Consider the following 144179-nt stretch of genomic DNA (forward strand, 5'->3'; position numbering starts at 1 on the left):
CTTGTCACTCCCTCTAGAGGAGCTGGCAGCCTTGGTCGATCTACCCCTGGAACGGAAGGAAGGTTGAATTGGCATCTTCTGTGATTGAGTCTTCGAGGAAGTACTTGCTCCAGAGGAAACTTCGAAAACGGAATCACCTTCAGAAACTAAGACATGAAAAAGATTCATCAATCGCGTGAGACAAGTTCAGGCAGTAAAAATCATGAATTAAGAATAAAAGGTTACCTTCTAAACCAGCAACCGTCACTGAATCAGGGAAGGACGCCTGGTATCGCTCAGGAAACCTAGCTGATCCGACTCTTGAAGTGGTATAAGCCCCCCAAGTGTTAGGACTATGCTGTAGCTTCCTGTAGAGAGCTCTAGTGAGTTTGCTAGATAACTTGACGGGATCTTTGATTCCTGCAAAAGGAGTCAAAAGACAATTAGCGTAACATGACAAACAAAGATAAACATGTGAGCATATCCCTAAAATCCTAACCAGAAATATCAGACCACGAGTTCCTGAGGTCACGGCCTACAGGAACCGTCGAAGGATCAATCTTGACATAAAAATACTTCCTACGCCAGTCATCATCACTGGCCGAGAACTTGAAAACGCCTAGCCCTGGACGACATGGGAGATAGTAGGCACCGCTCCCGCCATCCTTGGAGGTGCTCTCCTTTATCGAGAAGAGACTCATTAACTCAGATAGCCCAACGATAACTCCTTCTTCCTTGGCTCTAGTGATGAACCCGTTTATCACTCGGATGACCGACGGGCAAAGTTGAGGAAGAGCTAGCTGGTAATGATCTAAGAGATCCAGTAAAAGGGTAGGAAGAGGAAATCTAAGGTGGGACTTGGAGATATATTTTTCATGAACGCAGAACCAACCCTCCGGAGCGGTCTCGGGGTTCTCGTTTTCAGCACAAGCTCTAACAAGATCAGTCTTGCCGTGAGCTTGAACGGCAAGGTTGACAACGTCCTGACCCTTCAAAAGGGAAGGAAAGTGAGGACCGGAGGAAGTGCTCTTGCCGCCTTTCTTCTTCATTCTCTTAACTCGTGCTCCGATCGAGTCTTTACTCTTTTTCTTCTTGGCTTCCGCCATCTTCTCGCCAGCTTCCTGTTTGACCTTCATAATACGGGCGCCGGAGGCTGAGATCTGAACTTCGCCGGAACCTTCTTTTCGACTCATGATAGGGAAGGAGAAGAAAGATAGGAAGCAAAAGAAGAGAATCGATCTAAGGCAGAATCTCAGAGAGAAGTTCAGGATGAACTAGATTGATCGAGAAGCAGATAAAAAAAAAAGTAATGACGAAAAAATGGTAAAATAAAGGAAAGAGGGTGAATTACCTTGGAAACCGTCGAGAGGCGTGGAGGAAGTGGAGAGACAAGTAGTTAATTCTCTCAGCTTTATATCCCATCACGTCTCGAAAACCGGAAATCAAATTTCAAACTCGCTTTAATCTAAGCCATCGATTTAATCAAAAGAAATTTACAGCCGTTCGATCAGATAAAAGTAAATATGGTTGAGATAGCTAGTAATCATGATCTCAACAAGAGAATCTAGCTTGGGCGGCTAAGTTTAGCTCCCGAGAATAACGATACCTAGTCTCGAGAGCTGGGGGCAACTGTTGGGCCCGAATATGGCCCAGTAGCTGATCTTCACTCAATAAAAGATGGTAATGGGCCGGGACAGGCCCATCGCAGGCTCGAGCCTAAAAAGAGCCGGAGGCTGAAAGCTAGGGACTCTAACTAAGGAGGTCACGACGAAGGGGAAGCTCACGTCACAACAATATGAAGCGCAGGACCCGGTCAAAGGGAAGCTGTTGCAGATTCCACCTCAAGCGGAGAGGATCTCGGAGACCAGTTGCAAATAACCTAAAGAAGTCCAAAGCTATAAAAAGAGAAGGTGGAAGACTAAGAAGAGGATCCGATCCAACTGATATTATTACTCAACATTCATCAAACATTCTTACGATTATACTCTTGTAATCTTTATATTCATCGTGAGATACACCTTCTTGTAACCATCCCATTTTCTATTATATCAATACAAATCGAAGTTCATTCATCAAGTTCTTACGGGATTCAGCCCGCGATAATCTTTCCCTAACCTTTCCTAAACATAAAACCTGATCTAAAATCTAGGTGTGAGTTTAATCCCTCACAGCAACCACATGACCGGAGATAAGAGATACTTCTCTAGTCTTGATGAATTAATCACAGGAAAGGTAAAATTTGGAGATGACTCCAGAATTGATATCAAAGGGAAGGGTACTATATCATTCGTTGACATGAAGGGAGAGCCGAGAAAGATGAATGATGTCTACTTCATTCCCGACTTGAGAAGTAACATTATTAGTCTAGGACAGGCGACTGAGGCTGGGTGTGATGTGAGATTGAGAGGAAATCGATTGACAATGCATGATAGAGATGGTAAACTTCTAGTTGAAGCAAACAGAGGAAAGAACCGGTTATACAAAGTCCGGATGGGACTTAAAGAAGCAAACGTGTTGTGTCTTGCAGAGATAAGTGAGTCTATTCGTTGGCATGCAAGATTGGGACATGTCAATCTTCCTACAATGAAGGCGATGATCCAAAAGGAATTGGTGACTGGCGTCCCGAGTATAGAAGTTTCAAAAGAGATCTGTGCATCTTGCCTGCGTGGGAAGCAAACAAGAAAATCATTCCCACAGATGACTATGTATAGAGCAACAAAGAAACTTGAACTCCTACATGGCGATTTGTGTGGTCCAATAACACCAAGCACTTTTGGTGGAAGTCAGTATGTCTTTGTGATCATAGATGATCATTCTAGATATATGTGGAGCATTTTACTTGAAAGAAAAGGGGATGCATTCGAGAAGTTCAAGAAGTTAAAGGGGGTAATAGAGATGGAAACTGCAGAAAGAATCATCACCTTCAGGACAGATAGAGGTGGTGAATTTGTATCACGAGAGTTCAACTCCTTTTGTGAAGAATCGGGAATTAAAAGACACCTTACTGCTCCATATACCCCACAGCAGAACGGAGTAGTGGAGAGAAGAAATAGGACCTTGATGGAGATGACGAGGAGCTTACTAAAACATATGCATATGCCGAATTCTTTTTGGGGAGAGGCTGTTCGTCACGCGACATACCTTATCAACAGGATAGCTACACGTTCGCTTGATAACAAAACACCATATGAAGTGTACAGAGGAAGGAAACCGAATATAACACACCTAAAAGTCTTTGGTTGCATCGGCTATACAAGAACAAACAAGGGTCATTTAAAGAAGCTGGATGATCGATCTCGTACACTGGTTCATCTAGGAACTGAGCCAGGGTCTAAAGCCTATCGAATGCTGGACCCTGAAACTAGGAAGATCGTGGTGAGTAGAGATGTTATATTCGACGAGTCTAAAAGTTGGAACTGGAAATCACCAACAACAGAAACGGAGAAAGAGTTTATGGTTGCATTGGGAGAATTTGGTAATCATGGTATCCAGAAAGACGAGGAGGAGGAAGATAAAGGAGTTAAGCACATTGAAGAAAATATTGGTGAAGAAGCTGTAGCGGTAGTAGAACCCCAAAAGATGGAAGAAGAAAGTGAAGTGTTACCACTTAGAAGGAGTGAAAGACAAAGCAACAAGCCGAGCTATCTTAATGATTATGTTCTGGAAGGAGACGAAGAGTATATTATGCTTGCAGAGGAGGAAGGAGAATTGGTGCTGTTATGTTTGAACAATGAACCAAGAACGTTTGCAGAGGCAGCAGAGCTGAGAGAGTGGATCAACGCCTGTGAAGAAGAGATACACTCAATCATAAAGAACGAGGTATGGAGCTTAGTGGACCTTCCGAGTGGTGTGAAACCTATAGGTCTAAGATGGATCTTCAAGATTAAGAGAAACTCGGATGGTACTATCAATAAATACAAGGCCCGCTTAGTCGCTAAGGGATACGTGCAACAACAAGGTATAGACTATGAGGAAGTATTCGCACCAGTTGCTAGACTAGAAACTATACGACTACTCATTAGTATTGCTGCAACGAATGGATGGGAGGTTCATCATTTAGACGTTAAGACTGCGTTCTTGCACGGAGAGTTAAACGAGACAGTATATGTAACGCAGCCAGAGGGGTTTGAAGTAAAGGGAAGTGAAGGAAAAGTCTACAAACTTCATAAAGCGCTATATGGACTTCGACAGGCTCCAAGAGCATGGAATACAAAACTCAACGGTATACTTCTCGACTTGAAGTTTATAAAATGTTCCAAGGAGCCAACGGTGTACAGAAAGTTTGTGAACAACAGTCTGCTAGTAATTGCGGTGTATGTAGACGACTTGTTCGTCACAGGAGCAAACGCGGAGATAATTGGAGAGTTCAAAAAGGAGATGGCGACAAAATTTGACATGAGTGATCTAGGTATACTAACATACTACCTAGGAATTGAGGTCGGACAGTATGAAGGAGGTATCACTCTAAATCAAAGACGGTACGCGTTGAGGATACTTGAAGATAGTGGCATGGAAAACTGCAACATGTCACATATACCAATGGAACCAGGGATGAAGCTTTCAAAAGCAGAGGACGAGAGAAGCATTGATGCCACAAGTTATAGAAGAACTATTGGATGCTTAAGGTATCTCCTACATACTAGGCCAGACATGTCGTTTGCAGTGGGAGTATTGAGTCGTTATATGCATCAACCAAAGGAATCACATGGTATAGCGATAAAGCATTGCTTAAGGTACCTTCAAGGAACAACTTCGTACGGTCTGACGTTTACTCGTGCAACACGAGACATACCAAGACTTGTCGGATACTCTGATAGCAGTCATAATGTTGATCCCGACGACGGCAAGAGTACTACAGGGCATATTTTTTACTTAGGAGAAAACTTGATCACTTGGTGTTCATCAAAACAGGAAACGGTCGCATTGTCGTCATGCGAGGCAGAGTTCATGGCTGGGACAGAAGCAGCTAAACAAGCTATTTGGCTGCAAGAGTTGTTGAGTGAAATCACAGAGAAGCCATGCGAGAAGGTGATCATTAAAATCGACAATCAGTCAGCTATCTCTCTCTCTAAGAATCCAGTCTTTCATGGAAGAAGCAAACACATACATGCAAGATATCATTTTATAAGAGAATGTGTAGAGAAGGGTCAAGTAAGCGTGATGCACGTTTCAGGAGATAAACAAAAGGCTGATATTTTGACTAAGTCTTTGGGAAGGATCAAGTTCACGGAAATGCGAAGTCTCATTGGAGTTCATGATTTGGCAAAAAAGGATTTCAAGCTTAAGGGGGAGAATGTTGTGATAAGCTTGAAATAACTTAGAGATAAAGTTATATATTTCCTACTGAGTTATAGAATAGGAAATAGTAAAGTCATTGGTGTTTAGGAGTTATCTAAACATCCTTATCTATTGTGTTTTAGGACTTTACAATGAGTATATAAGGATATGCAAGAGTGTTGCATAACTTAAGGGTTTTGTGTTTGAGCTTAAGTTTTGAGTAAGTTTCTTAAGCTTTAATAAAGAGAGTTAGTCTTTATTATAATCTTTGATCTCTATAGATATAACACAAAATCTACACGGTCATTATTCACGGAAGGTATTTATATTGACTTCGAGTAAAGAAAAATGACCTTAATATCCGTGCATGACCAGATTACAAGTACAAGTAGGATTGTCACACATCTACTCAAAGCAACAAGAGTCCTTGGGTCATCATTATCCCATCAAGAATGTATTTAACTTAGTAAGATGACATCATTCAGTATGCCACTAAATCGCCCATTAAAATAATCTCATTATATAAGCAAAAAAGTTAAACCAATTTCGTTATAGAAGGCTATAAAGCTGAATACTGCGTGGCTTACTCTCTGTTTGGCGTTACAAGAACTGTGAACAAAGCATGTTTACACATTTAGGATATTAGAGCAAAAGCAATGGTAGTATCTCAAACTAGTTCAACTAAAAATATTTAATAAAAAAGTAAGAATGAAAAATAGAAAGTTAAGAAAACTTATTATTTAAAACTAAAAAAAACAATTAATTGCCATATGTCCACATTAAAATAATTTATACTCCTATTTTATTGATTAAATTAATCAAATAACTAAAATGCTTACAAATATCAGTTCAATAAATATCTAGAGACAAAATGATAAATTCATTACTAAAGAGAAGTTTAAAAAGAAAAATTAATTACTGAAGAGTAAAGATGCTCTTAGTCTTTAGTTAAGAGAATGGATTATCTATCTTATTAAAACAGAAACATTATATTGGACCTAACATTTATTTTGTAAGTTTTTAAATTAAATACATCTTTATACTTTATAGTTAAACATACATTAAATCACTAATGTTCCTTTCTTTATACTACTATCCATGTTTCCAAACAATATACTTATTTCTTTATACTACTATCAATATTTACAAACAATATACTTATTTTTTATACTACTATCAATGTTTCCAAACAATATATTTTTTATACTACTATCAATGTTTCCAAATAATACAATAATTAATCTTAGTTATTTTATATCTATCATTTTCTCTTTAAAATTTTGTAGAAACGTCATAATTTCATAAATTTCAAAATAGTGAACTTTAAAATTTCGATTATAAGACTACAAATTATGAAACTATTACAATTTAAATCCAATTAGATTACATATCGGTCATCCATAAGTTCAATCGGTTAGTCTCCGATTTTAGTGATTTTTTAATATGAATATTTTTAAAACATAAATTGAATTGTCAGATCTCCGGATTAACCGGTATAATCACAATCGGGATGAATTTAAAAATACTGATTTAAATGCAAAAATATTTTAAATACACACTCTTTAAAAATTATCAAAATATTTGTTAAATTATTAGTGAAATTTTTCATCGTAAAATATCCCGCGCTTCAAAAGCGCGGGTCAAAATCTAGTTAATCTTTTAAATGACATCCATTAAAGTAATATGGTCGGCATAGTTGCGTTCTTGCTTGTTCTAAGATGTGACTAGTCTTCTCGCTACTACCCGCAAATACATTTTTTGTGATTGGTAACGGTTGACAGCATTTCGAAACATCATATAAATCGCTATAAATCATTTCAAGTCGTTCCGAATATTTTAAAATCAAAAGTTGGTTCCAATTAGTGTTTGCAGTTGCGGACAATTACAGACGGTTATGAGTGGATAAATAAATATAAAATTATTTTCAAAAATATTCTAAAATTTTAAAACTAAAATTTTAAAATGGAAATATTATAAATAAAAATATATACATATTTTATATATTAATTTAAATTCACAAACAGTATCATAATGTGTTTTATAAAAATTTTAAACTAATTATTCATTAGAATTTTTTAAAATTAATATACATACATATATAAAGATATACACATATATAAAACAAAATAAAATATTGTTTGAATTTTTTTAATATAAATCTTCAAAACAAAATTTATTAAACAAATAAACATAATATTTTTATTAATCATACTATATTGATAATTATTATATTTTATTACAATAGTATGTTTTGTATTTTTATAATAATATAATATGTTCAAATTTGTAATTTATTATTAAAATGATGCAATAACTTATAATCAACTAGTAATAAATATCTCGCGAACACAATAATTTTCAAACGTTATGACAATTATACAAAACACTTAATAACGCTTGAAAACGCAATCACTCGTATTCGTAAACTCCCACATCCATAACTGCAACTGCTGCGTTTGAACCGATCAGGTCATATATTTAGTTGAACATTCAGCCAAACATCTTCACTAAATGTCTGATCAAAGGAATAAAAATAATCGAATAAAAACCCATAATTAAAAAGAATACTATACCAAAATTTAATATAATACTTTCTGAACTTTCTTTATTTTTTGACGTTTTAAGATTTAGGACATAAATGAAGAAATTTTGTACGTATAATATTTTTGTTTTAAAAGATTCATCATTATTTACTTTTAAATTATTGAATTAACTAGGACAAACTTCTCACTTTCTTTAATTTAATGAGGTTCAAAACTGATTCCCTTTATCTAGTTCAATCAGAGAGAAAAAACACAATCAAATTTGACTAACGTACACTAAATTGCAATAATCAGATTTTTGGGGGGTATGAACTTCTAGTAGGGATATTCAATCTGGTTATTGGTTCGATACTTTTCAGTTTTTCGGTATTCAGGTCTATAAAACATATCTACTATATTAAAACTATATTTATTTTGGTTTGATTTGATTTGTATACTAACAGTTTTCAGTTTATTCGGTTTTATACTAAAAACTATAAATTTATCCTTTTAAATAAATTATAATTGGCTTTTATTTAACATATGGATATTTTGATTTTTAAAAAGCCTATTTATCTTTTTCTTTTACTATTTAAAATAATTTGTAAATATTTTAAGTTAATAATTATAATATTTTTATAGAATAAATAATAATAAAAACTAGTAATATATAATATTATAGATAACTAAATATTAGCACACATATTTGTAAAGAAAAAAATAAAAAATAAACATTTTTATTCAATTTGATAAGAATGAAACATAACTCTTAACTTAAAATAAAATAATAAATTACTAAGATAAATTTTATATAGGGTTTTAAATATGAAGATTATTTTAATAAAATAAATTATGTATATATTCTTAATTATCTTATATAATTTACATATAATTATACTACTATATTTTAATTGATTATTTTATTTGGTTTATTCAGTTTGATCGGTTTATATATCAAACAATATCCATATATACTGCGATATTTTAGAAATGACATTCGGTATATTCGGTATTACCTAATCTAAACCACTTTATCTATTTCGATTTTGTTTAGTTTTAGTTGGTTCAGTAAAACACCCATAATTTTTAGCTGTCATAAAATTGTATAAACTAAAATGAATAAAGAATTAAACATTAAATATAATTTAAATTTTATTGGATATGCTCCCAAGTCACTATTACATATATTTCTTTCAAATCTATTATACAAATAATTTTAGCACGAAAAAGACCCATCATAATATATTATATAACTGTATAATAGAATGATAATAAGAACAAATATACTAATATATATCATTGGTCGCAGACCCACAAAACACTGTTGATTCACCTTTATGAGGTCAGCATTTGTATGATAGTTTCTGTATTTTGTCTCCACTCAAATTAAGGCACTGAAGTTTACAATTATAAAGATGTCAAAATTTAGAATTACAAAAATGTCTTATAATGTTGGATTTTACTTCGCTTTATTATAGTTTTGAAAATTGCTTTATTTGATTTTTGTATTGGTTTGTTAGGTTTAAGTAGTTTAAAGATTATTTCCAAATTTTCTTTTTGAAATTCATAAATAATTTCTAAAACTATTTTTTTAATTTTCATTTTCAAAATTTTTAATATTTATTTTTATTTTATAACATTTTAAAACTCAATTCCAAATCTCCAACCCTTAATACCCTTAGGGTCTGACTGATTTTCCGTCTACTACCCGCAAACTCAGCTTTGTTGTTGGTAGCGGTTGAGAACGTTCCAAAATAATCATACAAACCGCCACAAATCGCTTCAAAATGCTCCAAATCTCTTAAAATCAAATGTTGGTTTCACCTAACGCTTGTGGTTGCAAATGGATGAATAAATATAAAATTATTTTTAAGATTTTAAATTAGAACTTAAAAATGGAAATATTATAATAAAAATATATACACATTTTATATATTAATTTAAATTCACAAACAGTATCATAATTTTTTTTATAAAAACCTTAAACTAGCTATTCATTAGATTTGAAAAAAATACATACATACATAAAACAAAACAAAATATTCTTTTTAAAGTTTTAATATTATTATTCAAAAAAATAATTATAACTTTCAAATAATTAAAAAAAACATAATATCATTATTAATCATATTATATTAATAATTGTTATATTTTATCACAATAGTATGTTTTTATTTTTATAATGTTATAATATATTTATATTGGTAATTTATTATTAAGCCGCTGCAATATGCAATATTTCATAATCAACTTTTCACAAATATTCTGCAAACTCAACAATTTGTAAATGTTGTGCCAGTCAAACAAAACGCTAAATAACACTTGAAACTGCAACTATCTTCATCCGCAAATTTCCGCAACTGCAACCGTTGCGTTTGAACCAGTCGAATCCTAAAGTCTAGATTAGTTAACTCAAGGGGTATAAGTGTATATTTACCTCTTTAATAAAACATTTTGGTTATTTTGATTCTTAGAGTTATATTTTTGATAACAAACTTTTTAGTGCTATTCTAGGGTATTTCTCTTTATTTATCCATCTGTAACTATCCGCAACCCTAAATATCAGCTGTAATTAAAAAGAGATTTGGTACAGTTTGAATTGATTTGTAATAGTTTGTATAATTATTTCGAAATGATGTTTAACCACAAAAATCGTGTGTTTGCAGGTGGTAGCGGAGAAAAGAGAGACGTGAATCAACCGCTGACTAAGTTATATTAGTTATCTTATACTCCCTCCATTCCACTTTAAGTGAAATTTTAAGATTTTTATTTTGTTTCATAATATGTAATGTTCTCATTATTCTAGGTAAAATTAAATATCATTCAAATTTTGTGACCAATTACAAAATCATGTACTATTTTGTTATTGGTTAAACTTGTCTTATTTAATGTGATTTTTATATAACCAACAGAAAGTGCATAAAATTTGTATTTTCTTAATAATTGTGTAAAAACCTTAAACATCAATTAAAATGGTACAGAGGGAGTACTAGTCAACGTGGTCGTCAGATTTTCTTTCTATTGTGTTATTATTCGTTTTGGCGTAATTGGTTACGTTTCTCAATTCCTATATAAATAAAACTGCTTTATAATTTTTAACAACTCTATATTATATTTCTATCAACCAAAAACTGACGTGTGGCGTAACTATCATCAATACAGAAACTAGTGAATCTCCATGTTACATCTCCCAAACTCCAAGGTCAACTTTGACTCTATAACATACACCGACGCCCATTCAACCAAATACGCGTAGTGTATAATTCAATATGCGTACGTATTTTAAAATCTTGAAAAAAAAAAATTTCATTCACGAGTGGCTAGGTGCTACGGTCCATTGTAATGGTGTTATCGAGTGGGTCCAAAATATTCTGAATAAATTCGCACAAGAGAAACTAGGATACTATCTCTTTTTAGTCAATATGTCAAGTGAACACGTCGGTAGGTTTTTAACCACATCGGGGAAAGACAACGCACACGTATGCGCCTGCGTAATCATATACATGCATTTGTAATTTTGTACGTAAACAATAATTATGCAGTGTAAACGAATTTTTATTAAGAAAGTCGTTATTATTTTTATAATGACCATTCGTTAAGTAAAACAAAGCTTTATTTATTCTTAATAGATTTATCTGATAACTGTTATTTTTTGAGTAAATGCTTACTAAGTGTTACTTTTTGAGTAAATGCTTACTATTGTTACTTTTTTAATTAGTTTGACGAACTGATTTTAGAAAAATTTATCGTCCACTAAAACTAATTTACGTACAAACAAAACAAAAAGTTATATTTGTATTTTATTGCTTTTTTTGTATTCCCGTTTCTAGCGCCTAATATTTTGCTTACTGCTCAATCGTCCAAGAAGAAAAACGTTAATCCAATATCGGATGTATATGCTTCCAGGCTCCCAAACCTCCCAAGAAAAATAACGTTAACCAAAAATTCCGGGTGTGGGTTTATTACTAATACTAGCATGACATGCTAATTTTAAATTGCATGTTTTTTCTTGAGAAAAATGGTTAACCATACCTAACTTCTAGATGGCCTTGCATCCGGGCACACAATTTTGGCGACAAGGTGACCAACTAGAGTCGAAACCGAAACCATATTAGGTTATTTTATCTTTCAAGTACCACTAATCTACTAATCCAATCCGTGTTGGTTAAATTGCTGTCGGTTTGTTGCGTTACTCATAATGATAAGTTATGTATATGTCAAGAAAATATAGTAATCTATAATTACTAATCTGATCATCTGCAAGTGCATACCTCTTGCGTACAAATAAATATAACCATCGTTTATCTAATGGTGGCGAAACAAGTGAGCATTACTTCAATATTTTATTAATAATTTTATAGAATACGTCGGCAGAGTGACTGATAAAATTACGGTTTATCACCTCTTGTTCATTTCCTTAAAACATTTTGTACCGTTAGGTGAAGAGGCGTTGGTCTGGTGCAGCATATGAATCTTTGGGAGACTAATGTCAAGCGTCAATAAGATATTTTGGCTAGTGGTGAACACTGTCAGCCACATTGTCTTTGCTTCCTGTGGTCCAAGTAGTGGTTAAGAACCAGCTCTTACCGGGTCGTGGGAAGAGTGTTGCGTTCACTGGGTCAGAATTGCGACAAAGGTTTCAGATTGGTAGTGTAGGATCCAAGTAGTGATTCTAGATGATACTAATTTCTTTGTTGCAAGTGTGGTTAAACACTAGTGTGGTGTAAAATCATGTGTACCCTTCTTTGGTTAATGAAAAGTGGAAGTTGAGTTAAAAAAAAAAAACATTTTGTACCAACCTGTACCATGGGAAACATCTCGCCCCTTAAATCACTACAAGACAGGATAGCGTTTTTTCGCATTCTCCTATAGTTGACATATCCGTTAGTTTTGGATAGCGTTTGTATTTTTAGAAACGCTATGATAGAGTAGTATATTTTGAAACGCTATGATAGCATATATTTGATAACAAAACAATTTAAACGCTATATTTAGGGTTTTAAATCTCTAAACCCTAAACAAGTTGTAAACACTAAACTCAAAATATAAACCTTAAAACTCTTATATTTTCGTAATATAACTTTAAATCTTGAATTTGAACTCAAGTTTTTTTATTTTAAAATTTGAAATGTTATGTTTGGTTTTTCAATCTTTATACCCTATACATTAAACCCTAAACTATTAACACAAACTTTAAACTCTAATATCTAACATCAAATCTTTACTTTAACTTTAAATCTTAATAAAACTCAAAAGTAATATTTTTCAAAAGTTAATATCAGATCTTAAATCAATATCCAAACCCTTTAACCCTCATAGTCCAAACCCTTATAAAATTGATTCATAACTTAAAAAATTATAAATTTTTCAATATTTTTTGAAACTTTACCTCCAAACTATAACTACATTAATTATATTTTTTTGGTCGAAATTACATATAAATTATAATTATGTGAAAAGAAACAGTTTTCTAATGAGTTAATTTTAGACCATTGATTGATTTCAATATAAAGGCCACAAATTAATGTTTTATTTATTTTTTTCCTTCTTTTTATTTGTCAATCTCTCAAATACAAGAATAGCAATCTTGACCATTGATTATTTTTTGATCCTATGGCTAGCAATCACACATCTCACATCTCTCTCTTTCATTGTCACAACATCTTTTTTTTTTTTTTTAGTTTCAGATCTTAAACAAATCTCTTCTTCTCCTTTGAATCTGTATATTTCTCAATCACCACCACCACACCACGTCCGTTCTTTTGCCGTTCCAGAGTCACAACCACCATATCTCTCTCTCTCTCTCTCTCTCTCTCTCTCTCTCTCTCTCTCTCTCTCTCTCTCTCTCTCTCTCTCTCTCTATGTCTCTGCCTCTCTCTCAATCACCATCTCTCGCAACCTCTAGCCGTGTTTCCTTTCTTCGATTTGATTCTCAGCAAGGTATGTTCTTGTTATTTCTTACTACAGTGACCCAGAAACCTGGATTCAAAATTGATTGAAGAATATTTAATTGCAGAAATAAAAGCGCTATCGTAGCGGAAACAAAGATAGCACAACGAAATAACGCTATTTAATGCCCTCGACCTATTATGACGGGCGATGATACAGCGTTTAAGAAACCGCTATCGTATCGTTATATAGCGTTATTTGTCCGCTATTAAAACACATTTTTCTTGTAGTGAATCTTAGGAAAAATTTGTTGAGCACCGACTATAAATTTTCAACTGTGAATTCTAGCTGATCTTTTCAAGTAGATTATTGGTACGTATGGCATTTCTTAAACCTAAAAACTCACTATTTAATAATTTTACCACGTGATAAGTTGTCATCAATTGAGTTGGAGATCAATTGGTGACCACTTATCCTACGAAAACTTGTTAAAAATGAAATTTTAAGTTCACAAATAAAAGATTGTAGTCGATGTTCCGCAGGGTCAGTATAGGATCTGCGGATTGTCACACATTTTACACTGAAACTCTAAGACTAAGGGTATTAGACAATTTTTTCTGATAACATTCACAAACGTAACTTTTGCGATTGATACTGACTATTGGCATATATTAACAGTTACAGAATATGATATAAAGCGTTTCAAACTATTCCAAATCTTATAAAATCAAAATATAATTGTTGTTAATATTTTTAGTTGCGAGGTTGCAGATGGATAAATAAATATAAAAATATTTTTCTAATGGTTTGTAGTTTTAATTTTAATTTTAAGTTTAGATATTATAAATACAAAATATATATATATATATATACATTTTAATTTAATTTCACTAGCAGTATCGTAATTTATTTTATAAAACTATAAACCAAAACTATTCACTATAGTTTTAAACAATTACATATATATATATACACATATATAAATGAAACAAAATATTCTTTTAAAAGTTCTGATATAAATCTTCAAATAAATTTTATTGAAATGATAACTTTCATTTAAACTAAAAAATAAATAGACATATTATTATTAATTATATTATATAAATAATAATTATATTTTATTACAACATTATGTTTTGATATTTTTATAATGTCGTAATATACTAATATCAATAATTTATTGTTGAATAGCTATAATATTTCATAATCAAGTAGTCATAAATATTTCACAAATGCACCTATTTAAATATTTATAACCGATATAATAGTCCTACAAATGACTTAATAATGCTAGACTCCCACTACCACATCTACAATTACTGCTTCTCAACCGGTTAGACCCTAAATCAGAAATATGTGTATACGACTATGATACTAATAATTTTAGGATAGTGAAATATGTATATGTAGGGTATAAAATTATAAAATGGATTTAAATCCGTCAACATTTGCGGATATACAGATCCAATTCGAATATTTCCAAGATAGGTAAAATAATTAAAATAATATTATCTTATTATTAAATGATTAAATTAAATACTGAATAATAAAATATTTATTTTAAAGATATTTTATATATGTATTTCCGTTATCATATTTCTATTGTCATATATCATAATTTTTTTATATAAAACGGACTAGGTTGCACGGAAGCTTCATCGGATGTCTGCTTCCCGCTTCGGAATCGGAATCGGAATCGGAATCTTGTGGAAGCTTAAGGAATCTCGCTTCCAAAACGTTTCCAAAATATTCTTTTTAAAAACACGTTGGAAGCTTACGATTCCGTTTTGGAATCATCGCTTCCATTTTATTTTAAAATCCATTGTCATAATTCATAAAAATATAAAATTATAGTTTTTAGTTTATACAAAATCCAAATTTTAATAGTAATGAATTAAAGAGAGTAGAAATATACAAATATTAAAACTAATGCTATAAATTATCTCTATGCATTGAATTTTTTATTAAACATATAGCACATATTTAAATATACTATGTCAACAAATTTATGAAGTTTTTAAAATAATTAATATCATAATTCATTTTAAACTTAATTTATGTGTATTTTTATAGTTTTAACATGAAATCATTTCAAAATTATTATAAATTAATAAATGCTTTATTTTAAATTTAAATAATATGATTTTTATTTCTAAATTATATAAAATTTCCATATATATATATATATATATATATATACACGCTTCCAACACGTACCCGCTTCCTAAATTTTTTTAAAATTTCGCTTCTGCGCTTCCGTACGTTTCCGCTTCCACGTACCCGCTTCCGTTTCCATGTAACGTAGGTATTGAATATTTTAGTTCTAAATTTTCAATTAATTAAATCTAGATCCAAATCATTTAAATATAATATTTTCAAACCGGATCTGAAATCGAATTGCAAATATTTTACCCACTCTTACTCTTTTTTTTTGTCACTTACCCATTCTTACTCAGAATCAGATATTTTTGTCATTAGATCTTCAACTTGAATCATGAATACTTTCCTTCTATCTAAATGCCAAGTCCAAATCCCTGACACCATTGGATCAAAAACTTTCGAAAACTTTTAAAATGTCGCTCATAATGTGCTACGATAACAAAATGTAAAGGAACGTGTTAAACTATGTTGAATCACAGCTAATTATAAAGAGAATGGATTTTTAGTCAAAAAAATAAAGAGAATGAATTTTTTTAGAAATAGAAGGCAAATTGGAAAATTCGATGAAACTACTCTATGACATCCTTCATGTTGATAACTTATAAACCATGATCTTTTTATATAAAATAAATGATGATCTTAATTATTATTTTTTTAGTTATTTTAACGAAAGAATCAGATTTTAAAATTGGATTTAACTGGTTAAACTTAGCCTAGACAGAATTATGATAGGTAATAATGAAGTTGGTAAGGTTAGGAGAATCTGGATGGGTTTGATGAACATGAAGGAAGAATATCAACGTTTCAACAACCAAAGCAACGAAGTGGCCATTCTATGAACCGTAGCTTTGGGAAAATGAGTATTTTAACTCGATATGCAGTCATAGTATCGTAACAATAGAAAATCCTATAATAATAAATATAATATAAGATCGGTGGTCGTGCGCTTTTTATCTATAATTTAAACTGTTGTCTTTTTGCAATTTGTTTTTCCTTTCTTTTATCCATGATAGGGCCTAATGATACTGATAGCAAACCAAGCTGGCAAATATTACATATTACTGACAAATTGATAGCAATTCTTTTGTTTATTTGGACACTAACGTACGATTCTCTTTTCCTTGGATAAGAAACTCTCTTGGTTAAACAAGGAAATAAGCAACCCCGGTTTACAGGATCTTTGCTTTGAAATATATGATTTTATTTGGCGAAAAAAGGAAATAAGTTCTAGAGAAACCAATGTTTTTAAACCCGACTCGGTTGAATAGAATGATTTTCGAGGTCATCGGATCATCGGGTCGACCGTGGGTAAACCGTAAATTAGTTAATTTTATTATATAATAATATATTAGTTATGAAAATAAATGTAGAATTCTCTCTCTTCTAAATTATTACTCTTTCTCTCTTTTAATTTTCTTTTTTTGTTCATCGTCGTTTGCCTTCGGTGAATCCTGCCTTCTCCGACGCCGAAGGCTCTTCCTTGATACCTTATCTTGTCTTCCTTTTTGTCTTTCTCTCCCCTTTTGGGTCTCCTGATATGTGGTCGTTTCTGGAGGTCTGAGCTCTCGCTGACGGAGGACCTAGGCTGATTCCGGCACTGGCTTGCGTATCTGGTAACTCTGCGAGGTTGGCGGGTTGGAGGTTGTGGTCGGCTTTTCGGGTTGGGTTCTGCCAGAGGAAAACGGCGACGAATAAAGAGGAGAAAATAGAAAGTTAGAGGAGAGAGAGTAATAAGTTAGAAGAAAGATAATTCTATATTTATTTTCATAACTAATATAATTATATAATAAAATTAATTAGTTTATTAACCCACGGTTCATTCGTGGTTGATTCGATGATCCGGTGATTCGGAAAGTCATCTTGTTCAGTGCCCGGATCGAGTTTTAAAACATTGGTTTTTAGAGTTCGATTATGGATAGAGTGTACGGTTCGATGAAAATTTGATGCTTGAGTGTCACTTGGCCAACATGGCAGCATGTTTCTTCGTTTAGTAACAAGGAATAAGTTCACAGTTTTTCTTGATTGATAACTATCAAAACATTTGAACTGTGGCAATGGAAATGAATTATGTAATAGTTTTCGCCTTAATTTGATAAATTTAAATTTCAAACACACAACGAAATGCACAGTAGAAATAAATGTAGGAACAAATTTTACAACGAATTAGTAATTAGTTATTAATTTTAAAATTGACTTCTTTGTAAGCCAATTGAAGTAAATATCTTAAACAAACAAAGATATTAAAAACTTTGCTCCAAACATCACAAATCAATCAACAATTTATCTTAATCTACCAAGCCTTTTTATCAAATAATTATACTACCTACTCATGTTTTCAAAACAAGCGAATAACAAAAATGATTATGAAGTGTATTTCATCGGTCACGTACTAAATTCTGATTAATGGTGAAGCTAAGGGGAATATCACACAGACGAGAGGATTGCGACAAGGAGACCTTCTATCACCCTTCTTGTTTATATTATGCATGAAAGTGCTGATATCTCACATCAAGTAAGCTGAACGACCTAAGAAAATTTTGGGGAACAAGATTGCGAGAGAGGGTCCATCTATCTCCCACCTTTTTGCTGATGACAGTTTTTTCTTCTGCAAAGCAGAGCAATTTCAATGCGAGGAACTGGTTTGAACCATTGTTGTCTAGGGAAACGCCTCAGGACAACAACTGAATAAATCAAAGTCTTCAATTATGTTCGGTTCTAAAGTTATAGCGTCCATAAAATGATATGAAAATATCACTTGATATTACAAAGTAAGGTGGGATTGGAATGTATGCCGGAGAAGATCTGCGGATTCAAAGAAACAAGTTTTTTCTTTCGTGCAAGAGCGTCTGAATGGAAAAATAAATACATGGTCATCAGAACTACTATCCAAAGGGGGAAAATGAGGTTCAGCTTAAGTATGTTGCACAAGCTGTGCTAACCTATGTGATGTCCTGCTATCGACTCCCACAAGAAACATGTAAGAAACTTTCCGCCGCCGTGTTGAGGTTCTGGTGGAGTATGAGCAGCAACAACAAAGGATTACATTGGATAGTTTGGGATAAAATATGTACGCCGCTGGAGGAGGGTGGGCTAGGTTTTCGGGGTTTTAACGATTTCAATCTTGCACTTTTGGCGAAACAAGTATGGCGACTGCTCATTTACCCACAATCCCTCCTAGCTCGAGTTTTAAAAGTAAGATATTAGCGATACTCTAAAACTATGGTTACAGGTAAGGCGTGCAACCATCTTATGGATGGAGCAGTATTATGGCGGCAAAGCAGATTTTGGATAAGGATATTAAAAAAAGTCATTGGTACAGGAGTCGATGCAAAGGTCTAGGAGGATGTTTGGATCCCCACAGACCCTGCTCGTCTAGAGATACCAAGGAGCGTTCACTGTGATCCCGAATTGAAGGTCCATCACCTAATAGATCATGACCACAAAACATGGAATGAGAATCTTGTGAAGGCAGTAATCGCAGAAGAGGATGTAAGCTGTATTTTATCGTTACATGTTTATAGGACGGGACAAAAGGATAGCTATGTCTGGAACCATTCCAAGTCTGGTAGCTATACTATCAAAATGGGTTACAAAGTAGAGACAGAGCATATACGAAGAATGCAACCTCATGAAGTAGTGGAACCAAGCACAAACGTGTTGAAGGGAAAGGTTTGGAAACTTCAGGCGCCTAGAAAGATAAAACATTTTGTTTGGCAATCTCTATCAGGTTTCGTTGCATCTGCAAGTAAATTGAAGGAGCTGCATTGTGGAGTGGACAGTGTATGTCAACGGTGCGGAGCAGAGCAAGAAACAGTCAATCACATTCTGTTTGAGTGCCCACCGGCAGTCAAATTTTGGGCTTTGTCGAGCATACCGTCAAGTCCGGGGGGTTTCCGGTGTTCTTCTATATATGTCAACATTGAAACACTCATAAACTATGTCAAGCAACCTCATCTTATGGAGTGTTCCTCTCCCTTGGCTATTGTGGTATTTATGGAAGGCAAGAAATGATAAAATGTTTTAACAATAAGGATACTTCTCCACTATATACCCTGCAATTGGCATGTCATGAGGCAAGTGCATGGAAAATGGCGCAAGTAATGGATTCCGTGATCACGACAGAAGAGAATGCAGGCGGGACAAATCAAGCCCATGAGTCGGTAGCTCCGACGAGCCGGTGGCGCTGCCAAATTGATGCATCACGGAAGGAGACTAGCGATGGTACATGATTGGGGGTTTGTCTTGTACGAGCTTGATAGGGAAGTATTGGTTAAACTGGGAAGGGGCCACAAACAATATTTCCTCTCCATGCAGAGACAGAAAGGTTGTGCTGAGCAATGAAAGAGGTGTCTAACCACGGGATTTAACAAGCGTCTTTTGAGTCAGATTGTCAACAGTTAGTGCATATTATTAAATCGGCAAAATCATGGCCAATGCTAGATACTCAGTTGGATGATATTGGTGTTGTGTGATCATCTTCTCATAAGTTTGATTTTAGGTGTATCTCTCGTTTTTTAAATGTCTATGCGGATATCCTAGTTAAGGATACCCAATCACGTGAAGATAACTACTCTTTAATAGAGGTTAAGGATTCTATAAGGTTATCTTTCACGGCTAGCATCTACCAAACAAGTTGATTTTGAAATGCATTTTGGATGACAAAAAAAAAAGAATTTATCTTAATCTACCAAGCCTTTTTATCAAATAATTAGACTATTTACTCATGTTTTCAAAACAAAAGAATAACAAAGATGAAAACAAAACACAAATAGACTAAATGTACGGGATATGATAAAAAAATCTACAATAAAAATATATTAAATGATGAAATATGTATGAACAATGGTTTCAACGAACTTAGAGTATAAAATAAGGCTTAGCAATCTCAAAAAGATGTTTAAATACATATTTGGTCCGGACAAGTCGATCTTAAAATTACGTAAATATAATATGGTAATTATTTAAGGTAATATCTAAAATATTATTGATCATGGTTGCTTTGGACCTTTGGTAAATCTTCTAACCGTCTAGAACAATCTTGATGATCCGCTATCTTGACCTGTAATGGTGATCGATTGTCTGTTCTAAATCTCATTTGTGTATGTAAAATTCTTGATCAGTTGGATCATATTATCGATCAACGTGTCCACCTTCTTCGATTTTTCCTTGGTGCATTCATGATGACGTGCCAAGCATCCCAGTGCATTTTCTTCCTCATATATGATCTAAAATTCAAAATATTCACACTACAAGAAAACACGCTGATACTGAGGGACTTTTTCTTCGGTATGTCATCGGAATACGAAAAAAACTCTTCGAAATTTTATTTTCCCTCGAAATTTCCTCGAAATTTCTTCGAAATTTTGTGATGGAATTTCGAAGAACAACAATTCCGAGAAGATTTAGAGGACAGGGGTTCGTCGAAGTGGTCGTCGATATATATTGAGGAACCATTCTCTCGGTATATACCGAGGATTATACCAAGGGAAGAGCCTTCCGAAAATTTTCGAGGAACTCAGTTCCTCGGAATATTCCGAGGAACAAATTCCTCGAAAATTTTCGAGAAAAAAAGCCCTCGAAAATTTTCGAGGAAACTGTCCCTCGGAATATTCCGAGGAAAACTTCCCTCGGTATATACCGAGGACAGCTGTTCCTCGGAATATATTGAAAATAATTTTTTTTTTTAAATTATTTTTGAAAAAAAAAATATTTTTAAAATTTAAATTCGAAAATATAAAATTTAAATTTAAATTGAAAATATATTATCTAAATTTCAAAGTCATACAAATCAAAATAAAACATTTTTGAGTTTTTGAAAGAAATTAAACTACGGGTTTTGGACGTTCGGGTCTAGCATGGTCGGGAGCTCCACGTTGGCATTCGGGTTCATGCTCCTCATCATCGCCATCATTTGCTCGTTCAGCTTCCTCTGTGCCTCCCAGCCCGCCTCTTGACTCGTCACCATGGACTCCAACGCAGATATGCGAGCATCCTTGTCCCTCATCTGATTCAGAAGGACTTCTTGATCAACAAAGGACGGTGGTGCAGAAGCAGATGGAACCGAGTTGGACCGACGAGCCAAACCGAACAAACGGCCCTTCTTCTTTGGAACCGACTGAAAAAGAAAGTGTCAAATTTAAATAATATAAAAAATGAATTGAACTTTAAAAAAAGAACTTACCGCTTCAACGATTTGGTTGATCCGAACCCGAGGCAAGCCGGTCGATCCCGTCGAATCGTTATCCTCGGTTTGAAGCTGAGACACTTCCTCTTCCATCTGACTGTCGATGAGGGTGACCACATCCCTCACAACACCATCATCAATCTCGCCGGTCTTCTTGTTGGTATACGCCGTCTTTATTAGGGTGAGATGATCAACCGGCTCCCCCTCATTTTCTTCCGCCTTGAAAAAAATAAATTAAACAAACATTAGTAATTAAAGAAATGCACAAAAAAAATATTAGAATCTTAAATAATATAATAAAAACCGACAAGCTTACCAAGCGATCCCCCAGACTGGCTAAAGATTGAGCACCCAAGTTATGGATGTACATGCCCTTCCCCTTACGGTCGCTCTTGCGGTTGGTGGAGTTGGTGGAAGAAGTTGCTCTCACTTCGTTCTTACTCCAATGCACACCCAACTCCCACCAGACGTCGGGGTCCATCCCCTTTGGAATCTTTAAAAAAAAATTGTTAAATAAATAAAAATATATTTTAGTAAATTAAAAAATTGTTTCATAAATAAAAACCAACCTTGTTTATTTCCCACTTCTTCTTACACGTGTGGATCTGCTTCCCTTAGTTGTCCATAACTTTATGGACGAAGTGTAATAGATAAACAACATATCATCGGCATTCCAATTGAATTATTGCTGAAAATAAAACACAATTAGTAAAAAATTAATATTAAAGATTAAAAAAATAAGTAAAAAATAGAATACTTACCGCAAACTGTTGAAACCACATATGCTGCTTCTCGAGAGGGAAGTCGGTGAAAGTCGGATGTCCATTGTCGAGGGCCGAGTACATCATACGGTTGATCCATCCGCTGATCCCGTTCCCGGATCGGCCGAACCTAATAAAAAGAACTAATTATTTAAAATGAGTCAAATTTTAATGAAAAAAAATAGGTTTAATTACCATGTCTGACCCCGTCCACATGGATACTGAGTGAGATATGGAAGATGGTCACGACCCGGCTGTCGAACAAACTCCGCAACTCTCAGAATTGCCGGATGAGCAGGAGCAGGAGCAGGAGTGGGTGCCACACCGGGAGCGGAAGGAGAATGAGAGGGAAATGGAGAGGGAGATGTATGGTAGGAGCTGTGGGGCGATGCGGAACCCGAAATGGAGCCGCTCTCCGTACCACCACGACCACGACGCTGTCGAGAGCGGGTCTGTTCCTCTTGAGACCTTTATATAAATAATTTTTTTTTAATATATACAATTTTTTTTAATTTGTTAATATATTAAAATTGTTTAATAATAACAAAAAAATTTTAAATATATAAAAAATAGTTTAAATATTTAAAAATTATTAAATGATTACAAAAAAGTTTAAATATATTAAAAATATTTTAATATTTAAAAATTGTTTAATAATTACAAAAAAAGTTTTAATATATTAAAAATAGTTTAATAATTACAAAAATAGTTTAATAATTAAAAATAGTTTTAATATATAAAAAATAGTTTTAAAAATCAAAAAACGTTTTAAAAAATCAAAAAACGTTTAAAAAAATAAAAAAACGTTTTAAAAAATAAAAAAACGTTTTAAAATATCATATAACATTTTTAAAAATCAAAAAACGTTTTAAAAAATCAAAAAACCAAGTTCCAATTCTCTTGCCAGGTGAATAACAAGATGCTCCATAACATCAAAAAATGAGGGAGGAAATATCTTCTCAAGGTTGCACTGAATCACGGCTATGTTAGTCTTCAGATTTTCAATACCTTCAAGAGTCACTGATCTGGCGCATAAATCGCGGAAGAAAGCACTTATCCCTGCAATTGCTTCATGAACATTTCGTGGTAATAGTTCAGTGAAAGCAAACAGAAGTAAGCGCTGCATCAACACATGACAATCGTGACTTTTTAAACCAATAAACTTTCCTTCCTTTATGTCGATACAGTTACGCAAATAGATGCGTAACCGTCTGGAAACTCCACATCGTTTGAAATCCAATCAAAGAACGCATCTTTTCCTTCTGCATCAAGTCGGTATATGGGAAAAGGAGCCCTACCATTCTCATCAACATGAAGTTCTGAACGAGCACATATATCGACTAAATCCAGTCTTGACTTCAAGTTATCCTTTGTTTTACCTTGAACGCTAAGGATCGTGTTCATGAAATTGTCAAAAAAGTTCTTCTCAATATGCATGACATATAAATTATGCCTTAGCAAATGATCCTCCCAGTATGGCAGATCTCAGAATATACTTTTTTGTGCCAGTTATGTAGGTTTCCAACAGCATCTACCGGAAAACGCGCATGTCCACCGATGTCTGGCGTCCTTTCTGCACCAAAATCTCTTAGTTGTGTCTTCAAACATTTCCCACTAATTTCCACAGGTGGACTGTCAAACACCCTCTTGTTCTTCGTAAACAAATTCCTACTCCTACGATATGGATGATCAGGTGGTAAGAATCTCCTGTGACAGTCAAACCAACACGTTTTCCTTCCGTGTTTTAGTTGGAAAGCATCAGTGTTATCTTGACAATATGGACATGATAGCCTTCCATGCGTTGTCCATCCAGATAACATACCATATGCTGAAAAATCACTTATTGTCCACATTAGTACTGCCCGCATTTGAAAATTTTCTTTACACGAAATATCGTATGTTTCAGCACCTTCAGCCCATAGTTGTTGCAACTCATATATTAGTGGCTGAAGAAATACATCAAGTGATCTCTTAGGATGCTCTGGTCCGGGAACGAGAATGGAGAGAAACAAAAACTCTCGTCGCAAGAACAAGTTTGGGGGTAAGTTGTATGGTGTAACAATGACTGACCATAGAGAATATTGTCTTCCACTCTTCCCATACGGGCTGAAACCATCAGTACATAATCCAAGGTAGACATTTCTTCTCTCATACACAAAGTCGGGATACTTTGATTGGAAATGTTTCCACGCTTTTGCATCTGAAGGATGTCTAATCTCACCATCTGTTGAGTGCTCCGCATGCCATCTCATTCGTTGCGCTGTGCGTTCCGAAAGATACAACCTCTGCAACCTTTCCGTCAAAGGCAAATACCACATCCTTTTATATGGCATTGGAACTCTTCCACTCGTATCTTTATAACGAGGTTTCCCACAAAATTTGCATGTAGTCCGCTGGTCATCCGCCCTCCAATAAATCATGCAGTTATCGCTGCATACATCTATTACCTGATAAGATAAACCAACCCCATCTACGAGTTTTTGAACCTCGTAGTATGAACCTGGAGCTACATTATCCTCGGGTAGAATACCTTTAACAAAATTAGCTATCGCATCCACACAGTCTTCAGCCAAGTTATAATTTGTTTTAATGCCCATCAGTCTCATAGCAGATGATAAAGCTGAATGACCATCTCTGCAACCTTCGTACAATGGTTGCTTTCCAGCATCCAACATTTCATAAAATCTCCTAGCTTCTGCATTGGGTAAATCTTCTCCTCTAAAATGATCATTTATCATCTGCTCAGTACCTACACCATAATCTACATCCGCTCTAATTGGTTCTTCTAATCTAACCGTCGGCTGAGGTTCGCTAGTACTACCAAGTTCATAATCAGTTTCCCCATGATGATACCAAATTTTGTAACTTCGTGTAAACCCACTCAAATATAGATGAGTCCAAACATCCCACCCTTTAATAACTTTTCTATTTTTACAATTAGAGCAAGGACATCTTAACTTACCTGTTTCTCCTTCCGGTTGTCGGCGAGCTACCCTCATGAACTCGAATATACCTTGATTGTATTCTTCCGTAAGCAATCTCGTGTCCGGATCCAAATGAGGTCGATCGATCCAAGAACGAAAATAATTTGAAGAAGACATATTTTTTTGGAATCAAATTCGTAATAGTAGGAGAGAAGAAGAAGAAATGGAGTGAATGAAGAGGAAGAGGGGTGGCTGTATTTATAGATGAAATCCTCCCGGCATACTGAGGAAATTCCGAGGAAATTCCGAAGGAAACCGATATTTCCTCGAAATTTCCTCGGAATTTTTAAAATCCCCCAACGGTTCTCCCAACGGCTCTCTAACGGCTAAAAGATGTCGTCGAAATATTAGAAATATCCGTCGGTTTTTTTCGACGAACGAGGTTTCCTCGGTATTCCCTTGAAAAAAACCGAGGAAGTTGGTCCTCCTCGAAATTTCCTCAAAAAATAGTGAGGAAATTTCGAAGAAACCATATTTCTTGGTTTTCTCGGAATTTCCTCGATTTTTGGTCAGAAATTTCCGAGGAACTCATTTTTCCTCGGTATTTCCTTCAGAATCAGCGTGTTTTCTTGTAGTGTCAATTGGTGATCATAATTTAGGAAAAAATAATGGTGAATTTTTTATTCCTCAAATTTTGTGCTATTCATGTTGAAATTTTTGTCGAATTATAAATTTATGGTTCCACTCTGTTCTTCTCATCTTTTATAGATGAAAAGGTTATGAAAAAAATCATTCTCATTTTTCTTTGAAGAATATAATGAACACAAAATCATATATTTCTGTTCTTTTCCATTTTTCTCGACTGAATTTTGGTTAATTTTTAATTCATTTTTTATTCAAACCAATTAAAGCCAAAGAGAAATCTCCAAAAAAATTAAGAGACTCTATACGGAGATAGATTACTATGAAAATAATTTTCTTAAAAAACAAAACTAGTGAAACTAGAACAAAAGTAACAACAAGGTACTTGTAAGGGAAAAAAAATCAATATATAAAAGTTTTTTGGTCAGAAAATTTCAATATAAGTCTTGGATGAAGATGAAAATAGTAGGAGAAGAATAAAACAAGTTGCCCGTAGTGTATATTATACTAGAATGATGCATGTATAATAACATCATTGTTATCAAGAAATCTTGAAGATCTTTTGTTTAACCGATATAAGTAACAAAATAAAATTAGAGTCGAAATAAATAATTACAAAGTATGTCAATGGAACAACATATATTCTCTTTACATACAAGCCTGCATTATTCCAGGTAACCTGCCTCTGGAACTATAAAGGCAGTATTTCACTACATATTAGTATATTTCAACTTACATTATTATTGCATTGTTAATTCATACTTGTTTACTTTTGCTTAAGCAGGAAGGCGTACTTTTCTCAGCCATGACGGCCTTCAAGAGAAAATTATGTTGATGATATAATGAATCACGAAAATAATGAATCTAAATGGCAACATCTAAGACAATTGTGGTGCGATAATAATAGTAACAAAAATATATAAATATATTAAGATTTTTATTATTATTGACTTTGGTGTGCTATAAAACTGTTTGTTATAACATTCGAAGAAAATATGTACTTAGTTCTTTGAAATAACTTATTTAAACTGATCATATTTTGGTTAATATATAGTAGACCTCGTTTAAATTTTGTCGGACCATTTTGAATGATTTATGTTTTTGCCTTCTTGGCAGATACAATCAACTCAGTCAATTATTATGGCAAACAAAAGGAAAAAAAAAGACTATGTTCTTATAGGAGTGGTCAACATAAATTTACATAATGGTCAAAAAACATAAAATTAAACCGTTAGGTTTATTTATATATTAAGATTAGAAAAGGGACTGAAGTTCCTTAATTCTCCGTTGGAATTTAAGTTTACACTTTACATAAAACCGAAGCATGTATGATTCATATATATTTTACTATATATATTTTTTGATAAATCTTATCAGATGATTTCGTCGACTTAAAAAAATGCATTTAATAATATAAAATAAATTACTTTGACTTAAAAAAAATGCACTTAATAATATAAAATAAATTACTTTGAAAGTTTACCGCACTGTCTGACACGAATTTTGAATATTTTCTAACTAATATAAATATATCATCTATTAGAATTCATCATGTTAACTACCTAGACTAAAACCAAAACTCTCCGAAAACTAAACTATCACTATTTCACTATACATCTATCACCGGTGATCTCTCCAACCTTATATAATAAAGGAACGTGAAACCAAAAAAATATACCATTTATTTTAGTCTAAAATTCTATGATTAGAGAGTAACATATATTTCATGTGTGCTGCCAAATAATCACAGAGTAGTAAGAGCCATATAAAAATATAAAAATAAAAAGAACTATAATTCATTATACAACGAATAATTAAGGTATCAAACAACTGTAAAATTAAGTTGTTAATGTGACAGATAATTAAGATCAAAGGATTATAGCTCGAATCTGATCAAAGGCAAATCGAATGCGGAACATGCCGCGTAGTCATCATGCAGATATGTGGGCTCCAACAAAGCATGTACCACAAATTGTCTTTTTTTTTATAAATGCAAAATTAAAGAGAAATCTACGCATAACGAATATAATTATTGATTGAAAGTAAGCAATCAGAAGACGAGATTGATGGATGTAATCAAGAATCTATTTTTTATGATATGTATTCCCCCAGCCTCGATAGAATTTGCCGGTGGTAGTCACATATAAAGAAATGATAATAAATTATAAATCAAATGCAGATGAATACGAATATAATTTAAGAACAATACATATCATCATTATCTCACAAAAATTCCGTTGTTTATATGATTATAAGTTAGTCTCGCGTATCCTAAACATTTCAAATAACTTTTAAATAACAAAAATTATATTGTAGCGGTATTTGAAAAAGAAAATTGAGTGAATAACTATATATTCTAGATAGTGTAAAACATCGATGACAAAATGTAATTAAAATTGTTCTTTATTGAAACTAAAGTAGATGGATTGACCAACCCAATAATACTGTTTTTTTCATCTACTTACTGGTTAACAACTCCATCACATTGCATCTCTGAAGATGTGTTACGGTATAGGCCCTGGTACTTATCTGGCACTGCGAGAGTACCACTTATATAATCTACAACTGTGAACACAAATCACAATTTAGTATTTTTTTTGGATTTAATCGCAAATCACTAACTCATATTATTAAAAAAATTAAAACATAATTTGATTGCAGAGCATGGTCGTTGGTCGTTGCAAACCGGACTTGGTGATAGACTCATAGTAACTTGTAATTAGGAGTGGGCAAAATATCCGTAAATTTTGATTCGATTCGTTATTCGTTCCGATTCGATCCGAAAAATCCGAATATCCGTAACTTAACGAATCGAAGCAAATACTAAAATCCAATATCCGTCAATGACGAAGCAAATCACAAATACTAATATTTTTAGAAACGGATATCCGATCCGATTCGTTATATACATATATATGTATACATGTTTATAAAATTATATAATATACATACTTTTATATCTTTATATAAGTTTTATAATGTTTTATTCACTAAATTAATTATTTAGTTATTAAAAATTTTGAAAGTATGTAATTTTCTTATAAAAAAGTAATGAAATATTATTATTTTATTTCAGATTTTCTTCTTTTTCTTTTATTTTTATTTATTTTTTTAATTTTTTATTATTTTTTACGGATCGAATCGGATATCCGGAAAAAGCGGATATTCGCGGATATCCGATGTTCCGGATATCCGAAAAGTTACGGATCGGATCGGATCGAAAAATTGAATATTCGTAAGGCACGGATCGGATCACGGATATCTTTAAAATTCCGGATATCCGTTCTGTGCCCACCCCGGCTTGGAATGGTAGAAGTTAAAAAAAATAATAATTTAACTTCACATCTAAAAGATTCATTCTAATATGAAAATAGTTCATCCTCCTCACCAATCAATATAAATCACTACAGGGCAACATAAAAAGATCTAGAAAAATATTAACAATAAATGTCTGAAAAACATGCTCCCAGAAAAGAACATGCTCGTGTGGGTTAATAGATTTAATTACCGAATAATTAAGAAAATAATCACAATAAAGACAGAGAGGTTAAATAAGGCAAAGCAAACGGTCAGAGAGAGAGAAGAATCGTGTGCCTCTTTCGAAAACTCTAGTGCCCTTCTTCGGACAATCCATCTTCTTCTTCCTTATTGTCTCTTTCACAGCTTTCAATTAAGAAAAAACAAGAGACCTTCGATCCTTTCCCTTTTTTTTAATTAAAAAAAAACTCATCTCCTGTACTATTTTTTTTTCTTTTTAATTCTCTCTCTGGTTTGGTCACTTCACATGGTCTTTAAAATGTGTCTGTGTGTGTAAGACTTCTTCTTCTTCTTCTTAGGGATGTGTATTGAAGAAACCAAGTGAAAAGGAACAAACCCACGTAAGCAATTTCAATGATGCTCGTGCTGACGCAATCTTTTTGGTTTCCTTAGCATCTAAAAATGAGATCTTTTCACTTTTGTACTGCTAATTGAGCCTCCTCTCTTGTTGCTTACAATATTGATCAGACCACATAAGATGTTCGTGGAAATGCCTAAGAGAGAGAGAGAGAGAGAGAGAGAGAGAGAGAGAGAGCTTAGACTAGGTTCAATGGGTTTTGGATTGAGATTGATGTTTATTTTTTAACTCATCTTTGCAACTCATTTTCTCGGACTCTGTGATTGCTTATTTTGTAAACTTCTTTATTTATTTATAATAATATTTATTTTTATATATATATAAAAGCCATTGTAGGTTGCTTGGTTGGAAGCAAAACTGGCAGTTGGGGGAATTCCACTTTTGAGAGATAAAGAAGAAAAAAAAAGAGCATTTGTTCTTTCTTTGAGATGGGTTTTATTGTTTGAAGAAAACTCAGAATAATGGATTACTTGTCTCAAGAGGAAGACTTGCACTTCTTTGATGCCAACGAGGAAGAGATGATGATGAATCCAACTGCTTTTGGTTTCCATGTTTGGAATGATTCACCTGGAAGCGTTGTGGAGCGGAGGAGGAAGTTCTTGGAGTGGATGGGAGTCGAAGGAGATCTGAAGAGAGAGATTTGCGTTGAAGCTGAGCAAGGAGGGTTCAGCAGTTTTTCTAGCCAGGTGTCTTCCTCTGGTTCTGGTTCAAGCCTGGTGGAAGTTTCAGAGGAGTTGTCTCTGAGAGTTGATAAAAATGTGGGCGGTTGTGGTGATGTGACGAGAAGGGAAAGCTCTTCAGTGACAGCAAGTTCTGATTCCAGTTGTTGTCAGGTGAAGGAAACAGAGAAGCAGACCCAAAACGTCTCTCGGCTCGCTAGCTTCAAGAAAGGTTGGTTAACGAGGCTGCTCTCTATGGGATGTTCCGCGGATACAAAGGTCGGTGATGGAATAAGAGCTTCTTCTTCTGGCTATGGTGATGTACTTTCGAGAGTTAAAGTCAAGCATTGTAAGAAACAAGCCAAGGAGCTCTCAGGTCTTTACCAGAGTCAAGATATTAAAGCTCACAACGGTTCAATCTTGGCGATGAAGTTTAGCTGCGATGGGAAGTACCTTGCGAGCTCAGGTGAAGATGGGGTTGTGCGCGTGTGGAAAGTCGTTGAGGATAAGAGATCTAGACTGCGAAAGGATTGCCTTAACGAGATAAACCCTTCTTGTATGTACTTCGAGGTGAACGATCTTTCCCAGTTGAAACCGGTTTTGTTGGATGAGAAGGACAAACCAAACAAGACGACAGAGAGTTTCAAGAGAACATCTGATTCAGCCTGCATTGTCTTTCCTCCTAAAGCTTTCCGGTTAGTGGAGAAACCTTTATATGAGTTCCGTGGACACACTGGGGAAGTCTTGGACATCTCATGGTCAAAAGATAATGTAAGTCTTTCTTCATTAACTTGCAACCGTTGCTTTAATGAAAGTGTAAAACTGAGACATTTGCTATGTAACTTCATGGTTGTAGTGTCTTCTCTCGGCGTCAATGGATAAAACTGTCCGTTTATGGAAACTCGGTAGCAATGCTTGCCGTGGAGTTTTCCCTCACAATGGTTATGGTATGCTTCTTCTTCTTCTTCTTTTTCTTTTTTGTTTTCTATTTATCTCAGTTGCAGCTTTACATTGATTTGATATAATCTTTTTTTTTTTGGCAGTAACGTCTGTTCAGTTCAACCCTGTAAATGAGAACTACTTCATGAGTGGTTCAATTGATGGGAAAGTTCGAATTTGGAACATTTCTGATTGCAGCGTTGTTGATTGGGCTGATCTCAAAGACATTATATCCGCAGTGTGTTACCGTCCGGATGGACAGGGAGGAATCATCGGTTCTCTGACCGGAAGTTGCAGATTCTTTAACATGTCTGGAGACTACTTGGAGCTGGACTCTCAGATACATTTGCATCACAAAAAGAAGTCTTCAAACAAACGAATAACTGGTTTTCAGGTACTAATCTCTCTTCCTCTGTTTTGTTTACTTCTCTTGACGTTGTGAGATGTTAACAAATCTATATGCATGTTTTTTTTTTCTCCTTCTAGTTCTTACCACAAGACCAGAGCAAAGTTCTTGTTGTTTCTGCGGATTCCAAAGTCAGAATCCTCCAAGGCAACGATGTTGTCAGAAAATACAAAGGCGTTTGCAAGACGAGAAGCCTCACATCAGCGTCTCAAACGTCTGATGGAAAGCACATTGTTTCAGCTTGTGAGGACTCCAATGTATATATATGGAGCAATGGAGAGGAAATAGAAGATTCTTCTTCATCTTCCCAAACCAAGAAGATTAAATCTTTTGAACGTTTCTCCACCAATGCATCCGTAGCAGCAACCTGGTGTGGATTCTCAGATCATCACAACACCACAGCTCTCCCGTTTGCTTCACCTCCTTGCTTATCCCTCAACGAAGGATACGTCCCTGGATCAGTTCCCAAAGGAAGCGCTACGTGGCCTGAGGAAAACTTGCCTGCAAATCCTCTTTCTTCAATGACTGCATCTCACTACAAGTTTCTCAAATCATCATACCAGAGATCAACTAGCTCTCTGGCTTGGGGTATGGTCATTGTAACAGGTGGTTGGGACGGAAGGATCAGAACGTTTCAGAACTACGGCTTGCCTGTGACTGTAACTTGAAGAATACTGGTTTGTGTTTTTTCCGAACTTTGGAAAAACAAAATCAGATGCCATTGTTCCTTTCTTGCTAGGCACAAGCACATGGTTATGGCAGGGTCATGTGAAAAGCTATGGTGGGGTCCAAAAACACAAAACCAGATCTATCCTCTGATTTGTGCTATTGTTCAATAGTCAAAAGGAGACTCAAAACACTACTGAAAGATTGTTGATGTAGAGAAATCTATCAAGAAGGGTCAGTGAGAGATTTGATGTAGACGGAGGGGATGATAAGGAACAGATGTTTCTTTCTTTGGCAGTAAGTGGCGGTTGGAAAAGGGGTCTTAATCAGAGTACGGATTTATCTGACAAATCTTGACAGGCGGAGTGTGGGGTCCAATAGAAGAAGAGGCAAGAGATCATGGAAAGGAGTGGTTGAAGGGGAAAGACGTTGATGTTACTTCCAGAGAAAAGATCCTCCACGGAAGATCTCTCCTATGATATGAGTAAAAGGAAGAAACAAAAGTCTTTAACGGTAGTGAAAGGTTTTGTTTGTGTAATTTGATTCTAACGTCTAGGTGAGTTTTTCAGCTTATTTAGTATATTTGAATATTTGGATTTATGTCTGATTAGAGGAAAATCGATTCATTGTTAGCTACCTCTACCTCAGAGAGGCTCCGAAAATTTGTATGTGTAAATATGATCTATTAGTACAAAAAAAACTTTTCTTACTGGTCTCAACTTTTTGTTTGTTCTAAATCAAGAATTTAATAATTGTATAAATAGAGAAATATGACTAATTTAATTATACGTCTAGTGCTTTCACTATACAACTTTGATGCAATATTTTTAAACCCCATCCGGATAGTGAATCGGACTACCTACTTACTGGGTTATTGATTCGATCGCGAGCTACGTTTAACTAATTTTAATATATAATTATATATAACTACTGCAAATATGAGAGAAATTTCAAGTTATTTTTAAAGTTATAGTAAAACATCTAAATTGTGTTTTCATTTAAAAAACAAAATATAAATTATTAAAAATTTGTAACAAGTTAGAAATTATGACATGTAATAAAAATATAACAAGATTAGTATGATTAATAAATATTTAATTATCTTATGTTAATAATAAAAATGTATCAAATCTAAAATAACCAAAAGAAAAATATCAAGAATGTAATAGATTCGTCGGTAGTAAAAAAATTAATGTCAGATCAAGGTTTTTGGTGTGTCTTTTGATAGTATTTGAGATTTAATTTTTTTATAAAAAAATATAACGTAAATTTTTTAAAATAAAAGTAATAAAAATTTAAATAAAAATCATCAATCGGTTCAAACAGTAGTAGGATCACTGATTTTACCAAATTTTGCGGGTTTTTGTAAATTTTATTGGATTTTTAAATAATGATTTTTATATATGATCACTGAATTTATCGGTTTAACCGCATATCCAAATCGGTTCAAATATTGCTTTTATGTCAACAAAATACAAAATTTCAACTGAAAATATACAAAAAAATTAAAAGAAAAACCATTATACAAGCATACGATCTAATACATTTTTTACTGTCACATATCCAATTTTTTTCTGATGTATAACTTGAGGCTATAACAATATAGAAACAATAACAAAACATAGAAAAGAAGAGGGGCTTTACTTTTAAAGTCATAAATATGAATTTATTTATTCAATAGTAATACAATTTGTTTTCTTTTAAGTTGATATGTTTAATTTACTGTTTTAGGAAAAATCGGTCAATTTATGCGTCAACAAAGAGTCGTGGTTCTAATATGTACATATATACGATACATATGCTAAATGTATTTATATTCGATCAACTAACAATTTTAGATCGATTCATACTTTGATCATGTCTCTATTAGTCAAATGATAATGGATGTTTATGTGGATTTAATGGTGTTTACGTGTCTTTACATTTTAAATAAATAATTGAATAAAAAATAAAAATCATTTAAAGTCTATAGTTGGGGGGCATCAAACATGGATGAATCGATCTAAAATTGTTAGTTGATATATGAAATTTGAATATAAATTGTGTTGATGTATAATTTAGCACAGGTAAAGTATACGTACAATTTATTGTATGAATAAAATGAATCGGTCGATTTCACTAGTGTTAGTATAGCGGTTAAAAAGTGGTTGAAGAAGAATTCAAAAATTCGATTGGGCTTACGGATATTAAATTGGATGATATTATAATCGGCCCAATAAAAGAAGGTTGGACGCCCTAAAACGCTGATAAGTGTGTATCATCTGATCTGTAGTGCCACGTCATAGACATGATCCAAAAGGAATAAAACTCAACGGTTGTCCGTTGTCCCAATGGCAGAGAGAAAATAAAGTCTCATAATCATGGCTTCGCTTCCTGTCCACTTCTCCACGAATCATCTCTCTTCGCCCAATTTCTCCGGCAGATTCCGCCGTTCCACCGAGCGGAGAACTTTCGTAGCTCTTGTACATTGCTCCGGTAAATGCCCCCATTGTTTTCGTAATAGTCTGTTATTAGTAGTAGAGTAGGGAACATTCATTCATATTTTAGCTCTTGCCAGTGAGTGAATGTAGAAAAAAAATGATTTTCTGTTCTGTGATTGTGTGGTTTTTGCGTTTATGCAATCTTGATCAGCTAGAGAAAATGATCAAGGAATCAAGAAGACTTTGTTTCCTGTGAAGGAGCTTGGATGTTTCGCTTGCGCCGCTCTTTCTGCTTTCACTCTTACAGTTGCCTCTCCTGTCATTGCTGCTAACCAGGTCAGCCCACATTATGTTTTCTCTTGAATAGTGGTAAAGGAGTGTGTAATTGGCATTCCCCTCACTCGGGCGTTGGGAGGAGACTATTTACATTGCTTAGGTTCCCGGTAAAGAATTGAAACTAACTTTTTTATTACAAAAAATAAAAATATAAAAATATTGTGGTGGATTATCATATCTCTCATTGTAGCTATAACCTTGATTACTGACATTTCTTGTTTTTTTTAAATGGAACCAATCTTAAAGCTTACGAATTGCTTAGAGACGGTTAATGATGGAACTGTTTCAAGATTTCAAGAACTTAATCATGTTTTTGTTTCAGAGACTTCCCCCGCTTTCAACAGATCCAACCCGGTGTGAACAGGCTTTTGTCGGTAACACGATAGGTCAAGCAAACGGGGTCTATGACAAGCCACTCGATCTCAGGTTCTGCGACTACACAAACGATCAGTCTAATCTCAAAGGCAAGACTCTCTCTGCAGCCTTGATGTCAGGTGCCAAGTTTGATGGTGCTGACATGTCTGAAGTCGTTATGTCTAAAGCTTACGCCGTTGGAGCTAGCTTCAAGGGTAAGCAATCTTCTATATATATATATATATAAGATTCGAAAATGGTATAAGTAGGTTTTGATGATGCGGCAGGGGTGAATTTCTCGAATGCCGTTATCGATCGGGTGAACTTCGGGAAGTCGGATCTAAAAGGAGCTGTGTTCAAGAACACGGTGTTGTCAGGTTCCACATTCGAGGAGGCAAACCTGGAGGATGTGGTCTTTGAGGACACCATCATTGGTTACATAGACCTTCAGAAGATATGTAGGAACGCGACAATAAACGAAGAAGGAAGACTCGTCTTGGGTTGCAGATAAATAAGAGATGAAGAGACCAAAGGGTTTTGGATTTGATGTGTGTGTAAGAATTTGAGAGTTGACACAAAAGAATGTATGAACAAATAAGTACGTTCAAGTGTTGAAGGATATTAGGACTCAGAAGAGTGTTATGAGGTTTTGTATAATCAATTCCTGTAAAGTTTGTAATCAGACAAAAGGGTTTTTCTCTGTTATTCGTTCATTACGTTACGTATATGCAAAACGAACAATATTTGGTCACCAGAAAAAAAAAAAATGTTGTAAGTAAAGAAGAGAAGAGAAGAGAAGAGAAGAATTGGTCTGTCTTATTCCATGAATAATGATCTCCTTATATAGGATACAATAGCTTGGAGACAAAGCTTAACTTGGAGTGGGGAACAAGTATATCTAGGACTTTCCATATGGACATCATTACAATATTTATAACACTTCCCCTTGATGTCCAATATGTCGAAGTGCTTTCAGAACGCCGTAGATGCTGCCTCGTTAAAAACCGAGATTGTAATGCCATAACCGTCTAGAGTTTGTAATGCGTTTGGAATACTGCCTCGTTAAAACCTTTCCATGGTAAACCCAAAAACCCAATGTGGTAAAAACGGGAAGCCATGGATAGGAAAAAGAGTACAGCCGCATTACTTCCCCTGAAGTGAACATCACTGAAGGCTTCTCAGTGATCGCATACCAATCTGCTGCATAAGCTTCCTGAGCGTGCATGTTGGTAATGCCTAAGTGAAGAGGTCGGCTGAGTTCTCGCTGGATCTGACTTAGAGTACCTTGACCTCTCCTTCTTTCTGAAGATCGTGGGTGAAGAAGAACTTGGGGAGAACATGCTTAGTCTTGTCACCCTTGATGTAACCATCTTTGAGCTGAGCTATGCAGGCCGCATTGTCTTCGTAAAGAACGGTCGGCTCGTCTTTACCATCCGTGATCCCACATGATGTCCGAATATGGTGTGTCATGAGTCTCAACCAGACACACTCTTTGCTTACTTCATGGATCGCCAATATATCCGAGTGATTGGATGATGTGGCTGATATAGTCTGCTTGACTGATCTCCATGAAATGGTCGTGCCTCCATATGTGAAAACATAGCCGGTTTGGGACTTAGCACTGTGTGGATCGGACTGGTAACCTGCATCAACAAAATGCTTTCATGATATTCATGGTCCATTAGGATCATATGGTTTATCTCTCTTAGATAAATTCGACCATGAATGTCTTTGTATGTCCATGATCTGTCCGGATCAAGACATCATCCATAATCCATCCGGATTATGTTCTTGTCCACTATATATCTTATTCATATCCTTTGACCAAAACTCTTTATGAACTTTTAGTATATGTCCACGGCCTGTTCATGAAGTGGTTATTGTGTTATAGTTTGAAGTTTAATCAAAACTAAGCCACTTTTGGTCAATAGGACGTTCCTCTCACTTGGATGGTTTAGGTCGGATTTAAGACCTAGAGGAACTGGTCGGAACAAGCTGGACGGGATGGATTGGTCGGGACCAATGATGATTAAGGTCGAACTAGGTCGGACATGATCCTAGTCGGTATGGTTCCCTTTGGTCGTGAATCCGATGGATTCTCAGACCATTTGATCAATCTATTCTTGGTACGTTGGATCATAGATCCCAACATTCATATACGGCTAATGATCTCTACTATAGATCATCGTAGTCTCTTCATAGCCTTTCCAAGAATCAATCATCTTAATCATCCTTTCTTTAAGTATAAACAAAAGGAATATATTGACTACTATATGGACTGATCAGAAACGTTCTTATAGAACTTTCTACTAAGCATCACTTAGTCTTATCATATCGTGTGTACATACACGCATGCAGCTGCATTTCAGTCCATGAACAACGCAGGAACGATGTTGTTCTATGAGAACTTCTTTCTCATTTCTCAAGGTATCTTATGTTACCTTTATATCCAGTGATATATCCAATGTCTACTACATCTTCCTTAGATGTCCAAATCTTTATTAATTTCGATATTGGGTAGTAGCATTCACCACCTAGGAATTTATTTCCTTGTTCCTTAGTCCCTGTGAGTATCCTTGTGTGATCAAGCCATTCCTTTTGAATGCTTTATGTAGCAACATGTACGACCACTTGTCTGTACTTTCATGTTCTACAGCTCACGATTTTCTTTTCCTCACAAGACTCATCTGTTCACTGGTTAGATGGCGTCTATCTTATGTATTTGGCCAATACGCCCATCATATTCATTCTTTACTATAACTCCACGTCCCATTCATTTCTCTATGATGAGTACTCTTACGTGGGTTAGTGATCCTCGCATATATCTTATGCTCAAGTGCTTTCTCTTTATCATTTATGAGTGTGTGTATGTGTCGACACCTTATATAATGTTCCATCGCGTTCTATCGCGTTCTAGACATGATACAATCGATTGAGATTTTATTATTATCAGGATCATTGAATACTTTGTAGTTTGCAAGGCTACATTGTATGATACCTGTACCTTAGGACCGGCCGGTCTTATCTCATTGTCTAGTATGGTTTCTCTTTCATGAACCCGGATCTATCATTATGAGCACCTTAACTTTTCTATCCGTGGTTCATTATATATGGAACATTCTGGTCTATCTTGTATAGACTTTTACAGCAACTTGATTATGTCTCTACTAGGACATTTATATAGTGGTGCTAAGCTGGTATGACTTAGTCATTCTTTCGGGTCTGTCTGGCTATCATTCTTTCTTTGTTTATGGACGTCCAGTACATGTATATCTGGTCCGAGGATCTTAGCCAAGACTTGGATGGTTAAAACCATTCCACTTTCACTTTCTATTTACCAGCTTATAGCTTTCTCCATGATGTTGGATAGTCGGATTCATCTTGTATGTAATCCGTGTACCTTGGCCACAATATGATTACCTTTGTTTGGCTCATGGTCTCATTGAATTCGTGGGAGAAAGATCATGTTTTCTTATCCAACATATATTCCCGATTTTCATCTCATTCTTAGATGAGGTATTCCATCCTAGATGGCACATGGGTATGTGGTGGTTTATTCATAAACTCTTAGGATGGTCTATATCTGGATTATGACCCTTTTTCATCTTTAGACGGGAATATCTATGCTCACTTTATATGGCCTGATGTATCTTATCTTTCATACATGTATTCTTGTGGTTTACCCAAGCTTATAGACTTTTGAAGTCTCAATCTTATAGGTTATGCCTTATACGGCCAAGCTATAATGCCTTATGGCCTTCGGCCAGGCTTATCATGTTCGGGTTTTATAGTATGGTCATGGACCACACCGAGTGTTTATTCTTCCCCTCATGAACATGCTATAAAATACGTTTGTTTGTCCTCACTTAAACGTAATGCTTGGATGGCCAGCATGGTTTTAGACCATGATACACGAATTTGTGGTCTGGTCATGATCACGGGTTTTGTTCTCACTACCCTTATGATCAGATTATACTTTCGTGTTGCTTGGAACAATGAAGCCTACTGAGTTTCCCTTGTGTACATGTTTCACAACGTGAGATCTTATGGGATAACTCTTTGTGCCTTAGTAATTTTAAACTTTGCATCAAGTTCGGACCAGGATGGCTAATCCAGTCATGCCATAAAGTGTATAAATTCATTGGTGAACCTTACTGGTTACCTAGGCTTTTATGCCTTATCACACTGATCCTTAGCATAGTATTAGATCAGTAGGGAGAATGTAGTCTCGACCTCTTTTATATGTATGCCTTTGGCGATTTTCATTAGCTAAAGGAACATTTCCTTTTTCTTTACTTTGCCCATTGGTTTATTATTGAAACCATTTTGATGTGGCTTGTAATGCCATTTCGACCTTTACTCCCTCCTGGACCATGATTGGATCTACAACCACGGTTATTGTGGTATCCTTGTCCACGGCCAGTGGGGATTTTGGGTCTCTCTCAATGGGTCTTAGGTGATAAATTTCATGCCTCTTAAGGCCATGCCTTAGGCGTGGTGGTCTAGACATACTCTTCTCGAGTTTTCATTCTCATTTGTCAATCAAAAATATTTTTCAAGCAAATCAATCAAGATAAAAGAAAAACTTTTATTAATGCTATGAAATTTGAATGACAAATTATATTTAAAACAAAACACCAAATCATAAGTATGAAATCAGAATGTCAAAAGGCTTAAACAATAGCCGGCCAGTCCATAATAACATCTTGGACATGGCTCACATTTGGTTCTCTATTCAATGAATAAACCAATCTCATCATCTATATGAGTCCACCCGAATTTTCTTTTCTTAGCTTCTTCAGCATCACCGTATATCATCTCACATTGATACTCGGCACTTATCTCCATAACATAGTCGAGTTTGTCGAGGTTGACTTTCCTTTTCTGCTTCTTTTCCTCAAGAGCTGAAAGGTATGAGAGAAGGTCGTAATAGGTTGTGAAACCTTTAGCCTTCTGTGATAACAACACTTCCTTTGAATGGATCGTGTCACGAGTCTTGCTTAACAAGTCATAGTTTGTTATCACTTCACCACATAGTTTAAGACTATAGGTGATTCTCATAAGATCAAAGTGATAGTCATCCACGGATTCATAATCCTGGAACCTCAGAGCCTTCCATTCTTTCATGGACTCATCTAGTAATGGCTCGAAGAACATGGTGTTCAATCTCGACCAGAGATCGTAAGGATCGTTGATGTAACTGCACTCATCATACAGATCCTTCACGAGATGCTTTCTCATTATCAAAACAGCTCTACGCCTTTCATATGCAAGGGTATCATTGCCGTATTTGATACACTTCCCAAGTCCTTTAGACTTTAAATCGGCTGAAGTGTTCATCGCCCAATCAAGGTAATTATCTCCATTGAGATCAAGGGCTGGGTAATCCGAGTGATGGAGTCTCGACATCTGAATCATATCAAAATGATTTGTGTTAGTACATACAATTTCTGATGCCATTGGCTATCCAAGAAATAAAAGGCACTCGGCCAGTATGTAAACAATAAAGCCATATGGCTTGTGTGACCAATGCCATTCGGCTATTACACAATTAAATCACATTGCCAGCAAACAAATAAGAGGGCCATACGGCCAGTTTGCATTCTCTTTAGAAATTTACTTTCTCATAACTCATCCATCACTTAATCAACTTATTTGATTTATAAATCCCTTGAAAATAGTGGGATGGAAGAGTGCATGGTTTAGCCATACCATATGGTATGCTACATCGACCCATGCGGTTTAATGGTCTAGTAGTACCATTCGGTACACATCCTCGACCAAATAAAACGGATCGTGATTTAGCTGCACTGTGGTGCGCATCATCCATCACCGGTGATTGTGGATCACCGTGGATCATCGAGGATCACCGTGGATCACCTTGGATCACTGATCATCGTAGATTATTGCGGATCATCGAGGATCATCATGGATCATAGATCAACGCGGATCATCGTGGATGATCACCGTGAATCATAGGTGAAAAATCTAGTTGCACCTGAGGGTGAACATCATCGACCATTGATTTTGTTTTATGGTCTAATCGTACTTAAGAGTATGTATCATCGACCTTTACTTCATATGGTCTAGTCATACCTATTGGTATGCATCATTGACTTAAAAGAAAATCATGGTCTAGCCACACTATGGTGTGCATCATCGACCAAAAGATGTGGAAAACGTTAACCTTATGTTTTGTTTGGACATATAGCGTGTCATCCTTAAAGGGGTATCACTTGTTGTCCATTCAAAACAAAAGTCATATAATCACATGCTTTATATTTTAGGGTTTAGGGTTTCTTAAAATCAGATTTAAACTTTAAGGATTAGGGTTTAAAATTCAAATCTGTTTTTAGGATTAGGTTAAACATTGACCTTAAATTTTGTTTGGACATATAGCGTGTCATCCTTAAAGGGGTATCACTTGTTGTCCATACAAAATTTAATCTTTGCCGATCTTTTCTCCTTGGTTCCTCTTTTAGAAACCTTAAATAATCAACAATGAAAGTTTCAAAGTTGGATTAGTATGAGATCTAAGAACAATAGAAATCGAAATTAAGAGAGATAAGGAGTTGGCGGCTATTAGGGTTTTGGATGATCTTTGACGGCGCGGCTTGCACTGGGAGGTGACGGCGCGTCTGGAGTCGGATTGATGCGTGGTCTGCGGCGCTGGATTCGTCTCGTCAAGAGCTTCAATTTGATATATTACTCGTCGTCTGGATCCTTACGGTTAGGGAGATATGACGGTTTAAAGTTGCGGCTGAAATTAGAGTTTTTGTGGTCGCTGGATTTTAGCTAGGGTTTAGAGTCTCGTGCTGATAACGTGTTGTAAGTAAAGAAGAGAAGAGAAGAGAAGAGAAGAATTGGTCTGTCTTATTCCATGAATAATGATCTCCTTATATAGGATACAATAGCTTGGAGACAAAGCTTAACTTGGAGTGGGGAACAAGTATATCTAGGACTTTCCATATGGACATCATTACAATATTTATAACAAAAAAAACCGCAGGATATGCAAACGAATAGGACAATGTTTAGTTTTATACGCAGGTGATTCATATAAGATATATAAATAAATAATAGGAGTGTTTTAAACAAAAGCGCATCTGGTGTAGTGGTATCATAGTACCCTCCCACGGTACTGACCAGGGTTCGATTCCCTGGATGCGCATTCAAATTTTCACTTTCTTTTTGATCTTTTCTGCATTATAGTGTTTTTGAGTAAACTAGTTTTGTTACATGGGCTTACAATCTTTCTTCATTTTAGTCTAGTTATAACTAACTAAACTATTGAAAGTTTTTATTCGAGGCGTAACTAGGTAAATTAGTATAGATATTAGATTCGAAGTTTTGGATTCATCGCTTAACTTATAAACTAGATTTTGACCCGCGCTTTGGAAGCGCGGAATATTTTACGATGAAAAATTTCACTAATAACTTAACAAATATTTTGTTAACTTTTAAAGAGTGTGTATTTAAAATATTTTTGTATTTAAATCAGTGTTTTTAAATTCAACCCGATTGTGATTATACCGGTTAATCCGGAGATCTAACAATTCAATTTAATTTTTTAAAATATTCATATTAAAAAGTCACTAAAACCCGAGACTAACCGATTAAACTGATGGATGAGCGATATGTAATCTAATTTGATTGAAATTGTAATAGTTTCATAATTTGTAATCTTATAATCCAAATTTTAAAGTTTATTATTTTGTAATTTCTGAAATTATGACGTTTCTACAAAATTTTAAAGAGAAAATGATGGATATAAAATAACTAAGATTAATTATTGTATTGTTTGAAAACATTGATAGTAGTATATAAAATATATTGTTTGGAAACATTGATAGTAGTATAAAAAAATAAGTATATTGTTTGGGAACATGGATAGTAATATAAAGAAAGGAACATTAGTGATTTAATGTAGGTTTAACTATAAAGTATAAAGGTGTATTTAATTTAAAAACTTACAAAATAAATGTTAGATCCAACAGAATGTTTCTGTTTTAATAAGATAGATTACAATTCAGTACAAATAAATATTTCTGATGTTGATGAATTAAGTTATGTTCAATAGTGTCAATAAATTGGCAAAACGTTCAATTAATTAATATTCTTGGTAAGAAATCTTACTAATTAATCAACTCATCCGAATGGAGTAATACATTAAACAATTAATTAACTTATCTAGGCCCTAAAAAGTTTGTCTGACACTCAATTAGCATCGACCAATTTTGTAAAACATTATGTGATTTCTTTTGGCTCTACTGGTCTTATCATGGAACTAAATGTTCAACTTTGATCTTGTTAAAAACAGATAAGATCCGCGAGTTATTTTTTTAAACGAGAACAGCAAGATGCAGGAATTATATGCAAGAAACTCGATAGAGTGTTGATGAATGATGCTGCTATTCAAAGGTTCTCCAATGCTTATTCTATTTTTGCACCAGGAGGATGTTCTGATCACATGAGGTGTACAATTCATTTGAAGCCACTTCGGGAGAAGATTCGACGTCCGTTTAAGTTTGTGAATGCTATAGGGAATCTACAAAGTTTCCTTCCTATGGTCAGAGCATTTTGGGATAACACAGAGACTCTTTATCACTCCACTTCAGCTCTCTATAGATTCTCCAAGAAACTAAAAAGCTTGAAGCCGTTGATAAGAGAGCTTGGGAAAGAAGGCTTGGGAAATTTAACAAGAAAAGCGAAGGAGGCTCATGAACTATCATGTGAGAAGCAAAAAGAAACTCTCTCCAACCCGAGTGAGTCAGCAGCTTAGGAGGAGTCCGTAGCTTATGAGAAGTGGTTGCATATTGCAAGCTTAGAGGAAGATTTTCTCAAGCAACGTGCTAAATTACATTGACTGGAGGTAGGAGATCAAAACAATAAAGCATTCTACAACGCTATACGAACTCATCAAGCTCAAAACATGATTCGAGAAGTACGTTGTGCGAATGGTAATACTGTCAATACTCACGAAGAGGTAAAGCAGGAGGCAGAAAGGTTTTTCTCTGAGCTATTGAATCTGTGTCCAGAAGAGTATAAAGGCACCACAGTGGAAGAGCTAAGTGACCTGTTGGAGTTCAGATGCAGTGAGCAAGATTGTAATATGTTGGAAGCAGAAGTAACTGAGGAGGAGATTAGAAAAGTTTTGTTTGCAATGCCCTCCAACAAGTCACCTGGTTCGGATGGTTATCCTTGTGAATTTTTCAAGATGACATGGTCGGTTCTTCGTCATGATTTTGTTGTGGCTATTCAATCAGTCTTCAAGTTTGGCTTCCTTCCTAAAGGAGTGAATTCAACGATACTGGCCCTCATCCCTAAGAAGATAGACTCAATGGAGATGAAGGATTACCGACCTATCTCCTGCTGCAATGTTCTATACAAGGTGGTCTCCAAGGTTCTTGCAAGCAGCATTGAAGAAATTATCAGTCGGCTTTCATCAAAGAAAGGCTGCTTATGGAGAATGTTTTACTGGCTTCGGAGTTGGTAAAAGATTATCAGAAAGAGTCGGTCTCTCCAAGATGTCTGTTGAAGATAGATATCTCCAAGGCCTTTGATTCAGTGCAATGAGAACTGGTTCTCAAGAGGTTAGAAGCATTGGGATTTCCTATGAAGTTGATTCACTGGACTAAATTATGCATCACGAGCCCGTCCTTCTCTGTTCAAGTGAACGGTGACCTTGTCGGCTACTTCCAAAGTACAAGAGTTTTGAGAAAAGGATGTTCTCTTTCTCCCTATCTCTTTGTACTTTGTATGAACATTTTGTCAAAGAAGATTGATAGAGTTGCAGCTGGGAACAGATTTCAGTTTCATCCTAAATGCCATTCACTCTCTCTCACTCATCTGTGCTTCGCTGATGATCTGATGGTGTTTGTGGAGGGATCAAAAGGCTCTATTGAAGGTGTGTTAGCTGTTTTTGAGGAGTTCACAAGCTGGTCGGGTCTGAAGATTAGTCTGGAAAAGTCCACCATTTATATGGCAGGTGTGCCGGTTGAGGAAAAAAGAAACATATTAAAGAACTTTCCTTTTGCTGAGGGCACTCTACCAGTAAGATATTTGGGTCTCCCGCTAATGACGCAGGTGATGAGGAAATCAGACTATCAACCTCTGGTAGAAAAAATAAGACACAGAATAAGCACATAGAAGTGTAGATTCTTGTCCTATGCAGGGAGGTTGCAATTGATCAAAGCAGTCATCACGAGTATTGTCAATTTCTGGTCTGCTGCCTTTAGGCTTCCAAGTCAATGTGTAAAAGAGGTGGAGCAACTCTGCTCAGCTTTCCTATGGTCAGGTCCCAGTCTTAAAACTACTGGCGCCAAAGTTTGCTGGAAGGAAGTCTGTAAAGAAAAGGATGAAGGTGGATTGGGAATAAGGGCTCTAAAGGAAGTGAATAAGGTCTGTGGTTTAAAGCTTATATGGAGGCTGCTGTCGGGTAACTCACTGTGGAGTAAATGGATTCGGTCAAATCTGCTGAAACAGAAAACATTTTGGGAAGTCAATGAGAAATCTCAAAATGGGTCTTGGATGTGGAGGAAATTATTGAAGCTTCGGGAGGTTGCTAAGCTTTTCTATAGAAGAGAAATTGGTAATGGGCGCCATACATCTTTCTGGTTTGGTAAATGGAGTGACAGAGGTGTTCTGTTTGACATCTTGGGGGCTAGAGGCTTTATAGACATGGGTATCCGCAGAGAAGCAACTGTCGAAGAAGCAGTCTTTAATCCCCGTCGGAGAAGAAGACACAGAGTGGAAATTCTAAATAGCATAGAAGAGGAGTTAAGGAGTTTACATGAAAAGTTATGTGACGCAACGTAGGATGTAAGTTTATGGAGATGGGAGTCGGGTTATAAACAGGTTTTCTCTACTTCTGAGACTTGGAAGCTTACTCGGGAGAGGAAGGAGAAGTGTACTTGGGCTCTCGACAATGGATAGAATTGCTAGATGGAACCCAAGAGCAGATACCACATGTGTTTTATGCAAGAACGCTAATGAGAATAGGGCGCACTTGTTCTTTGAGTGTCCTTACTCTGCTCAGATTTGGGAGAGTCTTGTGAAAGGAATCATGGGGGATAGGTATTCAGGCACCTGGTCAGATATTATTCAGATGTTTACTGGTGCCGGAAATTTGGAGAAAAAGAAGCTCTTCTGTCTCAGATATACTTTTCAAGCTGTAATATATGCAGTGTGGAATGCAAGGAACAAGGTTAAACATGGGGAGAAATTTCTCCAGTGACTGTTGAAAAAACTGATAGACAAAGGAGTGAAAAACAAGTTGAGCTTACTGAGAATGAAGGAGTTGAAGGGGATGGAAGGTATACTACAGTTCTGGTTTAGCACCAGATTATGATTTTGGTTTTTGGAGGATTATTTCTATAAGAAAATGTATAGAGAAATGATCTAAAAAGAAAGTAACACTTGATGTAAATAGGCTTTTTTTATGAATAAAATTTAACATTCATTCAAAAAAAAAAATAACTCTCTTTATTTAATATCCGATATAACGAAGTACACAGAGAGTTAAAGGCTACTACATACATGTCAATAAAACAAGGTGACTATAATTAATTAGTAATTTAGTATACTAATCTCCTTTCACCAACGCGTTTCTGAAGGGTATTGTACACTGATCTCATCCTCAAACAAAAGTCAGAATAGGAGGATTGCATACATTCATATATAAAGATACCCGTTCATGCATGTGCTTATATATATATAGAGCGATAATCGTGTCTTGAATGATTCAAGGCTTGCCTCCGGGCCTCCTTCTTGGATCGTGCTTAGGGTTGGGTCCTGCGTCGTCGTAGTCCGCAGTCGAGTGGAACATCAACTTCCTGTGGCTCATGATGATCTTGTTCACTTCCGTCTCCTCACTCTTCATAATTACAAAACCATGTTACTATCTATATTTGGATACGAAGCAAAGTTCTTAATACATATTTCCGCATATAAACATAAATTAAAATACACTACCTTGTAACGCATGAAACTCTCATGCATCTTTGCGCCTCCCAGTTGGATAGAGCCTTCCACTATAGCTAAAAGAAAACATTGTATCAGTGGTTTATACATTCTTTTAAGCTATAATTAGAAGAAATTGATTTAAACTCATGCAAAGTTAGTGATACAAAGAAAAAAAATAGTTAGTGATACATTTTAGTATTGGAGAAAATAGTGTAATAATTAGTATAGCGTGGTTCCACCAATACAACAGTAATGAATGTCATCAAGGTAAAATTTAACTAGCGTTAGAAGAGAGGAATGTACGAAGATTATATGATACCAATAGCTAATTAGATGGATTGGAGTGAGAGGTCGATTAGTATATATATATATCCATATACAACGTAAAAAATAACACGTAAAAACTGAAAAAGATGTAATGTCGGAGTAGATTTACCTAGTGATGAAGAGCAAAAAATGAGTACGAGGAAGATGAGAGGTAGGGGCTTGATCCTGAAAGGCATATTCTATGGTTTTGATGAGTATTCTATACAATACGATATTTTTTTCTTCTATATATGATAGTTAATATTGCTATCTGATATGAGGGAGAGGGTAAATAATTAGAGGAGAAATGGGTTTTGATATGAGAAGATGGGAGAGGGCTGGCTTCCAATTTATAAACGGTCAAGTTTCTGTGGTGGAAACTGTTTTGGTCCTTATAGAATTTGGTCGTGAAAGGTGATGATTATAACCATGACTATCCTCTTTATGATAATGAAAACATGAACAGCCCCTATCAACATAACTTTTTCAAAGAATAAGAATATCACGTAAGTATCGACATTGTTTATTAGAAAACAATAAAGAAGGTTGAAAACTTTTACCAAAAAAAAAACTAAGGTTGAAAACAGTGGCTAGACTATCATCAAAATGGTGATGATAGTAGCAAGAAAAAGAAAAGAGTCATGAGATCAAAATCAGATGATATTGGGATAATGCAATGAACCCACAAACCCTAGAAAAATAATCTAAAGAAAGTCAACTCAGCTGTTGATTGTGTCACGTCTCCCAAAAGGACACTTACGCTTACGGCTTACCTCTGTTTATGCTTGTGGACAAACAAGAATTTTTAAACCAGTAACCACACATTGTTTTGCAAGACATTGCTCAAAACTATATATTTTATTACACCAAAAAACTATGTATTTGTTTTTAATATGATTATGTGAACTAGACGGGTGTCATATAAAACACATAAGGTATAATTAAAACCAACATGCCTATTTTTATTTTAAATATGTAAGTTTTTGTTTTATGTCTACAACATGATAATGTTTAATAGAATTTCTTAACATTTTAAAACTTACGATATATATATCATCTAAAACAAATGAAGCTACCCACTCGAAATGCAATCTATTTCTCGTGGAAAATTTGATAAATGGCGGATGACTTAAAACACATTAAAACTTCAAAAAGAAAAAAAATCCAGAATAATCTGAACAACATTATTATAATTAAGGTCCTTAAGGATGTAAGGTTTATATTTTTAAACCTGTCGTAGAAAGTAGAAACATTAATAATTTGGCCAACTACTAGATCAATGACTGTTGAAATATAATGCATATGATCTTGCAACAAGATTGATTTAGATAGCATAAAGTTACCATTTGTATGTATAAAATGTTCATGAAACTAAGTGAAGTGTTAGAACAAAAAAAAAAACTAAGTGAAGTGTTAGAACAAAAAAAAAAACTAAGTGAAGTGAGCCATCGAATATCTGTATGTACTTTGTAATTGTGCCTAAACCATCCGATAATGTTTTATAAGTGGTTCGGATTCATAATGAAAAATGGTTTGATTGATGTAAGAATGTCGACCTAACTCATAAACTTGAAGGGGAAGTTCCTCTTGACTATTTATATATACGTACCAGCTTCTTCTTTTTTTTTGGTCAAGCTTAGGCTCTTACGGGTATAACTTTCATGTGTAATACTTTGTTTCACTACAAACTACAGGTTTAAATGTATAACTTTGATATAATCTCAAAATGTTTTAGATATATGATTTAGATTTTAATGCTATATATTGTGTAACTTTATAATCTTATTGTTTAAATTTTGTATTTGACATTATCACGATTGATTCTGTATATTTTACTTAGTTATTAATTGTTATTTCATACGATATATTTTCAAATTAGTTTAGCTATACTATAAAAGTATACTTTACAAATTAATAAAAGTAGTATATTTTTCTAGTATAACTGACCATTTTCAGAAATGATGATATAATATGTTAGTGCACATCTGAGTAAAATATGTTTAAGAAAATCACATATTACAGAAATTATATATTTATATATCACTATAGCTATGAAAGTATTAACAGTTAATTATATTATAATAATTAGTTTTATTATAATCTACCAATCATAAATTCATATTAATTAATAATCAAAATTGAAGAATGTTGTTGTATATTTCTGATGCACCATAACTAAATACAACAACTCTACTAAAATTTGGAAAGTTTTAAATGCTATAAAATAATAAACAATTGCTGGAAAAAATAAAAATAGAAAACAATTAAATTCAATGAAATAGTTTTAAATGAAAATAAATGGTAAAAATTATAAAAATGTATTGTAATTAGGATGAAACTAATTTATGTTGTTAGCCTTAAAAATATGAGTGACACATTTGTAATACTGAAAGTAAATTAAGGAAACTTCAAAAAGATATATATCCCTAGTGAGATATGAATAGATCCAAAATTTAAATGATAATATTTATAAATAGATAAAATAGAATTTTAAATTAATAGAATATATGTTATTTTTATCTTCTAATGTTGAAAGCAAATGTTTTTTAGTTGAGAAAATTGAAAGCAAAATATTCAAAAATAATTCTTTTCAAATGTAATTTTGTTATATTAATAGCAGAATGCAGACTCTCTTTTTTTCTTCATATGAGACACCATTAAAAAACCTTTGTGCATATTTAAAAACAAAATTTTCTTTCCTTTTCTCAAAAAAATAGTATGTTTTCCAAATTTCTAACATTATGTATTAACCAAACGGAGAGTAATATATGTTTGAATATAAACATAAGTTTTTATAAGTAAATAATCTTTCAAAACTAATCGAAAATTTTATCATTAGCTTCTATAGAATTTTAAATAGTCAATATATTCCCATTTAATCTTTTATGTCAAAATATTCAAATGATTTACTTTCTACGATATCAGTTTTATTTCTCTTTTTAATACTTTAACCTTTTTGTAATTGGTTGTCAACTTGTCACCAATCAAACCAGTTACTTCGTATATATATAAGTACTGCTTATTGTAGACATATATAAATATTTAGTGAGTGCCAATATTTCCAAAGAAAAAAACTTCATTTGGTTTCACGATTTTTACCTTTTAACTCTTAAACCCATTTGTTTTCACCACGTTTTTTTCATACAACTGTAATGTATTATAGGTTGGATGGAGTACCACGTGTGCTCATAGTCAAGTTTACTTATCGACGAACAATTTAAATGAAAATTGCATTTTCTTCTAAGATAACTTGGTCCATTATCAAAAAGTAAGATGGGATCATACCAAACTCGTACGTAATTATGGTTTTGTTTCATGCTGTTAATGATTCATAATGTCATTGAAATTTTCATACCAAGGTTACATATATACTCAAAATTGAACACATTAATAATGCAATAATTGATTGACAAGCTCCTTAACAACCAGTGACTAAAAATGGCTGTTCAATTACAGCTGAATATGAACATGACGAATTATCATAGCAGTAATGCATATCAAATATTTATATGCCAAAGTTTTTAAATAAATTACTCAATTTTAGTATCTTATGTAAAATTTACAATAGTTATATATGAAATCAATGCGTATAAACTAAAATTCGACAAACACGTGGTAGGCAATTGCTAGGTAGAAAAGTTTTAAAGTGTACTTAAGAAAGTAATTATGAATTCAAAAAATGTGCAGGGCAGATTTCAAAAGCCGTGGTACCAAGCAATAAACAATTAGATTAGATATAAATAAAGAGAAATAGTGGAACTAGTCCTTCCATTTCCGACGTTCACAACTTTATGAGAAGTCAACTTAGATTGGGACAGACATAGCGAGTGGCCTACAAATGTATCAGAGAAGTGCATCTTTTTGAGTGACCCATTATAGTGAGAGACCACTATCCTCGAAATCTTATTTTAAATTTAAGATCTTGTCTCAATAATGCTATGTATTCAGTTTGACCTAATTAATATCCACAGTTCAACTCTTAATTACATCAATTTTTTTATCTAAGCAAACAATTTACCCAGCTAAAACTTCTTAAGTGCCATAAAAACGCATAAACATACGCTCAACGATTGACAACAAGAGACCCTGCAAAGACATAATATATTTAACCGAGACATATTAAATACTCCCTCCGTTCCTAAAAGATGGTTGTTTTGGAAAAAAAAATTGTTTTTTAAAAATGGTTGTTTTATGTTTTCTATGAAAAAATTGTAAATTTTTAAAAAATTAATTGTTTTATTGGATTACTATTAGTCAAAAGTTGTTGAAAATTGAGAACTATAAAAAACAATAAGTTTATTATAATAATTTAATACGTTTTTTTAATATGTGTGAAAACACTAAAACGTCATTCTTTTAAAAACAGAGAGTTATCATGCTTTAGTGATAAAATTGGTGTAGACAAGTTGTCTTTCGTCAAACATTTTAACAAACGTATTTAAAATTTTCGCAATGGTTATAGAAGATGTATAATCGCCATTTTCTCTCAGCAGTAATGCTTTTGTTGTAGGGACCAGAGAAGTTGCAGCAATACTGGAGTACTAGGTAATAACCCGTGCCTTACACGGGATGAGATTATTGATTTTATTATCTTTTTAATAGGCATGAGTATTCAGGTATCCGAGTCGGGTTCGAGTCGAATCCTATCGGGTTCGAGTAGGTTCGGTTTTGATGTAAAAGAATCTTAAAATAACCGAATAATTACTAATATATCTGAACTGGTTCATACTCAAAGTAACCATATTACCCGATTTGGTTCGGATATTTTGTATCCAAACTATCCAAATGTACTAAAAAATAACTAAAATTACTCATTAGATACAGTTTTTTTTCTATACAGACTATCATATTTTATCTGAAAATACACAAAATATATTTAGTTTAAAATTTTAATTTTAATTTTTAAAATACGTATACATATAATTATAAATAATATTTTTAAATATATATTTACATTTCAGAAATCTTCGGACACTCATTCTGTTTTTGGTTCGGATCGGGTTGAGTACCGGTTCTTCGGATAAATCAGTTTAGGAACCACTCGGTTATTTACCCTGTATCTGATCGAGTTCGGGACCCTGATTTTCGGTTCGGTTTTGGATCGGTTCTTCAGTTCTGGATATTTTGCCAAGTCCTACTTTTTAAGATAAAAAGACATTATATGTGTTTAATCTGGATATTCGTTCGGTATTACGTTATTTTTTAGCCTCCTAAAATATAAATACCATTCTAAATCCATATTTATTTAGTTTATTCGGTTGAAGTGATCGAGGTATTTATTTTTCGGTGATAAACCTAAAACTATTATATTTGTTTGGCTTCATTTTATATCAGTTTTCGACAGTTCTTATGTCGAACCAATGGTTTCATTTTTAAATTTCTAAATGCTTGCAAAATCAAATAAAATCTAAATAATAGTTTAAGAAAAAAGACATACAATATTATTTGTATTGTTTGTACAAACAATAATGGTGAAATTTTAAGATTTTGTATTTTATATAAGATAATCTAATATTATTTTTGTTGTTTGAACTTAGACATAATATAAAAAGTTGTATATTTATATTCATTGGTTTTTATTAATTTTAATAATGTAAATTTTGATTAATATTGATGTGAGTAGACACATAGCATGTTTCCCATGTCTTCTCGATTTGATCTTGCATCAGGTCCTTCATGTGATCTTATGATCATCTAAAACGGTAAACAAAATACATTAAATTTAAATAATCACATACGAAAATATCATTAGAAGTTAACCACTTATCTGTAACTTCGATTGCTTTAGAAAATTTTCGGTGCAATCACCTCCCCAAAGAAATTCTTTATAGTTACTCTCGTTCAGACCATCAACCATACATGGACAAGACCATAAAACATGGTTTAGAGTTACATTCCCATCATCATCATCATCATCATCATCATTCTCACCAACATGTCTCCTCCTCTCAATCTTGTCAAGTTCTTCTAAAGAACCCAACAGTAAAGTTTTTTTTCATGGACCCGAGAAGAGCTTTGAAAGAGACCTTCATGAGTTGTGTAGAGACTATCTGATATCACAGTTACCAAATGTAACATTTTGAAATAATCTATACACTTGGAGTATATAGCATTGTCACATGTCTCTTTTTAAAAACCAAGTTAGATATGAAATTTTCAATTTTTAAAATACTTTCACTCCACCATTTTAGCTAATGCGAATCTTAATGATTTTTTTTAAATAATATTACTCAGTAGTTGTACAAAGAGAATTTTAAATAATTTCAGTTCACTATTACAAATGTTAAAAATGTATGAATCAAACAAGCTTATTAAAAAAAATAGAGTGCGAACACATTAAATTATCTCAAATATAGTTAAAAATTTAGTGTGTGAACGCATTAAATGTCAAACGAATGTGAAGACGACACATCAGCATATTCATAAAATATAGTGTGAACGCATTAGTTACGAATGCATCTCTTTTAATATATAGAGGATATCGTGAACATGTACTTCCCATAGTTACTCTAGTTAACCTAACGATTCAGTATACTGCGTGGACACAAAATGACCTTTAAACGAACGCATATCCAAAAATATTAATTGAGTATGATTGTATGAACAAAATCGTCGCGGACCACATTATAAATTGAGTATAAATGTTTTTCTCGCGTATAAATAATTTTTGGGTGTGCTGGACAGGAGTTTTAGACAATAGAAATGACGCACTTATAATTACGACGAATATTTTTCAACCTCATTTTTATCCGCAGAATGGCTTCTCCTATTCATCTTAGGGATGTTTAGCTATTATTTTCTGTGTTTTTTAGTTTTATTACTTTTTTGTAATGGAAGATAGTGTATGGTCTATTTGATTAAAAGCTAGATGAGTGTGTCATCACAATGGAATTACAGTTAGAAACAGACTTTGACATCTCCTATATATTATTTTAGAAGCACTAAAAAAAAATAACTTTCACTTTATGTGTTATTTACACAATGCCATTTCCTAGGTTGCATGTTCATATTTACTCTCACAACCATCTTGAAAAAACCCTTACATTACTAGAAAAATTACATGTATATACCATTAATAAATCAGTCCAAAGTTTAGTATTATTAAGAGTATACATATAATCAATCCCTTGCTCATTATTTCAATCAATCATGATCGTAATTTTTTTTTCCATATATAACATACCGATATAGTTTCCATAGTTAACATTTTCGTACAATATATAGTTAAGACCAAATTTTATTAAATATTCATTGAACTGCGGTTTTCATTCGGTAATAAAGAAAATAAAATCACAAATATAAGTTGATGAAATTTTATAGGTAAATGAACTATTAGTTACCCGTTCTCACATGGCAACACTTTATATGGTATTTTAGTAATACAAAATTTCTTTATAATGAATAAAAGGTTCTGAAAAATGATTTTAAATAAATAAAAAAAGAAAAGAAAAGGTTTAATAAATTTTTTTAAAAGTATTAATGAATATAAAGTGTTGTGTCCTCTTTACTTTAGCGTTTTTTATGTATGATTGAAAATACATTATAAACATTATTATGTATACCGTGAATGAATTACGTTTCCATATTCATTAGCATCCATAATTATCGTTTTAATTTTATTTCCATAATGAACATTCCGATAAATTTTACATACTTAACATTTCAATTGCGTTATTCATTTTGTTAATGAATAACCCGTTTTGATAACAACCATTCCATATCTCATTATCAAATTCTGATACAATGAATAATGATCATAACTCATATATATTTGTTAACAATGTCTATAAAACTAATATGGACCAAATAATTAAGTAAAATGTCTTTTCAAATCAGCCTAATTAAGTTCATGTGTTTTGGTTAGGCCAATATATTGTATAAACATATGTCTAAACATATATATATATAATATTAACATTAGTTGGGTTTTTGGCCAAGATAATATTGTATATATATTTGTCTAAACATATATATATATACTTAAGTTTTACGTTAGTTGGCTTATAAGTTATAACTGATTGTACAATACTTTCAAAAAGAAGTCTATAAATTTCATGCAATCACTTAAATTAAGCACATTGACTTTTTAATTAAGAAATCAACATAACTGTTGATACTGCAAAATAATATTGGATGAAGTGAAAATATCATTAAATAATATCTTATATTTTATTTCCTTTCATATAATACTTTCCAAAATCATATATTAACTAATTTTGTCTCCATAAATATTCGATCAGGTTAATTATATAGTCAAATATAATAGTCAATGTTTTCTAAATTTTTCCCCCTGCATATAATACTTCCAAAATAATAAATTATATAAACTAAACTTTATGAATCTTTGGGGTTGTATTTTCGCGAATATTCATTTGACACAAAAATTTATGAATTTTTGGGGTTGACACTAAACTTTATCCCTATGTGACTATATATATCATACTAAACTAATGTCCTTTTTTAATTTTTCTTAATAGCATTCTGAGCACACTATGTTTATATATATATTTATATATATTTTTCTTAATAGCATTATGAAGACACTATGTTTATATAATAGCACTCTGAAGACACTATGTTTATATATATATATATATATATATATATATATATATATATATATATATATATATATATATATATATATAATGAACATTTCGATAAATTTTGGAATTAATGGTTTGAATTTATTGTTACAGAAAATATACATATGTTAATAAAATCATATGATAATAAATATTTATATTGAAATATACTATATATCTTTGTCAATTTCATTGAAATTTAATTATATACCATACAAAATAATATAATAATTATTTTGATTTATTTACCATAAAAATATTGTAAATAAACAAGAAGTATTGTTTGATTTATGTGATTACTCTAGTCCCATATATATATATTAATTGAAAAACAATTGATTACTCTAGCATGTGTGATTTATTAATTAATATTTTTTAAAAAAATTAAAAGAGATCGATACATTGAATATATATTTTAGAAGCTATTAAATCATCTAGCGAGAATATGGAACGAGAATATGGATTGCAGAAAAATACTTATTTCCTAATCCTAATCCATGTTTCTTCGTCATAACACCGATACACCGATTGAGAGTAATTTGAACTTTAAAGTGTTGATTTTGATAATCTGAAATGGCAACGTTTTTATTTCAGCACACTGGTTTCCTTAAACGAGCGTAGAACATTTTTTAATGTTTAACCAAATGGGCTACATACATAGTAGAATGTGTTTTGGTTTAAAAATTGTCGCATACCCAAAATCAATGCAAAACCATCATCAGATTAAAATTTTGTTACAATAAAAATCTAGGATTTGGCAAAAAATCTGAATCCAAAATACTGAACCAAATGCAATCCGAAGAACTAGTACTTAACTTTAACTAAAATTGGTTAGATTAAAATTTTGGTATCTGGAGAATCGAACCAAAAAATTTCGGATATCGTGTATATTCGAAGCAGATTTATATACTTAAATATATTATTTATTTTTAAATTTAATAACTAGAAGAATATACAGAATATATAAGATGTTTTTAAGTTGTCCAAAATTTTTAGAAATATATAAAATTAGTTAAAAATACATATTTTAAAATAGCTAAACAAGACATCAAAAGTATTTAAAATATCTATTGATTTCCTATTCAAAAATTTAAGCTAAACCAATTTTATGTTAATATTATGTATTTGGCATACATTATTGAAATTTATATGTTATATATTATTTTTATTTTTATATTTTGAAACATTTAAAGTATGTATGAACTTTAATATTTTTTAAATGATTTTAATGGTTTATCCGAACCAAATCCAAACCAAATTGGCAAAGATTTCAACCGAACATAACAAAACCGAAGTAAATGATATCTGAATGTCCATCTCTAATCAAATGTAAAAATGGTTATTGATAATAAAATATGTGTTATTTATAATATTTAAATACAACATTTTTGAGAAAACTCATACCGCGCAAGGCGCGGTTTATCATCTAGTTAGTTATTATTTTTATATAATATCCACTAAAATGTTCGAATAATGTCAGAAAATGTTTAGGACTACGTAAGAAGTGCCGAGCAAACTCGCTAGAAGATTCTGCCAATAATACTAATGCTATTGATATAACTTGCCATAAAATGTACAGTTTTTAACCCATAAACTAAACTTCAGTGGTTACTCATGTATAGGTTCCCTATTATTTACAAAGATACGCCTGAAATGAGAGTAAGATTGTGACGTTCTTCGTCTTAACTTGGCTCTTTGGACACAGAGTAAGACAGGGCGTTCCCTGTTAACATGTGACCTTTCCCTCATAGTTCGAGCCAACCAAATAATAAGGAACTTAAATGAGTAATAACAATTCCTTTGTAATAAAATAGATGGGACCTCTTTCCCTAAAAACATGACACCATATAATGTACCTGTAAACATAAGCTTTCAGCCAACAGCGCTAACTAATTGCAAACTTCCTAAAACTGCACCAAAGAGGAAAATAGACCTGACAACTTTTTTTATATAAAAATAAAAATGTGAATATGCTTTTATAACCAAACATACAAAACCCCAAAAGACAAGTGACAAAACGATGATGCAAAGAATGCAGCAACTAAACAAAGTAAAAAAAAAATTCAAGGGATTGTGTCATCTGATAATGCCCCCTTCACTTAGATAAAAACCAGAGACCTTCCCCTCAAGGGGGTTGAAGAAAAAGAAACATGTGACAAGAAAACAAATGTAGTAGAGTATTATGATAGTTCGATGAACCTTTTGTCCCCAAAACCACCCGAAAAACGACTCCTCCTACTCTCACCTCCGGCCAAAGTCTCGCCGGCGTCTCTTTCCAGTTTCATTATCTACCCCCCAAAACATATCATCCCCCCCCCCCCCCCCCCCATCCATGACTCAATGCTGACCCCAGTAATGCTGATGATGCAAATGAAACTGATGATGATGTGACTCTCGGCTGTTGCAGCTCTACCCTTCCCAGACTCAAACCCACCCAGAGATGCATGCAGACTTTACTGTAAAACAAAAAAAAACAAAACGAAAGGCACAAAGAAAAAGAGCCCTTCAAACAGAAATGGCACGGGTGATGGCATGCTTTGCCCATTCAGCTGCTTCTTTGATTGTGTGATCATCAGATGACAAACACTCGTTTAAGAACTCTTTGCTCGACACTGACTGTTGTATCAAACCTCCCACATGACTCCCTAGTGTATCCGCTAAATCCCCCAACACCCCAATCGCTGTCTTCATCACCACCTCGTCCCTGTCACACAAACATTTTTATCCACAAAATTTAACAACCTTTTTATTATATTTTCACAAAACTGATTGGGTTTGAAAGAACAAAGAAAACTTACATGTCTTTCTCCATATATATACTGTCCAGAAACTGGAGGATATGGGGTGCGTAAGGAATTAGGAGCTGCGTTTTCGGAGAGTTCTTGAACCCTTGGAATATGCCTGAATAGGCTTCGAGTATTCCATTTCTCAATGAGTTTGTGTACTCTGTCATTTCATCATCAGCTCCAGACGCGTGAGCTGATAGTTCTGCTGCGCTCTGAAGCATCGGCATTGAATAGTTGATGTACTTCTCGAAGTTTTCCCCAATAGCCAGTGCTATGTCGCCAAAACAGGAGAAAATCGGCGGTTTTACTGATCGGTGCAACTGGTTGCTCGACAAATCCTTCAGAAGCTGCGTCATAATCCCATCGCAGTAAGGTAAAATCTTGTCCTCCAATGCTCTACAGATATCCCCAATAACGCCCACAGTAACAGCACACACTTGGTATTCTTCAAAGTTTTGAAGACCCATTTCCAAATACTTGTAAAACTCAGGCATGTACTTGGCGAAATCAGGACCTGCTGCATAAGCAAGAGCGCCAATGGCAAGCATGGCTTCTTCGTGTGCAGTTGCACTTCTACAACCAAAAACCCTCAGGAAAAGTCCCATCATTTGATCTGCATGCTGCATGAAAACATATTTGGTCGGTTCAGATCCTAATTTCTGTATAATGACTTGCAAGCATCCACATAAAAGTCCCTGAAGCTCGTTTTGTTTCTCCCTCTCGTCTGAAGAAAGCTTATCCCCTTCCAAAGTATTGTGGAGCTCGAGCATTATCACAGGTACTAATTGCAGAACCATGGTTGATGTTTCATCAGTTGAACACCTGACAACTTCGTTCAATGCCTCGTACGCTGCAGTTCGCAAGCGTGATTCAGTTGCATCCTCTCTGTGTGCAACAGCTAGAAGGGACTGAATAATCTCCTGGAAGAAGGGTGTTAGTGGAGAGTTGGGACCAATATCCTCATAGCCTTGAGCAAGAAAATATAGAGCTCCACAAGCCTTTTCCGCAACATTAGGTGCATCTTTCATTGACTGGATCAATACTGTGACAATTTGCTGACAGTTTGCCTGCGTAATTATGGGTGTCTCGATTGTTGAACCATGCAGGAACTCAAATATCCGACCAAGAGTCCATGCGGTTGTGTCTTTCACATGGTTGCTTGGGTCCTTTGTTAGAGCATTGAGCATAAATGTTAATGCTGCGTTAACAATTGTCATCAGCTTATCTGGTGAAGGGCCCTCCAAAATGGAACCAAAAGCATATGTTGCAGCTTCCCGCTCTCTCCAATCAGGCTTTGATATTTTCTCTTCGATGAACGGCATAACATGAGGTACAATGTCATCTCCAACTGCCCTAGCAACCAAACCGAGGCACGTCCCACCAGCCATTGCAATATTCCAAGCCCCTTCATCCAAATCCTGATCTTCCTCTTGCTTAAGTAGAGTTTCCAACAGTAGGGGTACAAGCGCAGGGAGGGCCTGCTTAGTGAAATAGAAACATGGAACATCAGAATCTCCAGTGAACTCGCCACCATACTCTTCTAAGATGTCAATCTCCTCATCACATATAGAGCTCCAGAATTCAATAGCTTGTAGAGCAACAGACTCGTCATCTTCTCTTACAGCCTTAGCTGTGATGTTGAATATATCTTGCATATAATGCGCCAACTTCTCATAGTATGTGGAAGCGATGGATACCAAACACTCAAAAGCAGCCTGTCTAATTTTCACCTCAGGGGAAAGAGTAGCTTCACACACGACTCTCATGATATAATCACGCTCCATGTCGTTGTTGAAATTGGCTTGGGCGAAACCCAGAGCCATGTATAAAGCGCGGGTTGCTGCAAGTCTAACATCATTATTTCCTTCAGCAGCATTCATACCCTGAACAACAGCTGTGAGTATCTTGTTAACATGCTCCTGTTCCACAACATCAGGTGACACTTCTTCACAGAGGTATCCAAGAGTCTCCAAAGTGGCTTGCTTGACATGAGCTGGTAACTGGTGAATGTTGGAGAGAAGAGATCCGACGAGCTCAGGCCACTGGTTCTGCGGCAACTCAATACCAGCAACCTTAGCAATGACCTGGGATGCAGTCGAACGAACATCAGGCACAGGGGACGAAAGTGTCTTCAACAAGAAAGCTCTGATCTGCGTCTTTGTCGCCATGTCAAGAGACAGCCATCGCTGGACAAGCTCATACTTCCGGTGCTGTTCCTTAGCATCGAGAGCATTTTTAAGGACTAAACCGGCAAGTTTCCTGCTATCAACTGGCTTCTCATCATTGGCAAGCTCTCCAGCAAGCGAGAGCAAAAAACCAGCAAGGTTTTGACTCTGAAAAAGTTTGAGATTTTCTTCAGCGTGCTTACGAACGGTTCCATCAATCGACTGAGCATTTAAGAGCAACTGCGTAACCTCCATTGCCACAAGTTTTGTCTGCAAACATTCAACAGATATGATTTAGCAAAAGAAAAAAAATCCTCGAATGAGAGAGCAGAAACATAATAAACATACATCTAATCTACTATGGCAATAGCCAAACACAAAACAAAAAACAAAACTATCTGTAAACCCTAAGACGTAGTGAATCAGTATCGACGGCTCCTAATATTGAAAAGGATAACACCATGGATCAAGAAAAGACGCACAAGTTGATTCAAGAAACCACCAGATCCGAAAGACGCAATCGAATTCAAATTCAAAATTCAGTAGACTAAGGAGAACGATCGAATCAAACAAGTTTACTAGAAACGAGTTCAAATCGTAAAGATCTGGATAAATCGATACAGTAAGGTTGGGTGAAATCGATGATTTATAGATCGAAGAACGCGATAGGGAACGGGAGGATGGATCTAACTGAAGCAGGTTTGATAGATGGAAGCGAAGAAGCTTTACCTAGAATCTCGACGGCGGCGGCGATCGGAGACTGAAACCCTAGAGAGAGAGAGAGAGAAAACAGTTTCCAGCGAAAAAGGGAAGAGAGAGAAAGAGAGGTGGTAAAGGAAGCAAGTATCGGATAGCTTTCATATAAGGGGCGATTATTCTGCACTTCGCGTCTTGCGTGCTCCTTATCTGACCCTACCTAAGTACTCTCTGATCCAACCGTCCATTTTGTTTTAGATTTATCTCTTACAGAAAGATGCGAGAAGAAGCTGATTATTTTTTTTCTTCTCTTTTTGCCCTTCGGAAGCAGGTGAACAAAAAATACATTATTAAGGACGATTATATTAATTTAATAAGTGGTAATTATTTTTGCAGTATGATTGCAAGAGCTGAAAAACATAAAGGGGGGCCACAAGCCAGATAGATAATTATATTAAACTTTTTCAAGTTTGCTGTCATACAAGAAAAAGGCTTTATTGGGGTTATTTATGTTGATCTCTGCCTGGTTCTGTATAGTAACCAATCAAACCAGTTACTATTTAGTATGTTCTGTATGCAATGCATATTAGGGCTGGGCATCATTACTCGTTACTCGCCTTAAACTCGTTACTCGACCCGTATTTGCCTTGAAAATCCAAGTACTCGGTGCTGTCAAGGCAAGTAACAAATCGACAATTTTCATTACTTGCAAGGCCAAGTCAAGTATCAAGTATCATTATTATTTTTAGTACTTGACTCGTTCGCCCCGTTACTTGCTCCATTACTTGTTATTTGTTACATGATCTATTAATTATTTCTTTGTATTTGTCTTTTTTTTACTTGCATTTAGGATTGAACATAAATACTCATTAGTCTTCTTATACTTGTTACTTATTTATTATTCATCTTGAGTTTAAAATATTCGTTACCATCTAGTCAAATATTACATAATAATAAGTAGTAAAAAATTTAGTTATATGACTTGTTATTACTTGTTACTTATTTAGAGAATACATTTTTTATTTATCTTCTCTATAATATAAACAAATATTTCGTTTAAAATAATTCATATGTTATTTTAAATAGAATTGACAAAACATACTTTCATACCTATTAAATATATATTTCTAATAGAGTATTGTTTAGTATAGTTTTTAAATATTCCGAAAAACTCATAAATAGTTCATAAATACTCATAAATAGTTTATAAGTACTCGTAAATAGTTTACAAGTATTCGTAAATAGTAAGTAATAGAGTAAGGCAAGTAACTTGCAAGTAATTCATTTTTGATCAAGTACTCGAAATAACAAGTACTCATTTCTAACAAGTCAAGTACAAGTCGAAAATTTTATTATTCGTATAAGGCAAGTCAGGTATAGCTAGAGGAAGCAAAAGACTCTTGTTCAAGTGGAAGCATTACAAGATTTTAGTCTAATTAAAATCCAACTTGTCTCGCATCCAGGACCACCTACTTTGCATTCACAAAGCTGAAGAGGCGAGTTCTCCTCTTTGTCTTTAATGCTTGTGTCAGCCTTTTGTTGTACTAGAAACTCGGATAGAGCTCCTCTTTTGCACACAACAGCATAGCGTGTATAGAGAAGTCTGGCCTTCATTGTCCCACACCAAACCAAATGTTGTCCGCTAAAAGAACACACATAATCTGGACAGATTTGGTATTTGGTTTAGAGGTTTTTAATCTACTTTAGCAATTTAACATCGGCGGCAGTCTTATCAATTAAAGCTTTAGCAACATCCATGTGGGCACGGTCTGTAGCCCAATGCAGCTAGGTCTGAACATACAATAAGTTCACCACTATAGAATGCAAGTCTCATCATGTACAAAACATGCACAGAGATTACAAAGGTTTTATCCCAAAAAGAATCTTCACTGTTTATATATACACACATAAGAACCGAGACAAGTGGTTACATAGACTTATTGTCCAAAGCTAGACCTTGTAAACAACAACGCCGAACCATTCACACACCTAAGTACAAGCAACCTACTGTCTATATACGTACCACACACAAGCTTAGACAAATCAAACATCTCCTGCGGAATCTGCTTTCTAACTTCCCCAATCACGTTCCCAGGCGACTCTATACGATCAGCCATGCTCATGGTTACTTCGATCTCTCCAGAGACGAGTTTGGCTACAGGAAGACTCGAGGGAAACTCCTTGAAGGGCACCACTTTTTTCCATTTCTTGGTTCCTAGTTTCTCGACTAGGCCTTCCTCAGCGTTTGGTTCTCCCATAGAGAACTTACCAATGTTCTTTTTCTCTTCTTTGAGGTAAAGTCTTTTTCCGGCTACTAGTCTGAACTGAGAGAGCGTTTGTAGTTTACCTTTGGCTCCGGTTTTGTCGTGTGGCCAGTCTTTGCTGGTTATGGCGGTGAAGCCTATATCAGAGGTGAAGGAAAGTGAAGTGTTGTTGTTTGCAGCCTCTGAAGCTCGGCTTATTGTTAAATGAACATTGCCTATTAGTGCACGTGTAGAGGGCTGACGCAGAGTTAGACCAATGTGCTTTCCCGTTGAGTATAACAGACGCCATCTTCCAGGTAACAGCTCCAACCAACACTGTGTTTAACCGAGAGATTTATTCAAAACCATGTCTCTCACTAAATTTCCCAAAAATTAATAAAGCATACATTTGGTTTTGGACATGGGTTCAGCATCTCCATTAGTTCAATGAAGTGGGCAAGTCTTTGGCGCTGCATAACGATTTTGTTATTCCAATATGGTCTTTAAGAGTGAGTAACGGTTCAAACTTTAGAAACATCTTATATACATATACCTGAGGCATCCGATAAATGTATTCTTCTGAAATCCTTACAGCGGTTGATCCAAGACCCCATCTGATGATATCCATTGAAGGAGCAACACGCCATCTTGGTCCACATAAGAAGGGATGTTTAAGAGCATCCAAGCAGCTGCACCAAACCCCAAACAGACTTTGTTGATGAACCATATTTACGGCCTCGGCAACGTTACTGTTAGAATGTTACCTTATTCGTTGAGAAGGTCTGGTGGCAATCAATGAAGATAAAAGGTGCCAACCTGCTCCCCAGTTTCTATCAAGTATCTGAGAGCAAACAAGAAGGTAATGATGATAAACAACTCTTTAATCTCGCAGAAGAGTGAAATAACTGGGGCAATTATGCTTAAGAGGTGCAAGATAACTTACTTGAACTCCAGTATTTCCAGATTCAGAGTTTATATTGAGCGTCGTTACAAAGAACTCCCGTAGAGAAGAAGGATCATTCCCCTAGAATATTACATTTTTTGAAGAATGTTTTAAACATTATTTTTTTTATAAAACATGAACTCATCTATGGATGATTACCTTTGCCAGGAAAGACTTTAGTTTCGCAAAGATTAATGGATCCATCAGTTCTTGGAGTACCATTTTTGCCATCATGAAACCAACACATCTTTGACCATGAAAAAAAATATACAATTAGTCTGAGTGATTTAAACAAAAGGAATGATGATGATTCCAAAAAAAAAAAAAAAAAGACCTCATGTCAAATGCTATCATCATTTGTCGTCGGTCCATGGTACTGTAAGCGTTGCTACTGCTGGTACCATCCCCATAAAAGTCAGCAGCATTCCCCAGAATCCCTACCTATAGTTGCAAAAGACTCCGAAATTAAATGACAAAACTGAAACGTTACATAGCTAAAGCGACAAGTTGAAAAATATATATACTAACTTTGATATGTCTATCCACAGGGCTAATGTGCACATTTTCCAATCTCAGTTCTGTGTGAGCAAGACCATGGCTGTGCAAGTAATTGACCTTCAAGATAAGCAACACATGTTAACCAAATCATGATGATGATGATGAAAAGAAAAACTATTCTGCTTGTTATGAAGGACAAAAAACAAAACATACTCCAATTAGAAGATCTCTCATTAATATACGGATTAGTCTCAACTTCCTTGAAACTGCAGGTCCTCCAGTTGTATCATCCCCTACTCTTCTAAAGGATTCTTCTTCATCTAGCGCAAGGGTAGCTTCTAAGGTTGGAAGCCAATCAGATTGTTGAAGCCAGTGCCTTATCGAGAAACTCCCATGGCACTGCAAGAAGAGATGATGATTAATTAAACGGTGGAAACATATGAAGCATCTATATAAATGGAGACAGCCTACCCCGTGAACGAGGGTGAATGAGTAAGGATCATCATCGCTCAAGCTATTAGAGATGTAACCGTGAACTTGCATAGAGTAAGAATGGTACAGAAGTCTACGACGAACTAGCTTTTTCAATACCTGCAAAGTATAGTAGTAATACAAGAAAGAGAGTGCTAAGCTGACAAGAAGCTACAAAAGTGATTGTGATTTTAAAAAGGAAACAACGAACTTCAATGGCTCTTCTTCCTCTTCTTTGAGCATGAGTGGTGTTTAATTTACGAAGGACAACTCCTTGGTTAAACAAAGGGCTGTGAAATATGAAGCACCACACACAGATGAAGAAGTCCCCTGAAAATCATTTTATCTTGAAACCTTGTTATTTGAAGTAAGAAACTGACCTGTCTGGAACTTGAACTACAGCTTCAAACACAAGCTCATCGGCCTGTAAGGAAGTAAAAACACAATTAGAAGTAAAAATATAAAGAACAACGACAACCAAACTGGTAATGGTTGTGTATATACCCGACCGCCATGACCGATGCTAACACGATCAAGAATCTTGAAATCATTCCACTTGAACTGCATCACGTGTGCTGATGATTCATCCTCCACGGAAACCGAGGAGCTACTACTATTCCGAACATCCTCCTCCATCTCCACATTAGACGATGAGCAACGGAGTCTCACAGGTTTAGCACGATACGAAGAGCTCGTTGGATGACATAAACTTCGATTTCGTTTCAGAGCAATGCTCGAGCTTCTAGCATATTGCAAAAGTTCCAAACTTCGCAGATTTGGAGTCGATGAAACACCACATAGAGCCATCTGACTACATAAAAATCAATGAAATGTTCAGAATTTTTTTAAATTTAGCTAGTAATTCCAATCATTACACAGTTAATCGTATTGAAACATCTTACCTGTAAGAGGAACCGACCAGAGAGAGAGAGATTGGTCTGAAGACGACACGCACCTTCTTCACATTCGAAAAACGGATTAAATTTCAGAGATTTTTATAAAATTAAGGAAAAAAAGGAAAGTGGTATAAAAGGACAGAAGCTCGTGAGAGTTGCGTGATGAAGTACGCCTGAGGCATCGCGCCTCGAGGTCGACCCGCGTCTACGTCTGCCCCAATTGATTTTCTCAACAAAAATATCTACCTTCATTGGGCCTGAATCAAAAGTAATGGGCCTTTCCAAGACAACCTTTACTGGGTGGGTTATCTTTTTACTTGCAATTCAATTCAATTTTATTTCATCATTTCGTGCATAAAACATTAAGATAAAAAGGTGCTTTCAAGTCTGTTTTTGTTGCTTTTTGATATTTGAGTAATTGAAAGTTGTTCAAAACAAAGAAAAACAGACCAATTGGAAAAAAAAAGAAAAGGTATTGAAGAGTTAGCTATACAGAAATGGGAATTTTAAGGAATGACTAAAAGCTACAACCTCTCTAGTCTTTCATTCTACCTACAAAAACAAAATAACTTTGGAGCTTCTATAGATAACTGAAGAAGTGCCTTATTGGTGGGATATCGGAAAAAAGAGGTGTGTCTCTCTGTAAAGGTTCTATTTTCATCAGCTTCAAGCTCCCCTGAGTTTTGTCCTATTCAAGCGTGGAGTGCAACATGTTCTTGTGTTAGTAGTAGTCAGCTTCTTGGCTTCTTGACTTCTTCTTTAAGTGTGTAAAGAGCCAAGCTCCAGCAACGTTTTCTCTAATTCATGAATTTCCTGCAGTTGGCAGATTTGCATAGACATGGCACCTTGAATTCATCCGGCTCATCTGGATCAAACAAATAATCATACCTGCCAAAAACACAAACCACCCAACCATGTCATATTTAGTGAATGAATCAAAATGGGTGTGATAAGAGAGTGATGTATATATATATACGTTAACTCCTCTCCAGTAGGTACTGTGGCCTTGGCAATCAGTACAATCCGACTTTCGTCATCTCCTACGCTCATTATCCTTGCATAGCAATTTGGCATACACTGCAATCACACCAACACAACACACCAATTAGTGTTTTTGAGACTCAAAGACTCTCTCTGTTCAATGAATTTTTCATGATGGATTTGCTTTACCGAATGATTTATTAGTCGAGCTATATTCCCCTTTTCCGTAGCATCCACCACTACTTCCTCACTGATCTTAAACAGCTGCAGCAAATCCAAAAAAAAAAAACATAACGTTTCAGAAACCCATGTTAAAGACTGTGTAGCAAGAGAAATATCAGTTTCAACTTACATAGCAATCCTTCCCTTCCCTACGATATCTTGCTTCCCTTAAGTCTGCAATGATTCCTCTCACTTGTTCACCGCGGTATTCAAGAACCTGAAAAGAAGATACATTCCAACATTTAACACAACAGAGGCAAGGAAAGAGATTTCTTTAATGGGAAGAGGTAACTGTTATGTTCAGATGGCTCCTGCCTACCATTTCTCCTTCTTGAATATTTCTTCTAGCGAAAAGACCCCATCCATGTATCCCAGATCGACCAAAGCACACCCTATCCATTTCAGTCCTCTGTCACAACGACATGAAACTCGTGACTAGATGCTTATACAACAAAGATACGTGTATGTACGTAATCTCTTTCAAAGTTATGTTACCTGTAAATGGTGAAGCCGTTCCCTGAAAGAGGAAAATGATTTGGGTTCTTCTGCTACATGCTACACAATCATATTTTTAACCAAAAAGATTCAGTCTCAAGGCATGTATTTTGCTTTATTAGCAGCACTACCGAAAAACAAAATTGTTACCCTGAATGCATTCAGAGTTTGGATCGCTGCTGAAGGATGATGACGTGGTCCTCCTGTGTGGTGAGGAATACCTTCTTCTTCACCCCTCTATTAAATCACCAGCACCCGCACACAATTGATCAGGATACTGAATATAGCTATCTATAAAGAGTTCTCAAAGATCCAACAAAGAGTTTTACCTTCTTGCTGTTAACCTTTCTTTTAAAGACTCGACAGCGAGCACAAGAAAATGGATCAACTGGTGCAGCCTCCTCTGGAGGGGGCTCTTCAATTTCTTCTCTGTTTGCTAAAATAAGCCTCGAACCTGTACTCTTCTTGTTTTGAGCAAGATTTTTGGCAGAGAAGACACCTGATGGCGTTTGTATTATTAGCACAGTATCTGGATTCGGCTCCCTACACCCCAACAAAGAAAAAACAAGTTTAAACAACACAGAAACACAAAAACTTATAAATCCGAAATCAGATTGCAAAGACCATTTCTTTACCTGTGAAAAGCACAATACGACACCATCTTTGTTATCTGTCGACCATTTTTCACCAAGCAGTGCAACTACATTCAAAATTGTGCATTTATTATTACCAACCAAACTTATAGTATCTTAGAGAATTAACATGATCAAACGCATGAGTCATATAGAAAGTAAAGAACTTGTTACCTCCATTCTATAGCCAGCTCGGGAAGCACACATGGCATGATAGTAAGTAGAGCACTTGCAACACTGAGTGCATGAGCCATGTATTTGCTTGCATATCACACAAATCTGGAATTTTATAAACGAAAAGGAGAACAGTTTCTTGCTTTTTAGTTTTGCACATAGGATAGGAACAAGTTACCATGGGAGCCAAACAAATAAATAATAATAGTGATAAGTTGCATACCTTCACAAAATTACTAGATGGAATACTCAGAATCCCCAACGCTGGTTCCATTTTTTCATCACTCGCAAAACATACTTCAGGCTGAAACCAAGCACATGTCACGTGAACCCACAGTGTCTCCACATCAGTTGGCTTCAGTGCCCCTCCTATTGATCAGTACACAAAATTTTTTTTGGCAAAAAGTTAGTTGCAGGTAACAATGCTAAAAATTCTCTTTTAAGTGATATGCATATAGGTTCCACCAGGAAAATCAGTTACTAAGAAGGTGAAGAACACCTTGTAAGGGTTCCACTAATTGTAACAGTAATGCTCTTTAAGTAATATGCATAGATGCAACCATCAATTACTACAGTGAAGAACACCTTTTATGGTTCCAGAAGTTGTAACGGTAAAAATAAGAAACGCAAAATGGAATGACATGCCTTTTACAGGACAGAGGCAACACTCTCGTTTGATCTCAGGTGTCTCGCAGGCTTTGCAGACCCATGATGTGAAGTCGCGAACGTTTCTCGTTCCATAGCATTCTTGATGCACAGCAATCTGACATCTGAGGAAAGAGACAGAAGACATCATTTTCGATGGTATTAGAGTATGTTATCAATTCCATCTAATATTACAAGAAAACAACTATCACATCATGCTTTTCACCAATAATATATGATTTTTTTCTGAAAAACTTAGAGCAACTATGCATTTTAGAACAGCACCTGTTGCAGATAATGATCTTGTTGTAGTCCCAATCTTCAACCCATCTGCAAACTGCACACCGCTCGGTTGTCCACTTCACATTGACCGGCTCATATTTCTCTGCCAATAATGAAATAACAAGCCAACATAAACAATGCATAACGACAGCAGTAACCTTTTTTCTGGTTATGAGATCCGAATTTCTTTATACCTCTAAGAAAGGAAAGCAGCCGCTGCTTTTTCTGCTTTATAGAAGGTCGTTTAGGAGGTTTTGCCGCAGTAGCATTTGCGTGGAACTCTGCTAATTTCATCATCTGCAGAGTGAAGGAATATGGCACTCCAACATTTATGTCACTGATAGGAGAAGTACAAAAGAAAGAGAGGAAAAATAAGAAAATTTGCACAAACCCATTCTTCTAGAGGCAGCTTGGAGCTTTTAACTTTAACACTTGTCTTCCAATTTTTTGCTTTTGAACCAGTGTGCCTTTCCCATTCACTAAGTGCTTTCCTTTCAGGTCCACAAGATCCACACTTACATACGACTCTGTAAATAAACCCAAATGGAGTAAGTAAGAACACTACCTTAATCATTCAACATAGATACCTAAAGTTCTGAAGAAATAGAGATCAGCCGGTGTCAACTTACAAATGAAGGCTTGGAAAATATATGCCTTCAACTCCGGTGCATACAACAATGACCTTGTCAGGAAGCACCATTGGGGAAGAACTGTTTTTGCCAGGTCTACACCAGAAAACTCTCTAACTTTAGAATTTGGTATTCACAAAACTCAATTGTTGTAAGAATTAAAAAAAAAAAGTTGGAAGCAAATAGACCTACTTGGATTTTGAGTCTTGTTTCTCTGAATCTGATAGATCAAAGTTAAATTTCGTTCTGCATGTTGGACAATAGTAATCTGTTTCCCCCAAGTCCTTCAGGGTTATTCAAATAAAAAACTGATCTCAGCACAAGTAACAGGGAACATGATAAACTTGACAAAGAGCAACATGGACATGTACCTTAAAATGCTTATGTGATATCTGATCACACACTGCATGAATCCAGACTTTACAACCATCACAACGCACCTGATTCACCGTTATGTAATCAAACAGTAAGATTGCAAGAAAACATTAGCTGATTCTACACTACAAATACATAACATGATTTTTATGTCTTTTTTTTTACCCAGCGCTGACTATCAGAATGATTCCATGTCTTTGTGCATATACCACAAACCTGTTTTGGTTTTGTCAACTGCAACAAACAATTAGGTTTGAGTTCACTGAACTGAAACTGGAATAAGAAGGAGCATAGCTGAAACCTTACGTACCCTTGAACAAGGTTTACACAACAACTTATCTCCGGGAAGCAGAGCTTTCATTTTCTTTGCCATCTTAAAAGAGAGGACCAATCCACATCCTACACAGGCTCTTGGATTTTTATATTTCTTCAACATGTCCTGCAAACAAACAAATAAACTCAGTTTCTATAACCATCAAGAAGGAATAAACTCGAAAAAGGAACCCCAAGAAAAAGAGAAACTTGCCTGGCTTGGAGCAACGTGATCAAGATACTGGCTCGAGCCTGCAGCTTCTTGAATCCACCCGTATACAGAATCATCAAATGGCTGGTTACCAGCGGCCATGTGAATGTCCTGCATCAACTTCTCAGTGAATCCTTGGTCTGCCAAGAGAGCTTCTTCAAGTGCCATCTGAAAATCACCAGGGTTGCATCCACGCAGCTCGGACTGCTCTTGAAACCTAAGTAAGAAGCAACTATTTACCACAATATCCACATACAAACAAATAACATATATTTGTAGCGATGACACACCTGTCTACATAATCCACAAATGGGAAGATCATGCCCCTTCTAACCCATGCATAGTCCTGTTACACATATACTCAAGTTAAACAAACAGCTTCTAGAAAATCAAACAAAGAAGAAGACAAATATGCACAATACCCTTTCATTCTCAGTCCCAGAGTGACCAAAGAACATGACACAAGCAGCATCAGGTATACAAGACCGCAAAACAAGCTCAGGCGCTTGCGTCATCGGATCAATGATAATAGCAGGCCAAAACGGTTCGTTCCTCCCAGATTTACCCCAAACCAAATCACCAGCATAAAAATCCTCAGGCCCATAAACACCCTCTTTCTTAGGACGTCCCTCCGCCGAGCTGCTCATATGCTGCTTCCTCATCTCAAAGCCGTTATTATTACTAAACCTCACCATCTCTTCATCCTCATCATCTCTAGTATACTTATGGTTCCTAGGAGTGAACTTAGCTTTGACTTTCTCCTTAACCTCAACCTCAACCTCCTCCTCTCGCTCCTCTTCGCCACTGTCTTTCCTCCAATTCTCGAGAACGGAGTCATTAAACCGAGAAGGAAGCACCTGAACTCTCCCCCTCGACGTCCTCACAAGCGGTGGCCTTGACGTCCTTCCACGGCCAGGATCAGAAACTATCCTCTTAGACTCCTCCTCCTCCTCAACCTCAACGGGAGGAGAAGAAGAGCAAGACACTACTTCCTTGCACCACAAAGCTGCAGAGAACCCATTCTTGTTGAGTATCCCCGGAACTATCCCGGCGGATATCTCACCGAGAAGACTGAGAGGGTAATAGCAGCAACTACTACTACTCACCTTCCTCTTCTTTCTCGGAGCTCCTCCTTCGTCTTCCTCATTGCTACGTGGCATTCTTTTCAATTTCCGTTTGATAATCATTGTTTCCCCCAAACCTTTCACCAAACCCTAATCTCAGACTCAAAGTTCTCAGCTTTTTTTTTAATACACGTATTTGATTGATTGATACAACAGAGAGACGCACCTTCTCGAGATTGACCCCACTATCGCAGATCGTATCCAATTGCAGAAGGAATTGTTTTTTTTTTTGTTCGGTCACGAACAGAGGGGCGAGAGAGATCTGTTCTCGAACAAAAAAATATCTTTCTCTCTCTAGAAACTGTAAGAACCCAGAAGAATGCTTTCGATTCTTTTTTTCTTTAATTGAATTTGGATAAGGAAATTATACGGAATGCTGAATCGAAAGACGAGAGCTTTTGTTTTTTTTTTGGCTCGGTGAGGAACTTTGAGAGAGAGAGAGAGAGAGAGAGAGAGAGAGAGAGAGCGTGACAGAGTTGTTAAGAGAGAGAAGACGACGACGACGAAGGAAGGGAAGAGAAGAAAATTAAGGAAAAAAAGGATAAAAATATATATTAGAAGAGATTGGTGGTTTCGACTTGAGACGTGTGCACATTACCGGAGAATGATGTAATTAAGCTAACTTGCGCGCTTATGCCTTCCTTCCCTTCCCTCCTTCCTTGCCTCGTTTTCTTTGTCTTCTGGTTTATTAGAGTTTTTAGACTGATTCTCTCTTTCATGTTTTTTTCTTTCTTTCAAATCAAACCTGTGTTTCTTTTGTTTTGATGCTTTTTTTTATTAGAACCTATAACAATCTCCAAGAACTATGGAACTGGAACTGGAACTGGAACTGAAACTGGAAGTTACATGGTACGATATTTAACTATTCCGTACCTACGAGCTCTTGTTCTGTTTTGTTTTGTTTTTGCCATAAGACTCATTACCTTTTTATTTCTTTTTTAAGTAAACTCCTCGTTTTCTTTTAGATTTTTTTTTATTTTGAAAAGAAGTCAAAACTTTTTTTTTTGTTGGTATACTTTTCCTCGAACTCGTTACTCAACTTTGTTTTCTTTTTACAGGTTTATTTTGTTGTTTTTTTTTTTTGGGTTTCAAACCAGTTGGTCGAGAGAATCCAATTAGATGTATGATTCAAATCGGCGGGACTTGTAATTGTTCCGTTGCCCGATCGTTCTGGGAATTTCAGTATTATTATTAATAAAGCATTAATTGGCTGATTTTGAGTGGAAAAAAACAATGGGATTGTGTATCTAAATACAGAGTAAAAACTAGTAGTACGAGCAGTTTGAAAACGCCAAAAGAATTATTTATTTTTGATATTTGATCATGTGTTCTGTTTGTTCATTGCAATTGGTGTATACTGCATGTATAGTATACGCTCCATTTAAAACACAGTAACACCAAAGGGAGTTAGTTATCGAGCAGGAAACATGTGAAATTGGTAAAGAAAACAAGAGGAGAAACCAATGAGTGAGTGGTTGAAATCACTTTGGGAATCCGTCCCTATTGTCTTGTTCATTCTCTCTAAACTCAAATCGAATTCTAATTTGCAGCAAAATTAAAAGAACTAGAATAAGATATTTAGAGAAATTCTCTTATATAATTGTTTTTAGTTTGTTTGCACAAAATAGCACTTAAGCAGAAGAAATGACCAATTTTTTTATTAAAAGATAAAATATACATTTAAATCATTTGAGTTAACTAATCTAAAATTTACTTAAAGTTTAGAATCAAGGAAGATTTCTGGGGATAGAGTTTCAAATTAAAAAATATATATTAAAATTTTCAAAATAAAAATAAACTATTTTGATTATTTTGTTTTTTGAAAGCTATTTTTGTGACAAAAACTTTAAAATAATTATTCGATACTCTAAAATCTTATCTTAAAATCAAATTTAAGAACAATCTGAGTATCTGACTGACTGGTGTTCCTTAATGATAAAAAACTAACAGAATGAAAATGCAAGATAAATTAGGTGAGATAACAAAAAAAAAAATCATAATTCACTATCTAACTAAAATTTCACCAATCTTTCCTCTTTTTTCTTCTTATCTCTCTATCTTACTCTACAAAACTAATTTCCCTTTTTTCTTAGCTATTCCACAAATAAACCCAAAATGCAATCTCTGAAACCTTCTAATGAAATAGTTAAATCTAACTTGTTGCGGTGCTTACAAGCAAAGAAACATCAAATCACTTTTTACTTCACATTATCGAATAAATAATTATATAGAATTATAAAGACATATATCTACACATCTCACCACCATTACATGACTTATGTAGCTGCAATTTCTTTCCTTATAAGCTTATTTAGAGAACTCCTTAATATACAAAAAACTAATTTGAATGCTTATATAATATTTTTAAGATAATACATATATATATATAACAAAACTAGTTTATAAGGAAATGGGCCTTGTCTCCTGATTCTTCCTTTTGCTCACCCTCCTCCATCACCATTTTATTTGAAACCATTCTACTTCCTCTCCTCTGTTTTCGCAAACCTTCCTCGGAACCTCGGTTGGCTATCCGCAAGAGTTTTCCTACAAGCATACTAAAACCAAACCAAACAAGTTACTTTGGGTTAAAAAAAACATCACTTCTCAATCAGTTAGAGGTCTTTTAAAACGTTTATTTTTAAAGCTAAATGATTACTTGTCATAATCGTTTAGAGGATCTCTTTAAGTGTTTTGTTTTTGTATACCTTGATTTTGCGCCCGAAGTTTCGCCTGCTCTTCTTGTTCCTGTATCGTGAAAGCTTCTCACGTCGATCCTCTGAAGTACAGCTCACAATAATCCTATCTAATGGAGATTGAGCTAGACCATTACCAAGTTTCTACACATCATGAAAACAAAAGAGCATACACTCAAATCAGACTATTCATATTCATAGTCTAAAAAAGGAGTTAACATAACTGATTCACAGAATTGCTCAAACGTTATATATGTGTGTTTAGAACCTGTATGTCGCCTTCACTAAAGGCTCTTCGCATCCCATAATCAGAACTGAAATCTAATTGAGAAAAATCAGGAAAGTTCTGAATCACAACAGGTTCTTGTTGTGCCTGTGACCAATCCATACAGCTCAAGTTCCCCGAGCTCACACTCTTCTGCATATCCTTATTCTCATCTATACCTTTCACCACAGAGACGTTCTTGACATCTAACGCATCAGAGACGTTCTTGACATCTAACGCATCAGAGATGTTCTTGATGTCTAACATATTAGAGAACGGAGACTCCATAGCTGACTTCATCATGAGATCTTGCTCACATTCATAGAAAGCTTTGTCAAGAAGCTGCTGACCACTTTGTAACGACCCGAGATCGAGATCAGGAAGCTCACAAAGCCCTTGAGAAGAGTCTTCGCCGCGAGAGATCATGGTTAAAGCAGCTGAGAGTGGATCAACGGCTAAGATTGGTTCTTCAAGAATTGGATCAGGAGCTTTGAACAAATCTCCTTCTTCTCCGATATCATACTCATGCATGTTTGATGACTCAGCAAAAGCGTTGTTCTGGAGAAAGTCACAATCACAAAGTAACATCAGAATAAAAGACCACAACACAAAACAGAACAGAACATAGTTCGAGACACTGAGACAATAAAACACGGATCTTTTTAGGAGTGGAAAGGGTATAGCGAATCTTTTTTTTTATCTTTAGTGGAGCCAACGAAACAAACCCATTTCTATGTTAAGGGTTAAAGAACAAGTCTTGAAAAACACGGAATCTCTCATGTTCCAGAAATTGTGGAATCTCATGTGAAAATAAGAAACAATTCTCATAAAAACAAAAAGAGTTTATTTGGGTTTCCCGAGAAAACTACTTTTTCTTTCTCTCACGGGGCAAAAGAAACCAACTGGCTTTTTGCTGCACAAGAAGATTCTGTTTTATCAAAAAGATTCTCAAAAAGACTTAACTATTTTTCCTACTCAACTTTCTCATCAGCAGCCAAAACACACTTGTGGTCAGGTCAGCAGAACAAAAATATCTCATCAAGTGGCCACACAGCCACTTAACAAATCACACCACAAGTTTTCTTTTTGTCTGTGGAAAATTTAACTTCACTAGTAGACAAATTTGCTTTTCTCATCTTCTTAACACTTCAAAAAAGAGGAAGAAAGAAAGTTGATTACATCAGAAAGACCAAACCCCTATCAGAATCTTCTGAGTAAACACACAAAATCTATAGATCAACCTAAAAAACAAGAATAGTCAGCACAAGTAAAAGAAGAATTAGACGACTATTGAAAAGATGACATGAGAGTTAAAATGAAAAATGGAGAATCAAAATTCTAACCATTTCAGAATCCGAGAGCTTGTATGATTTGAAGAGGTCCTCAAATTGTTGAATATCTGCAGGACAGTTTTGCATGTAACGGAGCATTAACCCTGAATCTGCATACATTTTGTGTGTTCTTGCTCTTTAGTGAGAGAAGGTTTTGGAAATAGGAAATGGTTTGGCCTTTTTTCAGAGGAGAGGAAGAGAAAGCAGAGGCCAAGTTGAGATTATTGAGAGGAAACCCTGAGATAAAAAGTTTGGTACTTTGCTCTACTCTTGCCCTTTTATTGACAGAGAGAGGCTTATTACATTTATATTTGTATATTGGAGGTACTGTGGATTGTTGCACAAAAAAAAGGAGGTACTGTGGACAAAAAGCCCATTATTATTATTTTATCAAAATATATACTTTTATTTTCTTTTCATCTTTATAGTAAACAAACAAAAAGGTGTCCACAGAACATATAAATGTCTTTGTAGTGTATCAGAACCTTTTATTTTAGTGTTGTAATCTGTATTGCTTTTAATTTCTAACTGTTAACCATAGAGGAAAAGTTCTGACTTGGTCAGTAGTTATGTAACTTTTTCATTGTTTTTTTTTTTTTTTTGCTAAAAAACTTTTTCATTGTTTTCATCAAAATATATTTTACACTCCCGTTTTTTTTTCTCGTGTCTAATGAGCAATGGCGGATGAGAATCCATTTGATTACCACAAATATAAAGTTGAGTTAAAAAAAAATCCATTTGATTACCACAAATATATATATATATATATATATATATATATATATATTTTTTTTTTTTCCGAAACTAACAAATATTTATTTTTTTTTTTTTCCGAAACTAACAAATATTTATTCTTTACGTACGTGTATTTTCTGCACCTTGGTAGATATACTCTTTTGACATAATGCATACAAAACTGGAAAGTTGCATACTATTCATTATAATTATCAAATTTCACAAAATAATCGTTTATTGTAAAATTAACTAAGAAAACATTTCATATTTTACGTCCAAAATGTCAAAATTACTTAAAACAAAACAGAAAATGAAAACATCATATAAAACCATTTCAACGTTTTAATATAAGTAAAGTTTATTTTAATGTAATATAAATATCTCTATTTAATGTAATATAACCATTTCAACGTTTTAATTCTTTTTCAAAAGAAAAAAAAGTTTATTTTAATGTAATATAACTAAAAGAAAATTTTATTTCAACATATCTCTATTTAATGTTAATTTATATTTTTGATAAACTTTTTAAAATAAGGTAATATATAACTAAAAGAAAATTTTTACACCAAAAAAAAAAAACTAAAAGAAATTTTTATTTAGAAAATAGAGATATGTTGAAATAAAAAATTCTAAGATACTATAGCATTTAGAATCAAAAATAATAATGAGTTGGAAAAGTTGTAAAAGGTACAATTAGATTAGGTAATGAATCTACACTATAGTATACGAACGAAAACGAATACTGCTACAAAGTAACCAAATTTTTTTTTGTAACTTCAGTTAACCAAAACTTTTTTTTTTTTTTTTGCAAATTTTTTTTCGAAAAATAAAAAAGGGGTGCAACACGAGGACTTCCCGGGAGATCACCCATCCTAGTACTACTCTCGCCCAAGCACGCTTAACTGCGGAGTTCTGATGGGATCCGATGCATTAGTGCTGGTATGATCGCATCATGTTTTTCTCTTTGATTTCAATTCTTTATTAAAATGACCTACAATATTCCATTGCAAAATTCTTCTGTTTCATTTAACCAAAACTTTTGATATGTTGATCTGATTTTCATTGTTTTGGTTGAAAAGGCTTCAATCTGATTTGAGTTTTCATTTATTTACTTTTCCAATAATTTATATATACTATTTACCAAAAATCATATAAGCAAAAGTTATACAATAAAAATTCTGTAAGTAAGTTTTTTCAAAAAAAAAAATTTCTGTAAGTTAATAATCTTGAGACTATAATATTTTATTAAATTATAGAGTTCTTAATTTACAAAATTATTATTTTAACTAAATTCTAGAAAATATTTTTAATTATATTATTTGGTGTCTTTGAAATATGTTTCATACTATTTAATTGTGGTTTTATATATAATTTTCTAAATATTACCAAAAGCATATTGAACTGCTAGGAAAAACTGAGATAAATTATATTGTGAATATGAAATAAATAATATTTTTGTTGTATTTATATTATATATATAAATTATTAATTTATAGTTTTAATGGGATTATATGTTTTACATTAGATTTTTTTTTTTAAAATATTTTATTATTTTATCAATTTATATCATATTTTGAATCAATTTATATCATTGATTTTTATTAATTTATTGTATTTATTAAATTATTTAGCGTTAATTCATAGAGTTTCTACTGTATACTGTATACGTAAACATGCAATTAGAACAGACAACGCATGACGACTTGCAAGGAAAATTCATAGCCGTACTCCTTGTCAATTTATCACATGACTTTTTTTTGTTCCATGTTTCAATCATATGCTTCCTTTTTTTTTCCAACAAAATGACTGTTGACGACAACTGTACAAATTCTATACTTTCAAACGCGCTTTACCTATTTACATGACAACAAGGTCACTTTCAAGTTTAAGAATTTTGAGAGGGTTAGTGGAGATGAATTTAGGTAGAATTGATTGATTTTAAGAATTAAGAGATTTGTTAAATTTATAAAGAATCTTTGGGGGGTTATTGGGAGATAAATTTGTATAGAGTTTGTGAATTTTAAGAATTGATAGATTTTAAAAATTATGTGGATTGTGAAAATTGTATATACATTGACTTATAAAATTTGATCATAACTTCCTTAGATTGATATAGATTTTCATCAATTTGGCTTACCAAAAGAGTTTCATTAAAGAGATGTACTTGGCTTATATATATATATATATATACAAAGAGTAATAAAGAAATAATAAAATTAATATTTTTTTAAAAAATTGAATTATATGTTTTAAATTCGAAATTATTATAAAAGTTAGATTTTTTTTCATTTAAAAAATCTTTTTGCAATTTGAAAATAATTTTCAAACTATTTTCAAATTTTTTATTTTCAGATTTTTAATATTTATAGATTTAATTATATATTCAAAATGATAAAACAACATAATAAGTATTATATGTTGAAACTGTAAAGGTATAGTTTCGAAATATATGTTTTTAAATTTGAACTTTTTATATAATTTTTTTTTCATTTTCCAATTTCTTTATTTTTTTGAAATTCGAAAAATATTTTAAAAAGTTTTTAACTTTTATTACATTTTTATAATATATATATTAAAGTTGTGATTTGTATTATGTTAAAATTGCTTTGTATTATTTCATTATTCTATTTTGTGTGTTTTTGTATGTGAGTGTATTTTATTGCATAGATTTCAAAATCTTATGGGTATAGTTGATATTCTCAAAATTGAGTCTTATGAGTAAAAACAAAGAAAATTTACATCCCAATAACAATAGATTTCAATAGAATGTTAAAATCAATAAAAACTAAACTTTTCCAATAACCAAAGATTTTGAGTGGAATTTAAAAATCATCACCCCAATAACAATGGATTCTATTCAGATTTTAAAAATTCTTAAACCAATAACAATAGAATCTCAAAATTTAATAACTCTTCTTAAATTCTTCTACCAATAACCCCCCTTAACAAAATGACTGTTGACGACAACTGTACAAATTCTATACTTTCAAATGCGCTTTACCTATTTACATGACAACAAGGTCACTTTCAAGTTTAAGAATTTTGAGAGGGTTAGTGGAGATGAATTTAGGTAGAATTGATTGATTTTAAGAATTAAGAGATTTGTTAAATTTATAAAGAATCTTAATGAATTTCTATATTTTAAAAATTAATACTACGAAAGTTGAAACTCAGGTTAGAAGACACGAAGCGAAGAAGAATGAAGAAGAGGCAATCCCGAATCATCGATGAAACTAAGGTGTATTCGACCTAGAAATTTTATCAGGTTCGAAAGTTTTCGTAGGAGAGGAATGAAAACATCTTGGAAAATGCCATACATTTTAGGGAACTTAGAATCTAGGTGGATAGTCTATTAAGCCAAGTCTTAGGCAATCTTTTCAGTCTTGTTCCTAACCTGTCCAGGTAGAACTTCCAAACCGATCTAATCTCTCGAAAAACCAAGAAACAATCGCCACGCATTCAAGCATCCTCATCTCGCTTCCTAAAGAATGAAAAACATACACAACCCTTCAAAAGAACAGTTCATTCGTAACTGACTTTGCACGGATCTGTGTCTAGCCTTTTAGATTTATTATTTTATTATTTATTACTAATAAATAATAAAATATTTAATATGTTAATACAAAATATATTAGGAAACCTATTTTGGTAGATTTGATTAAGGGAATTTATTATTTAAATTAGAAAAACATAAAATGCTTAAATCTATTATTTAAATAAGGAAAAAACAAGTATACTTAAATATAGGTTCAATAAATATCTTAATGATAAATATCTTAATGATATTCTAATGTAAATAAGTAATAAAATTAAAGTGTAATTTCTATTTTTTACTTTTCTTTTAATAATATAGATTAAGTGTTTCTATCGCATAGTTTAAGAAAATAAAGTCATTATCACTAAGTGGCCGGAAATTCTCTTAGGTAGAATATGAAATTTTATTATTCGACAGAAATTATGTTACCAAATATGTCATTACAAGTTATTGATATTTTACATAAATGTTTTATCTTTGACGATGAAAAGATGTGGAAGCACTATAGTCTATTGGTTAAGGTTTACGGGTTTTTACATCCAGGTCTGAGATTCGAATACCAGACTATGCAATTTTTCTGCAGATTAAAGAAAATCCATGTTTCCATGAGAAAACAATTTATTAATGCAGACTACAGAAGAAATGGTTATAAAGAATCTTCAACATGGTGCAAGTAAATATAGTCAGGAGTGAATCTTCATAGGATGACTCAGATGATGCAATTAGGCATAGATCTTCATAGGGTAGGTAGTATTATCGCTTGTGGAATCGTCTATGTAATATTTCTAATAATTATAATATCATAATAAATCAGCGTTATAAATAAAGACAATAAAAATATACGGTTTATATTTTCAAATCTAACCGATAACCCACCTATGTAACTAAAAATATAGTCAACATATTTTAAGTCATCCCATCCTATACAATTTTCCATACAACATCTTTTAAATATTTTTATATAAACTCACTCAGCGTGAGGCACAAATCTTATCTAGTATTAGGGATACACATTTTCCTCGATATCTGAATCAGTATCCGAACCTGACCCAAAAAAACTCAAACTGAAATAGCAAAATACCATAATAGATAGTGATTTAGGAGAGATTGGATATCCGAATCTGAATAGGCAATATCCGAACCTGAATAAATATCCGAACATATGTATACTTACTCTTATATTTTTAATTTACATCTTTCATTTTATTCAAAATATTTATATTGATGTTACACATATTTAAAGATCATATAATATACATATAATAATGGAGAAAATGATTTGACATTCACATATAATACATGTCAAGCTTTTGTTTCATGTTTATTTAATGTTTATTTATTTTGAAATGTTATCTCCAAATATTTTAATCAATATTCAATTTAAAAGTAAAAAATCAGTTAAGTGAAATCTATATTTTAAATACAATAAACTTAAAAAATAATTAAAAAATTTCTTTCAAAATCTAAATATTCGAATCCGACCCGAAATAACTGAATGCGAACTAAAAGTATCCGAACCCGACCTAAAGTACAGAAATACCCGAACGGGTTCTATATTTCTACACCGAAATACCCGAAAATCTGAAATATTTGATCTGAACCCGAACGGTTATCAGAATGTCCATCCCTGTCTAGTATTTGTCATCACATCACCAACAATTTGGTAACAATTGGAATAAATTTTGTTTATCGAATTATTTATAGAAACAAAGCTATAACCGTAAAATAAAAAATATTAGTTAATTAATTAAGACAAATATTCAATAAGTGAAGATAGTCCAAGTATCTTGTTCACTATGTGTTAGTCATTTTAGAATTGGAAATTCGGAGTTGATAATTACATTGTTATGCAATTTTAAACATGTTTTTTTTGCTAAGAATGTTAACATCATTGAGTGAAGTGGTTTAGTTTACATAAGAGTTTCCTTTACTTTACAAGTGATTTCTTGGCAAAAAGAATAAAAAAAAAGAAATCACAGGGGTTCAGCAAAGAAAAGAACTATGGTGATCTTAGATCAACTGATTTCCCACTAAGTCTCAAAACGACGATGGCTTCTCCGAGCATAGATTGAATTGATAACAGTTCTGTTGATCTCCATACCATAGACGCAGGGATGGCTGTTTGGTTGTGTACAAGATTGCGCCTTTGCCTCCTAATGGAATAGATCACAGCCTGAGCTGCTAAAGGACGTAGAAGTGAGATTCCTCTTAGCTTACAGCCTGAATCCAGATAAGCAGGTCTTGCCATACAGTAAAATGATGCACATGCCAGTTAATACGAAAGAAAATGTAATGTTTTGATTGTCTATGGTTAATGGGTTTTCTACGCCCGTTCATTTGGTCCGTAGGCACTATTCCAAATGACGGACAGTGCATTAACTTTTTGTAGGTTTAAAAGTTTTATTTATTGACTTTAAAATTATCACATGACATTTCTCTGTATTTTAACCTCATTCGCACAATATCGCGAATTTCTTCCCGATAGATCACACATTATTTCACTACTTCAGCCCAAACTTGTTTAATTTTGGATTTTTAAATGGATGTATGAACAAAAACATATGTGCAATTTGGGGACATAAGTAGTCAAATCAATTATTTTAAGCCTTTCATCATATATCAAAAATCATATGTTATAATTCATCCCCACTCACAGAGCGCATTGTCCTCGTTGCGCACCACAATAGGTCTCAAGATGCCTCTCGGACCAACACCAAGATGGTTAACCAGTTCTGAAACTATTTGTAACGATTTGACCGTCTATGTCTAATGGACCATCCTTGCTCGCTTACTCGTCTGTAGACCTCATTCCGTTTGACGTGCAGGGTGTTAATTTTTTTGAAGCTCCAAAGTCTTATTTACTGATTTTGCAATCATCACATGTTTTTCTTGTGTTTTGGTCGCTCTCGTATGGTATCATGAATCACTTTTTGATGGACACATATCATTTCACTACTCCAACCTAAACTGATTTAACTGATATTTGACCGAAAAATACACTTTAATGAGATAAATAATCAACTAAGTTTTCTTAATTCTTTTATAATATATCAGAAATCGGGATGTTATAAAAAGTTATTCCCAAATCTCATAAGCAAATTAAAATTGCCAAAGAAAAACATATGATCTCTTGTTTCCAAAGCAGAGGAACAGAGCAGACAAAGTGGTATATGCCCTAACTATGTTTATTTACAGTACCAATGAAGTTAAAAAAAAAACATTTGTTGGATTATTTGTCAAGTTTTCTTGGTATAACTCTTTGGACAGCACTTCAATTTGGGATCGAGTTATTTCCACTACTGAGCCTAGATTTTCTTTTTTTTAAAACACACGTGGCTCACAATATAAATTAAAATTTATACCTAGATTTTCTTTTTTTAAATATTACTAGCAATTCAAAACCGCCTCTTGAGTGGGGGAAATGATGGAAAAGTGGAAATATTGAACAAGCATATATTCGACGTATGGTGAAAAAAGAAACTAGATATCACTTGTATTTTACGTGCTTCTATACGTACAAGGTGTGGACATGCATAGCTGGAGACATTTTGGACTCTTTAGCAATACCTAATTGGTATGCATTCTAAGAGCATTTTCAATAATACTCTATTATTTTTCACTGTTAAATAGAGTTTAGAATAAATATGTTATAATAAAGTTTAGAGTTCTCTTCCCAAACTCAACTATCAAGACACCGTTTTGACCTTCGGTTTTGACGGAGTTAAAGATTACCGGCATTGCCTCTGATCATTTTCTCATTCGCTTCGTTATTTTTTAAATCATCATTTTTAAACTCTCATCTCTGGTTATAATAAGAATGTGTCTTCTTTCTGAGGAGCTCCGGACAACTTGCTCAAGCTTCACTTCCCGTCACCTTTACTGATACCTTGACACTTCGGTGACCTTGCACAACAGCTTTGTGTGCCACGATGCCTTAAAGTTGAGCTTCAGATCTATGAGCTTTAATGACATTGACCTTCAGATTTATGTTTTCAAGAATGCCTCCCTCCGATATGCACAGTGCGTTGCAGCTACTACTTCTCGTCTCATGCTGTCACTCTTCTTAGCACGAGTAGATGTGCTGGATCTGCTCAGTTCAAGTGTGAGCTCACCGGATTTGTTCGCCTTTTCTCTGCCGCTACTCCGCTGCTTCCATTGCTATGCATCTCTCCTCCTCCGGTTTGTCTCTCTGGTACGCCACATCATGCCTCCATTTAGGCCTACCTCCATCAAACTGAGGTTCATAACCGATAACGCCTCTCCTTTGCACCGACACATGATTTCCATCACAGTACTCCCTCCGCACACCATCTCTGAGCATACCATCATCCGGTGCTTAGCATTCATATGGGCTTGGGTCTTTTCAACAGTCATGAGATTTAATCATATTCTCAAGTTCAAGCTTGTTCATTTACTCCGGATCTCCTACCCGCATCCCTTATTATATTTCATTGGAATTTGAATTCAAATTTGGACATTCAAGGTCTCATATTTTAAATCTTAACTACGGTTTTGGAGTCTTAAAGATCTCTTGTATGCCAACAGTCGTTGGTTTTCAACTGCTCTCAAATCCCATCGTTTGGGTTTTTCAATCTCGTTTTCGAATCCAAATTCATTACGAACACAAGTTCTGGGACCTTTAATTTAAGAACAAGACTTGGGTTCATTCCCTGGGGTGAACCTTTATATTCACCACTTGATTTATGACCAATCAATGTGACATATATAGATAATTAAATAAAAAGTATTAAATATATTTAAAAATAGCTAAAAAAAAATAATACCAATTTTAAATCCTAAATTTTAATTTCTAAACCCTAAAAATTAATTCCTAAATCCAAACTCTATACCCTAAACTCAAATCATAAACTCTAAACCCAAATCATATACCCTAAACTCAAACCGTATACTCTAAACCCAAATTCTATACCCTAAACCCAAATTCTATATCCAAATGCTATACCCTAAACCCAAACCGTATACTCTAAACTCAAATTCTAAATTTTAAACCCAAACAGTAAACCCTAAATCTAAATTCTATACCCTAAACCCAAATCATAAACCCTAAACCCAAACCGTATACTCTAAACCTAAACCCAAAACCCTAAATCCAAACCGTAAACTCATAGGGTTTAGGGTTTAGAATTTGGTTTTAGGGTATACCGTTTTGGTTTAGGGTATACGGTTTGGGTTTAGGGTATAGCATTTGGATATAAAGTTTAGATTTAAGGTTTACAGTTTGGGTTTAAGGTTTAGGATTTGGGTTGAGTTTAGGATTTAAGTTTAGGGTTTAGAATTTGAGTTTAGGGTATAGAATTTGGATTTAAGAATTAATTTTTAAGACATAGAAATTAAGATTTAAGGTTTAGAATTGATATTATTCATTTTAGCTATTTTTAAATATATTTAATATTTTTTATTTAATTATCTATATATCACATTGATTGGTCATAAATTAAGTGGTGAATGTAAATGTTCACCCCAGGAGGTGAATCCAAGTCATGTCCTTAATTTAATATAAGAAATTTGTTGTAGAAAACTATGTTTGGTTCATAGAAAATGTAATGTTAAACAAAATAGAATATATATTTTTTTTGTAAAGAACATAATAGAATACTCTCGCTTAAGTACACATCACTCACTATGAAGAATTGGTTTGTAGATAGTTTGAGTTATGAGGTGACTAATAACTGTCTTTTATTCTATTGCTAAGAACTTTTATTTATAGTTCCTCTATCACATAAAAAGACTATATTCTTTAATTTTCATTCAATTTGATGTTTCATAATCAACATAATTTATCAGAGAATTTAATTTTTGTCGATAATGAATCGATTTTATTGCTCCAATATTGTTATTCATGATATTTATTTTATTCAATATCATCGAAATCTAATTCCTCTGAGTAAGTTTATAAGCGAAAGATTTTTTATCTCTATCGGATTAAATCCCAAGATATTCCAAAGAAAATAAATTAAAATACTAAACTATTAAATTATAAAAGTCAATATTCTTATATTTATTGCTACAGTACTTTCATTCTTGTTCCTATGAACATACTAGGCTCTCACTGGTAACCACAATAGGAATAAAAGGAATAGAAAAAATGAATAAGAAGGAATAAAATAAAAGGAAAAGCCATTTCTCTCCTAATTTGATAACGAATAATTGTAGTCTTTTATTCCTTAAATCTTAAGGAATGTTAAGGAATCATAGATAACAAATATTCCTTGTAAATGGTGTAAATTGTAAGGAATATTAAGGAATTAGCTATTCCCATACATTCCCTTGGTCACCATTTGGAGTCATAAACTATAAAACAGTTTCTGAAAATCGAGATGGAAATAAAAAAAATTCGAACAAAAATCAATACATGGCCCAAATACAAAAATATATAAGAAGAGATGTGACTTCCACCTCTTTATTTTGTTACTTCTCCTACATTAATAAAACTTTATATTCATAGCACTTTAGATGTGTGCCTGTGTGTGCATTTGTAGGTATCCACGCGCATACCCGTTCACCCAAAAGGCTAAAACCATTATTTCCAATAATGAATTCGATGGAATTCATTATTGGAAATAATGGATTTGTAGAAAGTGTTTTGATCGAGTCTTTTTTTTCTTCTGAATTTCGAATATATGCTTATTGCGAAACATTATAAAGAAGAAAACTGACTTAGATCAGCTTGAACCTAACCATTGGTTATATATATATATATATATATATATATATATATATATATATAAACTTTGACATAAATGGCTAGTTGGAAAATTTTCAATGTAATAAGTTAATCACATATGTTTGTTGGTGGGAGATAAATATGCAAGAATTTTCTTGTGGGAATCTAAAAGACTAGACAACAAATTTCACGAGCTTCTATACGATAGGAATCCATAAGATGAGCTACATTAGTTCTGAAAGCTTTGTGGAACCCTTTCTGTTTTGTATTTGTCTCTAACCAATGCATCTACGAGGTAATGGACAAAAGATCCAATAGCTTTCAATCAATTAATGGACAGGGGAATCTCAACTCTAAAGTTGATTGCTTAAAATATTTTAACATTGAAAATTTGCAGTTGTAAAGATAAAATTCTCAATCTCCTTTATCAACAATTTTTTCCAAACACAAGAAACTTATCTTAAACCAAAATATAAAATGGACACCCTTTAGTTTAATTATTTTACTAAAGGTGCTTATATACTAGAAAGTCTGAGATTCAAACCATAAAAATATGCAAATTTTGCCGATTATAGAAAATATGGTTAGAAGACATCTTTAGCATCGTGTAGACCATAACATTGAATATGGATTCTATAGGACGGATCAGAATGGCATAGTCAGACATATATTTTCATAAGATAGTATAATTATCGGCTGTAAAATCGTTTATATAATATTTCTCATCGTTTTAATTAACTAGACTTATAAAAAATCAAATATATATATATTCTTTCTAAGTAGCTTTATTGTTTCCAAAAAAAAAGAAGCTTTATTGTTTCCGTGGAAGTGAAAAGAACAATCACAAGAAAGCTGTCGTTTGGGTGAATAAAGGCAAAGTGCAACACTATAACCTTAACATTCCCTATTCTGGAACAAAAACTATAAAAAATAAGATAAAAATTCTGCGGAGAAAGTTTAAAAATTCATGCCAGATACGACTTGCATGTCTAGCCACTCACTATTACAGTTTCCAACCTTTTTCGTGTTCATACTGTTAAGCATGTTATCATATAGTATTTTTAAAGTCATCAGAAATTCCTAAAAATTTGAAATGTGTATATACAGATAAAAGGGAGGTTGTTACTGGTTATATTGATTAGAACATTCACATCAATCACATTTGATTTCAAACCTCTGGTGAGACCAATTTATCGAACATGATATTTTCCCTAGAATTCTTTTTGATCCAATGAGTTTCCGGATATGTAAACGTTTCTGGATCGCGAATCCACATCTTTATAGCCAGTGATAAAAATGTAAAAACAAATATAAACTTATATGTAGATGCTGGGTTTGATCAGGAAAGTGACTAGCAGAAGAAATTGTACGTGATGTTAAGGTGAAATGAATAGAGACCCTATTGTGGTATGGTACTAACTATAATTGTTGTTATTTTATTTTAGAAGCTATATAATTAATTACTAGGATAAGACCCGCGTCTTACGCGGAGTCAGAGTTTTATAACTGTTTTTTTACAATAATGAAATTAAAAATAATTAATTTACCGAATTGGTAGAAATAGTTCATTTTAACATCGAATAAATATGATTTTGTGGTATTTAGACATTTATATTGGCGTGTGAAAGTAAGGAGATAACAACAGTTAAATCCCGAGAATAAATGGTAAACATTAAAATGATGAACCATTATCACCTAACGAACACAGAACATCCTATCTAGCAGACATAAATCTTAAATTAATAAGCATGTAACGTAAATATATTTCATAATATAAAAACCACTAATAAATATCCCCCGAAAATATAAGTCTTAAATTACGGAAACCATTTAAAAAGTACATAAAATATGAAATATATGTAAAGCATTCCGAAAGTATTACTGGATAAAAAAGAAATGGATTTTGTCCAGGAATCATTTTAGAAGACTTCAAAACGGGGGCGGCGGAATCCTGAGAAAATCATATAAAATGACGTATTTAAAATAGGTTAACCTATCCGTGATATATGTTTGTTAAATAAAAAAATATTACCGATTGATTCACAATGGGTATGTTAATACCTCTTTCGGAGTGCTGTGATTTCAGGAATGTCAGGCTCAATAAGTATTTTCGACATGCCTTCGATATTTGTTACATTCTTGAATCTACCTATAAAAAGAATCACTTTATTATTAACTGAAACTAAAGTGAATAGAATAAAGAATCAAAACGTTGAAAAAAAATCTTGCAAGTTACCTTCCTCCCTTTCAATACGCCAAAAACTCAAAGCACATAAAACAACAGCACTACTTGTTGAGTTCCATAAACGGTAAAACTCTATAGCCATGTCTCCATAGACAGCACACCTGATTTCGTCGAACCTAAAAGCGATACTATTGAGGAAATATTGCGATCCCCTAATGATGCTTTTGTGAAATTCATAGGAAATATGTATTTATGTTTACACAAGCAGGCTTACCCGAGGTTGATCAATGAGAAATTTATTTTATACCGTATCTCCCCATAAATTTCATCCTGATAATGCTGGAGATCCCCAACCCCAACCAAAGTTCCATAAAGATCTAAGAGATTAAAAACATAGAACGAAATATTAATACATAGCTAAGAATTCCATACTATCAGAATATATTACACTAAGACTAAATAACCTAATTAGATACTGATACCTATAGAGTACATTGGATGGGCCAGACCACGGGCGATGTCAATAAAATTTGAAAAACAGAAGTAGCTGCTCGGTGTTTTTGGTTGAATTTGAACGATCTTAGCAGAAGTCGACATTACAATGTGGTATCGATTCTTGATTAAACGTAACAAACCAGAAGCATGCGTTAGTTCGAAGTTTATTATTTCAAACCAATCACCTTCATTCATGGTGACATGGTTCAAATGTTCCAGCTCTTCGTATAAAGTTGCTTCTATAGTTGACCCCTTATTCAGAAAAAAAAACTTAATATTAATCAAATATAGCAATTTTACTAAAACCATGGAAATGTGAATATAGATTAGAAATAGTAAGACATATAAAGAATGATATGTAACATATATTACGTGCTGATCGACAAACACCATGTCTGTTTTCTTGAGCATGGTGTTGGTAATTGTGACCCATTTGGTTATAACGCTAACACAAACGTGAGGATCATGTATCTCTCGATTCAAGTCAACCAGAAAAGTGTGAACATACCTCATCGATTGTAAGATGGTTGTGCATATTCTGAGTAAGGTACTTATATATATACATAATCGGAAGAAACGTTTTTTAAAGTAATTCGTTTTATACAATTTTTTGGCTTATAATCTCTCCAAATATTGCTAATTTATAAATGTAATATTTGATTGAGATTTTGTGGTAAAATATAGAATTATTTGCGAGATTACTGCCAATAAAAGGGAATATGATGAGATTTATAGAATCTAGCTTTTAATATAAGAGGATTTGCCTTCCGATTACAGTTACTTTGCTATAAATCCTACACCATATTGCTTGACACGCAATAAATATATAGTAATTTGATTAAACCAGTATCTTTAAGGAAAAGTTAGAGAGCAACGAAATAGAGAGTTAAATCAAACCGACAATAATCCAACCAAAGGGATTTCAATCCATCCATATCGCCTTCTTATATACCGATAAGAAAAAGTAACCTAAGTAGAAGTTGCAAAGGAAGTGTCCAAGAGAATTTGTTAATTGCAAGTACACATAATTTTAAGAGTAAATAAATAAGTTATCTGGAACTCGACCCAATGGTATAAAAAATTCAGAAACTAAGTTTAATAGTTTTCTAACACAAAGCAAGAATAAAGTATCGTTTCATCTAATACCGGAAAAAAAAACTGTATTCATTGCGACTCATCAAAGAGATTTTGGAAAACTTGTTTGAAAACTATGTTCATGGTTGACTCTTGAGGTTTTCCATCCTTGTCAGTAATCAAAATCTTCAGTCCCTTCCGAGATTTAACCCTTGACACAGCCACATACAATTGACCATGTGAAAAAACAGATCGGGGTAGGAACAGACCAACAGTAGATAGTGTTTGACCCTGGCTCTTGTTGATGGTCATAGCAAACGCAACTTTCAAAGGAAACTGCCTACGCCTCATCTTAAAAGGAAGCTTGGTATCTGAAGGCTCTATCAAGATTCGGTGTAAAAAAACCTTCTCTCCAACTTGAGTTCCGGTAATAATTTTTGCTTGAAGTAGATGTTTTCCAAGATGAGTAATCTGCAACCTTGTTCCATTACATAAACCTTCCGTAGGGTCTAAATTTCTTAGCACCATCACTGGTGTACCAATCCTAAGCCTTAGAACATGATTAGGTAAGCCTGATGCTTTGATACTGTTCAGAAACTCTGGAGAGAAGGTAGAGTCATCCTTGCATCTTATGTCAGACGGGTCAACACTATCTGAACTAAAATAAGTCATCTCCTCACCTAATCAGCAAAAACAAAACTGGTCACAAAATAATATGACCAGAACTGTGAAAGAAACAAACGATAAAATTAATATCATACTATTTTTATAAAAAATAATGGGCAATCATGATTACCTGGTAGACGATCAAGCATATAGTTGTTAACAACATCAACGTCTTCGTTGGTAGGACACAAAATAGCTCTTTCCTGGAAAAACAATGGATCCTTAGAATCTTTGAAAGCATTGCCATAAACCGCAGAGGCAATAGCTTCAATCGGATCAGTGCACTCGGTAATAAGCAGATCTTTAGGAATATCAATCATAGTTTCCCCACTATTTGGCTCATTAATTTTACCGTTACCTACATCCAAAATCCAGTCAGAAAATTCTTTAATCTCCTCAGCTTTCTGAGGATCTGTCTCGGAAAAAAGCCGCATATTCTTTGTTAGCTCTAGCACTTTGCAGTACTTCCATAAATAGGAGGAATTTAGCGTTGCCATAACAATATCAGCTCGGTTCCCTCCTGGAATAACTGGTATTATTTGCCGGAAATCATCCCCAAAGACAACAACTTTTCCACCAAAAGGTCTTCCATCAGTAGTCTTCATAAGATCACATAAAGTACGATCCAAAGCCTCAAAGCAAAGTTTGCTCATCATAGGTGCTTCGTCCCAAATTATAAGAGAAGCCCGCCTAACCACTTCAGCCTGATGACTTCCAGGTTCTATGTTGCAGGTTGAAAACTCATGTGGGTTTATAGGAATTCCAAATCTGGAATGGGCGGTCCTCCCACCTGGCAGCAACAAAGATGCAATACCGTTAGATGCACAATTAAGAACAATATCTCCCTTTGATCGGAGTGCAGCTGAAAGAACATTCCACATAAATGTTTTCTCTGTTCCACCAAACCCGTATACAAAAAAAACTCCACCATCACCAGTATGAACAGAGCGCAGTATCTGATCGTAAACTGACCTTTGCTCGACCGTCATCTGTGTAATCCACTCATTGTGTTGAACTCGCAGTGTTTCCCTCGAGTAGTTAAGCTCCTCTTGCAAAAGATTGTTCTCATGAGAAGAGTCGTCAACGTGCACGGGTTTGGGCATTGCATCCCAATTATACAGAGAACTATTTTTCGAGCGCAGGATTTTCTCAATTAATACTAACGTCGCATTTAGCACTTCCTCCTCGCTCAATATAAGACCTGAAACGTAGACGCAATATTTAATATTAACTTGGATTGATAAAAACAGAATTCCAAAAAAAAAAAAAACAAACTAAGACTGTAAATTGGTAACTGAGTTAGTGTAAATCTTGAAAAGATATCTATCTCTCAAAAACATAACAATAAATCTCTTTCCATTTTCCAGAAATGAAATTGTAAGATTTATTCTTTATTTTACATAATGTAAATTTATAGTTTAATTATTTTCAATACAAAATTTTAAAAATCCTCTTTAGATTATATACTTCATTGCTTTAAGATATTAATTAGAAATTTAAATTTATGTTTGCTAATATTTAGTGAAGGACCAAAATATTTTCTAATGATTTTCTTTCTATATGTAAATAGTATTAAATGGCACTTTTTATAAAGAAACATATTAATATGTAAATATAATTTATTAATTGTCAACTAATTCAACTCCAATCACACAATACAATTATCTTGATAGAAGACCGAAATTGTTAGTTATTTAAAAAAAATTAGCAAACCTGGAAATTTACGCTTCTTCCTCTCCATATATAGAACATCTTCTGATAATATATCTCTGGTTGATTCCCATACTAATTTGGGCATAGATAGCGAACCAGACAACAACATCATTGCAAAGGTATGATGTACGTACCCTGCTGATGCCCAATAGCTACATTCTTTCAAACCCTCAATATACTCTTTGTCATCATCCAACATACCAAGCTCATAACATGCATCTTCATAAGTAGGTAGGACAACACCATTAACTGTCCTGATATCAGCATAGCATCTGGCACCCTTCACCTTGGTAATCAGTACTCTAAGATAATAACGTTGGCCAGAATTTGGAGCAACGTGTGTCAGCCTTCCTACTGCAAAACCTTTTTTCCTTGGGTTCCATACCTTCTGTTTAGCATCATATATAAATCGGGTGGGCATTTCTGGATATGTAATTTCTCTAGCTTCAGGGTATCTATCACAACAATCAAACCAAGCTAAAAACATAGTCTTTGTCTGTTGCACTCGAGCCAGTACACTCTGAACTGAATCACCTAGCTTGTAAACAACTGGTTGTTCTCCCTCAAGATGAAATGTAAGCTTCTCCACGGGTGTTGAACGGTATTGAGTTGGGAAAGCTAGAATCCTCCATGAAGACTCGCAAGCAGATATATACCTAAAAAAAAATGAAGTAATTCATCATTTAATCTGCCTGCTTTTGAATAAATAAAATTAGTATGGTAAATTTATCCTACCATACCTTGCATCAAAATATTTTTTAATTTCATCTATAGTTGGTTCCACTTCCTCTGCAGCAGACACATCACCTACGGCGCCGTTGTTGTCACCTTCTGCAGCTGCTGTATTGTGACCCGTTCCTGCTATAGTCGGCTCAACATTAGATGCCTGAGTAACAGTTCCTGTTATACGGTCTTGTCCTTTGTTAATGTATTTAAATAAGTACTTAATTGACCGCGACTGGTTACACCATTCCACGTTAATATGAGCATTATACGCAAGTAATAACTCCTTGTTGTAGGGCACCACAAAGCGATTATCACATGGAATGTTTTTCTTCTCAATGTAACACCCATTGTCTCTTCTCCTATAAACATGATACCCTTGAGCATCGACAGTGGTCTTCTCGACATGTTTTCGAGGAAAAAATTTGGAACACTTGCCATCTTGCATACATGGAGAAACTCTATTAGCCTTACCACATGGACCATGAATCATCATGTCCTTCACAACATCATATAATCTTGGCTCTAAGGTTTTATCAGGAATTTCTGCTGAGATGATGCGGTCTATATCTTCAGGATCTGGTAGTTTGTGGTTAGAGTCCATGAACAAAAGAATATGAGCATGTGGGAGACCTCTTTTCTGAAACTCGATAGTGTATATCGCTGCAAGCCAATTATTACTAAGTTAGACACAATTTTAGGAGATTAAGTATATGCTATTAGTTAATCCCCTTCTTAAAAGGAATGCATAGTTTTAGCGAGGCTCTCAATATCATGATGCAAATTATTGAATTTTTTGGAACATACATATATATTAGAATATAATATTGTGTACTATAGATTTTTCGGACAGACTAATTTGATTTTTTATGAGAATATTATTATATTAGAAGTTTTAAAATTCAATAAGGAAAACACTGATTGTATTTATTTAATACTACTCAAATTTTTTTATGAACATATATTTTAAAACGAAACGACCTTTTGAAAATTATCTGTTTTTGCGCTAAAATCATTTTAAAAAATAGTTTTAACTTTTAATTACCTAAATAAGGTATTCAGATTATAATCTATATTTTATAAATTTATAAACAATATATTTATTCAAATCATGTTATTTTCATTCCATAGAAATAACAACCTTTTTAATTAGTTAATTAAAATTATTTCGAATTCACACTACAATCTCATGTTTTCGAAAATAAAAAGAAATTATGTATAAAATAAAACTTACCAGAGACTGTCTTTCCAAGTAAGTGCTTCTTTGTTAGATCATCCATCAAGCTGTCAAGTTTGATTTTAAAAAGCCTACAGCACAATTCTGGTCTGTCTTCTGACTTGAGGTTATACTTCTTAAAAAATCTTGTCAGCTCAGGCCATTTAGGATTACAGGTGAAGGTTATAAATAGAGACGGAAATCCAAAGTATTTGCATACAGACATTGCATCCAAATATGTTTCATGCATATACCTGGGACCTCCTGTAAATGATGATGGAATGAAGATACGATTTCCTTCAATAGACACATCAGAATGTCCATCGTGTGCAGCCTGTACGAACTTGCTAAATTTCAATGTTCTGAGGTTTGACTGGTTTTTCCGAATGTACCTTAGACGATGACTCTCTATCATAGTATATGCATCCACCAGAAATTGTTGCAGTAACCGGCGTGAGAGTAGAAGTACCTGCGACCCACCCTCACGGACCATAATACGGTATGCGAAGAACTCCCTAATACTTATATTAGGTTTTTTGTTTTTAGTGATCCCCGTGTATCCATGCTGAATACCTAAACGAAAGCCGTCTTCTCCATATGGAAATATGAGTGGATATTGAAGTGGAAGATAGCAAGGATGCAACTCATTGATCCTTTTAAGCTTTCCAGAATTCTTCTCCAAAATGATGTCACGTTTGTCCATGTTTTCTTGAAAATCTCCAACAACCAGAGCAGCGACCTCAGAAGAAGTAGGTAGATTGTAGACACGACCATCTTTAAGACGACTGTGAATGAGCCTGAGAGATAACTCTTGCTGCTCTTCTTCATTATTAAATCTGTCCATTGCATTCCTGAAAGACTTTACATGAACATTTGAGACCCTTAGAATGTTCATAATAGCCTTAACCAAATCTTCTCTAATCTTGCTGTTTTCGGAAGTCCCGCTAGCAAAAAAGTAGAAAAGACGTCAGTAAGATCAGCATGCCTCATATTCATTTTGCATAAAGAGTTTTCAGATTCAATAATCTTTATGATCACATACCTCAAGGCTGATAACCGATTCCGAACTTCGTTTTCTGTATCGTGAATATACAATTGTGGAAACTTTGCTGGTTCATCGGCTCTTGGTTTGACACTGCCAATAAGGTGATAATTCTCTCCATGAAGTTTAAAAATCTTGGGACCTTTACCCATATTGACTGAGTTATCAATCTTCCCTCCAAGAGATGTGAAAGAGAACATCATATTTAGAGCCCTAATATTGTCTTGATAATGTTTGCTGATAGGATCATTCTTAGTAAGGAGACCATGTAGAAGAGCTGGTGGTTCCTGCAGAACAGGAAGCTTGATTTTTCCTCGCATACAACACATGGTGAAGACAGGTACTCTGGTTTTCCTGCTCTTACTAACCCTTTCATTATACCAAAACATAGCTCCACATTTAGGGCATTTATTGGTCAGATCACCGTCATCCTTGTATTCTGGAAAAAATACAAATTTCTTGTTAGTAATAAAACGGGGTTAATATTGAAAAGCATCAAACATGTGTATGTTACAGAATTCATCATCTCAGTCCTAGGCTGTGTTTAGTTCTAAAAAAATTAAAATTGTATACCTTTATCTTCTTGATTCAGTTCACTGACAACTGGAAGTAAAGGAACTGAAACTACAGTCTTTTTCTTTGTTAAAGGAAAACGTCTTTCTGCAAAAGTTGTATATATAAAATGTGTTTAATGCATATTTTTGCGAGAACATAACATGTAAATTTGAAAATTGGTGTCCAGATGCATTTCGCAGCCACGTACCTTTATCTTTGTTTCTTTCTGCGCACGCTATAGTGTCTATACATATGCTTCAAGCAACATCAAAGCCAATAATAAGAAACCGAGAATGGGATATGCGAATGAGAACTTGATTTTTTATAACATAATAAGTTTGTATAATAATTTAATTTTCTAAAAAATCTATTGTTATTTAACTATACACTCTTTTGATCTTTTTCAACAGTATGTCAGTTTTCATATATGCATAACTATATTTTCTTCAAAATTTATATGAATGATAAAATAATACTGATGTAAGAGACTATACTTGTTACTTAATTACGTAATTGCATTAAACTCTTTTGATTTTTGGTTGTCATATATAGTGAATATTCTCAATATTTATACATGTCTCTATACATATGCTTCAAGCAACATCAAAGCCAATAATAAGAAACCGAGAATGGGATATGCGAATGAGAACTTGATTTTTTATAACATAATAAGTTTGTAGTGTAACAATCAACCAAGATTAAAAAACCCGAAAACGTCTTCATAAAAACATAACCAAAACATTAAAAACAGTAAACATATTATTATTGAAGAGATAGCTCATGTACGAAACATCTGTGGCTCGTTGAGTACGAACCAATCGATCTTCAGTACATAAACATCACTTGCCTTCGCCTGGGCAAGCAGGAGATCCGACTCCAACTTCTCTTTCTCTTCCTTCAATGAATCATTGTTGAAGAGATCGTTAATGAGTTCCAGTTTGCCTTGTATGCGCCACACCTCAACCTCCTCTTGAAATTTCTTGTACTCGGCATCCTGTTGTTTTTTGAGCATAAACAGCTTGGCCCAGTAATGCTCTGTCATATCTTCCACACATTTGTCGAATACCTCTTCTACGGCAGTCCCATAGTCTTCAGCCATGAGCGACTTGAGTTTGAGGTCCCTTTTAAAGTTTTCCATGGTGAGATCTTCGACTGCATGCAATGGTACAAATATTTTGTTAGTAAAAAAATACATAATAAAAGGGAAATTTATATTGTAACCGGGAAATAATCACAATCATTATTTCACATCCTTATGAATATCACATACGCTTCGGTAATAATAGAAAAATAATCACTACAAATAAGAGATCACAAAACTAATCAACAATACTTTTGCATGAAGTATAGTTACTAATCAAAACTATTCTAACTTGCCAAAGATCACGATGTCGAGATCTATCAAATTTAATAAACAAAAACGACAACAGAAATGTGGAAGAAGAGAGTTATTAGATTACAATTAACTGATTTATAGAAAGACAAAAACGTTACTAACCTAACTCGTGATGATTTACTAACCTAAATCGAGAGAAAAAAAATTACTAACCGAAATTTGAAGAGACAAAAATGTTTTAGAAGGGAGGTTAGAAATTGTAATGAGAAAGGTGGGATGAAATGAGATGCGTATTGGTCTTATTTATAATGGAAAGGGAAGACTCTCCAAGGGTTGTGTCTTTTCACAATACTAAATCGGTTTGGAATCGTTTTCGAAATAAATATTATGGAAACTAAATCGGTTGAAATCCTTTTTTAAATTAAAAATTATACGTAAAAGGGAATTGTTACCACATCCAATCAATATATTAATGATCTTGCTATAAATTAGTTATTCCCATATATGCATAATACTATTGTGTATCAAATTTATATGGATGAGAAAATATATAATTGTTCAAATTTATATGGATGACTAAATAAGAGACTTACATGTTACTTAATTTTATCGATTTACTCCAAGATTGGTTTGCAATATAATTGTTCAAACAATATAATAAACAAAATGTAAAAACGCAACATGTAATGAAAAAATTGTATAATGCCACTTAAATTTCCTCTAATACCATTACCATTATATATGGAAGGATAATAAATTGCCTAATCATTATGGAAGGATGATAAATTGCAAATCATAGTACTCAACAAATGTGACACAAAGTTAAAGTCCATAAAATTCGTTTCCCATATATAAACATATGAAAAAAACACATTAAATTCAAACATTTAAGTCATACACGCAATTATTTGAACGTTGCTATAAACGGATGATTCGGAAATTGAATGCTAAAAAAATCGATGCATTATATTAATGTTAGACAATGTAACTATATTATATGATAATGGCATTCATATGTAATTATTCTAGTGAGTTGAGGGTAAATATACAAATGGGCTGAGAATGAATATGGTGACGACACGTCAGCATGGCACACCCGTAAATAACTTACAAACTAAAGGTTACTCTTTAAAAATGCTTCTTGGTTAATAAGAAGGGGATGTACAATAACTTTCCACTAATTCCAAAACGCACTCCAAGAGAAGAAGAGAAGAGACAAACACAAGACAAAGATCAATGGTGCTCCTCTATCAGTGCTATCACTAATTTTACTCCATGTATGCATCTTTTGCAAAAAAAAAAAAGAAGAAGACGAGGAGTTCAATGTACCTGCTTTATAATTATATTTAGTAAATATATACTCATCACAAAACAACAATGATTTTATTTATTTATTTAAAAGGCTTCTATATGAATACTACAAGAAGAGGTATTTAACCTTTTTTTTGTCAACAAAGAGGTATTTAATTTAACTAAAAGAATACAATGTAGATTGAAAAACTACAATTAAATTTTATAATGGATAAATTTTTATAGTGAATACTTAAAAGTAAAAAAACTTCTATCCACATAATTTATGATTAAAAGAAACGAATGAACGACGACAAATAACATATCAAAATTAAAAAAGTGACAAAAAAAAATTCTTGTAAAATTTTGCATCCGTCGCTGTCTAATTTTCACCAGAATTCATGACAACGACGCATGATGGTCCACCAGATCCTCTAAAACAATTGAAGAGACATGATTTATGTGATCCAAAATAAGTAAGTGCTTCAAAATTTTGAATGCAAATCTCGATAGAAGATGGTTAGTGATCAGTTGATATTCCTGTCGTTATACTTGAAAATGCTACTCCTTTATGGGAGGACTTCTTGGTGGGAAAGTTCCTTTCCAATACTCCACATATTTCGAAGGCACACAAAATCGTAAATAAGATATGGAAACAAAGCTCTGGTGCACGGCGGATAGATGTTTTTGAAGTTGATTCAGAGTATCAAATCCACTGATCCGGGAATGTATTTTACGAAGAGGGATGTGGAACATTTCCTAGGTTGTAGTAGTGGTTTCTAAGTGGTCTTCTGAGACAGAGAAAGAGAAACATGAAGAGATCTCAGTTCCGATGTGGGTTGGGTTGAGAAAGGTTATGTTAAGTATGTTTTCTTTGGAGGTTGCATTTCATATCCAGTTCGCCAGAACATAGTTCGCCAGAACACAGTTCGCCAGAACACAGTTCGCCAGAACACAGTTCGCCAGAACACAGTTCGCCAGAACACAGTTCGCCAGAACACAGATATAGAGGGCAGTAAAAATTTGATGTTCATAAGGTGTTTGTCATTGTGAATCACATATGAGCTCCGAAGCAGATCAACTTAAAGAAGGATAGGAAACATTATTTTGGTGGATTTTTTTTTGCATCCAAAGTTTCTATCGAGAGATACACTAGATGTGGAAAATTAGGCCACCTTGCTAAAATATTTGGAGAAAATAAGAAATATATCATATCTGTCTCAGCACTAAAAAACGTTGAAACAGAGAAATATGAGAAACAAAGTAGAGAAAATGGTTAAAAAGGAGAATGAGCCAATGTGCAGTAGTATAATCGGAGATTGGAGGATATTAAGGAGACGGGGAAAGAACTTCCAATCCAAACTGAACATGTGCAATTGAAAGATAAAAAAATTGTAGCGATAGCGAAAAAGACAGTATTTTAGAACTTGACAAATAGAGTGAAAGTAGAGGCAGAGGATCAAAGCATGCAGCTGTGAGCCACATTCCAATTGATTCAGGCCAGATATCATACTATTGAAATCAATTAAATATTAAGTTTCTTTTGGAATATTCACGGACATTATGTGGTACATAATTGGGTAAATAATGTAGAATTCTAATTTTGTTGCATTTTGGAGACCAAGATCAAAGAAGGGAAGGCTGAAAGGATTATTTCTTCAATGTTTAAGGAGTGGTCTTTATGTCAAATTATGAGTTTAATTATCTAGGTCGTATCAGTGTGGTATGGAGATCGAATGTTCGTCTAACACCGCTTTTCAAATGCGCTCAGGTGTTAACATGTTCAATATTGATAGAAGAAGCGGAAGAGGAATTTTATACTCTTTTGTGTATGCGTTAAATGATATGAAAATTTGGCATGAGCTGTGGGATGATCTTCGAATCAATCATAGCTACCCATTGTTTCGGAACAAACCATAAGAAGTAATGAATGATTATAATGAAATACTCCAAGGAGATGAGCACTCAGGTGGATTATTTCTCCCTTTCGAATCTTGGTACGCATGGACCATTATTCACATGGTGTAACAAAAAAACTGAAGGCTTAATTTGTAAGAAGTTGAATAGGGTAATGGTGAATGATGTGTGGCTGCATAAGTACTCTCAGAAAGACTTATAATGTATCCAAGAGTGAAGAAGCCCTGATCACTTAAGATGCCAGATTACGTTTGATATGAGGAATCCGCGTCTGAAGATACCTTTTAAGTATTAAATCCCACATGGATTTTTTCGGGGTCAATCACCATGGCCGACTCATTCTGATGCAGAACTCCACCACTATTTACTGCATATTTGGTCTGTTTTGGTTTTTAAAAAAAAACTAAAAGCTCTTAAACTCATTCTTTGTAACTATGTTCTTGATAGGTTAGATCTTAAAATAGCTAAAGAAGCATATGATACTCTTTTCGATGCACAGAACCAGACGTTAATACAGGCTACTGAGGTGGCAATAGTAGAGGAAGTGGATGGTTATACGTGGTGGATTCATGTGGCAGTACTCGAGGAGCAATTCTACAAACATAAATCTAAGCTACACTGGCTGCAAATTGACAATTATACTAATAAAGTTTTCCACAACAGAATGAAGTTGAATGTGCTGATGGTCATGTGGCTATCATTCAAGAGATCATTAAAGTAGAAACCGAGGAATATTTCTCTAATTTTTTTTGCCAACAACCATCTAACTTTGAGAGAGTATCAGTCTATTTACTTGAGGAACTACTAGAATACTTTGTACTGCTGATGATAGGATATTTCTGGAAAAGGAGGTCACATCAGATGAGGTTTAAAATGTTTTGTTCTCTATGCCATCAGATAAATCATCTGGCCCAGATGGTTTCACGAGTGAATTCTTTCAAGCTTTGGAAGTTGTGGGGCAAGACTTCACGATAGCAATTCAGTCATTCTTTATCAAAGGATTCCTTTCAAAGGGGGTTAATATGATGATTTTTGCATGGAATTCCTTCTTCCTTAAATCATCACTTTGAACCAATCTGCTTTCATCCATGGATGGATGACCCTTAAAATGTTCTCATTGCAAATGAATTAGTCAATGACTATCACAATAAATCTACCTCTCCCGATGTGTGATGAAAATTGAAATAGATTCAGTGCAATGGCTTTTTTGATCAACACGCTCACATCAATGGGATTTCCTACGAAGTTTATCCATTGGATTCGATATAACAGTTTCTTTTTGCTTTTCAAGTTAATTGAAAATTGGCGAGATTTTTTTCAAAGTAAAAGAGGACTGCGGCTAGGTTGTGCGTTATCTCCTTATTTGTTTTTAATATGTATGGAAGTGCTATCTATGAAGCTAGATGTTGCTGCGGCTCATGAAAAATTTGTGTATCACCTGGGATGCAAGTTTTTTTTCACTTACACACCTATGTTTTACTGATGATTTTTATGGTCTTTGCTGATGATAGTAAAAAGCCAGTGGAAAGTGCTATGGCTGCTTGCGGCAAAATTCTGAGATGTCCAAGTCTTAAGATTAGCCTTGATAAATCTATGTTGTTTATGGTTGATATTTGGCAGAACGCGAGTAATGAAATTATGCTGAATTCCAATTTGAGGTTCATACACTACCTATGAGACAATTGAGATTACCATTAATGACCAAAGACATGAAACTGCGTGACTACCTTTTCCATATTGAGAAAATTGGAGCGAGAATGAGCAACTGGACTTCTCAATCATTATATATCCCATAAAGATTTTACCTTATTAAGTATGTCCTCTTTAGTATCACGAATTTCTGTTCCTCGGCTTACAGAATACCAAGAGCATGTATAAAGGATATACAGAAGCTTTTCTCTGCATTTCTTTGGTCTGCACCAGAATTAAATCTGCACAAGACCAAAATATCTGGGTTGTAGTTTGTATGCCAAAAATGGAGGAAGGATTGGGTCTTCGGCCATTGAAGGAGACAAATATAGTGAGTGGACTCAATTTCTTTGGCGGGTTTTTTCAACCTCGTCTCTCTGGGGAAGATGACTGAAAAAGATCTCATGAAGCAAAAGACAATATGGGAAGTAAATGATCAGTAAATTTATAGGTCGTAGATGTGGAAAAGAATACTGTAACTGTGAAAACCCGTTCGACAATTTCACAAACTAGAAATCTGTAGTGGAAACATGCATCTTTTTGCATGACAATTGGTCTGCAATGGGAATCTTATCCAAAATAATAGGTCTTGGGGTATACATTGACATGGGAATAAGAAGATATGCAACAGTAGCAGATGCCTTTCTACCAATGAGAAAGAGACGTTGTCGTATAGAGAATCTGAATAATCTCGAGGATGAAATAGAGACAATGCATGCTCGAAGGAAGGATGATGAACATGGTATACACATTTGGCAAAGGAAGTCAGGCAACAAACGTCACTTTTCAACGATGGAGACTTGGAAACTTCTACAAACATAGCAACCTTTGTGTGCTTGGGCAGCTGGGATAATGTTTGGTAATGCAACACTAAAATATGCTTTCAACTCTTGGGTAGGTATGCACAATAAGTTCTCTACAAGTGATAAGAAGACTATTTGGATCAAAACTCCAATGTTAGATACGCACTCTGTCAAACATCGCTGGAAACAGGAGACCACCTATTCTTTAGCTGAACCTATTCATCGCAATTATGGTCTGGGCTAATGTCTGGTATTTTGTTTGGACAGTTCTCGGCAGATTGGACTGTAATTACTATTCTTTTATTTGATGCGAGCCTGCAGAACAATACAAGTTTTCTGGTACTATATGTCTTTCAGTGCCCAGAACATGTGCTGTGGTGGGAAAGAAATCGACGTTGGCATGAAGAAGCTCAGTTTACTCAGTACTTGAAGATGATCGACAAATTTTTTAGGAAAAAAAAATATTTTTAGGAAAAAAAAATATTTTTAGGAAAAGCATAGAAAATCTGTGAAGATCTTTTTTTTGCAATATTTGTTTGGTTCTTGACTCTAAATTGAACCTGTAAACTTTGTTTGATTTAAGAAAATGATGTATTTGATGTAAAGATGGCTTTTTGGATTGAATAAGTTTATATTCAATTAAAAAAGGCATTCTTTGCAAAAATGAAATTTATCGTATATATATTAGTATGCATAAAAGTAACAGATTTAAAAATTTAAAACACTTTATTGGATGACACGTGCTTGAAAAATTATAAGACAACATCAGATCTCATGTAGTATAGAAACATTTCTAGCGAGATGAAGATTTGTAACAACGGTTGGCTTATTATCTTCTAAGATAGGTTAATTTTCTATATATTAAGTTTTGTAATTTTTTTTTACAAAAAAGGTTTTGTAACTTAATTTGATTCGTGGTATAAATTAAAGTTAAAATAAAAGTAAAATGAAAAAGAGTATTCTAAAACGATTAAAAAGAGAGGAATAAATTAGGAATATGAATACGAATACGAAAGAGATGGGGGTATATATAAAAGGATACAGCTGGAGAGATGTTTGTGCGTTTATACAGGAAGAAAATGCATCGGAAATAGAAAACATTTGCTTTAATTTTAGCACCAACTTTGTTTTTTTTTTTGTCTTTAGACGTAACGGAAAATTAATTTGATGACAGTTGAAAATTTTCTCGTTTTATAAGAAACTCTATCAAAAAAACATTTGATATCTGATATTTATATAGTTTTTTGTCAAAATATTTTATACTACACATGGGTCATATGGCATCTTATATTTGCTCGAAACTTCTTCTATTGGCGAATGTGAGAAACGTTTATGGAGAAACATGATTGAAACCCAAAATGATTATGTTTTTTTGCTACTGATTGAGTTTTCTTGGTGGCGCACAATTGAGTAGTTTATGAGTTCTTCATACATTTAATAGTCCTTGCTTTCCATGCGTATTACTATTTTAGTACTTTGTGATTTCATCATGCACATAACAAAATAATGATTTTTAGTTCTTTTAAAAGTGGGTGTTAAGTGGCAATTTTGAATTTTTTGGTGATTCAGTTGTTTTTCTCTATATTAACATTTTCTAATTTTCTATTCACTTCATAGTTAATCTGAAACTAGATGACTCTCCCATACTAATGCACAAATATAAATATTTACAAAATAAATAAATTATTATTAGTTAATAAGTTTTTTATTATATTTTAGATCTATATGTATGAAAATAAAACAAAAGCTGTGTTAAAATAAATTATATTTTATGTCAGGTAAATATGTGATTTATGTATAACAATTCAGATCAGACATCTTTTCAGTATAGTATATTGTATCTATTTTTAGCTGAATCACAATTTATTCAAGTTTTAAGTATATTAAATTCAAATTATTTTAATTATATTAGTTCAATTCATCCTATATATATACATTTTGTAACAATCTGTATAATTTAATATATGTTGTTTTATGAAGACAAGATAAATAAAAGATAATTGTTAATGTAATTGATATTTCCATACACATATTTAAATATTATAAAATAACTAAATCATAGTAATTGATTAATGTTTTGTTTTCACTTGTTAGAAAATTTAAGATGGTTTAACGTTTAATTGTATGAAATTAAATATAAATCATTATTTAAAAGTATATATTAGTATCTTAGTTGACATATAATTTTAGATATATTATTTGTTTTTAAGCATATTGAATTGCAACAATTCTTAAGTTGATTGATTGTGTTTCTTAGTTCTAGCTAGGCTAAAATGTGAAATAGTTTTGTTCTTTTTCTTATATATATATGAAATATATATATTCATATATATATTTATATATATATATATATATATTAAATTATTTTGTTATAGACTAACATTAAAAGAAGAAAAATATGAAGAAATTAAAACTATTTAATCTCCCATTTTTAAATTAGATAATCAGTAAATTTTATCTTAATAAAAAATAGTAAAGTTCTTAGTCCATAATTATTTTTTAAATTAAAAACCAATAATAATTGAAAATAAAAATAAATAATATATTTTTATTTGTAATTGATTATATTTTTCTTACAAATATACAATAGTGTTAAACTATTAAACTAACTTTTGCTAATAAAGTATCTAGATATTATTGACAACTTAAAAACTAACGTAACAATGGTTCATAATAAAAATACCCAAATATATCTATGTTATTTTTATAAAAATAAAATAAATTTTTTTTATAAAAAGCTAAAATAAAAATATTGATAATGACAACTACATAATAATATTAATTCATTAAGAATATTTATGTAACTTATCACCAGTTATGAGAACTGACACGAACTTGACACATAATATTTTTTTTGTTTTAAAACTAAAAATAGAAATATTGATGATAATAGTTACATAATAATATTAATTTATTAATATTTTATTTTAATTAACTTTAGTGAGGATTAAAGAGAATGTGACACATAAAAAACTGTTTTCTCAGAAATTTATTATTTTATTATTCATTAAAACTCAGATGCTTCGTGTAGAATATAAATTAGTTTAATCCAAATGGTTAACCATGTATTTTCAAAATTTCACATAGAAAACAATCATTTTTCCAACTTTTAAATAGCTAAGAAATTAAAATTCGACCAAAACATTTACGTCTGCATATACAAATTAAAGTCTCTTTATAAATTTGTATAATTCATTTGTTGAAGGCAAATTCATAATTTTTTTCCATGAAGTTGTAATGTGTATTTAAACAAGAACTGAAATCGTTTCATCCCATGTGTACTTTCAAATCAGTATCACAACATCACTGTCACCACTCATCATATACACAACTTAAGACAATATTAAGAAAGTGTAGTACGAATATGCTGTGAAAAACGTGAACTGTGTAGAATCTCTTGGGATTTGGGAAACAAATTATAAGTTGATGTCTTTTCCTTCGTTTGTGCATCATATAACCTTCCCTAATTGCCAATTTGTATTGATCGACTTGTCTCAAGAACGACCCTTAAACTTTTTACTGTAATTATACCTAGGGGTCCTCGCGGAAAAATATTTCATCATAAAATATTTTGTTTAACATACTTATTTTATTTTGAAACGTTTGATTATATATTGTGTATGTATATTATTAGTTCTGTAGTTCGTTTTATTTTTATCACTCATTTCTGTTGAGATTTGTTTAATGTTAGGATACACAGTGTCAGTCTCAATAAACTAAACTTTTAAAGAGATTGTTGATAGAGTTTTATAGAACCAATATGTGTGAAATTCGGAATGTTTTGGACTTCCAACTTAAAATTAATTGATGATAATTAGATTGATCATAACCCTTTATATATTAATTAAGTTCCAGTTAAACTCCCAATGTTGGAGTTTATATTCTAATCCTTCCTTCGAGATGATGGTGCTTATAACCATCAATCTCGACAATATCCTATTTTAGGATTTGGTTCGGTCAGTCCGCCAGACCATTCGGTTCAAGGTTGGTTTAGGATCGTGGGGCCTCTTTCGATGGATCAGATCGATTTTGGTTCGATTGAGCAGTGTGTGTTCGGGCTCTGATACCATGTGAAATTTGGACTTGTTTGTGGCTTTCAACTTAAAACCAATTGGTGATAAGTGTATTGGTCCTAACCCTTTATATATTACTTAAGTCCCAGTTAAACTCCCAATATGAGAGTTTATATTCTCACAATATGTTATTTTATCTGGTGGTGTAAATCTTTTTTTAGATCAATTAATTTCATTTATGCGTAAATGTATCATTCTTAAAATGTTTCATGTTGTATTTTTTTGTAAGTGTAGATGGCGCAAGAAAATAAAAGAGCAGAAACTAAAAACACATAAAATTTGTTCATGAAGTTTGTCTCCTATTTTTTTGGACCTCGTCTAGATTTCGAATCCATTAGAACAAGAAGACAAGCTTCACTAATTCACAAACGTGTCAAACAAGCATACCCCTGTTAAATTACTGATCTATTATATTATATGGATTCTTCAAGGTAAATTACCCTTGAACTAAACTCTCACCCGAGTTCAGACTTTATCAGAATCACCTAAGTCTGAGCTAAAATTTCCTATGAATCTAGGTTTCAGTCTTCCACAAGTCTTCCACATTTCTGAAAGTACTCCACCAAAAACGCCAGCAACCAACACACACCAGTAACACCAAAGCTTGATCACCCAATCACACACATAGCTCACCACGAGCTCCAAATAATGGCAACTCCATTACACAAAGCGTCAACACCAACACCATCAAACTTATAAGTTCACATCAGACTCTATAATAAACTACTTCACAGAAACCGAGTACACCAATAGACAATGAAACATTTCTCTCTCTCTCTCTCTCTCTCTCTCTCTCTCTCTCTCTCTCTCTCTCTCTCTCTCTCTCTCTCTCTCTCTCTCTCTCTCTCTCTTATTCGCATATACTACAATTACTTGATCATCATATATAATAATATTATATGATGTAATCCATAATTTGACCAGTGTTTTTTAAAAAGTATCCTAAATATAGGCATTTACAAGATTACAATTTTAAATAAATCTTAATTTTCTAAAATATTTTCAAATTTCTAAATCAATCTACGGTGAACAATCATTTTTACAGTTAACAAATTTTGGCGCTTATTTTATCTAATATGCAAAAGATTTATCAAATACAAAGTGTTTGAACAAAAAGATTAACCATTTTTGAAAAAATATATTAATCATTTCTGTTATGAACTAATAGACATATTACAATTATTATCAACTAAAACATAATTTCGGTCTGTAAACTAGATTTTGATCTATAATTCTTTTCAAATATCAGTAAAATTGATAATATATTATAATATTACACGGAGGAAGGTGAGCCATTATTGCATCTTGTTATATTACTGTAGAAAAATTGACATTAGTTATATAGATGGTCCATATTTGTTGAGTGTATTTGGAAAGTGTTGTTTTTATTGCATTTAGTTAAGGGGCAATTTGGTGGTTTCTGTTTTTCTTTTTCTTTTTTCTTTTTGGTTATTTTTCCTCATAGTTTGGATTTGACCCCCATCATGCTGGGTCTTTTAGTTTCTTCTTAACATGGACATTTTTTTTTCCATTCTTTTTTTTTATTTATTTTTGATATCTTGTCTTTTCTTCCCATGATAGTGAATAATGCTACATTTGGCTTTTCTGATACAATCAATGGATGCATTGTGTATTCCTAGTGGTTCCTGCGAGAATAATCATTCACTAGGTAATTTAATAATTATTTAGAAAAGTGTCGTGAATTGGTAGTATTTACATATAATTTTAAACAGACATATGGAATATGGTAAGATATACTTGTAGACATATTTATGATGATCCACATTATTTTCTTTTGAATTCTATATATTCTTTTTTCTTTCCTTAAACAAAAACTACAGAATTATTGAATATAGTTAAAAGATATATAACAATTAATGGTTTAAAATAATAAAATTTTGATAACAATTTGTGTATCTTTTATCATCTTTGTTTTATTGTACATTTAGAAAATTAGGCATTCAAATTAATCATATAATAAAAATTGAGATTTATATATATATATTATATTTTTAATCTTGTAAAAAAATTATAAATTATTGAAACTGTTAAAAGTCTTACACAAAAATTTTCTGATGAAAGATTTACTCTTTTGGTATAACAAGATACAAAGGTCCATAAAACATATAAACGAAAATTTCATATAATATGATTCAATATATATTATGATATTGTTTAAATTAAACTACGCAACCATAAAATACATAAATATATAAATTTCAAAATTTGCATTGAACAAGTATTGGATACTTAATATTTAATTTTGAAATTTACATAGAATTTTTAAAACAATTATAAATTACTAAAACAATGAAAAATCTCACAATGAAAATTTTATTATCAATGATTTAATCTTCTATATTAAAAGATAATGTAAAAACATATAAATGTGAAGCCTCATTTAATAGTTAGACATATTAAAATACAATATATATACATCAATACTCTACCTTAATTATATACCATATACAAGACAAAAGTGATTATTTTGGATTATTCACCATAAAAATGAACCCGGACGAGTAACCCGAAAAATCCAAAAAGTGTCTGGAAAATCTGATTCAAACGTCCAAATTAATATGCCATATAAATATTAATAAGTGTTTAATTCAAATATTCAATTTCATATTTATTTTGACATAATATCTAACAATAAGTGTTTAAAATTTAATAGTACCTTAAATACTCCATTTTATACAAATAAGAATATATCTTATGTATTGCTTTTAAATTTTAGATTTTATTTCAGGTATAACCAAACCGAACTGATAGAACCCTGATACAAATGATATATGGTTACTTTATGGGTTCTAGAATATAATACAAAACTGATCCAAAATCGATGTGTTATATCTGATCTCGATCCATACTTACAAATTTACTAGTAAAAGACCTAAGACGTGTTACAAAATATAATTGAAATCTGAAAACCAGATCAGATGCGAACATGTACCCGAACACTTATGCTTATATATTGGATTGCATTTATTATTTCAGTTTAAAATAAAATATTTTTAAATATATACAATCACATTAGTTTTGTTAGTTGCATTTAGTTCAGTAATAATAAACATATTTTCTTATTTCTTTTAATCAGATATATAATGTTTTGCAAAAAATCCTAAATTAAAGTTTTACTGTAATAAGATCAGATGATCAAAGATTAATATGGGATCCATATGATCGACTCATATTAATGAAAATAATTTTGTTCCATTTCTAATTATTTGATAAATAGATACATTTAAAAATATAGTTTTTTTTATTTCTAACACAAAAATATTTAGTTATTGTCAAATTTATTATATATTTGACATAATCTTCTTAAAATTTTTAAGGGATATTTCCCTATTTTATGGTTTGGCAAAATACTATATTGATAGAAGAAATAAAATTTAAAGTTGAATATAAAATATTATCAAGTAAAAATAAAATTAAAACAGAAATTTCATAATATTTTAAATTATCAAAATAACATTGTAATTAACTATCTTAAAAAGGTTATAATGTGAAAGATAAATATAGAAATTCTTATTAAAATAATATCTTAAAATTTATGTTCTTTGTTTTCTATTTAACTTCTTCAACAATTTTATCACTACATTGTAAAAAATTTCTGTTTCAAATTTTTATTATTCTTAATTTATTATAAAAACTACTCCCTCCGTTTCATATTATTTGTCGTTCTAAGTCTTTACACACAGATTAAGAAAACATTTAATTTTACATATTTTCAAAATAAAAATACTATTACCAATACATATCAACCAATATAAAAATAGAATATAAAATATTTTCAATAAATTTTGCATTGAAAACCGAAAACGACACTTATTTTGAAACAAAAATTTTGCTCTAGAACGACATATAATTTGAAACGGAGGGAGTATCAGATTAATAATTTCAGAATTCTACCGATTTTTAATTATTCACTATAAACTATACAATCCTTATAATAATATTTATTGAACTTATATAATTAATATTTTAAAGATAATTTCTAAATAGTTATATTTCAAATATTTTTGTATTTTAGATAAAATTAAGGTTTGATTTCATAGTTTTATGTATTGAATAAATTTTATACATTTAGCCAAAGCTTTGAATTTTTTAGTAGACATTGCATGAAGTCTACTCTACAAAGATATGTTATTTTTATGTCTGACTAAAATATTATAATTAACTAAAATATAGATTTTATGTGATGTCTACTAATAGTCCATTATTTAGTTAATTGGGATTTTTGTCAAATACAAACTACCCGCCCGAAGTCTATACAGTTGTATACTTCCAATGAAGCCTACTCATAGAAAGAAAAACTTTTTTCAATTGCAAAATTGAACTCTTTTAAAAATTAAAAAGGTATAAACTGTAAATTAAGTATATTCTTGAAATCAAATACTGAATGAGTTATGCTCAGTTAAAAAACTAAGATTTTATGCAAACTTCTCTCAAAGTCTATTAGATTTAAAGAAACGTAAATAATAGATTTCAAAAGACAATATACAAATGTAAACCGCAAATGATGTATACTTCAGTTGAAGTCTACGTTAAAAATTCTATTAAAAGTGCAGTTATATATTTTTCCATCATGTTTTTGACGATTTTATTGTCTTACAGCATGTGTTAATGAATGGTAATGGACTTCAATAAATTTGCAAGTTAATGAGTTATAATTATGGAGCTATCAATTTTTTTTAATTAGGTTGTTAACTAATAAGTGTGGACTTTCGTGACAACATATAAATGTATACTACAAATGAAGTCAATTCTGTGTAGGTGAAGTAGACTTCACTTGAAGTATACATCGAAATTTCTATTAAGAATGGTTTTAAATGAATTTTAAAAGGTAATGTGTTATAATTATAAAACTATATTATTTTTTGTTAGATTAGGTTGTTAACTAACAAGTATAGATTTTCATAGAAATTTGCTTATGTAATTTTGTCAAACATAAATTATTTGTTCGTTAATTTTGTTTAATGTGTATTTCTACAGAGGATGATCCAGTTACATATTATATACGGAGAATGAGTTGTGAAATACTTCATGTGATTTCGTTTGAAGTATACTCTTGAAACTATTTGGGAAGTCTTTGTGATTTGTTTTATTCTTGAGACTTCATGGAACGTTTTTGTAGATTTTCTTGTTTTCACATGTGTGTTAATTATTTGTTTACTACGAGTAATTTTGATATATTTATATATATATATGTATTACAATCAATGTGGATTTTTTTTTGGTTGATTATAGTATGTCGTGATAAATTTGATATCTAATAAAAATTAATAATATCATACAAGTGAAACAATTAATAATGAACATTATGTCTAAGGATTTTGTATCAAAATAGTCATTACAAAAAAAAGATATCTCTGTTTTCTTATATTGTAGAGAATTTTTTTTTTATAAAGACAGGTTATCCTTGTATACATAACTGGAACTTATTCCACAAATTCTTCCAAATGCAATTTAAACAACTTTTTAAATGGAAAATTTACCCTTTAAACAAACTCTCTTTTGCATAATGGAAAACATCATTTTGTCATCAAGAACATATTATCATTCCCTTTTACAAGGTTAACAAGTCCACTCACATCATAATACATGAACTCTAGCACAACTCATCTTCATGACACACATATACTACCTCTTGTATTACTTTGCAAACAAATAAAAAATATATATCTTCCATCTCCTCTTTTTTTATTATCCATGTAAATTTATCACCTCTAGATGGAAAACCATTTCTTCAACCTCCACCTATGATTCTTATCATGGTCAAAACTAATATGAAGATTGATTTCCTTTAAAGTGTGGATGCAATCCATTCCACTATCTCCATAGTGATCAAATATTCTAGACCACATATTCTTGAGCTTTATCCCTCTATAATTAGCTCCTTGAACAGCTTTTAAACAGTCATGTCGAACATGCCATTGAACTCCATAAGCATAACATATTAAGCCATGACACCTCATACCATAAGCTTTCTCTATATATTCTTCTCCCTTAATAACATGAAACACTTTGGCCTAGTGTACCCAAAAATTCCACAATAATGACAATGGTGCCGTAACTTTCGCTGAGATGTACTCTTAAGAAAAAAACTTTACCAGAAGCAGTCATACTCGTAACAGTCACAATTTCAGATCAGTTGCAGCCTTCACTGCAATCTTTCTATTTTATGCATTCCTTGCAAAGACCTTAATCTCTTTATTTATAATAGACGTAGCTACAACCTCAGTTTTTCCTGCTGATACAAAAAACACTTTCACCCTTAGAAGATTTCCTTTGAAATCCAAGACCACATCGATCACTTTTCCCAATACTGATAAGATGATCTAGCTGATTTATCTCATTATTCAGCATCCTCAAATCTTTATGTGTTTCTGCAAGTTGAAAACTAGCATGTCTTCTTCTTCTTTTTTTATGAGGCATACTAAAAGTGAAAAACTTGAGCTTTTAACTTAACTTTCTCTATAACTAACACTGAATTCGCCTCAACCAGCTTATGCCAATTCTCATACAATCTTTCATAGTTCTCAGCAATATCTACGTCACTGATATTTCCATCATCATCACCATCACCATCACCATCACTTTCAAATGTAATTTCTGAAGCTGATGCAGATTTTGTTAGAGAACTCATCTCCAAAATTTTGAATGCCACGAACTTCTATAGCTGCTCACCATTATCTGAATCACTTATTGATTCACTTTTAATGTTTATATTCTTCTTTTGCTTCAGAAAATTCACACATTCAGCTCGAATATGTCTGAAACCATTGCACTCAAAGTATTGTATTTTTTGATGATGATTGATACATTAAAATTAAGTGATTCACTGCAAACTAACATTGTAGATGTAGAAATTGAGATTCAATTCCAGAAAACCAGTTTACACATTATTTCTGTGGGATCAATATCAAGTCAAAACAATATGGGAGTTTGAAAAATAGGGAATCGTAACAAGCAAGTAACATGTTGGATTTGGGGTTTTCAGATGATTAAAAATGCTAGCCTAGGATGGTTTCATCGGGTGTCAAACAATCGTGAGCAAATCAAATATTCAAGTTCAATTTGAGCACTAGTCTAGAACTTGGCTCACTCAAGATATATCAAAACACTGTCGTGGCGCTTCACCTTTTGTCAATCGATCTCAGTACCTAAACGGTCGATTGCCTGAGAAGCGATGAAAAATATTAAGATCAAGTCCGATATATTCAAAAAACACCCTAACATATACTTTTCCTGGCTAGGGATGTGATTCTCATTCAAATTATGTCTAGCAACCTAATACACAGTTAATGTACATGTTAAGCCTAGTATCATGCACTAAGTGATTAGTTTAAATGTAAGCTTTAAGAACAACAGTGAATGAAGACAATCGATTATAATTTATTTATGTCTAGCTCACGGATCTAACACCCTAACAACCTAGACTAAACAAGTCTACTACTCGGCCATAAGGCAAGAAAACACAGAGATAGAAACTGAATAATACATCACTGCGATTATCAAAGAAATATATAGGGTTCAGGGGGTTCTTATGTAAACAAGAGAGATGAGCTTCTCCCTTTACAAGATAGCAAAATCACAATATGAAAAGCTCTAGGGTATGGTTTCTTCTCTAAAACAAGCGTAGAAAAACAAAGGGGAAACGAAAATTAAGATATATGGAGGCTGGGAGAAAAAGATGAGATGATTAGGGCAAATCCCAAAATAAATTGTATTTTGCTTATAAGTCTCTGCCGCTAGAGCATGCACTCGGGTGCTCCGCTCGATCGAGATCACCCATCAGGCTGCTCTGCGTGAAAATCTCCAAATTACACTCTTTTCTGCCTCTTTGCTTCAAATGGTCCATCTCCCATGCAATGCAACTTCATACCTAAAATGACTAGGAAGACTCGATAAAGACCTGAAAACCAATCAGAAAACATATATACAAAATGTCAAAATTATCATATATCACCAGACTTAGATCTTTGTTTGTCTCAAACAGTGTCAAGTATCAAGAAAATGGAGAAAAGTTTGAAAGGGTGGAAACTCTCCTATTTTCAGCAATCATACTGAAACCCACCACTGAAATCTCCTGGTGGTTCTGATTTCGCAACCATTCTGGTTCTCCATCTCTGCTCTTGTGCAGTTTATTGGTTATGGAGTAGTTTCTCCCTTAATCTGTTTGTTCTTCAATCTGGCTAAATATTTTCAGCAGTAACGAGTAAGAGACTACGTCGATCCTTTTCTGACCTTTTTCCCATATCTGCACATATAACACTGGAAAAAAATGCATGAAGGTGGAGTAAAGGCTAAGGTCCAGGGTGGGAAATAGCTAAGAATGAACTAGCCACTTAGGATCAGCAAGATGGAGAAAAATGATAAGAAATCATGAGTGTATTCTCGTTTCCCTGATCTAATGCCCATAACAAAAAGAATTGAAGTCAAGATTAGGTTCAACTTAAATGGAGCTAAGTCTTTCCAGTGTAACCTTAACAAGCCAAAAACTTCTGGAAAACCAAATGAGAATGCCAGGGTGTTCTAGGTTCACGTGTGTTCACTACTAAGATCACTGAATAAGATAAATAAAGCATGAGGTGGTTAATGACGTCACAAAATAAGGTCTTAATTCCCACAAAGTTTGGACAGAATTGATTCTAGAAACTGACTCAAAATAAAAACAAAAAAAAAAGAAACGAGTTAGTAAACTACGAAACCCTCCCCATACTTACTTCACACCATATTTGGTGTGAAAATAAATCAGAAAGAAGGTGTAAACAAGATTAGAATTTTTTTTGGTCGAGATACTTACCTGAGTGGAGCGGGTGCTCCGGAAAATTTTGGGTGCTCCATCGTCAGATCTTCGCCTGGAGCGGCTGCTCTTTTTTTAGGGTAGTGTGATCCGTTTCTGCAATCCAGAATTTCGAAGTATCTCGGATTTTTCTGCTTTATGACATGAGACTTAATAATTAAAACATAAAATAAGGAAAAAAAATCAAATTATATTTACATTTACTGGGGTTGCCTCCCACCAAGCATTTGGTTTATCTAGATTGATTTGGTGAAAGGGATCAGTCGGGTTGAGCACGAGGACTTGTTACAAAAAAAGTTCCACAATCAGAAATGTTCAGCTTCAAAAACTCAACAACCCTTCACAGCAGCTTCTCCTTTCTCTTTCAACTCACGTGTGAGAATTAGAATTTAGAGAAAGGTTTAAAGGTACTCTTGCACCTTACCTTATACTCAATGGATTTCTCATCACATGCACGGTATCAAAGTCATAGTAGGATTGCCCGTGACTCTATTCTTTTGGACTTTTTCATTAAATTTTGTATTCCCACTGAGTTTCTTGATATAAGTGTGAGGATCTTCATCCATAACTTCTTTGATCTCATTGTTTTTACCAACCTGCTTCTTTGGAATAACTTTCAGCCTTTCTCCATTGACCACTGAGATGCAAGAGGCGTGTAGTGTGTGAAATATGGTTGGGATAGCCTTGTAGAAAACCTTCTTGTTGATGTTGGAGAATGATACTCTCTTATTAGGCATGTCAATGATTGCTCCCACTGTAGTCATAAATGTCATTCATAAGATCAAAGGCATCACATAATTTTTGAAGGACTATTCTGAAAGAGTTTGCAAATGCAAGCATCACCAGAGAGGGCTCACATCAATAATGCCCAGCTCGTCTACAATCCCTTTGAGACTAGATTAACACTAGATCTGGAGTCACAAAGAGCTTCCTTAAATTCCACTTCAACAATGTGACATGGAAAATCAAACTTTCCAGGGCTATCAACCTTAGGCAATACCTTCAGTGGTGGTGTCAGTGCTTCGGTAAAGAATGCCTTAATTTACTCTTGAGTTTCTCTGCAAGTTTTGAAGAACAAATGCAATGGCCGAATCTCCCACGCATGTTCAAGTGAGACTTTTTTTGAGGAATCTTTCTCACCATCTTCCTAGATCTAACTAGCTGCTTTGCACTAATTGGATCCATCAGATATCTAGGTGAAATTGGACAGGGAACCTTATGAACATAGACTCCCACTGGTGGAGTCTCAGTAGGTTCGTTGGGAGCAGTCAATTCATGGCTAACATGATGCTATGTTCTCTCTTCTGCGCCTAAAAAAGTCTCAGCAAACAGCTGCTCCGTTTCATTTTCTTCAGCCTTCTCACAGCTCAACTCTATTGCATTACAATGCTCAGCCCTCGGAATTTTATTAGTTTTTCAAGGGAGCATCCCTTACTGCCTCTTGACACTCGCAGCTGTTTGAGCAAGCTGAACATCAATCCTTTATGTAGTTGCTCACAATATCATATTTTGTATTCAATTAGGTGAACATGTTGTCCATCCTTATGTTGATGTATGTGGTACCCTGATTTAGTGTCTTGACCTGAACATGCTGGCCCTGGAGCATCTGTCGCATCATGATGTTGAGGTTTTTCAGCTCATCTGATCACTCGCCGCAGCTGGAGCAGTTTGCTGGTTGCTCTACGGCTGTTGCTGGTTCGACTTCTGATTCGGATTCTGAGCCACAAATTGGTTCTAAGCCTGACTGAAAATGAAGGTTTTACCCTGAAAGTTATGCGGGAAGCCTTGTTGATACCCCGCACCTTGTACCTGGTTGTTCTGCACATACCCATGTCCATTGATGTAGCTGCTATTGCTGGTCATTTCCTTTCTTGTCAGCCTCTGAAGAAACCTCTTGAGTGTTCTGAATCTGCTCAGCCATAGCTTCCTCCATGATGAAGATTTGTCCATGGTTTTTTTTTCAGTAGTTGATCAACCTTGGCTGTGAGCTCATCTATTTTCTGAGTGTCGACATTTTTAACCTTTTGGAAAGATCACTCTCCTGGTTCTTATTGGCTTACATACCAGCCATGTTCTCCATCAGCTCAAACGCTCCATCACTGGTCTGAGTCATGAAGTCTCTATTACTCACAAAGTTTAGAGTACTTCGGTATTCACAGTCTACTGCATCATAGAAAATGCCCAGGAGATATCATCATCAATAAATAGTGAGGAAATTCTATGCAGTGGTCATTGAAACGCTCTTATGCATCACAAAAAGGCTCAGCAGCCAGCTGTCTGAAAGAGGTGATTCTTTCCCTCAATGCTGCAGTATTTGCCTTCGTGTAAAAGTGACTTAAGAAAGCTGATCAGACCTGTTTCCACGAATTAAGAAAGCCGGAAAAGAGAGACTTCAACCACCGTGCAACCTTTCCATAAATATAGAACGAAAATAACATGCACTTAATGTAGTCTGGTGGTACGTCATTCACACGAGTAAAGTTGTTGACTTTTCGAAACTCTTAATGTGCTCCATTGGGATCTCTGCCGGGAGACCAGAGAACATCTTCCTCTGCACTAAAGCGATAAAAAGGCTTAATCTTGAAGTTCTGCCTTAGATAGGATGGAGAAGTAATGGCATAGCGCGTAGTAGGAAAGTTACGCCGAAACTTTCTCTGCCCAATCAGAGCAGCTTGCTCTTGATGTTCCTGCTGCTGCTGCGCGGCGAGTAAAGCAGCTTGTTGAAAAGCTTGCTACTGAACTTGGATGGTTTGCTGCATTTGTTGTTGCATATGTTGCATTGTTGTAGTGAGATCATCCGGATTGTCGTAATTTGTAGTAGTCCATTAATCTCTTGGTTTAAAAGTTTAACTTTCTTATCATCTAACATCACCGGATGACTTCAAAATCCTCAATAGAACTCAACCAATTCTCATCAATATCACTGATAAAAGCTTGCAGATGTACATTCCAATATCCATAATTGGATGAATCAAAACATGGTAGTCTTGTCTTATACGTTTCTTCTTGATATGTCTCCATCAAAACTATGTCCTTCTTCCTGAATTAGTTTATGTCATCACTCTACAAGATCTCACCAGTAACCTAGATGATCCGTTCTGATACCAATTGTGGTGTAAAAAATAAGAAGACAAAAGTTTCTCTTTTCAAATTCACTAAAAAAAAAATTAATATACCAATCTTAACTAAAACTCAGATTAAAATCTAGACTTTGATATATCATGATCACCTACCCCCAAAATAAATTTCTTCAAAATCTAGACTTTAGTCTCCAACACTCTAAAAATTCATCAGTAAGTACTTCAATACCTAAACCACAACACTAACTCCAAATGTTTGATCACACAAACACCAAACAAAAATCTTTTGATACTACTTTTTGTAGTACTTTCTAAACTGATATATTATAGGGAAAATTGCCAAAAGAGAACAAAAAACAAGGGTGTTGTTCCTTTGGTATAAATTTTTTTGTCCAATTTTTCTCATTTTTATCCTTTGTATTTCTGAAAACTAATGAAATAAATACTTTTGTGAATCAAAAAAATATTAAAAATATAAACAATTAATAAAACATCCATATACACAAGCTGATATTTTTTCTTTTTTCAAAAAGTTGATAAATATAAATTTGGAAATACGTTCTACTAAAGGTAGAATGTGTCTTCTACGAAAAATGGTATAGTAGAAAACGATTTCTAAAATAAATATGTTCATCTACTTCTTTTAGAACATACATTCTACTATTTACTAAATCTCTAAATAATTGGAATGCGCATTCTACTAATCGTAAAGCTATCTTGTTTTCGTCCGAATGCATCTTCTACTTTTATGAAGTATTCTAAATTTTGGGAAATGTATTTTCTACAATGTACTCCTACGTCTACTAAAAGTAGAAAGCGTGTTCAGGATTTTTCTCAATCTTCTAAACTTTTAGAAAGCGGGTTCTACGATAAGAGTACCTGATTTTTTGCGAAAATTAATAAAAATTTCAGTTAAAGAAATATTCTGAAAATCTCCTAAAAATATTCTAACTTCCTAAAACGTGTTATTTTCCATTTTACTTGTCAAAAATTAAAAAAACGATTCTCCCTTGTTCTATTTTTTAAGTTTAATAAAACTAAAAAATTACAAATGTTTTAAGTTTTTTATAAAAAAGACTTTGTAAACGTTTTTATAAAAATTTATTTAAAGTTTTTACTAAAAACTTTTTGTAAAGTTTTATTTTTATAAAGTTTAAAAAGTTTAATTTTATTAAAATTGTATTAAAATTTTTTGAATTTTTTTATTTTTTATTAAATAGTTTGATAAAATTAAAAAAAATTTACAAACATTTTAAACTTCTTATAAAAATAAAAATTTGTAAAATATTTTTTATAATGTTTAATTTTTTAAAAAAAACTTTTTGTAAAGTTTTATTTAATTTTTATAAAGTTTACAAATTTTATTTATTAAATTTTTATCAAAAACGTTTTGAGCTTTTTATAAAAATAAAAATATTTGTAAAATGTTTTTAATAAATTATTATTTAATGTTTTTTATTAAAATTATTTTGTAAATTATTGTTACATCATAAAGTTTACGAATTTTATTTTTATTAAAAATTTTTTGAAAATTTTTTATTTTTATTTTACCTTTTAAAAACGTTTTTATTTAATTGTAAAAAGAATTCTATTAGTTTAATGTGTTTAATTAGATTAATCAAGAGTTATTTTTGGAATTATGAAAAAAATTATACTAAAAGAACAACTAAATAATAGTTTTATACCATAGAGACAACCATGCTGAATTTTTGTTCTATTTTGGTAATTTTTCCTATATTATATACATCTCCAGTTTTTAAGCTTCATGACAACTATGATGTGATAAACAATTTTATATCTGTAAATAAATATTTTTAGTTCATTAGCCTCATCTATCTTATTAAAACAGGAACATTACAACTTTTTCTAGGTAGATTTTTAAAAGTGGACCTCATATATTTAAATTAAATATCTCATTCTTTATATATAATACATACCATAGTCTAACTTTGCATTGATGTATTTCCTTAAATACAGTTTTTCTTTTTGTCTATATTCCGTATATGATTTTTACATTTATTACATATCGATTTAGATAAGATATATACTAAGAATACTAAAAATATTAATCGTTCTATAATTACCCTATACAATTCATTTTAAATTGATCAGTATACTTTCATTGGCCATATTAATTTTATTAGTACGAATAACATTAGGTAGATAAGTCATAGACACATACATAAATATATGACTATTCTTATAACTACGTTGGACCTAATCTACTTTCTAAAACAAATAACACATAGCTTCATATATTGTATAGAAAATAATAATATTGTATAGTATTATACTTATACAATAATACTAAAAACAAACCAAACTGAAATATAATATATATCGAAAATGCTTTGAACCATTACACACAAAATATATTAGACTTTAGAGATAAAATTCACTTTGAAATTACGTAATAATTATTTTAAAAAATTAAATTTCGTAATGTACAAAAAACATAAGTTTTATATAAAATTTTGTGTTATAATAAAAAACACAATTCGCGCTTGCAAAGTGTTATTTTTACATACGAAAGACAGTTTTGATATTGTTCTTTAAACACAAAATTGAATTATACAAACTCGATACTACATAAAACTAAACAATATAGAATACATTTAAAAAAAAAACCCGTGCGGGTGTGCATATGTTTATATAATATATAAATATATTATGTTACACATATTTTCATATAAATAATATCCCAATGTAAGTTTTGTATAATAAATGTTGAAAATACAAAATATATAGCACTATATATTTTAAATAATATAAAAAAATCTACTTTACGTTATCATAAAATTTAAAAATACAGATTTAGTAATTAAACACATTGCTTATTTAAACACATTAATACACATTGTTATTAATCAAAATTTTATATTAATACACATTGCAATCATATATAACATTTAGTAAAAACGAAGATAAAAAAAAATTGACTCCCGCTCGGTCGAGCGGGTCATGATCTAGTTGTACATTATTGTCAATTGTGTCATCATATCAATATTGGTGACTTCTAAATGTCCACGTGGCAAGCCAAAATTGGTCTATGTTCATATCTTTGGTTATATCCCCGACACAAAATTAAGGGAAATTAAGATTGATGTTATATAACTAAAGGGAGAGTTCTAACATTGGATGACAATCTGATGGTGAAATTAATAATAACTAGTAGATTCATTTGGTGGATACTGCGTTTGTCTGTTTCAAATAATTGATGAATATCAACAAAACCATATATAGCCATTATGTTTCCATCCACCATATTCATGCTTACACTAAAATGATCTGAAATGCCTCTTCCATCTGAACCATTCGAAAAGTTGAATCCAAAGTTAAACTTATTATGAAAGGTTGAAAAATAGAAACGGTATATGTATGCGGTTGTACCGCCTTAACCACAAACTTGAGCCAAACTAAAACCAAAAACTCAATTAGTTTTGGCTGAGTTTAGTTAGAATTTTAACAAAACCGGAATACTAAACTCAAAATTTAAACATAAACTAGATTTTGATCCGCCCTTAAAAGGGCGGGTATATTTTTTTTATATATTTGTTTTTTCTGATTATATTTGTATTTTTTGTAATCATATTCGTGTATAAATTTTAATCAAAATATATTTTATTAAGTAATAGCAATTTAAAAATTGATCCGGTATACGTACGGTTAAGGATGGATTGCGGATCGAACTCGCCCGCTGACTCGCCAACCCGCGGATTTTCAATTTTGTTTTGGTTAAAAAAATATGACCGGCACAACTCGCAAACAAATAATTTGGTACCTGCACCCACTCCGCTTAATTTTGTGGTTACCTATTGGTTATATATATTTTAAAAATCAATATTTAATTTATTTATTATAAAAATATATTTATAATATAAACTTTACACATTATTTAAATTTTAAATTATTATTTTTAAATTCTTGTTTTTTAAAAAATATTTACTTTTTTAATTTTTACTTTTTACTTTTTACTTTTTAAATACTTTGCGGGTCAACGGGTAGCCGCGATCCAAAATCCACCAACCCACTTATGATGCCTCTTTAAAATGACGGATATATTTTTGTTTTATATTTTAAAAAAATATAATTTTTATAAAATCAAAGCTGTAACAAGTAACAAACAACAAACTGCCACATGTCAGTTCATATTTTTTTGAAAAAGGTTGTGTAACTATTTATTTGACCAATTAGTTATTATTAATAGAATAAATAAACAATTAGATATAAAATATATCAATATTTAGGTGAAATGAAAAATAAATAACTTAAATTTTTAAAATTTACTAATTTTAAAACATTACTATTTCTTTTCTTAATACTGATATATTTATATATTCTGACCCGCCATTTTGAAAGAGCGGATAAGAATCTAAATTGCATTTTTCATTCTACAGAGTTAAAAAATTATTCCCACGTTTTAAATTAAATTACTGAAATAGTTATCCATGGTCAATCTAATAACTCAATGAACGAAAACTAATCAAATTCAACATCTAGACGGTGTTTAAAACATTAACTAAACCATAATTGACTCCTATTAATTTGTGTAGTGAAAATAATCAATACTATTAAACAGGAACCTCACCTATTGATATATGTGTGGTCCAACTATTTTAATATAATTGTTAAAACCTCTTATTAATTATTTAAAAAATATTAGACATATAAAAACATATATATAATTAAAAACACAAATATAAAAGTTAATTTTTTCAAAAATGTAAAACAAAAAAATATACCCGATCTTTTAATAATGGGTCAGAATCTAGTATTTATTAAATTATAGTATCAATATTATTGTTTACATGTGATATAATTTTTATTTATTGGGCTTCCTAAGGTTGTCGACAGTTTTTAATATTAAAAGTAGTGGTCACTAATATTTTGGAACTAAAATATGACTTTACAAAATATGTATACATCTTAGAATAGAAGTAGTTACAAATATTATTTTATTAGTAAAAGTATTCATTGGAACTGAATTTATCTGATGTATCCACAAAAATAAAAAGATTCATATAATATTCATAACCGTATTACTATTACGTAGTTAACATAACTGATCCAAAAATTTTGGAAACAGAAGTGGTGGAAGTTACAAATAATGAAGTAGTTGCGTGCTATTTTAAATAAATATCACCATAATTAAATAAATGCATTATATTTAAATTGGACATGACTTTTATCAACTGGTCATGCTGAAGAATTAATAGAATAGATGCCCATTACTACCGTATTTTGTGCGCTCACAACAATTTTTGGGGTGAATAGTGGTATATATATGTGTGGATGTTAGTGTAGGCAGGGTCGGCGTAGAGGGGAAGCCACCCAAGCAAGATTGGGGCATCCAAATTAATGGGGCATATTTTTCAATTTTTTAGTATTGATAAATAAATAAATTTTGAGGGTTATTTTGTTAAAATATTACTTATTAGGCATTTTTAGTTAGAATAAGATTTGTTGGACTTATCATCCAAATTAATGGGGCATATTTTCAAAATAAAAATTATTAGTATTGATAAATAAATAAATTTTATGGGTTTTTTTTGCTAAAATATTATTCATTAGGCATTTTTAGTTATAATAAGATTTGTTGGGCTTATGCTTATCATCCAAATTAATGGGGCATATTTTCAAAAAAAGTTTATTAGTATTGATAAATAAATAACTTTTGTGGGTTCTTTTTTTTTAAATATTATTTATTAGGTACTTTTAGTTAGAATAAGATTTGTTGGACTTTTCAACAATATTTATGAATTTGTTAAAAATTAAATATATAAGTAAATTTATATTTTATACGATAGTAGACTATGGAATTTGATTTTTCTAAATAAAAATTTATGTTGTTTTTATACTGTTTTGTGATCTTGATAAATTTGTACAAAATGTTTTAAAAAAAATTATACACAAGGTGTTGTTGACAAAAAAAAATTATGGATACAGACATAATTTTAAATTTGGATTGGTGCAGTATAAAAGATTAATCCGGCACTGTGTACAGCTTCAACTGCAGAACCTGACCACCATTCATAGTCTAAAATCTTGCAGAAAATTGAATACATATCATATCAACACTGAGAGGAAAAGAACCTTTTGCTTTCAAAGTGAATGCTTTTTACACAAACGAAGGCCCTTGGGGTTTGTATTTACGCAAGTAGAATGATGGGTTCCATTATTCCTTATGTGAAGTGTTAAAGAAAGAAGGTTGTAGAGGAACGACAACAACAATGTGGACCACATTCCAAACTTAACCGGGGCTGGACCACCAACGTGTCACGTGGTCCCGGTTCATCTTTTTACAGAAAACGGCAGCTTCGTGACGTATCGAATAAGCCCCATGTGTCACACCACACCGTCACGTGACAAAGAAGCACTAGGGAGTACGTAATCGAACAGAGAAAGTACAACGACACCGAATCTTGTTGGGTTTAATAACTCATGTAATACCAAAGATGAACCGGATAAAAAAGCTTCAATCAACAAAACCAAACCATAAGGTTGAAGGGAATAACCGAAGCAGTGGAACTATGCCTTCAAGTACACAAAACAAAAGAAGTTTAGAGGAACAAGTTTTAAAAGATGCAGACAACACGAGGATCAGTTTATCTTTGCGTTTGTGAAGTCCATCTCTGGATGCTGCATGTAAAGAATCGAAAAGAAGAACACCGTTCAGTATATAAAGAAAAGACAATGCTACCGAAGACACACATAATCAGGAGGGATGTATTTGTATACCTGAGACATGAATTTCTTGAGAATGTCTTGCTTCTGTAGTTCGTCGCTTGTTGGAAGACCCATCTGCTTTTGTCTTTGATCAAACTATAGAGATAACGAAAAAACAACACTTTAGCGTAAACAAAATCTGATCCGAGAATGTTGAATGGAGCTTTATAAAGACAAAGGAAGTACCATCATTTTCTCAACAGTGGAGCGAGTTTCAGGGTCAAGGTCAGCTAATTTACTGTTCTCTGGTTCAACTTTCTGGGTATCGATTTCAGGTTCACCTTTCACACAGCATTTCCACCACTCCATCTGATCTTGCTTAGTCAACAGAATCGATATCATCTTCTGATCCTCTGCAAACAAAGTACCATTTGAGAGAATTATATTGCTTGTGTGTTATTTGTGTCAACTAGGTGTTTAGGCATATACCGATATTCCAGTAGCAGTCATCAGGTTTAACAGGTCGGTAGAGCTCTCCCTAAAGTTTCCAAATTTTAGAAAAAGAGATGGCATTTGAATAAATTTATATGAGCAGAAGAACTTACATCGATGATTGGATCCTGACCTTTGAGACCAAGCTTAAGACGGTTCTTCTTAATCTCACATACAACAGAGCGTGCTTTAGTGCCGGTAGGCACTGGAATGTTAACTGTGACCTCCTGAAGAGTCTGAACCCATGAGTAGTTCTCAAGATCAGTTCCATTACCTTTGTTAGGAACTGCAAAGAAACACAACACACAATTAAGATCTATCCTTTTGCTCTTCGATTCGAGTTCTAATGTCCTTTGATCCTTTCTATATTCACCAATATCAATCGAAGCCCTAATCCTAAGAAAAAAAAAAGATTACCGATGGGACCAGCTTCTTTATTCTCCTCCTCCTTAGGCTTCTCAACTTCAATAGTAGGCTTTGAGCTTGAAGCAGCCATGGTCGGCTTCTTCACACTCTCCTTCTCCACAGGCTTCTTCTCAACAGGTTTAACACTCTCCTTGTCAGCTTTCTCCTTGGCCGCCCTGACCGCGGCGGCGATCTCCTCCTCCGCGGAGGGTTTCTTCAGGTAATCGCTCTGTTCGCCGAGAAAGTCGAACACTTTCTGCAAGAAACCTAATGGGTTGGAAGAATCGAAGGTCGCCCTGAACGGTAACATCGAGGGTCGGCTGCTGCTTTCCTCTTCAACCTCGGAGATGATCGCCATGGTGGTGGGGGTTAGGGTTTTGCTCTGTTTGTGGTTAGAATATAACAAAGATTCGAGTTAGAGAGTGAATTTCTTCAATTTTAATGGAAGGAAAAGCCCCAAATCGAGGGGGTTCCAGAATTATTGTCCAGCTTTTTACTTCACACTGCTAAAAAAAAAAACCCAAAAAAATATTTTCATTAAAAGGTAAATATATATTTATACTTCTAAAATTAACTAATAAAAATTTAAAATTTATATTAGTTAAGCGATGGAGGGATTTTGGAGTTCAAACTTAAAAAAATAAATAAATATTAAAAATTTTACAATAGTTTCAAAAAATAAATTTCAAATTTAGAAAAAAAACTTTAAAAAGTTATTAAAAAATCATAATTTTTTTTTAAAGTTCAATTTGAAACAAATAATTCAAAAATATAAAAGAAACTTTATTTATATTATTTATTTTATATTATCTATTTATTATTTACATATCGATAAAATGATAAAAATGTATTTTGCTTATTTAATCAAATCTGTTTTAGTCATTTTCTTTCTTACTGTGTTTTTTGTTGATAAAATTTAAAAACGAACTATTCAGGGAAATTGCCAAAAGATTGATTAACTAAGAAAATGATTTTTTGGTAAGATGTATATTTCACTAAAATAATAAAATTTTGATATGTTTATTTCACTAAAATACTCCCTACATTTCAGTTAAAATGATAAGGTTCTTAAATACATTTCCTTGTATACAAATTGAAGTTCTACTTGTTATTTTTGTATTTAAAAAATTGATGTTTTAGGCGTAAATTAATAAATTTTATTTTAAAACTAAAAAAAAAATATAAAAATATAAATGGTAGAGGAAGCAAAAATAACTGAAAACCAATAGATTAAAAGTGTGCATTTATTTTTTTATTAATACATCAATCTTATACAGAGGAAATATTGTTTTTCTTCCAAATTATGAATTCGAATTTTCATATTGGGCAGAAAGTCGACTGGAACTTCAATTTCTTTTTTTTGTATCTGATGCATCATCTAGATGTAGCATCTAAATGTAACATCTAGATGTTGTATCTAAATGTTGTTTTGTTTCTATAGTCAGTATTTGTATTCAATTGCTATATCTAGATGTTCAGTTGTTGTTTTTTTCATAATAGCAGTTGATAACTAGTAGTTAAAATGATTAAAATGACATTATTTTTATTCTTAGTAATGAACTGATTATAATATTTAGATAAATTATTTTGCAATTTTTGGAAAACACGATTTTGAGGATTTTGATGAAAAAAATAATTTTGTGATTTTAACGAAAACATACCATGTGCAGTTTTCGCATGAAAACACAATTTTCAGTTTTAGCGGAAAAACGCATTTATCAGTTTGACAAGAATGCATATTTTCGGATTTTGGTGGGAAAAACGTGATCTCAAATTTTGGCAGAAAAAGTGTTTTTCAATTATGGCGGAGTAACGTAATTACGGATTTACGGGGTTTGGCAGAAATGCGTGTTTTCAGTTTTGGCGGAAAATGTGTTTTTTGGTTTGACGGAAAACGTGTTTTTGGTTTTGCGGAAAACATATTTTGGGTTTTGGGAGGGGGAAAGGCGTTTTTTAGGTTTTTGCGAGAAAACATATTTTTCGGTTTTGGCGGAAAAACATATTTTCGGGTTTTGGAAGAATAAAACAATTTCGGCTTTTGGTGGCAAAATACGTTTTTGGGTTGTGGCCGAAAAATGCATTTTTTTGGGTTTTCGTGGGAAAACACGTTCTCGGGGTTTTGGCAAAAAAACACATTTTCGGGTTTTGACGGATATGTTTTTCCAATACTGGCAGGAAAAATGTGTTTTCAGGTTTTTGCGATTTTCCAATTTTGGCGGAAATACGTTTTTGAGTTTTTGCGTGAAAAAAAAAACATTTTTTTTGGTTTTAGCATGAAAACTTTTTAGGTTTTGGTGGGAAAACATATTTTTGGATTTTGGTAAAAACACACATTTTCTGGTTTTTGGTAAGAAAACACATTTCCGGGTTTTGGCGGGAAAATGTATTTCCAAATTTTGGCGGGAAACACGTTTTTGGGTTTTGGTGTAAAAATGCATATTCCGATTTTGGCAGAAATTATCAAAATTATGTTTCTGAACTTATATATTGGCACATAACTTTTACTTAAATGCTTATGATGTAAAAAAACATGACTGAGAAAAATTATGGAAAACCCAAACTCAATGAAGTACCAAACTCATTTCGGTTTGAAAATATTATGATATTTATTATAGGTTATTTAATTGTTATTTAAAAATATTATATTATATGGTTATATAAAAATTTAAATGATCAATTACATTATTTTCTTATATCTAAATGGCTGAAAAAGATTTTGTTATTCATATAGTTTGTGTGTGGTAGTTTTTCAATTATATAGCTAGTAAAAGAAATATTTAATATATTTTTATACTCATTCACTTACATATTTTAAAATATTTTGTTTGTATATATCAAAAATACATAAGTCCATATTAGAGTATTAACATTATTGAGTTATACATCAAAAATAGTATTAGATAATTTATGTATATTTTTAAATTTAAATTCCAAATTTTTAAAGTATTTTCATGTAATATATTAGATTAGATAATAAATATAGTTAGAGCAATATATATTACTACTAAATGGGCTTTTTATTTGCTGGTGATAGACCAAAATATAACAAATTACTAAATGGACTTTCTAATTATCTGTGTTAAACCAACAATAACAATAATAAAACCCAGTTAGATGTTTAAAAATTGGTCCCCTGTTCAAAACTATGTTAGGCGTTAGTCGGGCGGCGACTCCGGGCCTAGCGAGTTACCGAAAAATCAAGGTATACGCGGGGATTAGTTTTTATTATTTTTAAATTATAAATATAAGTCATAAGACCTTATTGTGGGTACTTGACCTGCTTGTGGTATTACCGCTCTTCCAGTTTTTTGCTCTTGTGCCGCAGCCCACAATGTTGATTCGGACTCGGCCAGCTTGAGTGTATCTGCTGGGTCAATATCCAGATTACTAAAAACCTTATTGTTCCTTGCTTTCCAAATATACCAAAGTATCCATGCAAAATGATGATCAGTCATCTTAGGTAACACTCTCCAGAATAAGTGATCCATATTAGTATACAGTGATTCTTTCGGAAAGATATCTGGATTTGTCGGAATCTTTGATAATGCCCAAATCTGCCTCGCTGGCGGACATTCGAAAAATACATGATTTAGAAATTCTTCGAAATGACCGCATCTATCACACCCAATTTCCCCTTTCAATCCTCGTGCTTTCAAATTCTTTTTTACTGCCACACACCCTGATATGATCTGCCATAGAAAATGTTTAATCTTCGGTGGGCACTTCACCTGCCAACAAAAAGCCTTCAAATCAACCACTGTCGGTCCATAAAAAACTGGTTGTTTTTCTTTATCTGGGTAGACCCTCTCCACCTCATATCCTGATTTAACCGTATATCTTCCATTATTAGTAAAATGCCACCCCTCCTTGTCTTCCATAATATTACGGCTAAGTGGTATACTTTCAATAATCTTTGCATCCATTGGGTCCACCAATTCCTTAATTGCCTGAGAATTCCAGGTCCTAGTACTCGGAATAATAAGAGAGGCTACTGTAATGTCCGGAAACAAATTATGTTGGTTTTTGTTTGCTGGTCTCGGGCGAGTGGTTGGGAGCCAAGGGTCATTCCATACTGAGATAGAATCCCCTGTTCCCACCCTTTTGATTAGTCCTTTGCTAACCAGAGATCTAGCAGATACAATACTCCTCCAGCCATAGGAAGGGGAGTAAGAACGGATCGGTTCCAGGGGTGAAGCGTTCCTGAAATACCGTCCCTTAAACACTCGAGAGAAGAGAGTGTTTGGCTTATGAATTAAACGCCAAAGTTGCTTCATATAGTTTGTGTGTGGTTTTATTGATGAAGCGAGGCTACTGTAAGGTCCAGAAACAAATTATGTTGGTTTTTGTTTGCTGGTCTCGGGCGAGTGGTTAGGAGCCAGGGGTCATTCTATACTGAGATAGAAGCCCCTGTTCCCACCCTTTTGATTAGTCCTTTGCTAACCAGAGATCTAGCAGATACAATACTCCTCCAGCCATAGGAAGGGGAGTAAGAACGGATCGGTTCCAGGGGTGAAGCGTTCCTGAAATACCGTACCTTAAACACTCGAGAGAAGAGAGTGTTTGGCTTATGAATTAAACGCCAAAGTTGCTTCATATAGTTTTATTGATGGCTCGTGGAAGGACAAGGATATCTTCTCGGGACAAGGGTGGTTTAGTACCTTGGAAGGCTTTGAGGGACTTATGGAAGCGAGAAATGTTAGGGCAAGTATCTCCCCACTTCATTCGGAGGTGGAGGCATTGGTATAGGCAATGGAATGCATGAGGAATTTGCGACAGTTTCAGGTTACGTTTGCAACGGATTGTACTCAGTTGGTGAAGATGGTTTCAGAACCAGAAGAGTGGCCAGCTTTTGCAAGTTATCTGGAGGACATTAAGATATTACAAGACAGTTTTGTGAGCTCACAGCTCATCCATGTACCACGTACGGAGAATTCAAGGGCGGATCGTTTAGCACGAAGTGCCAGACAACAATCGTCTTTCGTCGTTCACATGGATGCAAAGTTTCCAGTGTGGTGTGCAGAGTCTATATGAGTCTGTTTTGTTGATGACAAAAAAAAAAAATTATAAATATAAGTATATATATTAATACGTGTTAAAATCAGATAAAGAGACAATGTAGGTCAGTGGTATGAGAGTCATCTGATGCGCCGAGAGGTGCCGGGTTCGAATCTTCAGAGGTGCATAGTTTTTCTCTTGTTTTTAACTCCGCGAGTCAGGAAAAAAAATTTAAAAACCAACTAAATTTGTCCCACATCACTAATTCTACTTTCAGAGGAGTCTTGAGTCTTCTATATATACAAAGAGAAGGTTATCCCTCTTACCAGACGAATGGGCCTGTATCACGGGCCAATCATTTGTCAACGAGCCCAAAATTTAGCTAAAATAAATCGGTTCAAGCCTGATTAGGCGGCAATTAATCGGATTTCAAGCCATTAATCGCATCTCCGATTAATTATAGTGATTTGGCTAAAGTCGAGGTGTGCCTTTGACGCCGAGCGCCTAGGCGGCCGCAAAATCGGCTGGGCGCCCGCGTTTTAGAACACTGGTTATAGGTTAATAAAAGCAAAACGTAACCCGCGCGTTTTAGAACACTGGTTATAGGTTAATAAAAGCAAAACGTAACCCGTTAAAAATGTTGTCAAAATAACCGAATGGGCTTTGCTAATGAGACTTGCGAAATTAATTGGATAAATTAGCAAAAAAAAATTGAATTAAAACTAGTGGCAGTGAATTGTAGATGATGATAAAGAAATAAGAATTATTTCTCATTTGTATTTCACTTTTAATAGGATATATATGTGTTTTCTTGGGCCAATCCTTTATGTTAGAGCAGCCACAACGGAGTGTTTTAATGAATCCTTAGCGTGTGTTTTTAGGCAAATAACATAAAAGTAATAATAAAAAATTTGTAACCCAAGGATTGATCCTTAATTAAGGAATTTAAGGATCAAATCCTTAAGGACGTGGCAAAGCGTGAGTGGTCTGTTGGGGTTTGTGTTTTGCGTCTGGAAAAAAACATTCACTTTCAATCACGAAAAAAAAAAATCTCGAAGGCGAAAGGCGATTTGGCTCTGAGAAAAGAGACCGAAACCCTAATCTATGCAGGAGGATGATGAATTTGGGGAGGAAGAATCGAATATATGTTTCAAGAACCAAGAGATTCTGGTGGCCACGATCTGGATTCAAGCTTTCATTGGTACCAATTTCGATTTCTCGACGTACTCCTCGGATTTGAAATCGGTTCTAGGGATTCATTGGTTATGGTGTCCAGTAGACAAGTTACTTTCTGTAAACGACGTAATGGTCTCATGGAGAAAGCTCGTCAGCTCTCGATTCTCTGTGGATCCTCCGTAGCTGTCCTCATTGTTTCCTCTACTTGACTCTGTTCTGACTTGTAAAACAGAGGAAAGAGCAGTTACAAGATTCTCTCGCCTGACATCATGGTGTGGACAATGATTCTGTTAAGCCATCACCAAGACTGGCAAGAAAGGGCGAGAGAGGAAGTGAGGCAGGTATTCGGTTTAGAGTTTTTAGATACTGGTTGTTTGTTTGTTTGTTTCAGCTCGAAACTGATATGTAAGCTAACGGGTGATACAGTGAACAAGACTGAAGAACAGATTTGGAAGCATATCAATGGACGACGCTTCCTCAACAAGCTAGGTCTGTGACTTTGAAGCTTTATGAGAGTTTTTTAGGTTGCAAAACTTGTTAACGGTTTTGTTGTTGCTTGTTTAATAGAGGAGAAGGAAAGAGAGAAAGAGTAACTGACTTTTTAGCAGGCAACAGACTTTTGTACACTCTTTGCAGGCTACGGACTTTTTAGCTCGTGCCCTTTTTAGGCAACAAGATAATTTCTTTGTTTACTACAGTTAAGTTCCCCGGATTATTTCTCCATTTTACATTTGTGTTAGTCCCCAGTTTGATTGTTTGGTATGTGCCTTTGCTTCCAGAACTGTACCACTTGCTGCCTAGACGCTTTGATGGGAGACGCAGTCAGAAGCTAGAAACAGTGAAGGAACTGAATAAAGAAAAAGCTAGGTACCCTAGATTGGCAAATCTCCACCTCTTTCTGAGGATGATTTATGGTGGGAGGTTGCAGGGTAAAGTGTTAGAGACAACGCTACAGTTTTAGTTTCTTTTGATGTTTAAGTGTTGAAAACTCATCTCTGATCTATATTCCACGCATAGCCTCACTGTTTTTTGTTTTGGTTTCTTCAACAGCTTGGAGCTGAGAGAGGAGTGGAGATTAGAGAACCGGAAAGCATTTGCCAACATATAGTCTGATCTGGTGTTTGGGATTTCGCTGTTCGTTGCCAATTATTTGGTAGATTTATGACATTCTGTTTCCAATCTATAATGACATTCTACACTCGGTTGTGTAATAGGAAAATTATGCATGGATTTATACATATATACACAAATAAAATTTTCAAAGTTCTAAGATTCAATTCAAAAAAAAAAAATTCTAAAAACTCCATGATAAATAACACCATTGGAGATACAATTATGGTTAGAGTTCTTAACTATTCAAAAAAAAAAAACAATATTCTAATCCTAAGGACTCCAATAGTGGGTAACACCATTGGAGGTGCTCTTAGGGTGTGTAGGGTAAGAGATTCAATGTTAATACCATTCTTCTGCATATGGAAATTCTTCTTTAGATTATTTACAAATTCTCTTCCTCCATATGATTGAAATTCATTTACTCTTATACTAATTGATTTTGACTAGTGTTTTGAAGGTATTATAAAACTTAATATCGAACTTATAATTTAAGGGATAAATCCATGAGAACTGAGTAGAATCATCCATAAAAATTGCACAAGATTAAAAACCTTTATTGAATACAATGGGAGACTACCATAGATCACAATAAATTTGATTTAGGGGTTGAGTAACATGAGACTAATACTGAAAAAACTATAATATACTATTTTTATACATCTAGAAATGCTCAGACTTAAGGACTGATCTATTCATATTGACTTTAATTTCTTTGATTGAGTTGAGTTTTTGAAGAATCTTAGAGTTGGGTTGACCAAGCCTCAGAGGCCACATATCTTCTGACGCAGAAACATAGCAATATGAGAATAGACTGCAAACTCTCAAATCTTCAACATATATAGTCCCATTATTTTGAGGATCCTTTGACATCATTTTCTCCTTAATTATGTCAACAAGATGAAAATTGTTTAGCATTAAACACTGCACGAATAATCCTCACCAATTTTAGAGACTGACAACATATATTTTTTGTATATCATGACAAATCAAAATTTCATTCAAGGATATAATACATGGAGCAGATGAAATAATAGCGGAACCAACATGTGTGATAGAGAGGTAAGCACCAACTCGTACCACTGCAACATCATTACCTTCAAAGGGAAGGACACCTTAAAGATTACTCATGAAGAAGTAATGTATCTTGAGTATGGATACCATTCCTTCTCACCAAGCACACACATAGAGGAAAAATCTTCAATAGTTTGATAGTTATTTTCAAATATGTTGTAGCGTTTAATTGTATGAACAATCCTACTACATGTTTGACAAGTTGGTATTTCTCCATGAGTGTTACTAGTGGTCCAATGTTGAGAGAAACCACAAATTTACAAGAATAGCCTTATATTACATGGTAAGAACCAGAACAACTCTTCCACAATAGATTGGGTTGTAAGCTGTTTCGGTTTCATAGTTATATATACTATATTTTCTTGAGTACAAAAAGCCATATGAGGATTGACTATAGTGTTGTCCTCGTATGATTTTGGCTTGGAATAAAACCTTTGAACTTCAGAGATCATCACATCGTTAAATGTTGCAGCCAAGAACTTTGTGAGGGAAATTTGAATGACAGACGTGGTGAGATCATATTTTCTGCTGAGACCATATGAGGATTGAATACATTGTTGTCCTCGTATGATTGTAGCTTAGCATCAAACCTTTTAACTTTAGAGATCATCACATCGTTAAATATTGCAGCCAAGAACTTTGTGAAGAAAATTTGAATGACATACGTGATGAGATCATATTTTCTGCTGAGACTATTTAAAAGCCAAAAAAAATCACAGATTCATCACTAATTTTCCAATAGCACTCAAAGAATCACATATTGTCTTGAAGTGCCGACAATACACAACAGAAGTCTTGTCTTTCTTTGTTAGCAGCTGCAAGCTTTGTCGAAAAGAGTGTTCTTTAGCAAGGAAGTTTTTGTTGAAATCGTTAGCTAGTGAACCCAGAACAGAGTTCCAAATAGTTAGGAGTGCACTAGGTGACCAGTATAGAACCACAACTCAAATTGAGGGTTGTTTTCCGACATTTACGATTCCTCAAACAATAGTGTGCGTCGTCAGTGGGGGTGCAATAGATCTATTGGAAAACCCCAACAGCTTCGAACTAGAAAATAAGGATTCGAAATGAGTTTTTCATACCAAGTAATTGTTTGTTGAGCTTTAGCATGACAGCGACTCAGGAAAGGATAAGGATATAAAAGATTTGCCATTAATCAATATGAAAGTTAGAATACTTCAATGTGAAAATAGCGAAGAAGGCAAACTTTTGAACATTTATTACTTTCAATTTATCTTGGAAAAATGATTGTTGGCTACATGAAATATTGACCATCACATGGCTAACCATGCAAACTAAATTAATGTATAACTAACTACACGAAGTATATGTTATACATGATAACATCCCTCAACTTAATGATGTTATGTAGTTAACATCACGAGTTTATTTTCATTCATCCAAAACTGATATAGGTGACAGAGACCGTTTAAATATCTCGTTTCATCAATTAAAATATTATCAACCTGACCGTAATTTATGTAAAATTAGATTTTAAATCGCTTTAAAAGCGTAAGAATTTTTTTAACAAAATTTAATTTAAAAAATCAATATGTCTTAATATTTTTTATTACTAGTGTTTTACCTTTTTATTTTAGTGAATTTGAAAACTATATAATTATATTATTTTGTTCCTATTAAATTTGAAAGTTATATAAGATTATTTTTTAAATTATTTTAATCTGTTTTATTATTAAAATTTAATGTAGTTCTGTAATTCATTTGATTACTTATTTGATATATACTTATCTGACTCTAAAAATTTTTTTTTAATACAAAATTAATTAAATTAATGAATTATTTTATTTATATTTTCATAAACAAAATTTTCATTCACTTAAGCTTAGTAAAACTGTAATATTAGATTTGTATTATTAAATTACATTTATTCTTAAAAGTATATTATTAATAACTATATACACAAGATAATATTTGGTTTAAGTTGACATCAAATAAGTTTTAAGCAAATAAAATGTCAGATTAACGTTAAATAAGTTTTATAATTAAAATAAATATATCATATTCTGTATGATTTTTCAAATTTATATAAATATTAATAATATAATTATATACTTTTCAAATACACTAAAATAAAAATTCTAAAATATTACTTATCAAATAATATTAAAAATATTTATTTTGTAAATTAAATTTTGTTAAAAAAATTCTTACGCTTTTAAAACGCGGTTTAAAATCTAATTTTACATAAATTACGGAGAGATTGATAATATTTATTTGATGAAACGAGATATTTAAACGGCCTCTGTCGCCTACATCAGTTTTTTGGATGAATGAAAATAAACTTGTGATGTTAACTACATTACATCATTAAGTTGAGGGATGTTGTCATACATAACATATACTTCGTGTAACTAGGTATACATTAGTTTAGTTTGCATGGTTAGCCATGCGATGGCTAATACTTCACGTAGCCAGCGATCATTTTTTCATTTATCTTTAAGAAAATGATTACAAGGATATTTACAGAGCTTTTGGAAGAATATAAAGGTCCTCGATTACACAGTTGAGAAGTGAGCATTGACAGTGAATAAATATAAGAGAAGATCAAAACATTTTTAGATAAGAGTCAACCACTCTCCTGTACAATCATCTAGAACTCGATAGAAAAGGCCTTGAAATTATGTTGGTGCTAAAGAACAAATGGGCTTCTATTGAACTTGCGAAATTGAATATTGATGGGTGAGATTTTCTTTTTGACTTATAGTCTAAACATCTATTTATATCATTACTAGATATGGATCCGTGCGTTACACGGATTTTATTTGATATTTAATTTTTCATGGACACATAAAAATGAAATATTTTTCAAATTAGTTCTTGAATTTGTAAGTATATATTGGTCTTATTTTAGTAATAATAATTTTTTCTTACATAAATTTTGATTGATATTTCTATTTTAGTAATTATGGTGTTTTAGATAATATATTAATATTTTATTTTTAATTACATTTAAAAATAAATAATAGTTATAATTAATTGAAACATATAGAACTGTGAACTCTCTATAATATTTATATTGTCTAAGATAAATTAAAAACAATACAATTCAAAATATTTAAGTTACAAAACACCTATCAATATATATTATTGATAGTTACCTAAATATCAAATATAGTACTAAATAAAAAATCAAATATGTTTATTTTATCATCCATGGTGTGACTTTAACTTTTTATATATTATATATTATTGAATTTTTTATATATAAGATTTTGTAGTATACTACTGTACTTATGTTTTAAAAATCTCAAGCTATGCAGTTGTAATGACTTTTGATAGTGCGATGTATAGCTGTAAGATTGGATTTGGCAAATATAGACCAACCTTTTAAGGTTCAACCTTAACTCTTGTTGATAGTCATTGCATAGCAAACTCGTATAGGAAATTAGTGTTATTTCAGTTTAAAAGGTCATTTTGCATATGTTGGTATTAGACTTATTCAAGAAATAAAAATATGTTTTTCCACATAACTTCTATTAGGATTACTACTTCAGTAATCACTAATCATGTTGTCTAGGTCTAAGTTTCAGTAACATTGTCTATTGCAAAGTTTTTCTCTTTGATTTCAATTCTTTAATAGCATGACCTACAATATTCCATTGCAAAGTCCTTCTGTTTTATTTAAATACATAATTGTCATGTGTTCCGATCATGTTAATTACTAACTTTGAAGAACTAAACTTTATATAATAAGATAATTTTAAAATTTTCTTTTTCATTTTTTTAATATCTTAGTAAATATATTTTTAATCGTTATATATTTTAAATATTTTTCTTACAATTATATTTTATTTAGAAATATAGGAAACAGAAATTGGTATCAGATAAATTATTTGACTAATATTTTAGTCAAATGTTTGCTCGTGAGGGTAAATAGAGTGTGGTCAGCTTCTAATGTTAAGTGTTTGAAATCAAATACTTCGAAGCTGATTGTGTGGTTCCATTATTGTTACAATGATGCAAAATAGGCTCTAGCGGATATGATGGCCAAGAAATCGAAATGCAGATGGGGTAACCTCTTCGGTTACATAGTCCTACCATTCTCCGTCAGGCTAGAGACCGACCCTCTAGAATACTTGCGCCGAGCTAAAGTTATAGTAGACCACAAAAAGCTCTCCCTTGAGGCTGTATTTTCTATGGCCTTCTTTAAGTTGGTACTAAAATTTCTGGGGCTCAAGGTAAAACTAAGTTGCTAATATATATACTCTAAGGTTAAGTACATGGGTATTATCTAATGGAGAACCAAATTGTAAATATAGGCAAGTGTAGTTTTTTTAAGGAAAGTGATACATAGCACAACGACATTCTCAAATATCGTCGGTCCAAAGGAAGAAATTACTTTTCACGGCCATCCGTTGTCTTATATCGCCCCTAGTGTTTTTGGCCACCCACATGTAAGTGTGCGCTTACATATACAGGATCATTATTAGTGTGCTAAATCCTCTTTATATAAATTATCTGCTAACTATGTTTTGTATGTGTAAAGGCTCTTATTCTACATTTCCAAAGTTATCGAAACAAGGTCATAATATCAGTAACAGCCGATCCAACAGTCGTTCCTGTTCCTCACAAGATGTGTGATGATTTGGTGGAGTCTCTCGAGTTAATTAAATCGTCTGTCCTAGAAAGACGGTTATATAAGATGGAGGTTTAATGAAAACTCTTGTATGATCCATTTCTTATATGTACTACTCTTTAATGAATAACCTTACTAAGCTATAGCAACTAATAAATATCAGTATAAATATTTATAAGATATCAAGTCTTATATTAAGCTCATTCAAAAAAACAAGTCTTATATTAAGCAAATTGTAACTATTGTTTAAAGTAAGATTTTCAATTACTTCAGTTCAGTTGCAAGGTGAATATCAATTTAATAATATATGCCATATAACATTTTAATCTTCTGCTTAGAAAATATATTTTCATCTCATCTACTATGAAACAATATGTGAAATGAATTTAGAATATTTGAGATTGAAGGTTTGTTGGTTAACATTTTTCCACCAAACAAAGACTACTTAATTACACATATTATTCACCCGTACGGATACTTGTTCATCATTCAGCAGTCCTTTTTCTACAAGAGCGATTTTCATAGATTTCAAAGACTCCTCCATTTCATCACAGAGCTTGTGAGGATCTGGTATGATTGTCGGGTCAACCGCTATAGAGATTGCCATCTTGTCCGCATAACTTTGTAAATGGATCATCAATGCCTATCAAACACACGTAAGTCATGAAGAGCAAAAAAAAAACTACTAAGAAGAAAAAGGTTGTGATACGTTATGTCTTGTTGAGTAGCTATTTCTCTCTTTACATACTTGTGGGTGTCCATAGACACTAGGAATTATGTACGCAATTGGATGGCCATGGAAACTGATTTCCTCCGTTGGGCCATTGACGTTTGAAATGCATGCCGTTGTGCTTAATAAAACTCGTTTGAACAATGCTGCTCCTATCTACAATGAAAAGAGTTATAAATAAGTTCCCTACTTCCACCAAGCAGACAAAAATTGAGTAAAATTGATCAGTTTTATACACCTTTGCACCAAACACACTAATAATGAAGCTCAGAATCGAATAAAGTACAGGAGCATGAAGAGAGTTCTTCTTTTGATCCATTGTGGATTTAGCTTTCGATAGATAGACCAATGGATCGGTTTCTAAACCAATCGACAGTGGTAACACAACTATGTTGATATGGTTTCCCCATCTGCATTTCGAATCTTTTTCCATCATATCTGCCAATGGCTTCATTCATAATTGCCTTGTGTCACAAATAATGTATTTTTTTTCTTCTACAACTTTGAACTATTGTGTATTTAAAGGTGCAAGTTTCTAACCTGGATTCCAAATTTCGACCTTAAGTTTACCAAAACACCTGCACGAACTCGTATATTACATGGAATATTATTTAGAAGCGGCGTTGACGTTCCACCATGCTCACTCGTCTTGTCTTTTATAAGGTTAAGGAGCAACACATAAATGCAAAAAAATTAGACATATATAAATAACATTTATAATATGTTATTTTTGCAATTCAATGTTTACCATGTGCTCCGTTTATATAGCGCGAGAGAGCAGCTTGTGTAACTCCAAGTAGAACATCGTTGATAGTCTAAAGATGGTCACAAGATCATGAAGAAGAGGAACACTTAATTTTTTTTTTTGAAAAGTTATATAGAAGAAATCATATTAAATACTAAAAAAATTAGTCTAACTTACCATGTCCATGGCGTCCTTTATAATTCTAATGTCATCCAAAGAAACAATTCGATGAGAAAATCTCCTATAATTTCTATCGGCTTCTGCGCCACCTTTTAGAGACGTTTCTGTATCCTTCAAAAACAACACCGTAGCCAAGAGTAGCAGAAGATCTATGATGGTATTCCAAATCAATCTCGTTGTAGCATAAATTGCAACCATCGAACTTAAGAACCATCCTGTGTCTCTAATGCCATCTGACACATTTTCACGTCGTCTAAGAATAGGAATAGTAGGAAGTGCTTCAGGGTCTGATGTTTTATGAGTACACGCCATGATGAGAGACATACGAGACATTCCATCTCCCAACGAATGGTGAGACCTTATGATACCGACCGCTTCTGCATCAGATGTTTTGACATTGAGGATGTGTATATCCCACAAGGGTCTTGATCTATCGAGAGGAAGCGTTGTA

The 144179-nt window shown here is 33.2% G+C and overlaps 11 protein-coding genes, 2 long non-coding RNA genes and 3 other non-coding genes across 22 annotated transcripts in view; 5 read left to right on the top strand and 11 right to left on the bottom strand.

The window, feature by feature from the left end:
• Positions 1 to 21748: 21748 nt before the first annotated feature.
• On the bottom strand, positions 21749 to 22856 carry LOC108808428 (uncharacterized). The gene is made up of 3 exons (XM_056994727.1): positions 22773 to 22856; positions 22328 to 22504; positions 21749 to 22230 (listed from the first exon to the last, which is right to left on the bottom strand). Exons 1-3 carry the CDS (start codon positions 22854 to 22856, stop codon positions 21964 to 21966), a joined length of 528 nt encoding a protein of 175 aa, XP_056850707.1. The 3' UTR covers positions 21749 to 21963.
• A 6967-nt stretch (positions 22857 to 29823) lies between these two features.
• LOC108828381 (uncharacterized) lies at positions 29824 to 33622 on the top strand. 2 transcript variants are annotated; one of them, XM_018602050.2, is made up of 5 exons: positions 29824 to 30216; positions 30561 to 31663; positions 31749 to 31839; positions 31936 to 32225; positions 32318 to 33622. In XM_018602050.2, the coding sequence occupies exons 2-5, from the start codon at positions 30695 to 30697 to the stop codon at positions 32903 to 32905; spliced, it is 1938 nt and encodes a 645-aa protein (XP_018457552.2). In that variant the 5' UTR covers positions 29824 to 30216; positions 30561 to 30694; the 3' UTR covers positions 32906 to 33622. The 2 variants fall into 2 exon arrangements, with proteins under 2 accessions (XP_018457552.2, XP_018457553.2); XM_018602051.2 differs by having other exon boundaries at positions 30570 to 31663.
• A 1596-nt stretch (positions 33623 to 35218) lies between these two features.
• On the top strand, positions 35219 to 36718 carry LOC108823967 (thylakoid lumenal 17.4 kDa protein, chloroplastic). Its single transcript, XM_018597283.2, has 4 exons — positions 35219 to 35378; positions 35535 to 35659; positions 35982 to 36228; positions 36301 to 36718. The coding sequence occupies exons 1-4, from the start codon at positions 35264 to 35266 to the stop codon at positions 36522 to 36524; spliced, it is 711 nt and encodes a 236-aa protein (XP_018452785.1). The 5' UTR covers positions 35219 to 35263; the 3' UTR covers positions 36525 to 36718.
• Positions 36571 to 42869, bottom strand: LOC130500305 (uncharacterized). Its single transcript, XR_008938909.1, has 2 exons — positions 42389 to 42869; positions 36571 to 37656 (listed from the first exon to the last, which is right to left on the bottom strand). It is a non-coding gene; the product is annotated as an uncharacterized LOC130500305 (long non-coding RNA).
• Positions 42870 to 43113: 244 nt separating this feature from the next.
• On the top strand, positions 43114 to 43184 carry TRNAG-CCC (transfer RNA glycine (anticodon CCC)). The gene has a single exon. It is a non-coding gene; the product is annotated as a tRNA-Gly (tRNA).
• Positions 43185 to 47480: 4296 nt separating this feature from the next.
• On the bottom strand, positions 47481 to 48610 carry LOC108835837 (uncharacterized). 2 transcript variants are annotated; one of them, XM_018609060.2, is made up of 3 exons: positions 48414 to 48610; positions 47987 to 48045; positions 47481 to 47888 (listed from the first exon to the last, which is right to left on the bottom strand). In XM_018609060.2, exons 1-3 carry the CDS (start codon positions 48478 to 48480, stop codon positions 47757 to 47759), a joined length of 258 nt encoding a protein of 85 aa, XP_018464562.1. In that variant the 5' UTR covers positions 48481 to 48610; the 3' UTR covers positions 47481 to 47756. The 2 variants fall into 2 exon arrangements, with proteins under 2 accessions (XP_018464562.1, XP_018464561.1); XM_018609059.2 differs by having other exon boundaries at positions 47987 to 48051; positions 48414 to 48609.
• Positions 48611 to 58796: 10186 nt separating this feature from the next.
• Positions 58797 to 64129, bottom strand: LOC108835836 (importin subunit beta-1). The gene is made up of 4 exons (XM_056994728.1): positions 63964 to 64129; positions 62511 to 62587; positions 59667 to 62089; positions 58797 to 59572 (listed from the first exon to the last, which is right to left on the bottom strand). The coding sequence occupies exons 1-4, from the start codon at positions 64127 to 64129 to the stop codon at positions 59374 to 59376; spliced, it is 2865 nt and encodes a 954-aa protein (XP_056850708.1). The 3' UTR covers positions 58797 to 59373.
• A 205-nt stretch (positions 64130 to 64334) lies between these two features.
• LOC108828572 (probable plastid-lipid-associated protein 14, chloroplastic) lies at positions 64335 to 67738 on the bottom strand. Of its 2 annotated transcripts, none has more exons than XM_018602306.2 (14): positions 67573 to 67738; positions 67175 to 67477; positions 67051 to 67094; positions 66882 to 66960; positions 66671 to 66790; positions 66413 to 66598; positions 66230 to 66316; positions 66036 to 66142; positions 65861 to 65948; positions 65702 to 65782; positions 65523 to 65599; positions 65312 to 65447; positions 65166 to 65228; positions 64335 to 65094 (listed from the first exon to the last, which is right to left on the bottom strand). In XM_018602306.2, exons 2-14 carry the CDS (start codon positions 67475 to 67477, stop codon positions 64453 to 64455), a joined length of 2013 nt encoding a protein of 670 aa, XP_018457808.1. In that variant the 5' UTR covers positions 67573 to 67738; the 3' UTR covers positions 64335 to 64452. The 2 variants fall into 2 exon arrangements, with proteins under 2 accessions (XP_018457808.1, XP_018457807.1); XM_018602305.2 differs by having other exon boundaries at positions 67175 to 67481; positions 67573 to 67737.
• Positions 67739 to 67928: 190 nt separating this feature from the next.
• LOC108828390 (histone-lysine N-methyltransferase ATX5) lies at positions 67929 to 74067 on the bottom strand. Of its 2 annotated transcripts, XM_018602066.2 has the most exons (24): positions 73815 to 74067; positions 72947 to 73738; positions 72815 to 72870; positions 72528 to 72741; positions 72312 to 72440; positions 72167 to 72235; positions 71998 to 72066; positions 71819 to 71910; positions 71627 to 71722; positions 71389 to 71524; positions 71192 to 71294; positions 71001 to 71100; positions 70716 to 70840; positions 70294 to 70439; positions 70071 to 70175; positions 69900 to 69964; positions 69594 to 69807; positions 69415 to 69501; positions 69265 to 69324; positions 69089 to 69178; positions 68900 to 68986; positions 68737 to 68811; positions 68543 to 68643; positions 67929 to 68454 (listed from the first exon to the last, which is right to left on the bottom strand). In XM_018602066.2, the coding sequence occupies exons 2-24, from the start codon at positions 73709 to 73711 to the stop codon at positions 68364 to 68366; spliced, it is 3075 nt and encodes a 1024-aa protein (XP_018457568.2). In that variant the 5' UTR covers positions 73712 to 73738; positions 73815 to 74067; the 3' UTR covers positions 67929 to 68363. The 2 variants fall into 2 exon arrangements, with proteins under 2 accessions (XP_018457568.2, XP_018457567.2); XM_018602065.2 differs by having other exon boundaries at positions 72947 to 74067.
• Positions 74068 to 75856: 1789 nt separating this feature from the next.
• Positions 75857 to 78185, bottom strand: LOC108824140 (zinc finger protein CONSTANS-LIKE 15). Of its 3 annotated transcripts, none has more exons than XM_018597508.2 (4): positions 77950 to 78185; positions 76610 to 77164; positions 76354 to 76485; positions 75857 to 76203 (listed from the first exon to the last, which is right to left on the bottom strand). In XM_018597508.2, exons 1-4 carry the CDS (start codon positions 78055 to 78057, stop codon positions 76126 to 76128), a joined length of 873 nt encoding a protein of 290 aa, XP_018453010.2. In that variant the 5' UTR covers positions 78058 to 78185; the 3' UTR covers positions 75857 to 76125. The 3 variants fall into 3 exon arrangements, with proteins under 3 accessions (XP_018453010.2, XP_056849798.1, XP_056849799.1); XM_056993818.1 differs by lacking the exon at positions 77950 to 78185 and adding an exon at positions 77476 to 77591; XM_056993819.1 differs by lacking the exon at positions 77950 to 78185 and adding an exon at positions 77332 to 77457.
• A 1321-nt stretch (positions 78186 to 79506) lies between these two features.
• LOC130500553 (5S ribosomal RNA) lies at positions 79507 to 79625 on the bottom strand. The gene has a single exon (XR_008939174.1). It is a non-coding gene; the product is annotated as a 5S ribosomal RNA (ribosomal RNA).
• Positions 79626 to 92736: 13111 nt separating this feature from the next.
• Positions 92737 to 99699, bottom strand: LOC108824723 (uncharacterized). The gene is made up of 8 exons (XM_056994729.1): positions 99348 to 99699; positions 98580 to 98666; positions 98007 to 98445; positions 96983 to 97908; positions 95766 to 96411; positions 95026 to 95681; positions 93443 to 94513; positions 92737 to 93326 (listed from the first exon to the last, which is right to left on the bottom strand). The coding sequence occupies exons 1-8, from the start codon at positions 99697 to 99699 to the stop codon at positions 92737 to 92739; spliced, it is 4767 nt and encodes a 1588-aa protein (XP_056850709.1).
• Positions 99700 to 120680: 20981 nt separating this feature from the next.
• Positions 120681 to 120788, top strand: LOC130500495 (small nucleolar RNA R71). Its single transcript, XR_008939117.1, has one exon. It is a non-coding gene; the product is annotated as a small nucleolar RNA R71 (small nucleolar RNA).
• A 7215-nt stretch (positions 120789 to 128003) lies between these two features.
• Positions 128004 to 129629, bottom strand: LOC108823628 (protein BOBBER 1). Its single transcript, XM_018596878.2, has 6 exons — positions 129137 to 129629; positions 128833 to 129005; positions 128717 to 128765; positions 128474 to 128640; positions 128300 to 128383; positions 128004 to 128200 (listed from the first exon to the last, which is right to left on the bottom strand). Exons 1-6 carry the CDS (start codon positions 129480 to 129482, stop codon positions 128162 to 128164), a joined length of 858 nt encoding a protein of 285 aa, XP_018452380.1. The 5' UTR covers positions 129483 to 129629; the 3' UTR covers positions 128004 to 128161.
• Positions 129630 to 135105: 5476 nt separating this feature from the next.
• Positions 135106 to 136558, top strand: LOC108826231 (uncharacterized). The gene is made up of 4 exons (XR_001945398.2): positions 135106 to 135636; positions 135722 to 135784; positions 135863 to 136224; positions 136346 to 136558. It is a non-coding gene; the product is annotated as an uncharacterized LOC108826231 (long non-coding RNA).
• A 5960-nt stretch (positions 136559 to 142518) lies between these two features.
• The window catches only part of LOC108824716 (wax ester synthase/diacylglycerol acyltransferase 7), a 2858-nt gene continuing 1197 nt past the window's right edge, over positions 142519 to 144179 (bottom strand). The window contains exons 2-7 of the mRNA XM_018598114.2: positions 143726 to 144179; positions 143552 to 143618; positions 143344 to 143456; positions 143042 to 143251; positions 142822 to 142959; positions 142519 to 142716 (exon numbers count right to left, since the gene is read on the bottom strand). The exon at positions 143726 to 144179 is cut by the window's right edge and continues 128 nt beyond it. Coding sequence (XP_018453616.1) covers positions 142519 to 142716; positions 142822 to 142959; positions 143042 to 143251; positions 143344 to 143456; positions 143552 to 143618; positions 143726 to 144179 — 1180 coding nt within the window. The remainder of the gene's footprint in view (positions 142717 to 142821; positions 142960 to 143041; positions 143252 to 143343; positions 143457 to 143551; positions 143619 to 143725) is intronic.

Source organism: Raphanus sativus, chromosome 9 (assembly GCF_000801105.2).
Source record: "Raphanus sativus cultivar WK10039 chromosome 9, ASM80110v3, whole genome shotgun sequence".
In the NCBI taxonomy this organism is placed as follows: Eukaryota; Viridiplantae; Streptophyta; class Magnoliopsida; order Brassicales; family Brassicaceae; genus Raphanus; species Raphanus sativus.

Bases quoted from the DNA above. Each gene is read 5' to 3' on its own strand.
- LOC108828390 (XM_018602066.2), bottom strand. From the start codon at position 73,711: ATGATTATCAAACGGAAATTGAAAAGAATGCCACGTAGCAATGAGGAA. The intron at 71,911-71,997 runs GTACATGTCCAT...ATAACCCTGAAG, and splicing joins TATCACATAAGCATTTTAAG to GACTTGGGGGAAACAGATTA. The intron at 69,808-69,899 runs GTAAAGAAATGG...GTTGGGGTGTAG, and splicing joins TCGTATTGTGCTTTTCACAG to GGAGCCGAATCCAGATACTG.
- LOC108828381 (XM_018602050.2), top strand. From the start codon at position 30,695: ATGGATTACTTGTCTCAAGAGGAAGACTTGCACTTCTTTGATGCCAAC. The intron at 31,840-31,935 runs GTATGCTTCTTC...TTTTTTTGGCAG, and splicing joins TTTCCCTCACAATGGTTATG to TAACGTCTGTTCAGTTCAAC. The intron at 32,226-32,317 runs GTACTAATCTCT...TTCTCCTTCTAG, and splicing joins AACGAATAACTGGTTTTCAG to TTCTTACCACAAGACCAGAG.
- LOC108824140 (XM_018597508.2), bottom strand. From the start codon at position 78,057: ATGTATGCAGATTCAGGGTTAATGCTCCGTTACATGCAAAACTGTCCT. The intron at 76,486-76,609 runs GTTCTAAACACA...CATGATGTGTAG, and splicing joins TTAGTGAAGGCGACATACAG to AAACTTGGTAATGGTCTAGC. The intron at 76,204-76,353 runs GTATACAAAAAC...GTTTGGTTTTAG, and splicing joins ACTTCGGGCGCAAAATCAAG to TATGCTTGTAGGAAAACTCT.
- LOC108808428 (XM_056994727.1), bottom strand. From the start codon at position 22,856: ATGTACTCGGCCCTCGACAATGGACATCCGACTTTCACCGACTTCCCT. The intron at 22,505-22,772 runs GTAAGTATTCTA...TTTTTTTTAAAG, and splicing joins TGTGGTTTCAACAGTTTGCG to ATTCCAAAGGGGATGGACCC. The intron at 22,231-22,327 runs GTAAGCTTGTCG...ATTTTTTTCAAG, and splicing joins CCAGTCTGGGGGATCGCTTG to GCGGAAGAAAATGAGGGGGA.
- LOC108835836 (XM_056994728.1), bottom strand. From the start codon at position 64,129: ATGAAGGCCAGACTTCTCTATACACGCTATGCTGTTGTGTGCAAAAGA. The intron at 62,588-63,963 runs GTTGGATTTTAA...CTCTCTCTCTAG, and splicing joins TGGTCCTGGATGCGAGACAA to GGTTTCAGTCTCCGATCGCC. The intron at 62,090-62,510 runs GTTAGATCCATC...GAATGTTTGCAG, and splicing joins CATCTATCAAACCTGCTTCA to ACAAAACTTGTGGCAATGGA.
- LOC108823628 (XM_018596878.2), bottom strand. From the start codon at position 129,482: ATGGCGATCATCTCCGAGGTTGAAGAGGAAAGCAGCAGCCGACCCTCG. The intron at 129,006-129,136 runs GTAATCTTTTTT...GTTTCTTTGCAG, and splicing joins TAAAGAAGCTGGTCCCATCG to TTCCTAACAAAGGTAATGGA. The intron at 128,641-128,716 runs GTATATGCCTAA...CTTTGTTTGCAG, and splicing joins TGACTGCTACTGGAATATCG to AGGATCAGAAGATGATATCG.
- LOC108835837 (XM_018609059.2), bottom strand. From the start codon at position 48,480: ATGCCTTTCAGGATCAAGCCCCTACCTCTCATCTTCCTCGTACTCATT. The intron at 48,052-48,413 runs GTAAATCTACTC...GTTTTCTTTTAG, and splicing joins TTTTTGCTCTTCATCACTAG to CTATAGTGGAAGGCTCTATC. The intron at 47,889-47,986 runs GTAGTGTATTTT...GTAATTATGAAG, and splicing joins AGAGTTTCATGCGTTACAAG to AGTGAGGAGACGGAAGTGAA.
- LOC108828572 (XM_018602306.2), bottom strand. From the start codon at position 67,477: ATGGCTCTATGTGGTGTTTCATCGACTCCAAATCTGCGAAGTTTGGAA. The intron at 66,143-66,229 runs GTTAGTATATAT...TTGCAACTATAG, and splicing joins CTGTGGATAGACATATCAAA to GTAGGGATTCTGGGGAATGC. The intron at 65,229-65,311 runs GTATATGTATAT...ATCGTTATGCAG, and splicing joins ACATTTATCGGATGCCTCAG to CGCCAAAGACTTGCCCACTT.
- LOC108824723 (XM_056994729.1), bottom strand. From the start codon at position 99,699: ATGGAAAACTTTAAAAGGGACCTCAAACTCAAGTCGCTCATGGCTGAA. The intron at 98,667-99,347 runs GTACATGAGCTA...CAACTTTTGCAG, and splicing joins CAACGAGCCACAGATGTTTC to AAAGACGTTTTCCTTTAACA. The intron at 95,682-95,765 runs GTATGGTAGGAT...ATTTTTTTTTAG, and splicing joins AAAAAATATTTTGATGCAAG to GTATATATCTGCTTGCGAGT.
- LOC108823967 (XM_018597283.2), top strand. From the start codon at position 35,264: ATGGCTTCGCTTCCTGTCCACTTCTCCACGAATCATCTCTCTTCGCCC. The intron at 35,379-35,534 runs GTAAATGCCCCC...AATCTTGATCAG, and splicing joins AGCTCTTGTACATTGCTCCG to CTAGAGAAAATGATCAAGGA. The intron at 35,660-35,981 runs GTCAGCCCACAT...TTTTTGTTTCAG, and splicing joins CTGTCATTGCTGCTAACCAG to AGACTTCCCCCGCTTTCAAC.